This window comes from Chrysoperla carnea, chromosome 3, assembly GCF_905475395.1.
Source record: "Chrysoperla carnea chromosome 3, inChrCarn1.1, whole genome shotgun sequence".
In the NCBI taxonomy this organism is placed as follows: domain Eukaryota; kingdom Metazoa; phylum Arthropoda; class Insecta; order Neuroptera; family Chrysopidae; genus Chrysoperla; species Chrysoperla carnea.
In genome coordinates, this window is record NC_058339.1 from 58553487 (window position 1) to 58697665 (window position 144179).

Consider the following 144179-nt stretch of genomic DNA (forward strand, 5'->3'; position numbering starts at 1 on the left):
ATAATAAGATATAATATAATATATTAATTATATGCGTTTCCACCATTTATTTTATGGGTTTTAATTTTTTGATACGGCATCATCAAAAACATTTTGTAGTGGACCGAATTGTGAATCCAATCCATCCTCATATCTACTTGAACACACACACACACAAAATTTCATCAAAATCGGTCAATTTGTTTAGGAGGAGTTTAATTACAAGCACACGCGATGACAGTGGCGGTGAAGATGACGCGATTTCCATGATTTTTGTTCACCCAAAAAGTGCAGAACATACCAAAAGAAGTTTTCGCTTCAAAATCATTGAGTTTGTTTATCTTCTAATTTTTTGAATTATTTGAGAGAATCACTATCGACCAGACCACACTGCTGACCACTGATGTCGATAAGATTGTCAACTATCAAAAAGATGATTTTGACAGCGTTAGATTTTTAAGCAACATTCTTTGGCAACTTTTTCAGGAGACAAAATGAGCACAATTTGGGAGTTGTCAATTTTGCAGAAATACGAATGGAATAGAGAGCTGATTCCTGAATTAATACATTTCGTTCTTTAGCTCCTCACAATTTCAGGGTCATCCTATTCAACTGCATTGTGTTCTCCAAACATATAAAACCTATTTGAGTTTGGAAACATTACACGATATTGTAGTTGTATTTGGCGGACAAGCTCGATTTCGATGAAGTGATTCATAAGTCCTTTTCGAGAAATTCGAAAAGTGCAAGTGTTCTTCCTTTCGGAAATGAGTTTTTCTGTTCTCAATTTTTGCAACCAGCTACTTATTCTGGCAAAGCATAAACTGCCAGGCCTAATTGTGTTTGGAAAACCTAAATGTGATCCAAAAAATTTTAATTCAGGGATAAATCTTTAATAAGTTCTATATTCACAGACTTTATTAATGGGCTCTAAAAATGGATTATCATCCTGCATTTTAAATATCACCTGTTTCACCATGTAATACATAATAAAATACATAACAACTTATTTTAAGCGTTTAATATAATTAGATATATTTTTCATCATAACATAATTAAGAAAAAATTAAGTCGTTTAAAAATATAATAATAATAAAAAGTTATTATTAATGTTTTTAATATATAAACACATTATTATTATATAAATTAATTTTATTATTATACTTTGTATTCTAAAATGTTTTCAACACAAATTTCAAAAAAAAAAAAAAAGATTAACTTATTTTTCTGTACGAGCTTTGAGGTCATATGTCCATTGTGAAAACAGACTTGTAACTGTACATTTATGCATCATATGTGTACATATAAAAATCGTATCAAGAATTAAGGTATTATTAATTTATTTTTAAACAAAATCTGTAAAAAGGTATGACAGTCTGCGATAAACCCAGCAAGATAGATCCTCACCAATCTGCTTATGGAATAAAAGTAATTTTTACCTCAAGATAGTCAATTTTATTGCAAACACGGTGATCTAGCAGGACTGCAGAAACATGTATTAACATTTTATATTTCATAAAAAATAACTTATTCCGTTACAGATTGGTAGTTTAACTTTTAATTATCTAACGATTGAGATTTTTATCACAAAAGTATCTATCAACACAGCTATCGCCACCGTTGACAATCATGGAATCATCATATACGCCACGTTACTTAATTAATATTCTTAGAAATTATTTGCATAATCTAGTTGTATTTGAAATAGATTTTGATAAAAAAAGGATAGAAGGCAGCCATTTCAAAAAGCTAAAATAATTTTGTTGCTTTTGTGACTATTAGTTTGGTTTACTGTTGGTTTTAAGCTCTTTTTCAACTAGAAGAAGTTGTTTTTAGAAGAAAATTAAAATTAACAAACGTAAAAAAGTTAAAAACTGATGTAAAACATTAAAAAAAAGACAAATATAAAATTATATAATTGTTATTTATTATGAAAATTTTATTTTCATATTTTATTTTTGTAATTATATTAATTTTATTTTTTATATTAAATATTTTATGTAATATTTAATTTTTTAAGTGTTTTATTATTAGTTCAAAAATTATATAATAATACGATGAATGCATCAAATAAAATTTAATTTTTTATTAATTATCTTCACCTTTTTATTTTTAATTGTTCTATAAAAATTTTCTAAAGTATAATATAAGATACTATGAGAGCGATTAAAAGATATTTTACATAAATTTTCTGTTTTTATATAAGCGCACAAATATATCTTATAAAAAACTTACTCATCAAATGCTTGACTCATCAAGTGTTATTTTGTATTGTCTTCATTTATAGTCACAAATAGCGACCTTGTTCGAATTCCTTCCTTTTCAACTTTCTCAATTATGTTCTACTTCCTTGTGATTTGAATTGCCAAATATACTATGAAATTTATAAATAAAAAATATTTTCTAGAGACAAGCTTTTATTAAACCAAAAAGTAGAAAATAATTTTTTTTATGAATTCCTCATACATAACTATTTGTAAAAAAATGGACGCGCTCAATTTAAAGTATCAATTATAATTAGGATCGCGTCAAGCTTTTACAAATAGTCATTGCTTGTCCCTAAAAAACATTTTTTTATTTTTATGTTTTATTTAAAATTAAATAACGTATGTATATAAAATATGTTGGAAGCGATAGAAAAATAGGACAAACAGATCATACTTGCTATAAAAATTCTTTGCCATTCGATTGACATATGCATGTAGAATTTCAACTCAATCAGCAAACTGGGAAGTGGGTTAAATTTAATTTGCCACAGTTGATTACAAACAACGGCCAGGTGAAACTGAATAAAAGATTGTAAAAATAAATAAGATTTTGGTGCTTTGGAATTTGTATACATCTTTCAATTACGATTTGCATTGACAGTAGTTTTGCAACTTTTTGGTGAATGCACCGTTCATACCAAAATAAATAATAGTCATTATTTTTTTGTATTGATGGTCACACTTCATTCACCTACTCTGGAGATAATATAAAATTAAAGTAAATAGGTAAAAGAGACCTTGTGACTGTGACTGTGACTGTGATGTGACAGTGATGTGACTGTAGTTCGAATTCCTCGTCAGTATTCTTCCTACTTCTATGATTCCACAAACTATGTTGGGCATATGATCAACTAATCCTGCTCGCTAAGAAGAAGTTACTGTATTGAATTAAAGGCGTTTACTTGATTGATGTTCTTAAAAGAAGGTAATATTTTTTTTGACAACGACCTCAATCAAGTTAAGAAAATAAGTTTTTGGTGGCTTACTACTTAAAAAAAGTAAGTATATGAGTCTTTAACCAAGAAAATATTCACTTGCTACCATGTTAAGAACATATTTTCTTGTAACTGTATTTTATTTTTTTAGTGTTTAGCCTTTTTTCAGCAGACAGTGTGCAGTCCAGAGATATAGCTTCTTGAGTGTCGGACCGTCGATTATCTTCTTATTGGAATAAAAAGAAAGGCAGATATTCATCAAACCGGCGGGACAAATAAAAATTTGCTGCGTCTATTACTTTGAAAAGCAGCTTTTACTCAGTGGTATCAGACTATACAGAGAGTGCATGGATATAAATTTTTTAACCATTTAAAATAAGTACAAAAATATATACCAACTTTATATCTATTATTGGAAGATAGAATTAATCCTCATTCCATGGTATTACTAATAACAAATCACCGCATAGAAATGATCGCAATATAGCCTATTAAATTACTTTCCTTCTCGAAATGTTTCAATCAAAATATTGAGACAGCTTGCTCCAAATATAAACATCCCTTATACTATGAGTTTATGTAGAAGTAAATAACATGTTAGGATGAATAGATTTGTTGCTTGTTGGTTTTGTTGTATGATGTTGATTTTAAGACACAAAATTTTATAAAAGGAATTATTAATTAGGTAAATATCTCTTTAGAAAATATTATAAACATTACTATATCTGTTTATACATATATAGAACCTTTTTAACATTTATATATTACTAGCCGTCAACCGCTGGCATCTCGTGGCGTAAGCTTATATCTTATCTTGTAATAAATTTATATTTATTACAAACATAAAAGGCTGGATACACCTAAATAATTTTTGTAAAAAAGAAATGATCAGAAAAAACTTGAAAAGAAACACTTGTAAAGACTATGATAAAAACAATTATAAAATAATAAACTGTTTTTAATGGTAATATTTGCAAAGCCAAAACTGTTTCCAGCTACAGTAAACAACCTTAGTAAATGCTACACACACAATTTTTTAAATTTAAATACCGAATATTAATGATGGTTAGGTTAGGTTATATTGGCTGTCCACGAAGGACACACCTAGGCTATAGAGCCCATTGTGATATCTATATATGTGTTTTACCACTTTCCGCTGATAATTTCATTTATCAGCTTCTCAATTTCAGAAGCTGAGTGCACCTCCTTCATGCATATACCATGCACTAAACCAGCCCATCACAACTATTAATTAAATTAATTTTATTGCGACAGCGGTTATATACATGTCAAAATCGCAAAATAATTTCTGTATGATATCTGTGGCTGGAAAATCGTTAAATTCGTTAAAATACTCCAATAATTAATTATATATACATTATAAGCAATGAGCATACGAAAGAAGAGCAATGATATGTAAGCACGGCTATATTTAAAACAAAACAAGTGAAAACAAACAATTGACTGAGTTAATTATTGAAATACCATGTATAGACAGTGTTGATTACTCTACCACATTACACATACATAAATGTCACACATACACAACTGATATTCCTATAATTACATACTATACAATTTACGCCTAATTTGCGCCCTCACGGGTAAGCAGTAATATTAACGAAAAAATGTTTCAAACAAAAATTGGTTATTTTTTTATAAGAAATATTTTTTTAAATTAAATTTTTGTTCTATCTCTAACGGTTTATAAGATGGGTCCTACGAACTCAAAACCCAAATGACCTATGTTGCTCATTTACGAACTTGACCTCACTTTTTACGTCCTCAGTACGCTATAAAAAAGCTAGATATATCTTTTCGTTTTTGAGTAATCGTGATGACAGATGGGCAGAGAGACGACAGACGATAGACGACAGACAGACCACCGGAAATGGACTAAGTAGGTGATTTTATGAACCCCTATACCAAAATTTTTTGCTTTGTATCAATATTTTTAAGCGTTACAAACTTGGGACTAAACTGAATATATTACATATATTCATGGTATAAAAATCAGTACCTACATGTTATTACGATATTTTTACACGTAGTACAGTGGCGAAGTGGATGCGTATCGGGCTCATAGCCCAGAAGTCATTAGATCGAAATTACGCTGTACTAACAAAACAAAATTATGGAGGTGAAGAACGTTTATGACTGGACCAAATCACTAGAGGAGTTAAAACTCGTGTACCTTTCTTTAACATTGTCAGTAATTGCAGCCTTCTCCTTTATCTTCGCTTCTTTGATCATAAGGCGAAATACTATTCCAATTGATTTTTTTAATCAAATTAAGAGACTTGTGAAGAAAACCTGGACTCCAATTTATTTTCAATTAAAGTTTTACAACAAAACGATACGTTAAGTAGGAGCAAAAATTCATTGAGTAGCAAAATCTTTAAATTAGGTATAATCTTAATAATTATTTTATATTCAATGAAAATGCTGCATGCAGCTGGCTGACATTATAAAAGGTTTATAAAGGCTGAGACCTTAGCAATGATCTCGAATACACGAAGCCATCAAAATTGGTACAGCGGTTGTGAAAACGTAACAGACAGACAGACAGACAGAGTTGCTAGCATTTACAATATTTAAGTTAGGATTTAACTATAACTGAAGGTGGGAGTACCATTACAAAATATCTCCCTTTCTATAGATGTGTGATGATGGTATATAAAGCCACCTTCAGAGTATGAAAATACCATCGTTCTTCACTCATATGAGAATACTGAGTGTATGTACTGTATTATATTACACTATGTACAAGAATTTTAATTATTAAATTATGATGAATTTACCTAATGATTATTCAAAGATACAGTTCATTCTTTTTATCTCACTCAATTACTCTGTGAGTTGTAGTACAAAAAGATGGCATTATTACAGTGTAATAACTTTACTATTGCTTCAAATAAAATATAAATTTGGTTATTGAAATTTATTTTGATATTGATAATTTTAAGGTATTTCGATTATAGTCGCCCTATTAGCTCAGTTAGTTAAGGCGTAACCAATTCCATCCGCGGTATGCTTAGGGTTCGATTCTCGCAGTCACAATCAAATTAATTTTATTTATAGTTGTAATGGGCTGGTGTTGTGCATGGTATATGCATGGTATATGCATGAAGGAGGTGCACTCAGCCTCTAAAATTGAGGAGCTGATAAATGAAATTATCAGCGGAAAGGTGGTAAAACACATATATGGTATCACAATGGACTCTATAGCCTAAGTGTGTCCTACGTGGACAGCCAATACAACCTAACCTAACCTATTTCGATAATAAAAAATTAAAATGATCCAATTGTGAAAAATTCATATCGATTCTCTGAACAGTTTTTGAGAAATTAACTATCAAAGTCAGTTTTTTTTTAACCAAAAAAGTGCACACTTCTCATAAATCGTACAGAAAATTGATATGCATTTTTCACAAAAAACCTATACAAGCGTGATTAATTGATAAATAAAATTTTCATTTCAACTCTTTAAGCTATTTCAATATCGTAAATTGAAAATGATACAAAATATTTGAAATTTTATTTATAAATTAATCATCCTTGTATACGTCTTTCACAGTTCTTAATTTTTTCAAAACCTGAAAAATGTTGATAACAGTTGTTTATGTAAATGATAACATTTTCAAAAGTACTTATTGAATGAATAAGAAACCAACACTAAATACGACTTCTTCATATAACACCATGTAAAAAAGGCTGTTTTTAATAATTAATTTATCGTAAACGCTACAAAGAATCGACTTGAATTTATACAGAAGGTGTATCGATGCTTATTAATTGACACACAAAATTACAGTTTTTTTCGTTTTGACATCGAAACGCCTTAAGAATAGTAATATCCGTCTACGGTTTCTTAAAAATATAGTATTGTCTACAAAACAGTTACAAACAAACGGAAAAATGGTTGTCCATGTAATTTTATTTTCGATTAAACAAAAAAAATAATTTTTTTGATGAATTTTTTGAAAAAATAAAATAATTTTGGTTTAACTGTTAATTAATTAAAAGGTTTACAATTTTATTTCTGTGCATTCAATCACATTCAGGATAAAATGACTAAATCAGGATTTATTGGTAGGTAATTTTTTACGGCTAGTTCCAAATAAAATCTATATGATAAAATCAATGGAAGCAATTTAATGTGTGCTAGTGTATTTTCATTTCTTAATACAGGTATTCAGCTATAAAAACGTGTCTGGACTTTATTTATAACTTAATTTTTGGTAAAATATCTCAATGCCACCAACTTTTACCATGGTGTAAATAGATTAGTTAAACAGATACTTTATGGTATTTTCCATTGAATTATTTTCATTTAACGCTATTTTATGAATCTCAAATCGTTCAAAACAACTGGGACTCTGATACACTGTGTATAAATATGTGTACTCATTGTAAGGGACTAGGGATTGGGGAATATATAATATGGAATAGATGGCTTTTGTTGTTTTGTTACACAAATATATAAATTATAATGGTTTGTTATACTACTAGTCAGACTGGATGTACGGTTTTTGATGGCATACTATACTATACTCTAAAAGTTGAATTGTATACTAGAACAGTGTTGCGCTTATTTGGTGTCTAATTTCATGGCTCGTTTCATCTTGTTATACAATTTAATGTTTTATGAGTAGTGTATTATTTTATATTTGTGTTTATATCAAATATATTTTCTCCATGCAGTTATAATTAAAGAAAGATTTTTTTTAAATTTTTATTTTTGGTGGATCAAAATAAAAACCATGTTTGTATAAAGGACGATTTAAGAGGTGTAACAAATATTTAAGCGTAATGACTAAAATTCATTTGATCTTTGTCAACATTACCTTTTGTATTTCATCCTAAAATTAGTATAAAAATTATTAATTTAAAAGTCATGTATTCGATGGTGTTAAAAATTGGTCGAGCATTTTGTCTTTAAACAAGACTAATTATCGATCACATTTATATTATACTAGCGGCCCCGACGGACGTTGTCCCGTAAAAACGTAACTCCAATTCATGAATACCTATACTACGTTTAGCCTGTCCGCTAAACCCATCCCGCTAAACCCCAATTTAACTCCTATTTATTGGAGTGGCCTGACCTTTGATAGTAGAGCTCGCTGCGCTCGCATATGGCTCTAATAAATGCCTATTGACAATACCTGAATACTATTAAAAATACATAGTACACATAGTATACATAATGTGATATGATTTATATGCGCTCCCACCATTTAATGAAATTTCATTTTTTTGGTACGGAGCCCTCAAAAACAGTTGTCCTGGACCAAATTGTAAATCTAAACCATTCTCGAATCTCCACGAACACACACAAAAAATTTCATCAAAATCGGTCCAGCCGTCTAGGAGGAGTTCAATTACATACACACGCACACAAGAAATATATATATTAAGATTTGCCATTATTTGATTGATCAGTTTTCAATGGTTAGCTCACTTTAAACAGACCCAAGTCAGATGTATCTAAAAAAAGGGTGACGGCATAAGCAGACCCGCGATAATAAGTAGCGATTGGTGTGCCATAAATAGACCAAAAAATTTTGGTGCGAATTTTTTTATGCAGAAGTAGGCAAAAATTTAGCAGTCAATGAACAACATACTGTATTAAATTTTCGTGCATCGATATATATTTAACTGAAAAACTAATTTTGACAGACAGGCTCCGTCTTTCGTCGATTAAAATCACTATTTAATAATACAGGGTTTTGCTTAATAACCACGTAAATAAGAGAAACTTTGTCAAAAAAATATTTTATTATATATAACACTAACTTATAATTAATAATATAATACCATTACATTATATTTTTTAAATATACGCCTCTCTCATTAAATTGATAACATATTTTTGCACAAAATTCCTTCCATTTATGTGGTATTATCTTGTTGAACAGCCCTGTATAGGTATCAAAATTAATATATCCCGCAAACTTGAAGCGATAAATGTGTATAGGAGTCAAATTAAAACAATATTTGTATAAAATTTTTGCCAAATATAATTTATGATGTTTTGAAGTTTGTAAAACATGATTGATTTGTTGTCAAATATTTCATGACATTTAACAAATCGCTTTGAAAATCTAAATTCGATGTTTTAAAGTACGTAAATTTTTAAATATAAAATTATTTTTTAATGTTTGGTGAAAAGGTTAAAATTGAACAGGAAAAAAAAAACAATTCAAATAAATTACATGTTCTGAAAAACTACAAGTACAATAAAATAAACCCTACATAAAACATTTAAAGATTTCTATGTATGTTTAATGATAATAATAAAACAAATTCGATTCAAACAAAAACAAAAAATACATACATGTGTAAAAAATCAATGTGATTTCTTTCGACCTCCGTACACAAAATTTAACGTTCAAAGATAGTTTAAATCAATATCAAAGTGATGATCAAGGACATCAGATGAGATGAAAAGGATACTTAGAAAGTTATCAATTTTGGAACAAATTTTTGAAATTATTTTAATTGAAATTGAAATATTTGAGTTGACCTTGTTCTTTTGAACTATTGTTTTGAATTACCTAATTATTTTACCATTCCACTCTTCGAAATGAATTGAGCCAGGTTTATTTGACCATTGAAAATCATTTTGTCGACTGTAAAATTAAACGGGTTGAGATTTATTTTGATGAGTTCTCAGAAAAGGGTGTCGTAATCATTATAAATTCCTTTATATCATATTTTGGATAGATGTTTAAACATTTCGTATAGTAGAGACAAGTGAAGAGCATGGGATCAAAACTTACAGTTATATGTTTTAAAAGCTTTTTTTTAACATCACAATGGAAATTATCAGCACTGTTATGCATGATTCATCCACACCATGCAGATTTTTTGAAGAATTTAAATGTTAAACAACTATCGGTATTAATTAATTAGTAATATCCATAGTTTATCATGATTTACACCCTATTTCAACTAAAATGAACCTCTAATTACCCGTACTGATTATACCTGAAGATGCTGCCTTCAACTTATGTAATTTTTACAGTTCACTATAGGGAATACTATCATAGAATATATGTGATAGAAATCATACACAGTATGTGATTTCTTTTACAGGCATACATCCTCTTCTCTGAGCGCCCAAATATAAGCTTCCATTTTTATTGATCGGCGTTAAAGCTGGTGTCTCGCTACGGGCATATCGATATAAAATTCTAAATTTTTTTTTTCTACTTATGAACATAATAATACAATTACAAACATAAAAGTCGCTTGAGCATCTTTAACTCGAGATAAATTTATTTAAATTTCGGATAATTAACATGGAGAGAAAAGGAGAGGTTGTGTTTTTAACAAGTTCGTTAATTCTAGAAAAAAAAAACTGTATTTGGATACTTTCAAAAAACTATTTAAACATTTACGTACTTGTTCTATGTTTAAAAAACAAAATTATTGACGGTTTCATTCTTGAGATAAAATAACTCAAAGTTATTAAATTATATTAATTATATAGTTGAACAATAATGTTTAGAGCATAAGTAGTTGAAAGTTGATATCTATTATAATACAGATTTCAATACGAGAATACGGAAGGTTGACTATGAGAATAACTCGCGTTTGTACATTAAAAAATAATTATAATAATTTTTTTGACTATGTATGTATACTAAGCGTACACAACATTTTTACAATACTGTAAAGAGAGAAACACCTTATTGAGTATGTATCTATCTATCCATGGCTTAGAGAAGACACTCATACTTCTGTATCTAAAATACAAGTAAGACAGTGACAACCTAACCAGTGACAACCAAAAAGACGAGTAAGACAGACAACATTTTTTTTCTACCTATCTCATTATTGTAAGAGAAACTGAGATAGGGAGACGAGTCGTATACCCGTCTCGCTTTCTCCTCTATGAGCAATGCGGACTTGGATAAAGAGACATACAATAAAGTTTATGGCACTCAATAAAGTTATAAAATTGGTGACTTCGACCTAAAATAACTCACCCATGACTAGTATAATAGACATAGACATCGATATCTGTCGAGAAAATAAAGCCAAGTCACATTACTATTACTTTTGCTACTACAGCTTATCGTATTATTTAAAAAACATATTTTTTACTTATATATAAATACATTATAATTTCTATATAGAGGCGCAAAAAAAGTATAAAACCAAGAGTCGCAAAGAAATAAATACAACAATTCATTTCCATTCACAGAATAGAAAATGATAAAACAAACAGAATTACTGATAATATAATATACATATAATATTGAAGCAAAATCAGTGTTTTGAATTTATCATGAGATTAATTGGAGATTTAAAAGGAGCATTTACCAATAACAGAGGCTTGGGATTAAAAACCACTTACGCTGTTGGCTACTACTATCGTATAACGGAACGAAAAGCTAGGCTATATGTATTTTCAACGTCGTTGTCGTTGTATTAGTAAAATAGTCAAACACCCTGACTGACAGACGAACAGACAGACAGGCATTTACGTACATACGTAACGTATACACACATATTCTCGCATATATAAATGTGAAACACAAGTGAAGATGTTTTTATTGCTGTGATAATCGTAACAACAGAAGATAAAATTGTTTTTTTTTTTTGCCATCCATTCATTCCTATGTTTGTTTAATTTATTTCATTCGTTAATTGTGTTTTGTTTTTTAATTACATTTTTTTGTGTTCATATATTTATTCTATACTAGGTATATATAGGAGCACAGTATTCAATTGTTTTTTTTTTTTTACTATTGTCATCGTACAGTTTTAGGGTAATTTTTTATTTTTCTTTATTGTAATTTTTGTATTTGTTGGGAATGGTTAAAAAAATTTAATTTTTTTTAAATTGCTATTATTTATTTATATATAAATATATTTAGGGTTCAACATTTTAGTGTAATAATCACTAAACGATCTATCATTCTGAACACACGTCTAAAAGCTTTTTTCGATCAAGATACCTCAATTTTATACAAAAACTTTTATATAATAGTATTTTGAGTTCATATCACATATACCATCGTGGTATCATGCTGTTTAATTTATAAATTTGGTAAATCGACATTTGCATTAATTCGAAACCCGAAGATTGGTTACTAGTTTTTTAAGCTTTTGAAGATTTAAATCGACAACAACCATCTTGAACTTAAAGGGTCCCCTTAAAGAATAAAGAACTCCCCTTAAAGAATTACCCTTGTGAATATTTTTAAGTTAAAAATTGATTATTTCAAAAACTATTGAAAATATTTCAAACAAACGTTTATATGGAAAGTTTTCTAATATTTGATTACGTTTAGAGTTTAAAAAATAACAATAAGCTTTTGAAAATAGGAAATATCATAACTCAAAAAAATATCCGGAATATATACTGCACTTTAGAAAGGGCAAACAATTCAATTCTTAATCTGATAGTTAATATAAACAAAAAAAATGTATAGATTCCTACTGAGAAGGGGGTTTTATATTAGTGGCTCGTGGTTTGTAGGTTCAGTTATACTTTGAAAGCTTTGAAGTATAACTGAACCTTGTAGATTTACAACATTTTTCTCTACTTAACGATAATTTATATTAAAAAAAAAAATTTTTTTCTATATTATATGGATCAAATTTATTTTTGTAATCTGGCAATTAAATATACTCAGGTATTTTCATAAATTACACAAGAAATGTTTTTGTATATATAAAAAAAAATTGATACAAATTACTTTTCGCATATTATAAAATGAATTGCGTTGCGCTCATTTTGTGTCAGCTCTCTAAAATGGCTTAGCAAAAATAATATGTATACCGTATGTTGGTAGTAGCGTATCTAGGAACGTAAATACGTGTTAACTATATTAATAGTATAAATTTTTCTGTATATAGAATTAATTCGAAGGTTTTATATTTCATTTATTATTGTAACTATTTGAAAAAATTATACAATAATAATGTTCGGGAACTAGCAACGTTTTCAAGAGTTTATATTGTGACCGGTGAATTCCGGATATTTCTTTCGTTATTGAACTTCGGTGCGTATGAAGTGCGTCTTGTGACTCAGAACGGTTTCGTTAACTAACATTGAAAGGACGCTAGTAAAACAACCGAATTTCTGCCTGGAAAATTAAAATTATATCCCTTAATTATAAAGCTATATTTATATATTTGAAATATATAAATAGTAAAATTAAAGCTACACTATATTTGAAAACTTTTTTTTAATTTTTAGAATAATACCTGGAGCAGTGTTAACAACGGCAAAACTGTTTGGCAAATATAATTTATATTGCTAAAAATTACCATAAAATAATTTTAAAAGCTTTTCTTGGAAATACACACTAGTAAATGCAATAATCGCAACCACTTTCTGGTGCCAGACATATTTCTTCCTTATTTAAATTCAATAAGAAAAAAAATATTCAAAATTCAGACGTTGAAAACAACTTTATTGTTATATTGCAAGCCATTATATACAAAAACAAATGTTGAACCTTTTTTTACTCTCTGATAAAGAAATTCTCTTAGAACTGCTTTGTAAGCCGCAATGTACCTGCTCTTACGGATGTGTGTTATTATTGTTGCCGGCCTCGATTTACCGTGTCATTCAATTTACGTTTACTGTGTTTTTAGTGTAATTAAGTAAGAATTTGTGCTTTATTTATTTGTATTTAATGTTAATGATTCTGTTAATATAGTTAAATATTTGTGATTCTTATTTGCTGTTAAAAAAGGTAATTTTTTTCATTAAATTTATCATACTCAAAGCTTTTTGTTTATGTGTTACGTTTTGTCAAGCAAAATTTTTACTATCAACGCAAAGTTTAAGTATTCTTTTATATGTTTATGGAAAAATGTTGCGTGAACTTGCGCCTTTTCTTTTAAAACTAAGAAAAGGATAGAGATTAAGGTAGCTTAAGGCAAAAGTCAAAAAAAGAAGCAAGCAGTGTTCCACTGAAACTTTGTAACTTATAATTACAAGATCACCTTACGTGAAAACAAAAGCAAGCATAGATAAGAAAAAAAGTGACTCAAACGCAATAAAAATTTAAGAAGAAAATCAAATAAATTTGGTTGAAGACGAATATTACTAAAAAAATTTTTTTTATTTTTGCCAAATAGAAGATACTTTTGCATCTAAATAATCTTTTGACTCAATTTTTAGCATAAAAATCCCTTCACTATTTTTTGTCCGAAAATTTTGTATAAATACTCCACTGTGTCTCGGTTTAAAACTAACCTGTAGTGACTACATTATGTTAAACAAATTCACTTTCTACAACATTCTACAAAATATGATACCCAAACTATGTAATAAAAATTCATCACATTTGTAAATTAAATTAAAATATCAAAAATGCCATCATATGTTTGTTATATCTAAAACATTAAGTCCTTATTTGTTTTAATTCATTCTCCTTCCAATCCCATCAAGTAAAGTACAAAATATTAAAGATATTATTATAAAAATGATCATAAAAATTCTCTATATTGGCAATAACAACATTTCTTATAAAAATATTTAATAAATTTTTATACTTATTTGAATGTTACTTATACCGAGAGATGATGATATTATGGTTTTAGCGTTCGATGTGGGCGATTGAATTTTTATATATAAAACTTGTATTTTCTTAAGTGGTTATAAACATTTGAATAAAAAAATTTATTGTTTATGGTATCTTAATTTCTTTTATTGTGACTTTTTTTCTCCAAAAACATTGACTTCAAAATTAACGATAGAAAACCAATGTTGAATAAATTATTTTCAATCTTTTTATTTTTTTCTATTAGTAAATAAATATATTCTGAATTGAAACAACTCTGAAAGTACCAAAAATTATGATCGTTATTACTGATAGACGTTACAAGTGATATGTACATTTATATTAAATTGATCATATGTGCACACGTTGGTCGTTATTGCTGTCTAACTCGATTGAAAATTGGTTGTTATAACCTATATACAGTGTGTCTTTAAAATGAAGATACCCTCACATATCCGTTATTTGTGGGAATATCGACTTGAAATTTTGTATAGTCATACAGGGTGGTGGGTTTCATTTTTTAAGATATTAAACCGAAATCAGAACTTTACACTCAGCCTACTACAAATTGCCAAATAAGACCGATTCTTAATATTTTTTTGCCTTAATTTTAAGACTAGTGTGCTATGGAATATAAAAACTGGACAATTTGATAATTTAATAGTGTAATGTATTCAAATATTTCAATAAGCTTGCAATAATTTTGAGTAAAGAAAAAATTAAAAATGCAAATTTTGTCATGAAAATCGGCATATGGGTTATAAAAAATATTGTAACCAACTTTTTTTATTAATTTTTTTCGATATCTCTAACCATCTCTGACGCTAAGCAAAATATTCAGAATCAGCCCTATTTGTCAATTTTTAGTAGGCTGAGTTTAAAGTTCAGATTTCGGCTAAGTATCTTCAAATATGCAACCCATCCTCCTTTATGACTGGACAAAATTTCAAATCGATATTCTAATAAATAACGAAAATATGAGGTTGTCTTCATCTTAAATGCGACACACTGTATATATTAATATTGTTTGGATTATTCGTACGAGATTTTCCATTAGCAAATTTTACTAGCCGTTTACTCTGCTTATCTGGCACTTCCTCAAATGGTTTTAAGAAAATCACCATCACTTTATCGCCATGTTTAACAATCGTTGCGTGCAGACTTCAACTCAGCGCCTCGCTCTTGAACATTTTTATAACTTCTATTATATAATTAACATTAGTTTTCGAACAGTCATTTTATTATTTATACAATGACATTTGAAAATGGTGGTATTATTAGCGAATTTCCGAAGGAAATGGAGCAATTGCTTTTTTCTGGCGATGGAATTATGAAAATTTCTCTCTTCAAATGTTCATCGATCCTACCTTATATAGATACCAAAAATGACCATCGTTAAAATTTATATATAAAAATATATGTATCTATACGTTTATATTTCTGTAGCCTTTCTAGATCGCAATTAAAGGTCGAATTTTGTATCAAGAAGGGTTTTGGTATTTAAATTAATGAAGAAAATCGACCGGTAAACAATACGTAGGAGGGTGTGCCAAATACAAAATAAAAATTTTTCAAAATCAAAAATATTTGTGTATTTTTTTATCAGTTTTAAGCAAAAAAGTACTCGATTGCAATATTCGATTTTTTTTAAATGTGTTATTTGTTCAATCTCTGAGGAAATTCGTTTAGCTTACACAGCTCCCGCGCCAAGAATTTTTGTTTAATGTGTTATAACATAAATGAAAAAATTTCCTCGCGCAGCATACAATTCGGTTCTACACGCAACAAATATGGTATATCAATCTATGATAGGTGTTTATTCAACTTTCGAATAAATAGTATGTATAACAATTTAATTAATAGTAATGATCTTGTAAATTGGTATTATACACACATGTCTTAACACATCAAATATACCGATAAACAATTCTATTGAAGCTACTGAATAATTTAATTTCAAATAATTGTTCATAAATTTAACATTAAAGTTGTGTGTGTGATATAGGGTAAGTCGGTATTATGTGTTGCATCTTTTAAAATGTTTACACATATATTGGTTGTACACAAACATTAAAATATGATTACCTCTAATTTCTGTGTTTAACTGTAAATTATTCTTTTCGCTTGAAATATAAGTTCTAATTGACCATTAGATGATGCTGAGGAAATGAGGGCACGGTGCCCCATTTTCTTGCTCATACTTCGAAGGGTAATTTGTCAGTGCTTAGTAAATTAAGGGATTACTTAGCACAGGGATTTGTCTAGTCATGTCTAGAGTGGTATGACTTCGATGCTGCTATACTACCTTAAATTGTTAAAAATGCAATATTTTCAGGTAGTACCAGCGCCAAGGCAAGTTTAGACTTGTGTTTGAAATTAATTGTACCTTATTTTCGACTTTGATTATGAATTTTGTTAAAACTTCTTGAATGTAGACGAAAATTAAAAATAAAATATTTCGATATCTGCCTTTCGATATTTCAAAAGATATCTAAATAATTAAACAAAATTTTCAATTTTCACTATTTTGAAAATTATTCCACATATCAAACAATTTGTTCTTACTTTTCGTCTGATATTGCCGAACTATAACATCATTCGCCATCAAAATTAAAAAAATGTTTTTTTTATTTGTGTCCCCACTACCGTTCTCATAAATCTTTAATTAGTCGGTCACAACGGGTTTCTTTTTGCTTTCAATCATTTATTAATATTTTTACTTTACATAGTTTTTTTAATTTCCATTGACTAGTTTTGGAGAAATCTATGAAAACATATCCATCTACCATTTTCCCATAACCCCATGATAAGTCATTTATTTATTTAAATAATCGGGCATCCCTTCCTGAAATATTCAGAATTGATTTAGACTTAGTCAAACTTCATATAAAAAAAATCAAGTCTCTAATCTAAAATTACCCTGGCGCTCGTATATCTTTAATTTAGTAAAAATTCAATTTTTAATTCACTAGAAAATCCAATTTTTTTCTAAAAAGCCCTTTTCATGCAGGTATTTCAAAATTGTAAAAAAATAATTTGCAAAAATTGCTGGCTTTTACTGCGTTTTCCCCATCCTCTATTTTCAAAAAATACAGTTTTTAAAACTTTCAGTATGAAAAAAAATATATACTTTTTCACCGACTTCAAACAAATCGAGGTTATCAATTCGACTATATTTTCTTTTAATGTGTGTTATCTCAGAACTTTCGACTGGGTGTACCGATTTTTATGATTCTTTATCTATTTGAAAGCTACGATAATATAATGTAGTTAAAATTATTGTTATTTTTGGAGTCGGTGTCAGCAAAGCAAATATAAGAAACTGTTCTGTCAGAATTTTTTCCTTGACTGACACCGACTACAAAAATAACAATAATTTTAACTACATTATATTATCGTTATTTTTTTTTTACTTGTAGTTCATATTAATTTGTTTTGGAAAAGTTTTCCTTTTGAAGTCGGTTTTCTTTTTGTTAAAAGTTTTTTTTTTTTTTTTTTTTGGTTATATGAATATTACAAAGCTTATTTAATGCATATACATATTTTACATCATGCAATACGCATATTTTCTATTTAAATTCATATTTTCACTATGTAGTATATATATATATGAGTGACTAAATGGTGGTATATGTGGCGGAAGGGCGGGAGATGTCTACGTTCAAGTAATATAATAACATCTGTTCAGCTAAAACTGAATATTATGATATGAGATTGGCACGTGTATAAAATACTATTAATAAAGAGCGTATGTAAAGGAATGTTATATACGAGTATAAGTGGGAAGGGTTTAGTACCAGGGATCAAAATCCACATTTATGTGGTTTTTAAAGTAATTTTTTTGAATAATACTATGGAAACACTTTTACTCGTCAACACTCTGTATTTGTCTTTGATAGTTTAAATATTAATAAATGCTTTCGGTAAAAACTAGTGATACATGGTACAATATGCACGATCTATAGTATGACCATGTACAATGAATCACACACTACTATTACTTGAATCGTCTCTATTAAAATCCATTCTCTCTACCGATTGCTTTCTAGTAATTATAATTTGTCTTCCTGTAATTGCTGTCTTTGCCGAAAAACTGTAGAGTGATTCTAGGTACATTGTATTCTGGATACTACACATTTACTTATTATATTATATTTTTGTTGTATGGAAGATAATATAATATATAAGACTAGCTCGATCTGTGAGGAATTTCTCTCTCTTAGTTACCGTAACCCGTGGCTACCCTCTACCCGTGACTAAAAACAACACACAACAAACAGCAAATTTTGTAGAAAAGTGGTGAAAATATCAAAAGTTCTTAAATAATTATTAGGAGAACATGTATTAAAAATAATAATTTTATGTCTAAAGTATAAGGAGAGCATCTGTTAAAACTAACATGATTACCTAATAAACTTATTATGATTTTTTTTTTTTTTTCAAATTATTTGAATTTATGATTTATAAGCGGTACATTTTTAGACCGTCTGAAAATCTTTCAAGCCGTACGATAGGAGAGAGCTGAATGAACCTTCTAATATTGGGAAAATCATTAACGGCCATGTGGAAACAGTCTATAAGGAAGTTATAGCCAAATTTAGTCAAAACAATAGCAATGGTCTATGGAATGACTAGTCCATTTATACGTTCGAACAGTACTGTTTTGAGTAGCTATCGGTTTCTTAACATGAACCTAATTATTAAGAATATATTAAGAAGTCGATTGACCGTCTCTCACTCGAGATAAATTTAATTAAAGTTCGGATAATTAACATGGATAGATAGTATAGGAGAAGTTGAATTTTTATTTCTAGATAAAAAACTAGATTTGAGATATTTTCAAAAAACTATCTGAACATTCATATATTTGTTCTGATTTTGAAAAAAAACCAATGTTATTGGGCGTTTCATTCTTGAGCTATAATTACTTAAAGTTATTAAACTTTATTGTTGAACAGAATCTGTTATATTAAAAGTATAAGTACTTGAAGAGAGATGTCTATTATAATTCAAACTTTAATACGAGAATACAGAAGATTTATTACGAGAATACCTCGCGATAGGACATTAGAGTTAAAAAGAACACTTTATTTCACTATGTATGTATACTAAGCATGTGCACTGTTGTTTATATAGAATACAACATTTTTCCAATATTGTATGGAGACAACAGCCCTAATATGCACCTTTTTCGCCAACGCTTGCCCAAACCCAGTTAAAGTATGTTGTTATCGTTATTCTTTTTAATGACCCCGGACGACGAAATAACTTTCTCAATAGTAAATCTTAACCCACCTCAAGCCTTCCGAATGAATATCGGCATTGTTAACCGAATCCTTCAACTTAACCTATAAATTAAATGGTGTACCACTCGGTTTTTATGATTACGTGCTTTATGATTCCTTTGTATCTAGTGTCTGCACGTTGCCTATCTTTGCATGTACATACATTTCTACATACATACATACATACATGTTTGTACGTTTGTTGCGTGTGTAAATATACATATAATGTACCTATATCTATATATTATGTGTGTATGTGTGTCTCTTACTAATATAACAAACATTAGGTAGCATGAAAATGCTTTTACTAAAATAAGCTATGCCGTTTCATCATCATCATAATCATTATCATCATCATCATCATCATCATGAATATTATTATTAATCTTAGTGTGTTAGTGTTACCAACACTAAAACTATAAACGAACTGTCTACACGTTAACGTTTGTTTAATAAACAGTGTAATCATTTCAAAAGTATCCACTCTTAATAACTCTTGACCTGATGTGATTATTGTTTTGTGTGAAAACATGTCGATTTATATATCTAGGGGAAAGTTAAAAATGGTACCTAGAGTATTTTCGGTTTCATTTCTTGACCCCAACTATCCCAACTGAGAAATTTCAAATGGCAGCTCCTGTCATGTTAAAGCTCATTTGAAAAAATATATAATTCTCTATTCAACCATGATAAAAAAAAAAATGAAATCGATCGATTGCTTCTTAAAATAGACTACACAGAAGATGGAAGTTATCCACCTTTAATAAGTCTTGACCTGATATGATTATAGTTTTGAGTGCAAACATGTCGATTAAGATATCGAAGGGGGTTCAAAAATGGTATTTAGAGTTTCATCCCCCGATCCCCAGCTACCCCAACTTTGAAATTTCAAATTGCAGCTCTTATCTTGTTATCTTATTTGGATGTGCATAAAATTTTCTATTCAACCATGATAAAAAAATGAAATCGATCTATTGTTTCTTTAGATAAACTGCACAGAAGATGGAAGATATGAATTCCATCTTCAGTGTAGTCTTAAGAACCAATCGATCGATTTCATTTTTTTATTATGGTTAAAGAGAGAATTGTATGCCCTTTGAAATGAGGTATCACAAGGTAAGGCTTGCTATATTGAAATTTCAAAGTTGGGTTCCCCCTCGATATTTAAATCGATGTGTTTTCACACAAAAAAATAATCCCATCAGGTCAAGACCTCCAACCATATTATAGAATACTTTAACTTTGCCTTGTTACAATAAATTTTTTTTCCTTGAACAGCAAATGTTTAATTATATTAATACAAACATTAAAATTAAATACTAATAAATAAAACGCAAACCTTCGTCTCCAATATAAATCTTTACTTAATTGCTCTAACAAACATACAGTATACATAAATTGAATGACACGGTAAATCAAGAGCGGCAACAATATTTACATGCATACGAAAGGGCAGCTAGATTCTGACAAAACAAGGCGGGGGCCGAAATTGAGTGAACTCAAGTGGCCTGTTTTTGATTAAATATTTATCTAACTACACCAAAAAAACAATTTGCAATGCATATCATTGAGTTTTCTGACTTTTGACTAGAAATTTGATATAAATACTGTGTGTACTTTCAAATAAATGAAATATATAATACTATTAGCACGGCATGATGCAGTATGTTCTGACACAGAGAAACTTGATTGAGACTTCTAGCAACAAAATGAAATCCTAACTTCAAATTAAACTCTTAACTGCTGCTTAGATTTTCTAGCTTGATATTTTCATATAATAGTGGTTTTTATTTCTCGTCACATCAGCTAATTGTTTGAAATACTGTTTAAATTGCATTTAAATGATGTTTTTCGACCGTAGAAATTTATCACTTATAGTCTTATTGTGTAAAAAACCTTAAAAATAATTTACTTGTTAACATGTAAACAGCTTCAACAACCCAACAAACTTTGAATGTGGTACTTCCTTATACAACAACATATTTAACTTATATAAACACATAGCTGACTGTTGTTCTGATCTTTGATATGTTGATTCTACGGTATATAGTCAAGTATAGTGAATGTGAATACAATAATTTTCTAAATTATCGGAAATATTTTCATTTACAATCTTTGTTCATCCACTACAAACACCGTATTACTTCTTGAAGTACTGAATTCCATGTTAAAATTGATACAAATATATATATAGAGAACTTACGTTCTCAATGAAAAAACAAATGTTCATCAAACTTGTATTGGTAACGCTGCAGTTTGTACAAAACTTTTGTTTCTAATTTTATCAAAGCTATCTGAAAATTCCCGTCCTTACTGTCATAAATCGTAAATGCAACTTAAACCAAATTTGATTTTAATATTATCTTTAGCAAAACCATATATCTATATGTGATACATTCAAAAAACTCTGTTTAATCGGAATAAAATGACTCATGATGCAGATCAATACAAATAACTTATACCATAATAAATATTCGAAAAATCTCTATCAATTTAATTCTAGAATGACAGAACTTCAAAAAAAGACAGAAGACAAACTAAAAGACTAAGCAAAATTGAAATGATATGATGTCTAAGCTTAATGATAAAATTTAAACACACAACTATTTAAAATATTCAGCAAAAACAAGAATTGTCTAACTAGTAAATAAACTTTTTTTAAGAGATTGCAGGCGTTTTAAGTTTGCAAGCCTGAGCAAGATAATAATAATAAATATATAATAATGTGGTTTAACCTCCATTTTTCAGGCATATATCTATAACAGATGCCACCCACATCATGAGTTTTAATCTATATGTATTTTAAACTACATCCCAATATACAACTTCGTTACTTCGTCCTTATACAAGCGACGACAGTGTGATCAATTTACCGCTCCATTAGCTATAATTGATCGTACCGTCACTGCCTGGATTCGATCCCGCATCCTACCAGTCGCTAGACTAACGATTAAAGGAGATGGCGCTTTTACTCACTCGACCACTGAGCCGATAGGCCTAACTTAGATTTAAGTGCGTTAATTCCAAGTTCGTGTATAATAACAGCGAAAAATAATTACTGATATTCAAAATTCTCAATATAAGTCTGTTAGCCCTCATAGTCGCATTTTTTGCGTTTCGGCATAACACTAACCAATTGACTCAAGTTTACACCACAAACCTTCACTTTTGCTATAATATGAATAGGTTTATTTTCGAACACTATCACTATCACGCAATAACTCGAAGTTTGCATGTATTATATGAGATCGAATTTCAGTTTATATGTAAAAAAGCGTTTGTGTATGATTAATTAAACCCTTTCATTTGATGTCCCAAACACAGCATCATTAAAAAAAATTGAATATGCTCTAGATGACGTCAATTGTTATTTAATATGACATAGCATAGCATCAAGACGCTTCTTAGAACGTGGACCATCAAGACGCTTCTTACGACATAACGAGGAGTTATGATGGAACAGGTGAACTTGCATATAATTTACCCATATGCATACCGGTCCTTATCTTTGCCCTCCTTTTTGTTCCGCCGTAGTCGGGTATAAAGAACAAGCCCTTATGTGGGAATATAATCAAAACACTCTATACATTGAGTGCATAATATATCTTTGTGTGAAAGGACACGATGAATGACCTTATTTTGGTTGGTTGCTTGCTTGAAAATTAGTGTATATCTCTCTTTACGGAGAGTAATCTATGATAATGTTTGTTCATGGTGTTGGGTTCATCTTAATTAGAAAAAATGTTCTACAAACAGCAAATATAGTACGTGAACTTTATTAAAACAAAGTATAGAGAAAGGGTCATCTAAAAATGGTTTGCTCTAACTCTCTAATATACTTCTCTACTCTTTGATGGCCATATAATTATTATGAAAAGATTGTTTGTCAGAATAATTAGATCACACACACATATTATGCATACAAATGTAATGTGTGTGTGTGTGTGTGTGTGTATAGACATATAACCAAGGTCGACCCATCATAATTTTGATGTTCTAATTAAAATTTTACTATTAAATAATTTGTTTCCTACCATTATCATAAATTCCAGATTAAATATTTTAAGTTTTACGGTTTACGAATTAAAATATTCTTTTAGGCTCTCTGTGTAATTAAATTCGTGCACGAAATGTTTAATGTTAATATTTATAATAAAGGTATTATCTTTTTTATGACAATTAGAAACTTTGATTGTTGAAAAAATCATTCTGTTTTGGCCCAAAATTGGATTCTTGCAATAACCTGAGAATTCTAAAAATGTGCAAAATGGCTTTAAAAATACGTTCACATATCAAAACTTACAAACTTTCCATCACGAATTTTTCTATATTCATAGACTATGTCGAAATGTTTATGATGAAATAGTTTTGCTTCTATTATTTATATTTAATAAGCTTTTTCGCAGTTTTAAATTTTCAGGTTCTCATAAACATCTATTTTTTTTAAATAAATTATATGTCACTCCGTCAGATATTTGGAAACAACGAATTTTTCCCATAATAATACGAGGTCCTTGTCAACCCTAGTAGCTAAGTTGATTAAGGCGTAACCAATTCACAACAAAAATTTAATTGTCACAGCAAAAATTAATTTAAGTAATAGTTGTGATGGGCTTTGAAAATAATTGAGGAGCTGATATATGGTATCACAATGGGTTCCATAGCCTAAGTGTGGATAGCCAATATAACCTAGCCTAACCTAATACGAGATCTTTTGATACAATAATAACAGCTCAAAGCTTACTATATTTATCAAATATTTTTGTATACAATCTTTTTAACTATAGGTTATTGATTTCAAAACAGACAAATTATTTTATTGGTCTCGGGGGAAAATTGGTGTAGATGGATGTGTTAAGATTTGAATACTAATCATAAATACCTTTCTGCCGGCCATTTTTCCTCAAGACTGGATCTCATAAACCCATTCAGGAGCGAAACATAAAGAGATAAGTATGACGAAGCTAGCTACTACTTGGATCATTAATTATTGTTAAATAATCTTAAAATTAAAATCATTCGGAACAAAAAATATTATATTTAACACAATTTTTCCCAAGAATCATTAGCTTCATAAAATCAGGTATAGGAGAGGCAAATTTTCGCAAAGTGGCGTAGATCCATTGCTATCTATATGTCCATGTTTCAAGATGCAGCTGTGTCGAAAAATCCTCCGTGTAAATGTTTCAATTTTGCAGATTTATATCTCCTCCTTATTGTGGTTACGAAATATGGTGAAAAACGGGAAATTCGACAGATATATCACACGTATTTTCTCGTTTATCTGCCGTAACATTATATACCAATAGTATGACACAAGGTGTCATATTGGAACATATCCCAATAGCTAGTGTATTTTAATTTTTAGTTTTGATGTCGACAAGATGGATTAACTATATATAATTCACCTATAGCTCACCTAGAGGTGGTGGTGTTAAGTTGAACTCATTGCTGTTGATGTTCACTTGTTCGTTCATAAATCACGCATGTCATTTATCGCGTATGTATAATAATAGTAATAATAATAATAATAATACATACATACATACATACATACATACATGATTCATTAGTACATTACATAATTATAATAAAGGCATCACACACATTGAGCCTTACACCTAGTTCATAGTTATTATAATAGTATAGAAATCCCTAGATAATATTCAACACAACATATGTACTCTATACATATAGGATCTGAGTAAAAACATGTATCAAACTGGGATTTTCAATATTCTATGCATGGCGTACACTGTTTTTATTTTGTAAATACCTGCTAGTATTGGGAAAGTCACTAAAATACGTCAAAAGTCAATATGGCAATCATAAGCAGACTTGAATATTTTTAAAAGCAATAGCAATGGTCTATGGAATTACTAGACCATTCAAAAATAGCCTATGTTTTATTAAACAGTTACTTCATTCATACATTTCTAAATATAATATAGACCCCTTTTTGAAGCTGACTGACTGACATACTGACTGAATTTTAAGGCACTTCTAACGTGCTATTTTTGGTATTTGAAGCAGAATTGCTAGAAAACTTACGAAAAACCACTCAAAACTAGCGATTTTTCTGTTCTATACATACAAGAAAGATAGGATTCACCAATTGACTCGAAATAAAATTAAATTAACAGAAAAGTTCAAAAATTTCATTTTCTTCAACGAAAACATTCCACACCCCCTGGAAAATTACTAAAACTATTTTTCAAATTTTCCCATCTTTCTTGCTTGTATAGAATAGAAAAGCGTTATTTTTGGATGGTTTTTTCGAGCGCGTTTCTCTTAACAATTAACAATCAAGCATTAAAAGGAACTTGGGCCATTTTTTCAGGATATTGTTGAATAAGCTTTATACTACAAATACAAATTTGAAACGTACTAAAAATCTGAAAATCTGATTTTTTATAGACTTATTGAGGAATAAAAATCGTTAAAATCAAATTTTTCGAATTTTTTACGTGAAAAATGTCTAATAACATTTTTTGTTAATTTTGACTCCAATTATATGATAAAATTACGAAGCAATTCGATCAATATTACTTATTTGCTTAGAAAAAAATTAGTTTAGACAATATCCTGCCGGGTAACCTACCGGCAATCTACACTTTTAGGTTCAGAAGCTTGTCTTAAACGGGAACCTGCAAAAATTTTCCATGCGAAAATTAATCATGCCCAGAGACGGATTTTTCCGCGACAAATTTTAAATATTATACAATGATTAACTAGGAAATTTCAACTTCTGCTTCACCTTCTTTGAGGCATTCTGTATATTAGGTAGAAATGTGCATGTTAAGTCTCTAGGGAGAGTATACTCTATATTTTGTACATACTCCCAAGTGATAAACCTGATGTTCCTGTACTCTCCATTCTACAGTCATCTCTCTTTCTCGTTTACTCATGCTACGTGTCGGGGTTGCCAGATCTACTCTACTGTTTTTTTTTTACTACGTATATGGAATTTCAAAAAAATCTTAAAAACTATCCAACAACAAAATAAATTGTATTTTAGTTTTTTTCCCTAATCAACTACTTTTGACTAAATTTGTATATTTTTTTCGCTTTTACTGATAAATAATTTGGATTTCATTGCTGCGTTTAATTAGATACCCAAAAATTCAAATTATCACAGATACCAAATATTATAGGTACAAAAAAATTCAATTTTTTGAATATATTGGGGGAAGAAGACCCGTCAAACAGTTATTTATCACTTAAAGTTAAACTCAATACAAAATACTAGGCTGTATAAAATTTCACGCAATATCCTAGAAAATACTGGATTTTTCGTCAAATGAAGCCAATTTCTTTAATTTTTGTGTCTGTTCACAGTTTTTCGAAATTCCGAATCAAAAAGTCATTTGTGGTTTCTTTAATTCTCCAATTTTGATAAAACTTAGGGTCTTAAAAAAGTACAAAAACTGTTTCATTTATTTATTTTATGCACAATTTTTGAGATTTAAATGAGAAATAATCATAGAAGTTTGAAACCTAATAGGAAAACCTTTCCGCTGATTATCCGTGAATTATCAGCTCCATAATTATTTTGAGAAGCTGAGTACACTTCCTTCATGCATATGCCTTGCACTAAACTAGCGAATCACAACTATGAATTAAATTAATGTTTCTTGTGACGGCAGAAATATAACCTTCTAGCCTATGCAAACCGCGTACGGAATTGGCTACACTTTCACCAACTGAGCCAATAGGGTTGATTTCAGTAATTTTATAGTTACTGTTTTTGAATCTACCGCTTTTTAAAGGTACCACCTACAGCTTTTTCATTCCAATACTCTGGTAACCCTATTTGTTTATACATGTGTTCTATATAGATATATTTGTGTGAACTGAGTAAAGCTGAGCTACACTGAGCTGTTGTTACTCATCACATGAGTAATTAATTAACTTGTATACATATACCTGTGTAATGTGTTTGATAATAATAATAATATGTAATAACGCTGGTTTATTGTAAATTCTGAAATGTTTATAATATTCATTGAACAAACAAGCGCAAACAAACAAACAGAAAAAATAGAGAAGGAATATATGAACTTCAAACAAAAATAACCTACCTAGAGTTAGAGAGCACGTAGATAAAAATTCTTTGATATTTTTTTTATATTTTGTATAATTTTTTACAAAATTCTAAAACAAGAACAAAATAAAGTAAATCAAGTTTCAGCATATAATCAAAATGATGATAAAACAAGGGAAGGATAATAGACATAATTATTTGAATGTAGAATGTATAGAGTGGCACAAAATTGACGTTGGAACAAACAGTGATATAAAGAAGGGAAATCTTATGAATAATGAATAAATGCTTATTTTCGTTTAAAATTTTGATAATTTCCCCTGATTAATATTAAAATTTAAAAAAATTTGTCTCTGTTAGTATTTTTCTCTTAGATTCATATTTACGATCAATGCAGTAAAATATAAAAGTTCGGTAAACAACAAACGATAATTAACAAATCCATATCTCGTTAATGGTTCAAAAAATGTAAGAGAAATTTCTTCGTTTTTGAGCACCTCATATGTTATCAATGACTGAATGTTTCTGCATCAAATATAATAGTTAAATGAAATTTTTGTTTACTTGTTTCAGGAAATCGCTGCTATTTTGATAAGTTTTGAACGACATGCGGAGTGGCAATCAAAAGAAGTTAAAATAAGGTAAGAACTATTTCCGCATCCGAAAAATTTGTCGGTGTTTTTTAAATTTTGTAAATTTCACTTAATTAAAATTTTTAATAATTTTATTGATGCATATTTTATGATGCAGGCTTACAGTTTATCGTTACGTATGTTTTAATAACAATCCACAATTTTGCTGGCATATACTCTATAACCGAAATTTTCCAGGACTGTTTTGCAAAAATATAACCAAACTCGTTGTCGCATTCCTGAGTTTCCTCCCTCAAAGATTGGGTAGCTGTGAATTATTACACAACTTTCATAGTCAAATACGATATATATAGAAAGCGAGTCGCATTAGAGTACTAAAAAGTCACTGAACTGGCCCGACAATTTTCACTTAGTCTCCTTGAATTTAATTCTTATTTTCTTGATTAGTGAAATAACTATTTTTTATCTATAGTTTGTACGAAAAAGGTGAGCAGCCAAACCTTTTTTTTTTTAAATATTGATTTCCAATAAAAAAGAGTTATTTTCTCATGTAACACTTCTTTTTTGATTAATTTACCAGTATCTACCCCGAAAAATATGTCACTATTCGAGCCACTCACAACAAAAGCTTTACTAGCCTATTCTTGATCATTTTCATTCAAGTTCATTCTGAAAATAAGGATTTATCAGTTGTTTTTTGCACAAATTAGAACTCGACACCGTTTAATACTATAAAAATATATATACGATAAAAATTCAAAACTGAAACAAAATTGGCGTCAGAATTTGTACATATTTTAAGGCGAGCTACACTTTAAAGTACAATTCTTTGACTTTTTCGAATCGGTTTTAAATTTAAGTTTAAATAAAACTAACTCACATTATGATAAAAATGTTATCTTTTCAGTCATTTATTGGTGCCATTGTTTATTTTTTGCTATCTTTGCTTATATTTTTTCAAATTATATACTACGCGTATATTGATCATTTTATTGAAAATCATTTTCTACAAATTGTATTCATAGGGAAATAATAACTTTTTTTTTTAAAACATGTTTTTCAAAAAACAATTTTAAAAAGTTAATATTCCATTAAAAATTAAAAATAACAAAAATTGAAAATTTAATAAACAGGAATTTGTAATTGATAAATTATACAATATATTAAAAATTGACTAAAAACTGTTCGAATGAAATTAAAAAATATCATGTTAACATAATTTCACGGTAGCGCTATTAATAAAACCCTCTAGGGCTTTCGTACATATTGATGGCAGCTGTTTAGTTCTATCTACAGCCTATACTGACTGTTAGTAATAGGTATAGGTACAAAAAAAATTATTTTTATGCTGTGAGGTATAATAATATACCCAATATACCGTATGTCCCAGTATGTCCAGGTAATGAAATATCACAAATGACGTCAAACAAGCAATTTAGCAGCCCTAAACAGGCTTAAATTTAAAATAAAAAACAACAGTGATCTATGGAATGACCAGATCATTGAAAGAGTGGAATTAGATAGTTAATTCATCATTTCATGGTCTCCAGGAAACGAAGAAATACAGTTAATTTAAGTAACCTACATAGATCTTGTATGAATGCATATTTGAGTATTTGAGACATGTTTGTCTATCAGTTTTCGAAATAAAGCATAGCTTACTTCATATACTTACATCATTTTAGTGTTGTACATTGAATCATCATGAAGCCATCAAATAATAACTCCAGCTCAACTCATAGAGTCATAGAACATCTGATACGTCTCTTCGAATAGCAAATATTGCAACGAAAGATTAAATAAACTCTAGTTCCCTCGACTTCAAAATACGCAAATAGTTACATTTAAAGTGGGACATGCTGTATATAGCAATAATTTATATTCTAATTATTTCAATAAAAACATATCCAATCTGTAACATTGGTTAAATTAAATGATTCACTTTTAATTATTTCCGTTGTATGGACATCATCTACCTTTTACAACTCAATAATAAACATTAATACCAAATTGTTTTTAAATTTTATTTTTTTCCGAGGGGTTGGGGTGTACGTATTCAAAACCGTTAGTGGCATTATTATTAAGTTCTACTTTTTTGTCGTTAATACACAATTATAAAAAACCTAAATAATTGGTTTTGTATTTGTTAATTTGTTTTAAATCCAACATCAAAAATTTCAAGTCACACTAAAATCAGTTTTTTTCTCAAAAATCTTTGTTTAATTTTTGAAAGATTTTTGATCAAAATTCCCAACACATCACTTTTCGAAAAATTTCATCTTAAACATGAGAGAAAAATCTGTTTTTCTATTTTTGAAGTCATGCACATCGGGAAGTAATTTTTCCCCCAAAATAGATTTTGACAAAAAAAAGAACCAATAATTCGAATGCAAAAAAAAAATTTTAATTTTAATATTTAAAAATTTTATTTATTCAAATAGTCGAAATTTTGAAGAAAAAAATATATTGGAAAAATTCGAATGGCTTTTGAAGGGGAATGAATAATACTTTTTCTCATTCTCGACTTTGTGTTTGAGGAAGTTTGAGCTTAGATCTTTTTGCAAGTTTAAGTTAGAACTTTTTTTATTCATCATATACAGCACGTCAATAACTTTCAAAGGTGAAGTCGGGTGCTAACATTTTTGTTCAGTAGTCTTATATTTTGAAAATAAGTCAGTTTATAATAAAAGCTTAAAAGATTTTAAAGTTCATGATTCATTCTCGCAATAAAAAGCAAATCGAGATAATTTTCACTTGTATACAGAACTTGTAAATAAATGTATGTAATAAATATTGTTGGCTACACGGTCGTAATAATGTTTTGTAATTAAATATTACAAAATTCATTGAATAGGATCAAAAGTCGTTGAATAATAAATAAAAACTTTTACAATTGTAAATAAGATAATTAAACTACAAGCAATTACGCGGTAGTTGAAGTTCTTCAATTCACAGTACACTACAGTACACTACAGTACAGTTCAGTAAGAGGTAGAGGTATGTCTTATGAAATTTCCGATAGGAACTTATTGTTGTCATCCTGAAAATTGAAATCAAAAGTTGGTGATATGTCAAGCGCCTATCATAAAAGAGTTTAAATCAAAGATACTTTTTAACAACAAGCTTTTATTGTTCTAAAAAGTACAAAATAATTTTTAGGAGTCACTCATACATGACCATTTGTAAAAGCTTATTGCGCTAAATATAAAAATTGAGTCGCAAGATTCCACTCGAACAAACATTGGGGTGGTCTGAAACATTGTTGATATTTTATATTGAGCGCCTTAAGCTTTTACAAATAGTTCTCTACTATAAAATTATTTTCTACTTTATAGTACAATTAAAGATTGTTCTTAAGAAGTATTTTTTATTTAAAATTTTTAATTTAAAACCAAAAATATATATATACCAAATATGATGGAAACGATGGAAAAATCAGGATGCCATCATGCATTGTTATCCAAACTAAGCGGGCAAGTAAAATTTCAGCCCAATCGGTTGACAATAACTACTACAAAATTGAGTTACAAGATTCCACTCGGACAAACATACATACGTACATACATTGCAAGTTAAATAAAAGCTTGTAAAATTAACCAGATGTTCGTTCCTTTGGAAAAACTTCAAACGTTTCTCTTACGTGCATCCACTACTCGAGCAGTGTCCAGCAAGCAACATCTATAACTAATATTTCTGATGACTGGGAGTGGACGAGACTTCTTTTTTACCATTTATTTTTAACTTACCTATATTTACAATTAGCTATACTTACTATCTCATAAAAAACAAGGATACAAGTTGTAAAATTTAATGCATACGTATTATGTATCAATGGTATATTATGTTGTTGGAATAAAGGTACATCACTTTGCGTATATGAAACAATACCTCTTCAAAATTGAACGGTATGCTTAAAGCTTGGTTATGGTAAGTATATAACAACTTACTCACCAATAACCAAAAATTAATGTAGAGTATTATATATTAAACAACATGCAATGATTAGCTTTAACTGGACCGTCAGAAAAATTAAATTTTTATACTTCAAGAAAAAAAAAGCCTTGACAACCAGTCTTCGGCCTACCTGTATTCTGATAAAATACGCTCATTAAATACAAATATTGTCCAATTAACAGCAATATCTGCCGCGGTACTTTGTACCCTACTTATTTTTTCTTACCCTAATAATTCATCAATGTATACAATATTTTACTAAATAAAAAATTACAGGACGGGTACCATAGGTCATACCTCCCACAACTTGTATTAAACTGTGTTCAACAGTGTTCATTCATTTTCACTACTTGATATAACCAAAACATATTATAAGAAGTAGTAGAAAAGTTTGTCTATTCTATGTTAGTTATGTAATAGAGTCGAGTTACTTCACTACTTAACTAGTAAGTGTAGGTACTAGACTTCTTCTATGTTGTTGTTTCTATAAAGGTGATGTAGAGAACTAAAACCTTCTAGAAGTAGTATTTAATTAACACATGAGAGAAATGTAACAGGATTAGATAAAATATATACTGTCTGTATATAAGTGTATGGGGTAAGATGTAGTGCCCAGAAAGCAATGTACCTTGAATCATTCTGAAATTTCTTGACAGATATTGGGTTAAAAAAACCAGTTGAAGCGTCCAGAATAGAGAATACTTGTAAGAAAACCTTTCTTACAAGAGAATACTTGTAAGAAAAATTTTCAGTGTTCCAATCATTTACATTATACGTAGCTGTTCTCTAGAGTGAACTGTATAGATTACATGTTGAAGAGAACGAACGTATTGATGATCCATGCCACGCTATAACATTGATCACACATTGATAGCTGTTTAATATTTAAATATTCAAAAATGTTTATAGTATTAAGGAATAAGAGTGCTCCAAATAGGTACTTGCTTCGTTGTGATATTTTAAATAATAGCCTTAAAAAATCAATAAATGTTAATTTTGATCCCAGATACTATACTCTCCCCTACATACAAATATAAGACTACTTGACTGAAAGCACAGGAAGCTATATACTAGGCAGCCAGAGTAACAACAGATTTAACTTAACTACTTCGTAATTACAATTGTTGATTATATGTCGCTTGCCGCTCGTCGCTTATTACAGTCAGAGCCAGCAGAACAAGGGAGTAAACCAAGCCCATTGTATTTACTTATTTCATTCTACTATATGTACAAAACAAAACTTTAAAATAGTAAATAATTAATTATACATATTATTACCTATATCGGAACAATTAAGTATTAAACAATTTATTAAGTTCTATTCGGCTATACAACGTGCTCCAATTTTATAAAGTTTAAAACAAAAATTGTAGAGGCAAAAATATGCTCGCAAGAAAACATTTTACTAATTTTACTAGAATTACTTCTGCTGAATATATTTGTTTTTAGTTTTTTTTGGAGATTTAGATTGTTTCTTATCAGTTATCATCAAGAGGTGACTTTTAAAAGACCTCGTAAATCTAAGTAAACTTCATATTGCCCAGGCTCCTATAATACGATTTTAGAGCTGTACAATTTTTGCTTAAAACTTTTTTTTGTTTTTGTAGATGCTTTTTCTTTTGCACCAACGCTACATTTAGTTTAGATAATAAAAATGATTATTATTTAGATTAATGAATGCCTGCTATTTTCTTCATAGACTGGTCATTCTACATTTTTCGAGCCAAAGCCAAGATACAGCAATGCAATACATGCAAAAAATCTGAAATTTACCGTAGAATCCAATGAACTATTTTTTTAAACTTTTTAAGCGCGGGATCACATTCAAAATGGCTGAAAAAGTTGATGGAAAACAGTTTTTTTAGATTTGTTTAAAATACGCTTTGTATAAAAAAGGTTTGAACAAAAAATGTGTAACTTTTTATTTCGGATCTAGCCTAGTTACATGTCAACAAATTATCAAATAACAATTTATTGAAGAAAAAAAAAACTGTTAAAAATTGTATTTTTGAAAAGCCCGTATGTCCTTGAAAAAAATATATTTTTAAACGACGCTTAGTGAAAAGTTAGTCCTTAATTTGCTCAAGAAGAGCGTTTTTGCAAATTTGAATAATATTGAAAAATTTGGGAAAACATCGCTTTTATCGACAAAAAGCCGTTTTTCTATAAATTTCAATAGCTCATATACGGTTGCTTTTTTATAAACGTATCTGTGCTTAAAATTTTCTTCAATAGTTGCCTGAATATGTGCGAATATTGCGCGCTTGATTAATTGATCGGTAACATTCGAAATATCGGGCGAGAAATCGGTTGTGAAACATTTTGAAATACATTAATTATTTTTTCAATTTTTTTATCTAGTATATTTGCTGCTAGTTGATATTTATATTATAAGTGAGGTCTTAGTTATTGTTTCCAAACTACGCGCAAAATCGTGTTTTTTACGATCATCTGGAAGATGCTAGTGTATTAAGTCAGTAGAACGTACAATCGAAAAAACCCTCTCTTGAAACAGAATTTGACTATATAATTGGACCGAAACACAAATGCCTTGAGTCAAGGAATATATTGCAACTTCCAATAACCAAGTATTTTCCGATCAAAAAACATTGATTAATAAGCCCCAGCTTGTATAACAAACAGACATTACACTTATAAATATTTCTGAGAGGGGGTGTTAAATTCCGTTCTATGCACAAGGAATACTTTAGATGACATTTGTTTTTAAGTCTTAGTTTACAATTATAATTCACTTACTCTAATGCAACTATCTAGTACATATAACTAGATACAGTCAATTGAATTAGGTAAAGTATATGATTAAATCTTTATCAGTTTTAATGTTATCTAAAAGGTGCTTTTATTCGTTGTGTGCGTAGTCATGGTAGGGATAATAAAATCGATGCCAGCGCTTTAAGTGAAAAATTTTGGAGATAAAGTGGGCTGTTATGACTAATTTGCAATTATTTACATGTTAATGATATAGAAACTGTCAAATTAAAATGATTGAAAAACACTAATTAATTAAACTTAATGCATTAAAAATTGTGAAAATAAGAAATCAAATTGTACAAATATTATTTTTCAAATGTTAATTATCGTAATTATTTATTTAAATTTGTGAAACAAGAATATTAAATTTTAAATGTAAGTTTTCAATGCAATCCACACAATTATATATGCATCCATTAATTCTATAATTAAAGTAGTGTATCGTTGTCATGGAAACGAAATTCACGCTCGGAGCGAATAGGTGGTAATGGTTTGAATTACATCTTTTAGATGTACGTATCAGATAGTTAAAAGTCGTAAGATTAACAAAGTATTTTCTAAATACTATATTATTTAGTTTACTCTAAATCTACATTATTTAGTGTACTCGTTGGATTTAAAGTGAATTATTGTTGTAAAATTTATTTGGCAATTAAAATAGTTTTATATTAATTAACCGATTCTTTTTTTGCCAAATTGAACCAAGGTGTATACAATTCATGTTCATTTACAGAATGGTATTTAGGTCAGAAAATGTATCCAGGCTTCAAACTGCTTTCTCCTACATCAATTCTCAAATTTTCTTTTGCTTGCTACGGCTTTGAGACATATCGAATTTATTATTTTAACTATTATAATGGCTTAAATCATTGAAATTAGCTAGTGAAAACTGTAACCAATGCCAAAAAAAAACTACAATTTCGAAGTGCCATTCATTTTCAAAAATTATAGTTTTCTCGCAAGTTCAAGAAAAGTGTTTTTCAAATTTTCATCAACGAATAAAATATGGTAAAGTGGTACCCAAGTTTCGAACGATTTTCAAGCTATAAACTAGCAGTGAAACCTTTAAAAACGTAGCAATTTTCCAGAAAATCCAAATTTTACACTCTAAATTAAGTTATTGACAAAAGTTTATAATGTTAAGAGTAATATCCAAATTTTGAGCTAAGAGAGCTGCTAGAACAGCTTTTTGCCATATTTAACATTTTCTAAAAATAAATTACTTATGATTTTTGTTTTGCGTTACGATTTTCTGGAAATTTTGTTTTTTTCAAAAGGCTGCAGTACCAGTTTGTATCCCGAAAATAGTTCGAAATTTTAATGGCACACTTTTCTTGAATTTTCGGTAAAACTAAACACTTTGGAAAATGTGAATATTGCAAATGATAGTTCGAAATAAGCTCGAGTAGGACTCGTAGTTTTTTTTTCTTTTTTGGTATCGGCATTGGGTACGGTTTTTTCTAGCTAAGTTCAATGTTCAAGCTTTTCCTTTAAGTTTTGAAACACCTTAAAATTAGCTCGAAATTATGGAATATTTCATTAATAGGGTATTCCACTATATTTAAAAAAAAGTACTTCAAAATGTTGATTTTGCTAATAAAAAGCCACCAAAAATTTATTTCGGAAAAATACACACGCTTTCTTGCCAAAAACTTAAATTAAATTTCAAACCTATTTTAAACTGTCAAAAACACGGGCATCCAATTTTGTGACGTAATATCGGTATCATTATAGGAACACAGACAAGTTTGACTGATTTATTCATAGACAACTGATTATAATAAATATAAAAACGTATTATCAATGGATATATTATACCCAGCTGCCTACACTGAACTAACTGATGGTCTATACGACATCACATAAGGGCTTACCCTCGTTTTAGGTCACGTGATATACAGTTTAAAAATTACGATTTTTAATTTTAATATTATAAAAGAAAAATGTGCTTTTATGACTCGAAATCAGAATATTTAATTATATTTTACATAAATTTTAACTTTTTTCAAATTTCATAAGTTATTTTTCACAAGTGAGAGTACCCTATTATATTCATCAATTCACTGAATATACAGTTTAACTACAATTTAAATACATTTTCACTAAAATAATATTTTAATATAAATAATATTTAAAAATTTAATTTTTTGTATTTCATGTAAAGAAATTAACGGATATTTTACATATATAAAATTAAAAGCATAAAAAAATCCTAACTGATAAACTCTTGAAATAACTTTTAATTACTTTTTCTTTTATTTATAAACTCACGCTTTAACGATCATAAAAGGTTAAAGCGTTGTTATATAATTTTTGTAGCCATGTTGTGGTGCGGTATAGAATTTACATGTGTTTTATAAATTATTATATTTTATGGTTTACGTTAATATTTTGAGATTTACAAAAAAAAAGTTATAATAACCCTTTTACTTCCTTGTACGTAAAAAAGTATTATAATCGCGAAAAAGATCTTCCTGAATTTCCTCAGGCTTCCGAGAAATAATAATAATCGTTATTAAAACTAAACAGTTTTATCATTGTTATCAATCAGACATTTAAGTGTGCGTGCTTCATCAACTTCAAATACATGTTTGAAGCAAGAAACGTTCCAGTATTTTTCATAGTTTTATAGAAAAAACCTTGAGAAAACCACAAACTAAAAAATAATATTCTTTTTAATTATATCCAAATCATTTTTGAATTTTATAAACGTACAAGGATGTCATGACAGTCATGTGGTGTCTAATTTTTATAGTGAAAATGTTCATTTTAGTATTCTACAAACCCATCACATATATCTAATGGTACGATACTATCAATGTTGCGTCAAACATTTTTTACTATTTCGGCAATTTGTTGGTAGGAAAAATTTCATATAAAGACTACTCAGATCAAATGAATAAAATCAATAATTAAAAAATAAAAAGCCTGACTGCGTTGTATATATTCTGAAAAGAAACAACCAAGTCCAGTAGTTTCCACAGCGGCTTAAACAGTCGGGGCCCATTATTGGAAAAATTTGAGTCGGTCTAGATTTTAATGGGCCTCAGCTGCTAAAGTCGCTTTGCAAACTACTGGAATTGTGTATTTTTTTAATTACTTATTTTATTTTAGACTTTTTAGTGTCCCAACACTAAAAAAAGTGTCCCAACAGTGTCACTCTCGCAATTAAGACAAATCTAACGACACCCTTCAAGCTGAAATTTATCAAGCCGTTTAGGCACTACAGAGCGTTCCAAATAATATGCATACATGCATAAAATATTTTTTTTATATTAGTTTTTATAAATATTCAGTTATACTCACTTCTTTTCCTAATTATTTTCCCAGTTTTGCAGATTTCTGATTTAAGATAAACTTGAATAAGTCTTCGAACATCCTGTAATTTCACTTCAATCTACGATTAAATTGTATGCAAATCACATATACTGTTTATTGTATAATAAACAATTTTACATTTATTGCATTTGAAATAATCACAAGTGCAATAAAGTTTGTACATAGTTTAAGTCGAATGCTTGAATTTTATTTGAATCTATTTATGCTATGCTCAATTTTCTGGACAGAATTATATTTGAATTAAAAATTAAACAATGAATATATCTTATAACATTTGGTAAATTGTATTTTAAATTGTTTCAGTTTACATTTATAATTCCAATTCGACCGAATGTTTCAAGTATATCCCGTAAAAACATCAAAAAAGTGCGACTGTACTTTTCATCACTTTTATAAAATTCAAAATTGAAAAACAAAATCAGATATAGGTTCAAAAATTGAAGATTTTACTTTAAAAAAATAAGATTAGTAAAATAAGATTGATTACATTAATCAATTTAAAATCGTAAATCGTAATCGGGCAAAAGATACGCTGCCCAGTTGGTAAAGCCATAAATTCAAGAGACCCCGGTTCAATTTTGGATCCGGTACATGTATTTTTTTTTTTTTCAATTATATTTATCAGTTTCGGACCCACGCATATAAACATGATGGGCATGCTCATAACCCAAATAGACTTATGATTTAATAAAAAAAAACATTAATCGCTTTAAATAGTTAGTCTATTGTTCCTAAATTCATACTAAACCCCCATCTGATAATTTTTGGGAGAATATTTTGTTGTTGTTTAGAAGTTAGTTTAAAAAACCATTTATAGATTCCAAAAATCGAAACAAAAATCCTAGCAAAATCGGTAGAAGAGTACTTTAGAAAATCAATTTGCATACACCTATATTAGATTCCGTTATCAATGAATATCGATCTTCAGGCAGTAAAAAAAGTGGTTCAGATGTACCGGCGATTCATTAATGAAGTGATGATTATAAATGAATACCGACTCTGGATGGCCAAATGGAAAAAGAATGGGAAAATAATTCCGCCATACTAAAAAATCTTGGTTGCGTGCCTCAATGGGGCAGGAAAGATTATTCGGGCTTGCTTTCCTAAACATCTAAAAATCTATGATATAAGCTTGAATTTGTTATTTAAGTAAGAACCTAAATTTAAAAGTTGTAAAAATTTCATCAAAATTGGTTCAGTAGTTGAGAGTCTAAATGTGACACTGTGATGTGTAAACAATGGCATATCATTTTATAAGGTTATGAATTTACAAATACACTGTACCAAATCTTGGGCAGAACGTCATTTATTTTGTAAGCATCTCCTTTACTTAAGAGTAAGACAAAAGGTTGTTTGCCTCTATACTTGACACCATTATATCATAAACATTAATAAAAATCGAAAATCGATTTTGATGTTTAAATTTGTTTACCAAATTTAGTAAACAAACAAAAAATAATAAATAAATAAAGAAATAAATAAAGAAATAAAGTTATAAATAAGTTGACTATCATATGCAAATAAAAATTCGTTACGTTGAAAAATTGCCCTGCAATAATCCTGGTATGTATTGCTTAGTTGGTAAAGGCGCTTGGCATGAATCAGAGAAGCCTTGGTTCGATTCTGGGTATACCTGTATTTTTTTCAATTACTTACTTATAGATATATCAAAAAAGGAACAATCCGTTTCCGATTCTAGACAATCCGTTTCAAATATTTATGTTTTCCGTAATAGAAAAACTTTTGTTGAACATTTATTTTTTTGTTGAATTAACAGACATATTCTATACGACTGATCGTGAAATTCGTCTAAAATTAATTTTGTTTTATTATTGGAGTAATTTACATTACAAAAAAAAATTCCCTTTCGATGTTGTCTTTCATTTGAATCTTCTTTGAATAATGATAATACATATTCATTCGAACAACAACGTGAAGAAAAAAACTAGGCCACAAAAAATTGATAATAGTAATTGTAATTCTAAACTTTTCAAAAAAAAAAACAAAAATATCACTATAAAATAAAAAAAAGTTTCAATAATGCGTCCTTGGGCGAAGAGTATTATTTTTATATACGTTAAAGGAACACATTTACGAAAAAAATATTTGATCATAAGTTTTTTTATGCGTGTAGTTTCTTTTTTTATAAAATTTATTCAAAATATAAAAAAAATATTTTTGAATAAGTGGTATAAGCGAGACTTCTTTCACAAAAGAAAGTTTGTCTGTCTCGTTTAAATCGGTTTTATATAAAAAGGAGAGAATTTAAGGCTGTTGTCTTGTTACAATATTGTCAAAAAGTTTTGGATTATGTGCGCGGATAGAGTATGTAAGCTTACAGTAAAATAAGGTATAATTCTTAATCTTACAACTATTTCTCATACAATATATTGTGTAAGGTCAATTATTTAAAAGTTTGCTGCTATAGTTATTTCTCTTACAACCACAATATTCTTACTATAGTGGCGTCAACAATAAAATGGTTTAATTTTGCAGTATTATATTTCAGCAAAGTGCCACAGTTTTTGTTTTTATTTTTTTTAAACTTTTTAACAGATACAAATACATAACCAGTTAGTTTTTTGAAAATATCTGACAGTTTTTTTTTTCTAGAATTACTGAACTCGTTAAAAAACAGCCTATCGTATGCTCTGCGTGTTAATGATCCGAGCTTTAATTAAGTTTTTCTCCGATTAGAGACTATCAATCAACTTTAATAGTTTAATATCTTAACTTTTGATGGCAAAAGTATTATAATATCCTTAATAAGTATAAACAATTTAGAATTTTCTGATACTTGGCCTTAAAATATAAACGTTGGATGTATGAACATAGTTTTCTTATAAATGAAATAATTCCATAGTGAGGTTTAACATTTATCAATATTTCAGAAAAAGTAGATTTGTATAATTCTACCCAAAAAGAAACTTTCTTTAAGCAATAAGGCTCTAAGCCATCAATTTCATTAATTGCAATACTAAAGATCTATTAGATCATAGAAAATAAGCCTAATTTCACACTTTATTTTATTCATCAAAATTTAAATAATAAAAAAAGAATTTTTAAATATTCACAAAAAAAGTATTTTCTTTATTTTCTTTTCGAATTACACACGTCTTCGTTCATAAAGACATTCATTATTTTACTTAAACATTATACAGGATGAGTTACAAATACCTGAACATTACAAACTAGCCGCTTCATGAACCTGCAAGCTTTCAACCAAGAGGCTGGGATTCAATTCCCGGTATCAGAATCAAATACATATAATGAAGAATACTTTGATAGAAAATGAAAACAACTTGATTGGTATTTAAGTCCACTTTCTGATGGTAATTGGTTGTAAGTGAAATCAACGTTCAAAATATTCGAAATGGTAACCGTGGATCTAATTGATCTTGTATAAGATCAATAAGAAATAAGAATCGCCAGGTCGTTACAAATCCTTCCTTTTAATAATGAGGCTTAACAACACCCTTACCGTTGTTGTCAGCGGTGTCAGATATAGTATAATAAAAATTTATTATCGCATAATATCTCCACAGCACACTTTCTTGCCTCAACTTGGATCATTTTTCATGCAGGCAATCATTTTTTTGGCTTAAAACTCAATTTGGCTTAGGTTTGACCACTATAACATGGACCAAGTAAGTGTCTGAATTTTGAAACAACAAAAATTTTTACCCTGTCTTGGAGTCATTCGGAATCTCGGTAGGTAATCATGGCGGTTATTCTTTACAAATGTGAATACCATCATTTTTTATGGTTTTCATCAACATAACTCTCGATAATAAGCTTAAATAATCTATATCTCCAAATAAATAGTTTTTCCACGTGAAAAATTTAGAATGAATTTTCGAGGAATAAATTATTTTCCGGATCAACAATTGCCTGTCTAAACTTAATTATTTGTTTGTATTTTAGACAATATTTCCAGAAACAAACTATATTGGAAAATGGGTTAGAAACTGATTTTTACAGGATGTTTTACTCAACAACCGGAGCAGAGTTTCTGTCGAGTATGAAATCCATATCTGACGTGAATAACTGTATATTAACCAATTCAAAACAAATGAACAGCTTGTATAATATTATATAAAATTTTGTAACAAAAATATTATAAAAGGGTAACTAAGAAAAAGTAGCGACAGCAACTCTTATGAATGTTTGAATAGTACACGTAACATTTTACCATAATAATAATATGAAAGCAACCAATAAAAATTTTAGAGGATAGGGTTAAAGACGGTGGTGGGGGCAGATTCAGGTAGGTAGATAAATGTATGTGCTGTTTATGTAGATAGATCTATAATCACATTTATGTGTATACGTATTATATAAAGAATAGATCAGATCATCACGTAATATACATTGTTCATGATGAGAGCGATGATAACACATTCAAATTCTTAACACCATTGCCACCCACACCTATTAGGGAATTTCTTTGTCATGGAAGATGAGCTATTGGTTTCAAATTTCCATCGAGTCTATCCATTTGTTAGCATCAACAGCGTTATTTTCTCTACAAATTGCTTTGAAAACTGTATCGTTTCTTTTTCTAAACCCTTCTAACCAAGCATTGCTGCTACAAAAATGATGAATACCGAGCCTTCGCGCGAAATCTTGTGCCTTTTGATAAGTTGATAAACGTACACGTTTTAGCTTTCCTTGTCCTTCAGAACATTGTGCTTGAATTTCATATTTATTATATGAAAGTATGATAGTAAAGCAAAACTAAAATATTGTCCATTCCATCTCAGTTCTCAGTTACAGAGGTTAATGCATATAAAATTCACTCGCTATCTCAGATATAGAGGTGACTACGACAATAAAGTCATAAGAACGAATCCCAGATATAGAAGTTTGTTTCGTCTCACTAACAGAGATAATTCAGTGCCGAAGTGTAGAGATCTCAGCATGAGTTCCATTTATGGAGATTTCTCACTAATCCAGGTCTCACTTATCCAAGTTCCACAGTATTAATAATAAAACACCAACAACTTTGAGTAGACTGTGTTCCAAGCAAAACGAACTCCGATGCCGAAGACCAAGTTCAGCCTTTTGAGCGTCAAGAAGGATAGAGATAACATTGTGTGATAATAGTTATTCATAAAGTTAGAATTGTTCAGCGAAGCAATGGTTAACTACTTCTAATAAATTTTAATAAATAATAAACATAGCAGATAAGCTCTAACTATTCTTCACTTATTTTAAGACAAGAGAATGATAATTTTATTTTTAATTATTCTTGTAAGAGAGTTTTCTAAGTTTACGCAGCTCTTTTATGACCAATTTTCATAACTTTGTGTAACGTTTCATGTCTCTACCTATTGATCATAATACACAAGCACACCAGTTGTTACTCATTTACCACTTTTCTTATATCCATTATACTATCATCCACCCATGAGTTCGTTTTCACTTTTACATTGAATAACATCAGTAACAGCTTTCAAGTAGCTTGTAATCGATGACGATGAATGGTTGATGGAGCAAAAAAAACATTGATTGCAGAACAAAATTTATTCATGCCATATAATTTATAGTTTAAATATAAGACTTTGACATCATTTAGAATTTTCTTAACAACTGAATATACTCGAACCTAGGTCAAATATAAATGCATAGTTTTTAATTCCAAAAAAAAACTAGAGTATTTATAAAGACCAGTTTGTTCTTGTACTGTAAAAATTCATAAAATCAATAGGGAATATTCATGTATTTTTTATATTTTTAATTTATTGTTTACACCGTTATAACAAAGTAAAAAATATAAATACTGCTTAAAAATGCTGTATTTAAATGAAAAAATATTTAAAATACATTAAAATTTTGAGATATTTAAACGCAGTTTTTTGGCGCTCTCTGTTGATGACGTATAAGTACGTGATCTGTCAATTGGTGACAGTTCAATGTATAATTTACACTTTTTTAATAATGAATTTACAAGACAGAATTTACACTCGTTATTATTAAGTTTTCTAATAAAAAGCCGTAGAATAGTATAATTTAATGAAATACCATATAAAATGTAAGTAATTAATATCATACAGTATATCAACAAATTTGACAAGCCCGTACTATGATGTCACGTACGTATAAAAATTTGAATTTCCGTTTTAGAAATTTTTAAATGCCCTCATTGAATTTGTGCTTATTAATTAATTTTAAGCAATTAAAAAGATATTATTTACAAAAATAATGGTTTAGTTGAAATGTCCAGTTATTAAAGTTACGGAAGAAAAATATTTAAACCATATTTAAATTTAATGAATATTCCCTATTATAAATCAATATTTCCGTAAATATTATCATTTCAGAAAAAATGATCAGAGAGTAAATTACAACGAAAAATATTATAAAAAAATTTCAAGTTTTGTTTTTCTAGTGATTGATTCCACCCTTTATTCAGAAATCGTGAATGAAAAAATTTCCTCAAAAACACGCACACATATTACGTACTCACAGGCGTCAATCTGAAATTAACTTAATACATATTATCCTGACCATGAAATGTAAAGATAAGCTGAAAATTTCTATTTGAATTTTTATATCGATTACAAGAACTTCACTATTCTGAGAAGTTAATAATCATCCTTTATCTAGAAGTATGTCGCAAGCATTTAATTCTTCATTATATACTCTTTTTCTGAATATAATATTATGTTATTTTATACAATGATATCAAATTTCTATATTATATTAAAAATATACAAAAATTATTATTTATAAGAGATGATGAAGTATAGGTATCTATCTCGATACACTTCGAAAGCATTTTCTAAATAATTAAAATTTTGTACTCTTAGTAATATAATATTGAATAGAATGTCGAGAGTAATTTTTGGTATCTTTATGTTAAATATAATTCGTCGTCATATTATATTTAAACCTTATATCTTGGTTTAAAACATATATTTAAATTATTGACTTGAAATAATTTAATGTAAGTAAAAATTATCTTTTTCATTATCATTATTGACGATTAAATATTGACTTTTTTATCGTTACTTAAACTTTAAATAGTAAATTTGTTTTTAATAATTTGACTGTTGTTGGTTTGCTGGTTAACTCAAACAACTTGAATACACCGATTTTTTATCATTTTCCTTCTAATAGTCAGTTAAAGAGAAAAGTTGCCACTGTCACATTTATGGGAATGGAACGAACAGACAAAATTTAAAAAATAAGGCTACCATTATTTTCTACCAAAATGATCATTTTTCTTTGAAATTTGAATTGAATGAAGAGTGATGCCCCAATGATATTAGAAGATACGGGATAATATTGAAACACTCCACTTTTCTCATAGAATACCAATAGGGCATTTTAATGGATGGGTTTATATAAAATAATAGGTTTATTTTAATTATTCTCATGGAAATACTTTTCTATTTTCATTTTTTTCAATTATTTTTGGTGTTTCCCCAAATGACTTGAAAAAAAAACTAATTATTCTAAATTACACAACACATTATACAAATAAACTTATCACTCAATAGGGGATAATGTCCAATTGGCCATATTACCCATACAAATTTAAAACTAGACTTGACACCATGACAAAATTTGAAAGTGAATTTAATATTGATTAAATAACATAAAAGTTATAAGCAATCAAAGATTGCATTCAAAGGTTGCCCATCTCCTTTTAGCAAAACAAAGTTTTATATTAATCTCTTTGACGATATCGTGCAATGACGGCACTAGTGGGTATCTGCCTCTATGTTCAATTTTAAACGTTCATATCTTGCATACTAGTAAAGATTTTTTAAAACTAACTTCACTTTTCTATTCATGAAGTTAGAATTCATCATCTGAAATGATAAACAAAATTTAGCCCGATCCTGTATTACAATTAGGATGCACATTGACACAGGGTAAAAGGATTTTTGACATTAATTTATTGTACACCTAACAGCAAATAACAAGCAACCGTACGTGAAAAACAAAAGTAGATAGGAAGTTTAGTTGTATGACTCTTAGTTGTCACAAAAATTTTGTTTTTAAATGAAATTCATTATGATGTAACAAAACTAAAAGACAAACCATGTGAATATGACTTACAAGGACCAGCACATTAACCTCCTGATAAGTTTATTCATTTCGATTGTAAGAATTTCTTTCAACGTGTCCGTTATTCCAAACTTGCTAGGTTTTTCAATTTTTGAATATTATAGACCAATGAAGTTCTAGATATACACAAAAAAACAAAGCTATAATTTTTCGTCTACATATCGACTATGTTCACTCTTCACACCTTAATCTTATCAGAAAAATGTTAACTCATGGAACTCAACTAAAACTACAACTTTAGTTGTCATCAATACTTCAAATTTTCTAATATAAACCGAAAAATTTCATACTTTATGCTTGTTTCCCACAAAACTGACGTTTGCTGGTACACTCCAAATAGATTGCTTTAGTCAGAAAATGAAATTGATCGAATGGTTTATTCGGGAATTATCGTATAAAATACATACATACATATGCATTTGCATGAATGATATTTTAGGATTGTAATTTTTTCCTGGTGAAAGAAATAACTTTCTATAAGAAAGTTGATGAGAGAAAGGCAAGAGACACATAGACACACCATAACAACATAACAACATTCACTTTATAATTTAATTAAGTATTATGTTAATCACAAAGAACCGACCCTATTGAAAATGAAATACCAACCCCATTCTACATTTTGATGATATAGAAGAATATTATATTATTCGTGAAATTTCATACACACTGAATGAAAATTGACTATAGAAAGGGGAAAAAGGAGATAGGGGTATCTGTGTGTTTGTGTGTTAGTTAGGTATATGATTTCAAGATAAAACATTATACAATTATGTAATATACTAATTACAATTTAATTATCTTTTTTTTTAACATTAAATACATGAATATTTTTTCCTTTATAGTACAAGAGACTGTATAAGGTACGGAAGCCTGATTAGCTCACTGTCAATTTATGAGAAAGTGGTGCTCCACTAGCTTATTTTTTAAATGTGTACTACCCACAAGTATAAAACCAACTTTTAACAAGTGCACTTGTGACTTTTGGCATTGTGGAAACGAACCTCTTTGAAGGTGTCGGTATTTTATTAACAAATGTTTATATTTTTTCCCATAAAAGAATGTTTTGGGCAAGTGTCTCAGAATTTTTAATATATTAATATCCATGTTGCCATGTAAAGGTATTATTGGCCTCCCAATGGTGGCGAAGTCGGTGAATCGAAATTTATTTATATGTAAATCATTTATATTTATAATAAAAGGGAATAAATTCAACATTTTTAACAATAAAAGTAACCGAACCCATACACCTGTTAATAAGTATTACTAGTAGTAAATTTTTTTTCGTGTACTGTTTCGCCTACAAAAATATCTAAATATAAAGAGGAGATTAGTTTTTTATCGAAAAGTTGATCTCGATTAAGCTAGTATACTCTAGATTAGGTTAACCTGGTATGCTCTAATATTAATAAAATTTTACCCCCTTAAGTCTAATAAAACTGAATCTATAAAAGTCAATATCACGTCTTTAAAAGACAAAATTATTCAACTAGAAAGATGGAAATGGATTCGTCTGTCTTCAAAGACAGATGAATCTTTCATTTCTCAGTAACCAAACTATAATACTTACCTTAGAACACTAGGCCACTTAGCTCAATATCATGAATATTTACTGCACATTAAATACAAATCTAACATCTCATCAATGGTTAATATGTCCTAAAATACCTATATTTCTGTTGCACACAATACATTATACACCAAAATAACGAACCGATAAACAAAACATAAGACATTGACGATGTCTATGTCCATAAAAAGAACAGTTATGTTATGTTTTATACCAGTAACTGTTAATAGACAATTTTCTAGACGATATAGTTATAGTTCCTTCTTCCTATCCCAGAATGTACGAACCCAACTTCTTTCCTGTTTTAGTCGAGTAGTATTGCTTAGCTCTTAAAAGAAGATGACGATGATGATGTTGATGATCAAAAACATAATATGGTATGGTGGAGGATACTTGGTTAAGTATTATCGGAGTAGGTACCAACAACCACCAATGCCGTTCAGAGCTGATGTTGTATACCATTTTATGCTTATACCTTATATTAGTTATTTATTTCAAATATGGTGTCATCTAAACAAAATATACGATATGTGCTAAAAACGAAAATTACATTTCTGTTTTAATGGGTCTATTACGTTATTACCTAATACGATGTTCTAGGTATCTTTATCTACATCACCCACTATCACCACCAAGTATAGGTGTGTTGTAATAATAATAATACTTTTATGCTTACAAGGTGTTACTGGTGATGTGATTCTAAGATGTCGCAATTTTAAAAGGAAGACATAAAACTCCAACCAAAAAAAGTTAGGAAAACTTCTTAACTTAAAATATGTAGGTACTCTAATGGCAAATCGTGTGCTTCTTACCATATTCCATTTATAGGCTTTTATCCACTAAGAATAAATCGATTGGATAAAAATTTCTAATGATTAATCATGTCATGTAGATAATAAAACACAAAAGTAATTATTACTTTTTGTTTTTGTTTACTTTTAATATAGTATACGATATTTATTTACATCATGGTCTCTCGATTATAATTGATGATTTTTAATATGATACAGCGTTAACTAAATACTGACAAATATCTTGTCTAGTTTTTTAATTTAAAATTAATTATTTAAAATAAATTCTTTAAAATTATCCATCCAATCACGTGACAGCATAAACCAATGAGGTGTACTTTGAAGGTACTACTTCACGCCATATAAAAAGCTATGTAAGCTTACAAACACAAAAACAGGTAAACTTGCAAATACTTGTAAACTTACATATCCAAATATGATTGTGTGTCACGGTTTGATGTCATTCAGGACGCCATGATTCTCTGCACTGTTTTAGAAGTAAATTTGAATTGGTTTTTTAAAATGCCAAATACATAAGGGAAATAGTTTTTTTTTTTAATAATACTTTCTTGGTGTAAATCAGATACGTACAGTGGTGGATTTACACTAGGGGCAATCGGGGCTAGTGCCCAGAGCGGCAAATTTTCTAGGGCGGCAAAATTTGGAAAGTGAGAAAACATTTTCTATACAATATATAATTAACTAATTCTTTTAAATAAACATTTCATCTTTCAAGAAATATAATTTATGCATTATGTATCAAATTAAAATTTTGTATATTATGATATAGCAAATTTAAGTGAAAACTATTAAATAATTTATTTCCAATAAGATATCAAAACTATTAAAATAAAATTTCAGTCATAGGGCGGCATTTTCTTCAGTGCCCCAGGGCGGCAGAATTTTAAATCCGGCCCTGGATACGTAACAACCAATTTTTGAAATTTAAGGTAAAAGCCTATTATCTCAAAACCAATACACCACAGCCTTTGCCAATTTTAAACATAAAATGCTCATTATCATGTTTAAATTATTGCACTTTCAATAACGCCAATTTCATATCGTCACTTTTGCTGATTGTAAAAAAAAAACACCAAGGATAGAAAAAATTATTGAACGAAGACATATATCTACCAAAAACCAGACTTTTACATTAATTTATATTGGTAGGAAACGTATAACTGTACAAGATACATTCACAAAAAGAGACTTTTTAACAACACTTTGATTTTTGAGAATTACGGCCAACAAAAAATTATGTTACCTGTGAAAATATTCAACATTCAATGAGCTCTTTTCCTGGGAGAAGAACGGTGTCATTACTTTAAATAGCTGTATAAATAAGAAATATGCGTAATTTAATTTTTATAGCATAAATTATCGAAAAATAAATTAAAGGTAAATAATGGCCGTGTATACTCTCAATTTTAGTCTAGATACTTGGCTGTTATGGAATTGAAAAATTGTACTCGCTTTTAGCACTAGCGTTTATTTAGTGAACAGTTGTTGCGATTTTCAAGAAAATAATACAAATAAGCTCAATTTTGATATTTGTGTAACCTGAAACACCTTATGAATACACTTTTACAGCATGTTTATATTTATGAGAATTACAAGCTTTACACGTATATCAAATTGTATTCCATGTTATGGGTAATAACTACACGGTTTACAATATTTTTAATGTATATTGAAAATTTTTTGACAGTATTATTTTAATTCTTAAAAAATGTTAATTGCTTATTTTTCCAACAACATACTATCAGATTTTCGAATAAAACAGAAAAGTTTTGTTGCCTGTGCACTTCGACTGAATTTAAAGCTGCTCTCTGTTTGGACTTTGGTTATTGAAACATATAAATACATAAAATGGAATGGTTTTTTTTCTCTTTTTTACCTATCTGGGCCCTTTTTAAGCTAGAAATATAGAGAAAATGTCCATAAAAAAACTGCAGCTTATCGGTTGACGCTTTAGCTATTTTGATACTATATATCGATTTACATGTTAAAGTATCATAGCTTATGTCTATCTCTATCTCTTTACATTATAAATGTGAAAGTAAAGATGTTTGTTTGTTTGTTACGCTTTCACGCAAAAACTAGGGTATGGATTTGAATGAAACTGTACAACAATATAGCTCATACATCAGAATAACACATGAGCTATAATTTACAAAAATATAATAAAACAAAAAAAATTAAAAATTTTAATTTAATCTGGCATTTTACTGCTCCATAATCATAATTTTGAACCATTAATTACAAAGTTCTGTAAAAATTTAAAATAATAAATGTCAAAAATTTCATGGCGATCTTATCTGATATACTCAATGAATGATGACTATTTCACACTTAAAATAATTGAAAACTATGCACATATTTTAGTTGTGTAAAACAATCCTTTCGAATGTTATGGAAGGGGGTTAAGTAAGATCATGGAGGATATGAAGCAGTGGCTCTTACTTTTAAGCTCAGTGAAGCGGGTGGGTATTAAACTAGTATAATATAAATAAAGTCAGAAATATCCGACTAAGACATTTTATGTCTTTTGGACATTCAATGAACCTGTACACGACTGTTCAGAAATTTATTTACATTTTAACAATGGTTAACGAGTAGAAAAAATAATTGTCGAAACTTGTAAGTAAATATTATTGTATTAAATAAAAAACTGGTTCTAACCAGAGAATATTTGAAATATAGGTACGCGTCTAAATAAATAATTTCCACCCAGTTATATATAAATGGATAAACGATATCACGATAGCCGAAGGATCAGCCGATAAGAAACCGGAATAGTTTGCCATTTTCTTCCTTCGTAGCTTGAAAAGGGTCAAGATTAGTTGAGAAGTGGTAAATAAGAAATATCATTCCATTTTGCCTATACTTTTCAATAAACAAAGGGTAGGCAGTAAGCAACTGTAAAGTCACCTAAATGTTTTTAATAAAGCTAATAATTTTCAACCATTTCAGGATGTATTTAGTCGATTTTCAGTAATGGATCTACTAGATGACAGGAAACCAATCTTGACTACATTTTTAAACTTTTTAAATGGTATTTTTTCACTTTTATCCTAAGCTATTCCTTTTCCCCAAGCCTGAATACAACTTTTTAAATGAAAGTTGTAGTACCTCAGTCAAAATTATGACGACCCTCGGCGAGTTTCCCATAAAAAATGATTAAAATTGAAAAAAATGAAAGGCAATAAAAAATCACTAAACAAGAATAATAATAATAAATATTAAGAACATATATAAAAAACGAAATTAATATTAATTTATTTCAAGAATAAATCATCTTCAATTTAAATATTTAAGTTCAAGATATAATACATAAATTAAGTTTACTTTTTTTTTTGTTTCAGACCAAAAAGTGGTTCAATGTTGTTATATAGTCGAAAGAAAGTACGATATCGTCGTGATGGCTATTGCTGGAAGAAAAGAAAAGATGGTAAAACCACCCGTGAAGATCATATGAAATTAAAAGTACAGGGGACAGAAGTAAGTGTTTTTATTCTTTACCTTTACTTATGCTTTTTATTTATTTATTAAGGAGTTTGTATAGATAAAAATTTTTTTTGAAAACTTTATTGTTATTCTAATTTTATTCTATGTTTTCGATATTTGTACTAGATCTTAACTTTTTATTATATTTTTGGAGAAAAAAACTTCAAAGCGTTTGCAACTGGGCAAAAATCCCTTAAGGCGGTTCTTCACTCATTTTTCAAGGGCATCAAATCATTATTTGAATGGTTAAAGTTGCATTTGAATTTTAAGCACCACGTGTTATATGTACTAATATTCTATCTGCCTTGGTTACTTTTATTTTTCGAAAATCCTTCTAATTTTCACAATTTTCATTGTTCAAATTCAGATATAATGGAATACAAAAAAAGTAACCAGGACAGGTAGAATATAACATATCCAAATTTCAAATCCATGGGGTAAAGGGTATAATCGTAGTGCTTGAAATTCAAATGCAACTTTAACCATTCTTTTCTGGAAAATCGCTTTTCTTTATAAATATTTTCTTCCACCAATGAATATTTAACAGGAGTCTTAAAAATATTACAAAGTTTTACGCCAATCAAATAATGATTTCACGCCCTTGAAAAATGAGTAAAGAACCGTCTTAAGGATACTTACTAGTCCGCTTACTGGTCATTGTAAACTCACTAAGCATATGCAAAAAATTAATGATCTCTTCACATTTTGCTATGAACAGGAGGACACCGGAGAGACGTCCTAAATGTATTTAAACTTTAGAACTCCTAGAGCACTTTTGAAGTAACGGAGGTATAATGAATCAAGCTAGTCGCAGAATAAAAATATTCAGTCAAATTTAGTTTTATCTACGGAACCATTAGTATTATGATCAGACTTCTCGATTATAATTTTTTATTATTATTCATTTTCTGTTTTGATTACATACAATTTACAAACCTCAAGTTATGGAAACGAACACAAGTAAAGAATTGAAAACTGAAAAATATTTTAATTATTGTAATCTTTATTATATTTTTTAATGCTGATAAATAATAATCTACAACATAAGTGCCACACACCATCATTTTCTTCTCCTTCGTTTTTTACTTTAGGGATTTATACAATATAAGTACTTGTACCTGAAGACGAACATCAGCATGTCTTAAATTTACATTACACCATAAAACCACATCGTTCTTCATGTATTCTTTTTAATTAAACAAGATTCTTATTATATTTCCTTTACGAATTTTTTTCCTTTTGATATTGTTTTCTGTTTTTGATCGATAATTTGAAACTTATCCTTGTGATACAATCAGACATCTTGTGACACAAAATGAAACATCTTTGTCACGGATTACTCTGGGAGCGTAAATCAGTACGAGCAAACATTGCCATTTTTTCTATACTTTATGAATGATAAAAGTACGAAATTTAAATAATTCATTTTACAGAAAATTATTATGTTCTACCTATAAATCGAATTAATTTTCGTATCGCTGGTTTCTCCAACTAAAAATAGAATGACAACTTCAATTACTCTCGATTTTCCAGTCTCCACCTGGAAATACAATGAATTCACTGCTGTGTTTTATTACATATATGAATAAAAGATATATATTGTTTCAAGCTAACCACATTGAAAATAAATTTAAATTAATTTTCATATAAAAATTTTGATACAAAAGGTACAGAAATTATCAGGATGTAAAATTAAATTTCAAAATGATTTTAATATTTGCAAATTGGGTGTTTTTGAGACATTGCATCTAAAAAACTAACACTCGCAAGGTACTGTTACAAATCAAAATACTTTTCAATCGAAAATGTATTTAATACAAATATCGATGTTCGAGTTCTTAGATTTTAAATAATTAAATACCTACTGAAGGTAAATACAATGTGAGAGTAACGTGTGCCCACGCACAAACGTACATTTTTGGTGCTCTTGTTTTAAATAATTCTTCTCCCTGGACTTTCTAAGCATGGAAATCTTTCTAAACATGTATCCTAACTTAAGGAACATGAAGATAACCATGAAGAATATCTACAAACAAAACCACAAAACTGCGGGTCTAATACAAAGTACTTCGTTTCTGAGCAGCGTAAATTAGTGGTAGTATTGTAATATTTGTTACACACAGTATATTATAATAAACATTTATCAAAACATTTAAATGATTGAATACTCCACCTAATTTTAAAATAATTTAAACGCATGAAATATTTTATCAATTTATTACATGTATTATTATTTGTTGTTTTTAATCACGTATTATTTAGTACGGTGGTTATAACAAGTACTCAAAAATCAACACCAGGATTTGCATCGATATTACAAATAATGAATGATTTGCAGTACCAATTTTCAATGATAATGTAATGTGACAAGCTCCTTTCAATTCTTAATAACCATTTCTTCTACAATTTACATAGGCCTCTGTTTCAGAATGCGTAGAAAACTTTTTAACTGCGTGACTGCTAAGCTTAAAAATAATGAATTCATTGAAGACAATATTCAAGTAAAGAGACACTTGAATAAAAAATGAAACAAGCCGTGGGTAGGTCTATTACGACTCTTGAGGTTCACGCGAATAACTTCCCATAAAAAGCACGACCGACTCGAAACGACTCGTGCTACGAAATTCTTTTTGGATCATATTGCCGTAAATACGCTTTGATCGACGTTAATACGTACACACTTACTTATATACTTCTTCTCCAAATTGGTGTCAATGCCTTGTCTTGACAATGATACGTAAATATGCGTAAATTTCTATTTCGAAAATCGGATCAATTACAATAACTTCCTATACTGGGAAGTTAAAAATTGTTTAGTCCGGCACTAAACAAAGCAGAGAGGACGTAGTTCGGAAAATTTCCATGCTTGCCACCAGATGTTTGAATAAGGGACATAAGCTTTGAGACATTGTGTATGTATATTCTGTGTGTCTCCAAGCCGCATTACCGAGAGTTTTCCTATATAGAATAAGAGGTTGTCAAAGAGGACATAATAAAGAACACATGTACAAAGTCTCAAAGCTGATATAATCAGTAAATTTTTTAAGCGTGGTCCTGTAGACTATACTGTATTCCTGTTTATAAACAGTCAAAACAGTTACATTACAATAATTATATGATTGATAGACGGATCTGTATTACCTTTTGTACTTTAAACTCTTTGTATGTAAAACAACAAAAATTATATTTTACATTGACGGAAATATGCTATCAATGTTAACAATATTATTATTATATTCATAAATTAATTGAAAATGTTTACAATAAATAAATTTATTAATTAAATATTTTAATTATTTTAATATTCAATTATTCAATTCAATACTTATAGTATAGTGACATGTAGGTATATATTGATAAAAATAGTATGTTTGGGAACACAATTCGACCTCTATATAAATACAGAATGTAGAATTCAGCATTCGAAAGTTAGTTTAACAAATATGGTGAGAGCCCACATGAATTTGTATAATATCAAATCCTCGAATTTCTTATAACTTGTCAGAGGTTTAATGAAACCTGGTAAAATGTTTTATTTGGGATGTTTATAAATTTGTCTGACGATAACGGAGGGGAGATTTCATCCCATAAAAGAGGGTGAACAATGTTAACTAGGGTCTCAACCAATTAGACATGAAAAGAAATATCAAACACAATGTGATTATGCACATTTTATTTTATATTTGACATTCTAGAATAATCATTTCGAATTTGTGCCAAATTTGCTTAGTTTTAGAAAAAATGTATCGAGCAAAAATTTGGTGTCAAGAATAAATGTCTAAAGTGATAATAGTCACATACTACAATAGATAAAGAAGAAAAACAAATTCTTAAAATACTGGGTATACTTATCTGCCCTTACCCTACAATCTATTATTACATAAATTCATTTCATTTGTACCATTTCTTCACTTTATCTATTGTTTTAAGTTATTTATCACTTAATTAGAAGTTAAACAGATTCGTTTAATTAGAAGTCATGAGTAATCTTTTCAAAATCTGAAAACAGTTTTGCCTAAATTCAGGGCTTTAATGGTGGATATTCGACTTAGACGTTGTGATTTAATCTTACAAGTTAGCGTAAATCCTGTACTTTGATTAATATTGAAAAAAGTTAAACCATTAGATTTCTATCGAATACCCTTTGAATTTTACGGTTTGTATACTGTATTTCTTGTGCTGATTCTGTGGTTACAGCACTGTCTACAACAGATTTATCTTGGTGTCAAATTTATGTAGTCCATAAAAACTGCCATAATGTGCCCTAATCCTAGACATAAGATATCATCTCGATTCTCGATACAGGAAAAGAAGAATTTCAATCATACACTTTAGCTTGCATATGGATGTAAAAATTAACTGCAATGAAAATTATAATTTAAAATTGATTTGATATTTTTGGACAATATTATTTATTAGATCCACATTGTCAGAAGTAAGCGGAAGTTATATATGCATATCAAAAAAATGCTTCCTGAGGAAAATCAATTTATAGCAATTTTATGATAGTAAAGCAGTGAAAACAAAAAATTGACTGAGTTAATTGTTGAAATACCATGCATAAACAGTGTTGATTACTCTAGCACATTACTCATACATACATAACTAATATAACTGATCACATGTAATACATACTATACAATTTACGCCTAATTTGCGCCCCCACGGGTAAACAGTGTTGTTTACAACAAAATGTATCAAACAAAAGTTCTTTTGTTTTTTATAAGGAACATTTTTTACATTTAAAATTTTGTTTTATCTCTAACGGTTTACAAGAAGGGTCCTACGGACCCAAGACCCAATTGACCTATGATGCTCATTTACGAACTTGACCTCACTTTTTACGTCCTGAGTACGCTGTTAAATTTCATCTTGACATCTCTTTTCGTTTTTAAGTTATCGTGTTGGCAGACAGACGGACAGACAACCGCAAATGGACTAATTAGGTGATTCTATGAACACCTATACCAAAATTTTTTTAGTAGCATCAATATTTTTAAGCGTTACAAACTTGGGACTAAAGTTAGTATACCTTGCATATTACATATATGCATGGTATAAAAACAATTTATTTTCTGCTTCATAAAGCATTGATTAACATTAATTTGCATTCTTGAAAATGAATTTAGGTTCAACTAAGTCTGCTCTTTAAAATTAGGAACATTTTATCGCTATGTTTCTAATTTAATATGTACTTAATTTCTAGCAATTACAATGCTTCAAGAATATAATTTGTCAAATTTTCACAAAGCTACAACACTAGTCCTTACATGTTGAATTTCACAACAAAACACATTTATTTTCAACGACATTTATTTCATATTAAATGTCTGTTATCCAACAAGCGTTGTTCTATACTAGTATAAAGAGAATAAGATAATTAAAAAAACGTTTAATAAGTACATTTTTTAAAATGTCATTCACGATACAAGTGAACATACCTAATTATTTTCAAATTCGTTTTCCTCTATGCTATACCAAGTGACTAAAATGTCTTGGTACTATGATAGATAACATGTAGAACTATTTTTTAATAAAACAACGTTAAAGATGACATTTTTAATCAACAACCAACTGTTTTAAAATGCAAAAAATTAAAATTAACACAATAGTATAGATGATAATTTGAATAAAAATTATTTCATGGCATTTCGCCAATGTAAATTGTATTATTATATATTCGTGAAAGATTTACTAAAAATTATTCTCATATTATTATCAACAGATTAATAATTATTAAATAATTTGTCTTATTTGTACAAAGTCAAGCTTTTTTATTACTTCTATAGGTGACCCGTCAAAATTTAATCTTAAAATTGTCTCGTTGACCAATAATATGATATCAAAAAAATTTGGATTAACTGCGTCCAAAAATTTTTAATTAAATTTTTAAAAAAATACGAGATCGTCAAAGTACCTACACTACACTTGAATATTTACGACAAATACATTAAAAATTCACGTAATATTTCCACGGCACGATTATAGTCAACATTTTTTAGTCTCACAAAGATAGTTTTATGACACCAAGTTGAAAAGCAAAACTACTTAGAAACTTTTTGCTTTTAAAACTCATTTTATTTCACGACGCTTCAAAAAAATTTCGTTCGTAGCGTACTTTTAAATTTTTATTAGTCAATATTAGTTAAATATTTTTTAGATTATACTTGCAAGATAATCGTGTTAGTGAAAAAGTATTATTCTAGAAGCTTTTAAAAAACGTTGTTTTATAAAAACAAGGAAAAATTCATGGGAATGCACAGAGATTCACATTTTTAATATCGATTAATACAAAACATTTGTTTTATACGGGTGTTTTATTATATAAAACTAGATTGATACCCGCCCGCTTCACTGGACTTAAAAATAAAAAACACCGCTGAATAGCCTCTCTCCTCTCTTAAAATAAACTTTTTTTTTGTAAATGTAAAATAGTCATGAACAAACAAACAAACACACAAACAAACAAACAAACAAACATGCTTACTTTCACATTTGTAATATATAGGGATAGGGATACAAAGCTCATTGTACAAATTTTTCAGTTTATCCATATGTTTTGTGTCTGCATTTCGGTATTTTCGTCGTGTATTTTTTTTAAATATGTAAAAAGCATCATCAATTTTATTCTGTCATCCAATAATATTTTTCTTTTGCACAATATATTTCAATTTAAGTAATAGTTTTTATTTTATACAGTGTGTACATCTCAATGTATGTACTAAATACATTTATTTTGTAAAAAAAGTTACATGTGCAGGCAAAATTTAAAGATGTTTCCCTATCATTCACGCGCATAAGTTAATGATTGAAAATATTAGAGGCAGCAACTTGACTGAAATATAAAAAGTATGTTGTTATATTTCCTTCAATTTTTTCCTTGTCATTCACCAGGCTTCAGGGTAACACTAGTTTCTAAAAATGGAAAATAACCAACAAATCCATCAAAGTCTTTAAATTATCAATAATTTATTTTTGATAAATTAAAATCAAAAAAAGTTTCATTTGATCGGAAAAAGCTTCAGGCGAACAATTGTTGCTTTAAAATAGCTTCAACTGTTTCAACTTTCCTCTACAGAGGCAGTTGTATCCTTGAACGCTGATAAGTTGATAACACCTTAGAATGCTTTTTTAGCTTAGTGGATATAAGTGGTACTATTCAGAACGCATGCTCCACGATAGTGATGAATTCAATTTTCTTATTCTGCAACAGAATTTATTTTAGTTATTTTCCAAATTTTGGCTATTATTACTCTGTCACTTCATCAATATTTCTCGCTTTTTAAAAGTCTACTATTTTATTGTGAGACTGTTTCAATTTTAAAAATAGAAGTTGTTAAATATCATGTTTGTTTGTCGATATATATTCGAACGTTGTATTTATGTGCACCCTATATATTTTATCCCCTGTTTTGAGCCTTATATTTTCTGAAGAGTATATTTTCGAATATCATTAGAATACGTGTCCTGTTATTGTTATATATATTTGACAAATGGAGAAATTGTGTTTTAAGAAGATGGTTTGTTTACAATATATCAATAAATTCTCATAAATATTGCGTGACCATTTTATTTTCTAGTTAAAATATGCAAAATCTTCTTTTCATTTGACACCTCTTTCGTTTCGATTAATTATTTCTGATGCTTTAATAGAAGGAATTTATACGAATATATATGTTTATTTTTATAAAGAATTTGAATTAAGTCACCTTCGTACAATTGAAGATCTTTCTTTTCAATACAATGCGTATGGAAATGACAATACTGGTACGGCATACCATACAAAATAATAAATACAGCAAAGTCGAACACAACAAATAAAAACAATGACAGCCCTAAAAAACAATTAATAAACATTTTCTCATCTCGGTCTTACCATCGCGTCGTATAATTGCGTTTAAGATACTACTTCCAATCTCCATATACAATACTTCATGCATACAGAGGTATTCTTGCTTCGGTCAAAGATCGATGGTAAACTTTTATCGCACATTTACGGTTTGAATTTCGTAGTAATGTGAACAAACTAGACAAAAGTACTAAATTTTTCGCAAGTACTTAGTCAAGAACTTACCTAAAAAATTTTTATGAAAATATACTCTTCCATAATTATGTCGTCTGAGTAAATATAAACTTTGGCAACCATCTCGTTAGCCAATAAAATAAATGAAGTAAGCAAAGTTTTTATGTTCGTTCTTCTGTATAAGGCAAAGAAAAAGTCTTCAGACAATGTATTGTGCGTGATGCGAGTGTAATTATTAACTTACCGGCTGTCGTCACGTATTCACACAAACAACTAATAAATGATATGATTGCGCGCGCATCACACTCAATACACTGTCTGAAGAATCTTTCTTTGTTTTATACATAAGAAAATTAATAAAAACTCTCCTTACTTCATATATTTTGAATGGTTAACGAGATGGTTGGTTGCCCAACTGTATATGTCGTCTAAGTAGGTATAAATAATAACAAGTAGGTATAAACCAAAATACTTCCTATACATCCTCATGTATGTTTATCCTTTTCTGTTCCCAGATTCCTTATCTCATACATTATTGTAATATGGGATTTATAGGAGTTATAATTTGTAAGACATGCAATCTGGAAACTGAAAAGGACAAACATTTTTACTATTTTGGTACAACTACAAGCTTTTTAAAATCATAAACTTTATGTTCATAAACTCAAATTGAGAATCAATGGATATAACTACACAATTTTTAAAGCGATCTGTACATAGAGGCTGTGTAGAGTTCACATAAGTTTTTTTTTTTTTTACTCAAAAATGAAAGTTGATTGGTGTTATATCTTACTATATGTATACAACCAAGGACAAGGCTATTTGCATCCCTAATAAAATATTCTTAATACAAATAATAAACAACAATGCAAATAAAGGCACCACGTAACATTAAAAACCCTTCAAGATATATTGTTAAAAAAGAGTATTTTATTTTATTTAATTTATTATAAAGCATATTAGTGTTCCAAACCTAAAATTTAATTTCGTGAATAAGTGAAACTAAACAATTGACTGATCTAATCGCTGAAATACCCTTTATAAACAATGTTGAATATGAGTGCTTGCATAATTATCACTACGTAGGTAGTATAAAACAAAGCCGTTTCCCACTGCCTGCATGTCCCTATGTATGCTTAGATCTTTAAAACTACACAACGAATTTTGATTCGGTTTTTTTCATAGATATAGTGATTCAAGAGGAAGGTTTATATGTAGAAGGTTAATACATGCATAATACAGTATAGAAACACTGAAACTTTAGAAGTTTCTAATGTGATGTCGTAAATAAACACATTTTTGTATATTTAAAGACATTTTGTTGTATATTTAATATCAGTATTGCATCCGTGCGAAGCCGGGGCGGGTCGCTAGTTTTCAATAAATTAGCAAAGTTGTAAAAATCAACAAAATGGCAGTGAGCATTTTTTAGACTTAATTGACCTATGCCCAAGACTTAATTTACCTATGTTACCCATTTACGAACTCAAACTCAGTTTTTACCCCCTGAGCACGCTATGATTATTTCAGCTTGATATCTTTTTTCGTTTTTGATTTATCGTTTTCACTGGTAGATAGACAGACAAATATGTTCATTAACCATACCTCAAAACTAAGGGTGATAAATTTTTGTTTAATATTATCCCAACAACCTGATTAAATCAAGCAGAACAAAAATTTAACTACTTGTTTGATATCTAGTAATTTCAATGAAAATAATTTTTCTTCTATCTAATAAAAATATTTTATTTTTCTTGCAGTGCATTTACGGATGCTATGTACATTCCGCAATCCTTCCAACCTTTCACCGTCGTTGTTATTGGTTATTACAGGTAAGATAAAATTTAATAAATTTTCAAGAATGATCCTAATTACATCTTATTTTTTAGAATCCTGATATAGTTTTGGTCCATTATTTAAATGTCCCATATCCTGATGACAACAAACTTGCTGTGATTACACCGAGCTTAGCGCTCTGGGGTGATAAGAAAGAATGGACGAAAGATGAACTTGTATCGCAACTAAAACCTATGTGTAAGTTTTATTTTTGTTTTCTATTCGATAATATAAAGATTTCGATAATTAAAATAGAATTATTAATCTTTGAAAATAATTTAATATATCTCTTGTTACAGTTTTTAGTGAAGATGAACCCGACCTTAATAATGAACTGGAAATCTCGGTAAAAGTTAATAAAAATTTTTTTTACTCCTTATAAATGTAACTGTGTTGTTTTTTCATAATTAATTCATAGAATCGCTAAACAAATTCATTTTTTACGTTTTACTACTGCGATATTAAAAAGATGAAAGTTTAATATCAGTAGATACACAGGGTGTCCCACAATTCACCTATTCTCCCTCCTACTTTATTTGGGACAGCAAAACAAACAATGTTGAGTAAACTAAGGTCCGGAAATAGACCGTTTTCGAGCTATAACCACTTATATATATATATATATATATATATTTCACAGCAAACGAATAAATTGAAGAAGCTACTTACCCATTTACAGTCTTTTATCTCTCATAGTTTCAGAAAATTTAAGTGGATGTAATTCGGAAACGACTAATTTCCAGACAGATCTTTGCACATAAGATTTTTTTCTTGTTTTGTTATCGTGAATTACTTCCCAAAGAAGATTTGGTGAGTTTCAAGATACCCTGATAATAAAATTTTAATTATAAATTTTTAAATTTTTCTAACTAAGAGAAACAATATTAAAGAAAGAGAAACAAATCATAACAGATTAACCAGTACAAAGTTCAAAATTCGAAAAAAATTAGTCGATAAATACATATTTCTCTATTAATACTTATAAAAATGATTATACTTTATTAATATTTTGCATACAAAAAGTCAATAAAATTGAAATCAAATTTTCCTTGTGCCAAAACGTAATTATAATATTCAAAAGTATTAAAGAAATTGACTTGAATATCCTTGAAATAAGTTTTGGAAGAAATTTATGAAACTTTCTAACAAATGTCATTAATTATTTTATTACTTCTCAATAAATTCGCAGTAGTAAAACGTTGATATTTCTAGAACCATATAGTCATAAGTCATAAAAAAGTGTACAGTTTTGAAAACAAATTGGTTTTCGATGAAAAGTTTTCTTTTTTTTCACATCCCTTTTGGATGAAAAAAAAGTCTAATGTTATCATCACTGTACTATCTTTTTGTAATATATAGTATACCTTGATAATATCCATCATAAGTAGGTATATGACATGTTTTTTGCTCTCATTCAATATTAATGTACATTTTAAACAACGGAAATTATATATACAAGGTGTTCACTTTAAAAAAGAGAGTGAGAAATGCTGGGACACCCGGTAGAAGCTATGTTCTTATCACTATAAGATATTCATTTTTATCGCTATAAACTATAAATTATTACTTTTTTTAATTAGATATAAGAAATCTATTGGCGTAGATGAATTTAAACCTGACGATCTTGTGCGTCAAAAACTATCACCTTAACCTCCATTAACATTTAAAGATAATAAACCATAAAAAAATAAACCGAAACAGCATCCCATTTTTTAACGCAAGGGGTGAAAATTTAACCACGTGATATGAAATTTAGTTCCAATAAAATACCGCGTGATCAAATGACCGAAGATGAAATGTACGGGGATTTGATAGATGAATTGCTCTACTGCCGACTAGACTACGATAAAGAAAATAAAATAAGAATACGACTCGCAAAATAAACTTCACTCTCGGGTGCAATTGACAAGTAACGAATTAATAGCACAATATCGATACAACTACTAAACTTCATTTTTATTTTTACACTTCTCACATCTTCCATCAAATATTTTGTAGAATCTAAATTCATTTTCTTACCGAATATGTGGTTCAGCCTGAAAATATTAATAAAAATTTAATTTTCAAAATTGAATAATATTTAGTCTCTTTCTTTGAATGAACATACTTTGTATATTATCTACACAAATTCTAGATAATAATAAAAAGTATACTATATAATACAAACTATAATATGCACGTAGTACTAACTTCATCAGTTGCATGGCAGTATAAAAATGTAGTTAGCAGTAAAACTTTATTATCGAAATTTTGTTGTTGAATAATTGTATATTTCTGGCCATTTACCAAATATGAGATATTTGTGAAAAAGAAAAATTAGAAAAAAGGAATATATATACCTAAATAATATTACTTATTTTATTATTATTCAACTTTAAAAAACAGAGAGTACAATGAGTGATCTTGAACACGAACCAATTGTCAAAACAACTTAACCCATTTATTCCATTTTGGGACCAAAAGTATTTTCCTGGTGTCTTTCCAACCATTAGTAATAGAGGCACACAGTTGCTACTGTATATATTGCTACCTAACAATCTTATGAGCGTTTTAGCTTTACATTTCATAGGCAAAGGTAAAATAGTGGTCGTTATCAACTCATTGAGCTTTTATAATATATTATAAATTAGCAAAGTCGCCTCAAAAGGTTCAGAATCAAACCAGAAAAATAGTTTATCATAGTTTTTCGATAGTAGTTCTTGTCGTATAAGCATTTTTTTAATCTTTGAAGTTTGAACCAAGTGCAAAAGGACTCGATTCGAAACAGTATTATTATATGTTATAGACGGCTGAAACCGTTGAAGCAATTGTAAGTCAATTAATGGAAAAACAACGCGTTGCACGTCAAGCAGCATTAGTCAAACAATTAGAATGTGGCTGTCCAGACTCAACGTGTGCCGATGGTAAAACATGTTCACATCCAATGCGGCGTATAACAGCTGCCAAAAATGAAGTTGTCGGATGTAGCGCACCATCACCATTACCAGCTGCATCTGTATCCAGTACAAGTTCCGGTCGAGGTTTAAACGATGGTAGTAATCAAGTTTCATCAACAACTGGATCTGGTAGCATGATATTAACGACAAATAGTCATCATCCACCACGTGTATATTCACGTGAAACTCGTACAATTCAACACAGTCAACAACATCATCATCAGAATCATGTGTTGAATCAAACATCAAATCATCAAACAGTTGCCACAACATCAACACCTCCATTAGTACTTAGTTTATCACAAATCCAGGGAGGTGGTGGTTTACTCATATTAAATAGTTCAGCAACAAATACATCAGCACACTCATCTGTACATCAATCACTTGTCTCACCAGTTTCAGTTGCTTCGTTTGTCTGTAGTACAAATAATGCCAATAATCGTAATAACAACAATCATCACAACAATAATCATCATTCCAAAACAATTAAAAATAATACGTTAGTGTTAAAACAAGAAGCGATGGATATACAAGCAGCTGCGTCATGTTGCATGCAATCATCTGGTACAAATACAAATGTTACGACAAGTATAAGTTCATTAAATGTTAATAGAATTCATCATCATAATCAGAAAATTGATACAAGTACAGCAACAGTTTTATTTGATGGTGTTACATATTCAAATGGTGGATTACGTCGAATGCATAATGGTAATCATACAGAGAAAGCAACGGTACACCATAATGGCATTGTATCAATGTCAAGTGCACCATCAACACCCTCCAAACATATGGATACATCCAGTTCAGATGATATTATTGAATTTAAGCATAACTTTTGTGGTGATACAGTTGTATTACTTGGAACTGATTCAAGTGGTTCGTTTATAAGTAAAAGTGATGGAACGTCAATTATAAATGGTGGATTTTGTAATGAAACATTAGATTTATCACAAGAAGATATACAAAGAACGTTATCAGCAAATATGCCATTGTGTTCAACGGAAATTGAGCATCGTAATAGTGTTCATACATCAGTTACATTAAATCAAAATAATCCAGTTATAGCTAGTAAAAAAGTTCGTGGTAATAATGATTCAATGTCACCACAAGATACCGGAGGTGTATCAGAAATTAATCCAATGGATTTTATTGATTGCTCTGATGTTGTTGTCTCACCGACGCATGTTGTTGATGACGATGTTTTTGTTAATTTAGATGCATTTGATATGTTAGGCGAATTTCCAGAATTAGAAGTATTAGATGGTAGTCATGGTGTTGTTGGTTCGGAATCAAGTCCAACAGCGCATGATGATACATCACCAAATCGTGTAGAGTTCCGTGAAGGTACTGTAAATATAACTGACTATTCACCGGAATGGGCCTACCCGGAAGGTGGTGTTAAAGTATTAGTTACTGGTCCTTGGTATTCTACAAATACACCATATACTGTTTTGTTTGATACTTTTCCTGTTCCCACTACATTGGTACAAAGTGGAGTTTTAAGATGTTTCTGTCCAGGTATGAAATTATTAGTTATTTAATTTAACTTCTTAAGATACTATTAGCTTGCAACTCCTTGCCCGTCGTTTCACAAAAAAAAATTTCGTACTTAATATATTCCAGATAGGCTCCGATATGCTCCAATCCCACTTTGCACCAAATTTCATCCATCTACTTTCATGAAATTCATGATTTTTTGTTTAAACTTTCGGAGAGTATATATCCCTTCCGATTGCAGGTAAGTTCATGAAATTGATACAAAATGGCAAGTTCATTACTACATATGTATCCATGTTTCGGGATGCAGCCAAGTTCAAAAATCCTCCTCGGAATTTTTTAACTATGAATATTTATATCTCTCCCCTGATTGAGAGAGATCGAATTTCGGTGCAAAAATTCAGATAGAACGATCTATCGCTGGTATGAAAATCTCGCACGCATTTCTTATATAAATCTTCCGGGCCACTATATTTCGCTTTTTAATTTAAATTGCGACTATGTGACTCAATGTATACATATGGGATTTTTTAAATATTTATTAATTGTTTATTACACAGCACATGAAGCCGGACTTGCAACTTTACAAGTTGCTTGCGAAGGCTTAGTTATATCAAATTCTGTGATATTCGAGTACAAGTTACCACCAAAAGAAGAGCAGACAACTGCACAGGAAGCCAATATGGAGCGTCCTAATGACAATCTGCTCAAGTTCACTTTACTTCAGCGTTTAGAAGCTATGGATGATAGACTGCAAATTAAACAAGAACCAGATGCTGGATCTGATTCTGTAAGCCCTATTAATATAGGTTACCTTTTTTCAATTTTGCAATTTTTTAATAAAAATTTTCATTTAGGTTGAAGATACAGTTTTATTTCAACAAAATAATTTCGAAGAACGATTAGTAACATATTGCCAAACGTTAACTACTAGAGAATGGAGACAAGGAGAGGAATTGAGTACAGCATGGTTTGCAAGTCACCGAGGCATGACCTTATTACATTTAGCAGCATCATTAGGTTATTCACGTCTTGTATGTACTATGCTGCATTGGCGTGCTGAAAATTCATCTTTATTATTAGAAACCGAAGTAGATGCATTAAGTCAAGATGACGAAGGATATACGCCCTTGGTTTGTATACGACATTATTATCATCTCATTTCATTACAGTTATTTTACGATTTGAAAAATCAGTATATTTTTTCTCATTCAATATAAAATCCTGTTAAACAATACATACATTTAAACAAATTTGAACTATTTTTTTTGCTATAATTTTTGGTTATCATTTTGAGTGGCGATATTTTCATTGTTTTTCCACAATATTGCAAAGATTAAATTTCATATGATTTTACTTTGTGAAACAATAGTCAACGAATTAAGCACTTCACTTAAAAATTAAAGAGCTCCTCAAATTGCTTTGAATTCTTTTTGATAAAGAACAGCATTTCTTCGTGGTTCGTTAATTGAGTTTTGAATACGTGTTCAGTATTCAGTCGACATTCAGAATATTCCTAGTTCATCAAAGTGAACATTTTATCAAAAATTACATTTTCTTTTAGATGTGGGCCTGTGCCAAAGGACACACTGAAACGGCAATAATGTTATATAGATGGAATCATATGGCTTTAAATATTAGAAATGCAATGCTGGAAAATGCATTAGAATGTGCGAGAACAAATAAACATGCAGATTTAGCCAAAGAAATGGAGGAATTAGAAGGACGAAGGGAACGGGCAAATTTAGCTTTATTAACATCATCTAATTCAACAGAGAGTATTGCATTGTCTCCCTTACCTATATCACCCGCTAGTTCAATGGCATCATTATCGTCGATTGCATCAACAAGTAAATCACATGATGGTGTTTTTTTACGTCCTGGAGCTGTTTCAAGGTTCGATAAATTTATTAATATATTTTTCTATTACAATTAGTTATTTTAACCCCAACATTTTCAATTTTTGTGTATCAGTTCTGTTTATTTGTAGCCTAAATGAAATACTTCCTTTTTTTCGTTTGAGCCCGAGTTCAGTCAAAAATAATTTTGAGAAACAAATATTAGTTTTAAACAATTATTAAATTTTTTGTTATCAGGGTAATTATTTAAATATTGTTCTTTTGTACAAAGTACATGCGAGCAAATTCAAAAGAAAACAAAATTTTAAATAGCATACGCAAAATATTTAATTTATTTTATCTTCGAATTCTTATTGAAAAATAATTTTGTTTATGATAGTTCTTCTACACGATCTGTTCAATCACCTGGAACAAATATGGATTCATTAATCCGAAATTCCAATACTCAACAAAGATTATCTAAACGTCCATCTGTAGATAGTGGTATTCATATGGCTGTAGGACAATCATCCGATAGTTTAATATCAAATCGTGCTAAAAGTAATAAGTCTGTTTTAGTAAGAGATCTACAAAAATTATCAAGGTAATCTTTTTATTTTCTATAACTTTCTATTATGGAATGTAGAGGTGAGGAACACAATCTCATATGGCTGTTTAAATCAAAAAGTGTCCACAAAATAGCATTAAATAAAAGACTATAATAGCGCTAGTGTAGCAAAGGATATATATATCACGGACGAAGGAAATGAAGGTACAGAGTGTAATTGTACCAGAGAGTGAGAGAGTATTATACAAATGTATTATTTAACTTTATACTCCACCCCTACTTTTCCTATGTCTATGATGTATTGCATGGTACCATCTTAATTTAATGAAATTTTAGAGTAACTTTTTTAACATAGAGATTGTGTGCCTTACCTCTACATTCCATACTTTCGATAATCATTGCCGCAACATATCTACACACAAATATCTCAATGCGAACCATCGGTATTCATATCTAGATACAATTATTTCAAATTTATCTATGACAACTACTGCGGTTTTGTTCTTTATGACTCTTATTTATGTAAATGGTGTTGAACTGAACTGCTAACACCTGTGGAAATGATATTTTCTTAGACAGTTAATTATCTATTCGCAGGCGTAAGTAAGTCATGGAAGCCAATCAAAATACCATTTAAATCTCTTCATATCGTAAAAAAAAAAGTCTTGCTTATTACTTACATAAAGTATTCTTGTATCCCGTACAAAAATTGGAACTTTAACAAGCGATAAATGAAAACATGATAAATTAATTATTTTTAGGTTCGATAGAAGTATGTCATTACCATTAAATTCAAATCAAGACAGTCCAACTGATAACACATCAGACTTGTTTCGGCATTCACCTGTTCGAAAAATTGATTTTGCTTTATGTGAGTACTTAATTTATAGTTATGAATTTCTTTCTATTATAATGAGTGTCACTATCTGTTTTTGGGAATTTAAAATGACGCTTTATATCATAAAGTGCCAAAATTTGATTCCTGTTATAGTGGAGATGGTAATATTTATTATCATGTGCTTTTCTTTGAGTCATATTTCAACTAACAAGTATAATTCATCAAGAAACTTTATACTTGTACCTGCTTGGAAATTTTCAATAACAAATCTGGCAACATAATAATAAATATTAACAACCTATTCCACTTATATATGGACAACAAATTTGGTTCACTTCTATTCCTTATATCAAATTTATTTTTAAGGTAAGTTGCTAAACGAATAAATTAATTAAATTTCTTTTAAAGAGAGTGTGCACGATAAAATAAAATTAAAATTGGTTCTATTGTTTGTAGTTTAAATCTCCAAGGCTTTTGCATTTTCTAAATAGAACAATAAAGGAAATTTTTTTGTTGGAAATACAAAACAACTCACGAAATTCATTTTTTTATTTTTGTATATTTGAAAAGTGAAGAATTTTTATTTTTATTTTTTAATTTTTTTATTTTGTTTTTGATCATGTAGGCGAAGTGGCTGGAGGGCCACGGAGTGATAGTCCTCTGATCGATGTTGAAGCTGTTTCGGATGATGATTCGGAGACCAGGCAAAGTGTTGTAGGTCAGTCGTATTCACAAAGCATTCGGTGTCTCTCTGTAAAATATATTTATAACTTTCCTCTCACTCTGTTCCCTATAACATATATTTGATGTTTGTTGTTATTTATTTTTCGATAATTATTTTTTCGCTTTAGCTTTATCTCTCTCTTTTATTTCAGTTCAGTAGTTATCCAAGTTGTTATATAACACTCCATTTGTGTTTTGAATGTTTATTTATTATGCGTTCAATGTAGAAATAAAATTTTATTTAATTCTAGTAATTTACAAAGTGATTTTAATTACTTGAAATCTATTACTACTATCCATATAATTTCTAAAAACAACACACGTATTTGTTCAATATGTTTATTAGATTTGTAGACACATTATTATTAATTATATTCCTAAGATAACACTTCTTATATGGGTCATAAAATAACCAATCCACAAATGCTAATACGGGAAATAAGCATGACAGATTCTGCTAAACATTTAAAAAGTGATTCTGTTCCGTCTTGGAAAATGACATCTACAGATCTAATATTGCGTAGGCGTCAGTAGATTACTGGTCATAAATGTTAGGGTTCGAATTATAGGAAAAAAAATCATCGATTGCAGATCGAACTACAAGATTTGATTATATTTCTTTAACGAAACATTTTGATTAAATTAATAATCATTTTGCATTGATTAAAGTGGTGGAAGTATTGCTTGGGCAAAAAATTATGGGTTATGTATTTCATTTTGTAAGCCATTGCCTTTTCCAGTTTACAAAAGTACGATAATTTAATTGTTTAATTCATGTATTAGATTGGCTTTATATTCTCTGATTAAGAACTTTTTGGGTTCAAATGTGCAGTAAAAATTATTTCCATTTTATTTATGTCATAAAACTTTAGCCATCCCTTTTTCTCAATAAAGACATGTGATCTATGTTACCTAGGTCAAACTATGGCTATTGAAAATATTTATAGTTTACATGATAGCCCAAAACTCTCTGCATCATTTTAAAAAACGAAAAGTTTTTTCCTATTTGATTTTTTTATTAAAAAGTACAAGTACATACCTAAGAAAATATTAAAAATTATTCATTAAATTATTTTTAATGTGACTGAGAGACTTTTAGACACAATCAGAGATTGGTTTACTTTTTTCTATTAGGTACTACTTATTATTAACTTAAATCCTTATTTTCTGCACGATTCTTGAAATGTAATTGAAAAAACTATTTCTGGCCCTTAACTATCCATATCCACAAATATTTAAAAAATATCTTTTAAAAGTAGTAATTGGCATGTTCATTAATACATTCAAGATATTCCGTAGAAAAGTATCCCCTACTCTACAAAAATTTAAAAAGTGAACTATTTGCTTCGAAAATAATATGGTTGTAATATGAAAAATTATGTAATCATTACTTAATCGAATTATTCATGCAATTTATCCTAAAATATTATTATACATTTTAAATAAACATTCAATAACACTTATTAATAGAAAAACTGCAATAAAATGATCAATAAGTTTAAAATCAGGACCGAAGCTTATTTTCATACACGTCTTGTGAAAACCGAGTTGGTAAAAGCAAGATGCTTGGCCAAAATTCTCAAAAGTTTTATTAATTATATTAAATATTGTTAGTAGAATTAAAAAATAAGTCCATTTTCGCGGAAAGTACAATTCAGAATTTAAACAATGAACCTAATCGTTATTTTCGTTTTTTTCTTATATACCTACAAGTTTTCTTTTCTTGATGAAAAGTAAAGTACTCTTTCAAAATAAGGTCAATAAATCATTGATCCGCCAACTCCAATAAGGAATCCATTGTTTCGTAATTGTGGTCGTCTTTAATCCAGAAGAGAGGCGCGATTACAAGAATAATAAGAGAGGAGAAGCAGAAACACGTTATTATTCACAGGAGGAATAGGTTCATTAGAAGAAAATTGAACACGTATCTTTGCCTAAAACTTCAGTGATATGATAAAAACCTTGTTTAAAAATTCATATTCCATTTCTAAAAACTCGCGACGGTCCTGACTTCATTTTGTTGAATGTTTTTTTAATATTAACTTAGTTACTAGACCATTTAAAAAACGGTAAGTACCACTAAACACTAAATGTACATATTATGCACAATAAACTGTTTTTTAAATTCCTCTAGCGCAAGGTATTCGGATCCACTCTAGTATATGGCCGTGATTGTTATATATAAATGGTGTAAATTAAACTAATGTGTTTATAGATGTTTTATATTTTATTTGGACATTGAAAAAAAAACCTCTAACATTTTAATTATTTGTTTAGGGGAACAAGATGTACGGGTATTTACATTAGCTGAACAAATAATTGCAGCTATACCAGATAGGATAAAGGTAAGATCATCAATGCGGGCAAATAATGATGATTTGACATAAAGTAGAAAATTGGGTTGATATCGAATTTGCCACATTATCCATAAAAATGTAAAAGTAAACTTATCATAACAAAATTTGATAGTTAAATTAAAATTGATTAAAACACGAATAAGTTGCATACAAAGATTGTTGCCCAACTCTTTTTTGCAAAATAGAGTTTTATATGTAATCCCTAAGGCGATACTCAACAATGGCGTCACTTTTTATATATCTCTCTCTTTGTTTAATTAGAAGTTTCAACATTCCTATCGTGCATACCTCTAAAGATTTTCAAAAACTAACTTCATTTTTCTGTCCCTGCAGTGAAAATTCTTTTTTCATTATCCCCATTAGGTAGTAGAAATCACTCTCCAAAATTCACTAAAGACTAAGGAAATCGAACTCCACTATGAAAAATAAATTGCAAAATGATATAATACGATTATTTTAAAGTGAAAAGCACGACAAATCAGTTTTTCTTTGAAAAAATATGTGATTTATTTAATATTTTTATTTAAAATGATAAATATTCAAATTTCCGCTGTACTAGGATAAAGCCGTCCATTTTGATTATGTCACTCCAATAGACCTTTTCATTTCAATTTTACGTATTACATATATGTTTCAATTACGATTCATCATTGTTTCGTACAGACATAAGTTGGATAAAGATATAAGATGTTTGTTATTCATTTGATCATATTAGGTTTTTAACAAACTGTCCGAAACAAAATATAATCACTTTTTATAATGAAATGGTCTATATCTTGTAGACAAAGAACTGTCATCTGTCAAATTGACATTTAATAATCAATGGGTGCGTTTATTCATAATTATTTTTTACATTCATTGATACATAGAACAAAAATCATTATTTCCGAAAGAGTCGAATAGCTTTGCAATTTTTTTCTTTTACTCGATTAGATATTATAAGGTATCGACAAAATGGACAACATGAATATTTGAACTTCTTAAGACTATATTTAAATATAACCTCGTGTCATGACGATGCTGAGGCTCATGGTCATGTGGCTCATGATGACGCTAGACGCTGGCTTTGAGCTTAAAATTAGGGTTCCACCTAGCCGAAAAAAATAGAGTTGTGTCCAGCGACAAAAAAGTTTATTCGGCTTCCCGTTTATTCACATCGAAAGTCGATATCTCGAGATGTACATACTAAAAGTAATTCTGTAAACTCATTTTTAATGAAATGTTTTTACGAAGTTTTTTCCAGATGCCAGCACGGCCTAAACTGAACACGTGACTTAATTTGACGCTCAAACTAGTCGTCAAGGATCTGGATGAAAATACACCTTATTGCTTCCTTTATGGCGATTTTATAAATCGAACAAAAATTTTAGTGAATTAATATTACCATTTAAATATTTTGAGATTCTATCCAATTTTCCAATTTTCTTGATAAACTTATATCAAAATCACTTTAGTTTAATCTTCCTTCACGAAATTTAATTTTTTAATGAAAGATGGAACTTGTATGAATTAAGTAATTGCTCCAATTTCATACTTTATTTTGTTTTTATTTTAGAATGAAAGTGAAGAAATGATGTTAGATAGTCCTAGTCAACATGAATCATTAGATGCTCCAGATAGTCTTTCCGATGTGTTCATGGAACCATTATTGGATCAACATACTGGAACATCTTTTGAACCTGTTGAATTTAATTTTGAATTCTCAGATCATAATTATAGGTAATTTTGATATTCATTAATTAATTAAGATTAGTTTCAAAATAGATACTAACCAAATTATGTTATTGTTTCAAGATATTACGATGTAGCGACGCCATGCTCAAGTTTAAGTCCTGCATCGTCTAGTTGTTTACAATCACCTGGTTCATTTACATTAGACTCTCCATCACCTCCTCCAACAACTGCAGATTTCTGTGAATTCTTTCAAGCATCAGGAAGTGTTTTTGAAAAAGATTTTTCGAATCTTACCTTATCAGGTATAAAATATTGATTAGATTAATTAAACTTGTTTATTTCAAATTTTTTATCATCATAGATCAAGAACAACGTGAATTGTATGAAGCAGCCAAAATTATTCAGAAAGCTTATCGATCGTATAAAGGAAGGAAAAAGTTAGAAGAACAAGATAAAGAAAGGGCAGCAGCAGTTTTGATTCAAAACTATTATAGAAGATATAAACAGGTATTGACCTATATAGATCGGTATTTAGTCCGAAAAATGGCCTGAAACTTTGATCTGGGCACCATTCATATCAACTGTCTTAATTCCTTCAAACAACAATTTCTAGCCTACTTCGACAATTTTCTTTGAAATTTTTTTAATTCGATAATTAGATCTGATTGCCGTTCAACGATATCAACGATAAAGTAATCAAAACTAAGACAAAAATGATAAACAGCATACAGATGGAGTTCCTTCTCGACAAAAAGATGTAAAGTTCAATTAAAAATCGTTATATCACACAACAAGTTAAATGAATGGCGTTCAAATCAGGGTTTCTTTCCATTTTTGGGTATAATATCATTTAAATTGTAAGTTTATTATTAATAAAATTTTTTTTTGTACAGTACGCATATTTTAAGCAAATGACGCGAGCAGCGATGGTAATCCAAAATGGTTATCGTTCATATTGTGAACATAAACGATTTAAGAAGAGTCAGGAAGCAGCTGTATGCATCCAGAACTACTACCGCAACTACAGGGAGCAGGGGGGCAGAGGCAGTCGTGAAGGTACACCTGCCTCTTCGGGCCTCAAGTAAGTTTTGTTATTAGTGATAGTTGCATTAACATTGCTGATACATATAAGTAATATTTGCTAGCAACTAACACTAATTTCTATATACATATTCCCTTGGGCCGCTGTCTCTTGGCTCTACTGCTTCTGTGTAGCTGTCTCTATGTTGTAATATACTTGATGTGTGGTAGTTCTTGGTGTTAATTTTTTTCTTAATATCTCTTTTCTTTTTCCTTTCTGTTTTTATACTTCTTCTTCACAACCTAAATTTCGAAATTAAATCCTTGTATTTCAATTTTTTCTCCTTAATTGTAGGTTTCTATAATTCAAAAATAGTATTATTCTATTCTGTATTTGTTTGAGAAAATTCTTGATCGTGTGTCACAATAATAACTTTTGTTTCGTAAGTTGATATGAAATTTAGTATTCAGGATAATTCTGACCCAAAAAAGTATATAAATCGAACATTTGTGTATATTTAATTCTGTACATATCTTTAAAAACACTCGTCTAATAGTAAAATGAGCCTCATTCTCGAGATATCACCAAAAAAGCTCCTCTAAACGTAAATGAGATGAATTTGTATAATTTCGGAATCTCCGAAACTGCTCGTTCAATCGTCAAAGAACAATTTTTTAATCATTGGATCAAAAATACTGTAGGTAACTAAATGCTCCTTTTAAACGAGATCAGTAACGACATTTCGTAATTCAAAAGATACAGTATTGTAGTTTTTAAAAGTTTCCATTAATAAAATAATCTTTCGTAAATTTTAATTAATTTTATGTCTCCATGAACACGTACCTTATTAGTGTAATTATTGATGTGTGATATGTTAATCAAACAAAAATTGTACCGAAAAATTCCAAAGCAGCTTTTTGCTCATAATTTTATTCTCTGTACTACAATATAGTATAAATACGATCATTACGGAATACTTTTAAAATAAATATTAACTGTTGAATTTACTCAAATTCAACATATACTTTCTCAAACCATGACAGATTAATTTTTATAAAAATCCTTAACGCGTTAAAACTTAGGTTGTGCATGAAAATTGATTTTAAAAGATTTTTTACCAAGTTTTATGTTGCCTCTTTTTCTTTCATTCCAATTTCATTTGATTCATAATCAACTGTTGTAGGAGAACATATTCTCAACGAAGACAACATCAAGCAGCTAGAAAAATTCAACAGTTCATGAGACAATCGAAAAATAAGTAAGTAATTATGTACAAAAAAAATTAAACCAAAAAAAGGTGTGAAACGTGTCATGATCGATCAGTCTTGCGATGTCATAGGTAGTTTAAAATTTCCGAAAATAAAAATGAAATTAAGCATGAATTTTACTGCCCATTAAAGCATGTGAGTGTTCCCCTTCTTCATGTGTTATATTATATTTTTATTTTTAAGCACCTTTATGTAAGTATATCAATCATAATCATTTATCAAGATACATTAGGGCCGAGTGCAAATTGAGACATAACTTATGATGAGTGGGTTTATGTATGATGGGTTCTGTATTGGTAGAGAGCACACCATACAGTCGATCAACTGAGTCGATCATAGATAGCTCTCGATGCGGACAAAATTTCGTTAAATCATGCTGACGTTCAGAATTAATAAGTAAAATAATTTTTTAAAGTAAATTCCATTTTATATCTGAAGTATTAACAAATAAAGAAAATAAATATTGAATAAATTTAACAATAACAGCTTTTGACTGATGAGATCTGTCAATTTGATAGTTCACATTATATTTGTTTTCGTTATTGCGTTATTGTAACTTTAATACAGGAATAATTTTTTTTTACTTCCAAGTTCTATTTTTTAATAAACAATTGGCTTTCAATACATATAAATTAACTTTATAGAGCATGATTTAATGTTGTCGTCAGATGTCGTTTTCATCGCTCTCTCTAAATTACATCTCACAATACAGAAACGTCATCCCACCAAGGTGCGTCTCAATTTGCGCTCGACCTAATAAATATTCAGTAACAAACTAATGTTTATGTATAAAGGAGAATTATCAATGCATTGATAAATTTAATTATAACTCAAATTCTATTTCCACTAAACAAATGTTTTACAAATTACCTTGACATTCATACCAAAATATTTTTAACGGAGGCTATTGATATCAATACAACTTGATAGATGATCCTATTATATTAAACATGATTTAAATAAAGATGATAAGAAATCGTAGGTGTCCTTTTTTGGAGTGCTAAATATCTGGAAAAGCGTCTCCGACACAGACTAAATCTATAAGAACGTGTCTCTCATATATCCAGGACCGTACATACTTATTCAACTAGAACTGGTAAGGGGTAATAATGAAACTCATTTGTGAAACGTATAACCAATCTCGGATGCATAAATAAATATAGCAAATATCTAAGAAAAAAGAGTTCCTTGTTTTGATTGACTTTATGACTTAACATGATACATAAAAGTTTGAACAACCCCCCCCCTATATACCTCCCTTGAATAATTCCTGCTCACGAGCCTGAGAGCAGTAATTTTTTACAATTAATTAGCTAATTTATATTAATTACTTTCTGATTCTTACTTTTTTATAACAGAGTGTAAGATAATATATAGCAAGGTATTCCAATCCTGCAATGCATGATGCTAAATGTGTCGAGCGGTTGTGCATTGGTTAATTCACACTCAACAACTAAACGTCATTAAAAACATATCGACATATGAAATAAATGACGATCGCAAACTCGTTAATTTTTTTAGACGCTAATTAATTATTAAAAAATATTTTTTTTATTATGGGAGTGGGCATGAGTGTACTTTAGTTGACGGTTATTATGCCTGACCCATCCATGATGGTGCAGCCGTTTGACACATTTCCCATCATGCATTAATTGCATTATTGGAATACCTTCTTATATATTATGTTATAACAGAGGTGTTTAAAATTTAGATCTCCATTACGTAAACCTTAGGCTGTAATAAATATTTATAAAAATATGAATGTCATTCAGAAACTAACAATATTTCGATCAACATTTCATATTTATTCTTTTTATTTAATGCTAACTAAATAGTTTATGGGATGATTCTATAGGAACTTCTTCGGTAAGTTTATTTTATATAAGTCATGAATCGCTTCTACACTCCATCACCAATGACTAGTTTATATTTATCATTTAATATATCTTCATCGCTAAAAGGTGATTTTTGCATCTGATGGACTTTATAAGCGATAAGACCATTAATTTTAAAAACAGTATAACTGTATCTAAGAAAAATGCAAATAATATAATAAAACATTTGTATTTTTTTACTTCAGATTACAGAGAGAACGAGCAGAAAAAGAGAAGCAGGAGGACCAGTCAGTGGATGTCCGACAAAGGTCGCCGTCCCACGGAACCAATTCATCCATCGGCCAAAATAGCAGGTAATTATTTTAATTATAAAATCAATAATTTCTTATAAAAAAAATTTCCAAACTTGATGATATAAAAAATATTAAATACCTATGTACAAACTCGGATCAAAAAAAAGAAAATTTGGAGGGAGTAAAATGTACTTTTCATGACCCATTTTTTGAGTAATTAATTATTATATAGTATATACTATTCAGACTCCTGCTTTTTAGTTTGTGTCGTTGTCTACTGACACTGGATCTTGGTTTTAATATTAAAAAAATGAAAATCTGATATATTTTTCACTTGAAACAACTAATTTCTAATAAGACATCGACTGGAAATGCTCCGGAAAATCGGTAAATGATTTTAGTCCATATCTCAGAAACTATTACTATTTTGGAATTTTCTTAAGGGATGCCCTTTTTAAAAAATCATACACAAAATTTTTGTTTTTCGAATTTGGTGAAACTTGGTATAAAAGGCTACATCGACCCTAAAATACATAAATCGTTTTTATTTAACGATCAGCAGAGTATTTTTTGAGATATTGCCTAAAATCCTGTACAAAGCTTTTATGTCGGAGCGTTACTGGAGATATCTAAAAAATACTGATCTAATCTTCATGTATACAAAAATATTTTGGTTATAAATATTGTGGTTACTAAAATTAATGTTTTGGCATATAGTTTCAGATCAAATAATCAAAATATGGATTCGTCGTCAGCAGAAGAAAGAAAATTTGAAAAGAAAGAGCTTTAGTGGACTTTTAACTATTTACTACATGCATTTACTAGCATAAGCGATTAAAAGAAAAATATTTTGAAGATGCTTTTGGAGGACTTCTAGGAAAACAAAAAATATAAAGAGTACTACACTATTTTTACAAACAAAATTAAATAAAAATAAGATAGATAAAAAAAAATTATTCCAAACATTTCAAGACTAAAAATGAAATGTTTTGTTGTTTTTTCAAAATTTTTATTATAATAAAATTAATATCTAAAAAATAACTGTTAAGACATATTGTTTCTTTGTTTCTTAAAATTTTTTATTTTCGTAGCCTAAATCGTAGATACAAAATAATAAAAAAATAAATCAAATCAATTCAAAACAAAACTTTATTGGCCTAATAGTGTTCATTTATCACTAAAAAAAAACTTCTCTAATTCTAATTCTTCAAACACAATTTTAAAAAATAAGGACTTTGCATCTACGAAAATGGCTGTTTAATATTTAATAAAATTTAGACGTGTATGTTACTTAATTGTACAACAAGTATACATACACTGGATCGACAACAAAAGTGAGATGTTTAGATGATATTGTAAAAAAGACCTTCATTTTACTATTAAATTTTAATTTGAAATGTGGTCTATTATATCTTTGAAAAAAATCCGAATACTGTGATGGACGTTTTATTACGTTAAGCTTTTTTTTATGTTAGTAATTTGTTAAGTTTCGTTTTTTGACTCTGTTTTCATTAATGCTGTGTTCAATTTTAAATTGTAAAAACTTTCTGTTAACAAATCGTTAAATTTGATTCGTTAGAATGATTGAAGAATATATTATTCTTTTTATACGTTATGATAACGTTAACATCTAGGTAATATACAAGTATTTTATTTCTAGCAAACTAAAGAGCGGAGTCAATTTGGAGTCAAATTGACGATTCCTACTAAGTAACGATACACAAAAGCACCCTCAGAAAGTAAACCATTATTCAAATAACAAACGCATCGTTTTATTTTCGTTAAAATCAAAACGATTAAGAATCCACGTCTTCGATAAACATTCTCTTGTGAAAAAAAGACACTTACGTGGTATACACTTCATTATGATACGATGTTTGTTATTTGACTTTGAATACGATACTTGCAAAATTTATTAAATATCTGAACTGCTATTTCAACTTTAAATTCTTTGTATTCCTACTGTTCGCTAAATAAAGGTAAGGTGAAAATTTGAGCATAAAAATACAGACGAAAATGTTGAATTCCGTGCAAGAACTTTTTCGTCTCGTTTTCCTACTTTTTGCTAAATACTAATTTCACTATCCTTTATTTGTTTCAAAAATGTCTGGAATTCATGTCAGTTCCAATTACAAGTGATTAGGATTGTTTTAAACGATTTATTTTTTTTAAAGAATGAGCTGATCACGTTTACCTTAGAGAACTTAAAGAATTTTCAATCACACCATTAATAAACTTCGTATTTAATTTTCTAACTCGCGTTTGTAATCTTAGGTAGAGTTTAAAAGTAATTTTCGTAATTTTTCCACAAATGTATCCAAAAGATTTTAAAAATTAAAAATTTTATAAATCTTATAGCATAACAGATACCTACTCGTGGTTTTTAAATTTTGGAATAGTGTGTAACTTTTTATTTTTGGATAGTTATGAATGAATAGGCACGTAAGGTTTACAAAAAAATTAAAGTATGTAAAATAAGATTACAAATCTTTGGAAAAATGCTAGAAAAATAATACTTGCATATTTATCACTAAATTAAATTGCATTTAATAGTGTTTGAAAAAAACATCACTAATCGTTTGATTTTATATGTTCTTTTTACACATGTTTATCAGTATATTTTATATTTGATAATTGTTTAAATGTTTCTCTTTTTTTTATATAGTTTTTAATTTATTTAAAATAATAAAGTATTTAAATTGGAATGAAATCGATGCAAAATATAATAAATACAGTTTAATAAAAATTATTATAAATAAATAAATTAAAAATAACAATAACTGTACTTAAAATAAAAAGTAATCTATATTATATATATTATATACGCATGTGTACATAATGTAATTAAGTCATTTTAGCTTTGTTATTATGTTAATTATATATATAAATAAAAAAAAATTTATATAAAAATAGTAGGATAGTATTTTAACGATATTTTGTTTGCTTTATTATATGAGGATATCATATAGTTTAATTTTTATTAAATAGTATCATACGGGTATTTTACTAACAATTTTATACAATTTAATTTGCATAATCGAAAATCAAAATTTTCAGCATCAGTTTATTTAAAAGTATTTCAAGTTTTAAACTTACGCCCAGTTGACAAAAGTTCAATTACAGTTTTGATTAGGTAATTTTAATTGAATTATGAGAGTCTTAAAGTATATTGCTTTATAAATAAATTTTAAAAGTACCAAATTTTAAAGAATGGTAGATTTTTATTTAATAGACACATATCTCAAAGGAAAATTTTTCTAGTATTTGTCCTTCTTACTCTTACATAACCTAACATAACTTAATGGAAAAATTTAGACAGCCAAAACAGTTTTGCTTTTTAAATGAAGAAAATAATTAAATTAAGAAAAAGTTAAAAGGTTTTTACACAAAAAATTGCAAACAAAATATTAAAGAATTTGTTGATCCTATTTCGAAAAATTTTGGGTTTGGGAATTTTAATATTTTAGTTAAAAGTTAAAAAATATTTAAAAAAAAAAAACACTCAAAAAAATATTTATTTCATATACAATATAAATATATTTAATTGACTCATAGATGGCAAGGCTATAGTTCGCAACCTTAACTAGGATGTGCAACCAGGATTAACACGAATAACAGATATAGCAATTTTAATTCCAAATGGGAGAGACAAATTTTTTTCACTAATTCAATGCAATGCGCAAATATAATTTTAAACTTTTCAACCCTATCTGATGAGTTTATAATCTAAACAAATTCTTCTTTAAAGAAAATCACTGTCTTCATTTAATTTTTAACCCATTTTAATATGAATTTCGATTATGCTATCGTAGTATCAAAATAAAATTGACTCAATTGATAAGAAATTTATTTTCAAATAATAAAGTATACATTTTTTAAAGAAAATATCGTTTTAAAAAATAATTGCATAAATTAAAAATATTATATATAGTAAATAAATGATTAAATAAGCAGATGGTACTTTATTTTGTAAAAAAAAAACATAAAAATATATTATTATTAAAAAAATAAGAATTATTGTTCTATATATATTATATATATATTTAAAATAAGAAAAGAAATATACTGCAAAATGGTACCTTATATTAAATAAAATTAATAAATATAACAAATAATAAATATATAAATAAGTATATATATTTCTGCTATAAAAAAATTAGTTAGTAAGGATTGAATGATGAATTAAAAATACGGGATAAAAAAATTTGTAATATATGCATAAAAATTAATTTTTGTTCATTTCCGTTCACAATGAAAATAATAATGTTTTTTTTTATGAGGGAAATTTTTGTTTAAATCTTTTCGTAGGAGGCAAATACTAATAAATTAAAACAAGATAAATATAAAAAACCTGATTTTCAGTATTAAAAATAACGTAATTATGATATAATAAAAATAAATTAAATAAATAAAAATAAAAAGGAATAAGGAAAAAGAAAGGAAGGGGGGTATGCAGCTATAGCTGGCTTAGTTAGGAATAATAGAGTAAAAAAGATCCAAATAGATAGAGTAAAGAAGAAAACAAATATTCAGTCTGATTTTCCTACTAAAGAAGATACCTAATACCTAATCTCTCCAAATAAATGGTGCCATGTGGGTCTTCGGGTTAGACGCAAGACTAGGTCTATGTCATGGCGTAGGGACGTCAGGTAACAAGGGGTGGCGTGGATGATATTAAATTTTCCTAAAGCTTATGTATTTGAAATTTTTAATGCGACAAAAGCTCCCAGGTTGATTTACGAAGACTAAAAATAAGGAAACAGTGTACAAATAAATGAAAAGAAGAAAGATACAGACAAACTTTTGGTAAAATACCCTCAGATAGACTCCAGATAAATTTACGAAGGTTTAACGATAAAAAAGGGTGGCCGTTAAGTCTGTGGCGTGCTGAAGTCAACTCTGGGGCTAAACCATATGAAATACTCGATCAATAAAATAAATCTGATTTTTTACTAGTTAAAATTACTTTGCGTACCCAAAGTATTACCAAATTTCGAGAGAATATGATAAAAATCAATATATGAAGTAATTTTGGCATTAAAAAATACAAAAATTAAAATTATTTGATGATTACACAGACCTAGAAAAAGCGATTTCTCAACAGAATTTTAGATAATTTTTTAGAAAATCTTCTTGCAAAATGATCGTTGTTGTTTACATTTATTGCTTAACAAGTAAATATTTAATAGGCCTTTTCCTCGATCAGCTTTTGTTTCGGACAGTTGTCAAAAAGCAATTCAAATATCTTTACTTGAACAGTTTTTTGACATCTGTCCGAAACATAAAAGAATCATTCTAAATGAAAATATCTATTCCAATCACATTTGAGTATAAAAATTTAGAAAATCTTAGCTAATAAACATGGTTGAACTCTAACCAAAAATATCATATCGAATTGGTTACAAATTTGTTGTTCGATTGTTTATGTTAGCATCTATATTGTTGTTTTCTAAAAATATAACTTCAAATATTGTTTTATGATAGCTATTTAGATTGATTAGAAAAAAGGCATGGCTCCGAAATACAAGCCCATTATATTTAGCAATTTTGTAGATATTCTGGTTGGAAAAGCATGTTTGCAAAGAAACCATACTGTGAATCACAAAATTTTGCCAACATATAACAGATGTCTGGGCGACGATATTTAATTTAATCCAATAATTTAATAATAATAAAGTATATTGCCCTTAAAAAATATTTGTACAAAATTTTCCTCATTTTATTTAATCTAGCCGCAAAATAAAATGAAATGTAATTATGTATATATTACAAATTATAAATGTACATAAAAAAATTATTTAGATATACAATGAAATGATTATATTTATAAAACAAATTTCATAATATTAGCTTTGCATATACAAAGAAAATTTATCAAAGAAAGAGTATCATTTAATTTTACAAAAAAAACAAAAGTCCATTTGGAAAATTTTATTCATACATACATATTACCATAATGCATTAGACATGTAAGAATAAAAAATCAATTAGAATCGTATGGTCAATTTTCTAATCTCTTGCTAAAAAATCGTATCTTAATTTTCTTTTCAATAAATGATTTTTACTACATTTTTTCTTTCGAATACACTGGCAGTATTTTTGTCATTTTGTTTATAAATAAGGCCTAGGTGAACAAACAGTTCCTAAAACTATTCAATTTTAAATAAAAATTTCCGAATCATAACAACAGAATGATATTTTCTTTGTTTTGTGAATAAATTTTTATAGTTTTTGTTTTTATCACAGTATCTCTCGTAATATTTAAATAAACTATCTCAATTTCTTTAGAAAATATTTTAAAAACGATATTGATTGCTTTGCATAATTTAAAAAAAAATATTATAAAAAAAAAACAAAAAAAACAAAAAAAATAACGATTTAAGAAGAAAAGATGCCTCTTGTAAGTGTGTTAATATGGTCAACATTTAACATCATTCTTTCACTTACATGGCATTCATGTCATATAGACTGCCTAAGTGTGTTCTAAAACATTGTGATGGGATTGCTGTCTTGTTTTTATCTAGTCAGAGATTGTATTAGGTTGGATTAATTAATTAAGAAAAAACATTACTACTTTTGAAACGTATTTTTGATACGTTTTCAATTATTTCTGAATAGATATAAAATTTATTTACAACTAAAAGAAATTTATTGCTTCCGCTCTATATTAAAGAATATAAATTATCTTCCAGTTTCATTGCCATTTTAATCAAAACAAGTGAAAAAGGAGATAGTACATTCATTTTTTCTCTCGAATTGCTCCATCTAAGATGTCGCAATTAGGGTACATTTATTGTGTAAGAACATTACCTACATTTAAAAATATCACAATTTTTTTTTGGGTTTCTCATGTTCAATTTCTCACTGCCAGCAATCTAGATTAAATTTAAATGAAAAAAATTAAAAATTAAGTGAAATTTAAAACAAAAAGTGCACACAAATAATGTCAATATTTCAAACACGTAAAAATTTCTCAATTAGTACCTAAATAGAAGCAATATAATAAAAGAACATGTAATAATTAATAAAATTAGCTAAAAATCAAACAAACTAAAAAAAATATTTCTGAAATGTAGTTTGAACTACTTAGTTTTTGAATTGAAATTGTCATTTTGCTTTGAAACATATCAAACTAGACAATAGGTTTATTAAACTATTTAATAAAAAAAATTAGGTTAGTTAAGAGAATAAAATCGCTGTACGATAGCTTTCGTTTCCTATTCAAGTCAATATAAAGAAAAAAATTGATTGACACCTTATTATATAAAAAATATTTATTATTAAGTTAGATGAATTTACTACGACTAATCTTTACTTTTTACTATTCAAAAATAAACAAAGTAATTCTGATATTCTTTAATCAGAGAACATAATATTTATAAAATCGGGCGTGCGAAAATATATCTATACACAATCAAAAATAACCGAAACCGATCACTACGACCTAAATAACAAACAAAAAATCTACCTAGATCCGAAGCCTTGCAAATTTTGACCGTGAGCTGAGCTTCTTGTATTAGAACATACCAATAGAGCATTCAGTAAATTCTTGTCCGCAAATGGCGACTTTGTGTGTTATGCCCTCTTTCGTATACCCAGTATCCGATCGTTTCACAGCGTTCAAGATCTCTAAGGAATTTTCAGGGGTTGATTTGAAAAATTTGTTCGAAACATGGTTAAATTTTTTAATTTTTATATCTTCCTCACCAGCTGGAATAAATAACCGAAAAAAGTGTTTTGAAGAAAATTGGCAGCTTTAGTAAAGTATTTGTCGATAGATATGACTAAATGTGTAATTTTAATGACAAAACTAAAGCAACCACCCAAATTTTCGAGGTTTAGGAAGGTATACAAATAAAAATTTGTTGTCAAATTTTCGACTTAATTTTAGTTCTCATTTATGTTGCCTGAAATTTCAATCTACCTCTGGAAACTACTTAGGCATTTTAAATTATTAATTCCTTTCATAATATTGTGACCAATCATAGTTTGAAGTTGCAAGATACTCTTGAAACGATAGGATTTTGTTTAGACAATGAGCATTAAGTGTGAAGTGAGTATTTATTTACAGGCTGCTCTGTAATGATATGTGTTAATGTAAGAAATCCAACTCACAACCAAAATTTGGCTGGCTTTGATCTAGGCAGAAAAAGATCTATTGTGATATGTAACCTATGATATATATTTAACTTATTTTTAAACTCTTAGATTCTTTGACCAGGCGTTTAAATTCTTATTAAATAGTTAGTATTTGTCAATTTTGCCAATTGACTGTTTATCAAGTCTGGTTAGTTGAGGTGAGAATGTTAGACAGTATGCCTCAATGGTGTATGGTATATTTCAAAATTTTTAAAGTTGTTGGTCCATGTGGCACAGGCTTTATGAAATCGTAGAAAACTATATGAATTCTGCATAGATTGGAAAGGATATGTGTCAAAACACGATTAATGAGACAATCATACGTCTACATAATATGTATTAGCTGGAAAATTTAATTTAAAGCTCAGCCATAGTCTGTGTCATATGAAATCATTTTATTATTTAGACTGGTTTGACATTGGCGATTTAAAGCGATTTGGTTGCTTCAAAATAAGTAAACATAACCGTTTGTGGTTCCATACTTAAATATCCAACATCTGATAGGAGTATAGAAACATTGTGCCTGGTTTTTGACAATGGTTACAATTTCTCATAAAGTCTTGCCATGTTTTTCATTCTCCTTTACGTTTGATCACGTCTACCTCTACGGCGTTACGTGCTTTTGTGAATTTCAATCTAAAGCGCGTTTTATTTTGTCCTGGATTGATTAATTATGTTCCGTTTTAGGATCATTGTGTTTTTCTAAGAATATTTTACTTTCTCCATAATTTTTAGATGACTATTTCCAATCGAGCCCTAGCATTTGATGAAAATGCTAACTAAATTTTCCATAAATTGTTATAAAATTCATTTGGTTTATTCGGTGTTATAGACTACAAGCCCATGCTAAATTTTTCGGGTGAAATGATCCACCAGGAATCATGTTGAAAAATTCATGGCGTCAGTTTTGCGCGGTACAGGTTAGTACAGATGAGAATATGAATGTAACACCCCTTGGTTTCTCACCCCTGCACCAACAAATATGTACGGCGTTGCTGGATACTGACTCTGAATAAGTATTCGAAATGAATTGCATAAATGCCGTACATAAATAAATCACGTAGGGATTCGGAATTTAGCGAGAGATCAAAAGTTTTTTTTTTCTTCCGGTACCGAAGTTACTGTATTTATTTCTGTACGGAATTTATGCAATTCGCTACGAATAATTATGCAGAGCTAGTATCCAGCAACGCCGTATATATTTGCTGGTGCAGGGGTGACACACCAAGGGGTGTTACATTCATATTCTCATCTGTACTAACCTTTACAGCGCAAAACTGACGCCATGACTTTTTCAACATGATTCATGGTGGATCATTTCACCCAAAAAATTTTAGCATGGGCTTGTAGTCTATTAGAAAAAAATAAATTGTTAAATTCAATCTTATTTGAACCATAATTGAACTACATTGACTTGATCGCTTATTTCGTAATGAAGTTTGTCACGTTTGTCGTTAAGTTATCGCTATTAAATCATTAATATGAAACCAGTCTTTTTCGCAATAACAGATTATTGAGACTTGTAGCAAATATTCCCTCATAATATCAAAAAAGTAATCACGGTAGATGTTCCAAAATCTTTTTAATTGATTTCAAATAGAAGTAGAATTCTATTTTGGCGTCCAATTTAAGAAACAAATTTTATTTGCAATAATTAGAGAAATATTTGCTACACTCTGAACTAAAAATTTAAGAAAAAAATTTAAACAAAATATATTGTAGCCTTTATGATGGCAAGTCCGAGCCATATTTTTCTATACAATTTTGTCTTGCCTCTTTATTATTATTAAAAAAGGTACCCTCTTTAAAATAATGAAAAATCGTAAGCAATCTCCTTTATTATAAAAATATAAAATAGTTTAAAAAGAAATCCAATAAAACAATCAATAAAAAAATTTTTTGATTATATTTCCCCACAGTAATTAATAGAGAAGAAAAATCATTCATTAAAATATCCATTTTATAAATAAAATAAATTTAAAAATTATAATTTATGCAAATGCAAGAGATAATATCTGGAGAGATTTTTTGAGAAAGTCTGATTTTTATGTATATGTAAATATTTATATATATTTAAAAAAAATGGTAATAAAAAAATAATATATATTTTTGATTCAAGAAAATAATACCACAGTAAAATATTGAAATAAATAATCAGAAAAGTATAAATAATATTAATTGCGAACAAATCAAAACTATTTTAGCAAACAAATTATTTAGTAATAATATTGCATTTTATAGCAAACACGTACACTTTTAAATCAAATATTATAAAAATAAAAATCGTCTAAATAAGCACTTTTAAGGAATTTTCGTTTAAGAATTGGTAGTGATTATTGGTTTTAGATATATAGCCATTAGTCGACAAGTTCAAATTGGTGAAATAAAGAAATAATGGTCGTAAAAATACAGGTGATAGCTCGTTGGATTCGGAATGATGTCTAAAAAAATGTATCAGAAGCGTTTTTCAGCACATAAATAATTGCAAATGTTATAATAAACAATTAATGTTAAAAAAAAAGGTACTTCGTTTTTCGCCAATATTTAAAAAAAAAATAATATTAATATTAGAGAAATTTAAAAAAGATTATTAAAGAGTAGGAAATTTCCAATAAAAAACTCCCATTCCCGAAAGTCTATTGCTATTATAATTTAAATTAACGCTGAAAATAGGTATTTATTACCGTTGGAAATTTATCTTAAAGTTAATTTTTCAGCAAGTTAGACAATTGCTAATTAACGAAACTTTGTAAAAATTTTCGTCTTAATTATAGTATAAAAAAAATGTTTAAATAATTGGCGTAAAATTTTTTGGCTTTGTTTAGCCATTTTTTATTTTAATACTTTGTTTATAATAATTTTTTTAGCTCTATTAATTCAATCGAATATATTTTATATATTTTAAATTCTGTTTTCAATCTGTTAAAATTTTTAATTTTTGGTAAAACATATGTCCTTTTAACATCGACCGATTTAATTTCTAATTAAGTTTGTGCTAGATACAAAGTAATTTTATTATTTGAATATCTTTTTAAATGCCTATTTAGGTGATTTTTATTCAATTGAAAGAAAAGTCTGCTTAGTCCACACAATTACCTAAACTACTTTGACATAGCTGATACCATTCACACATACACAGACTTATGACATAATTAACTTTAAATACCATAACTAAAGACAAAAAAAAACAAAAAACAATAGAAAATTATTATTTTAAAATAAAAAAATATGCATAAATAAATATATAATTGATAACACCAATGACTATCGAAATTAAATTTAGTATAATTAAAACTATAATTAAACAAAAAAAAATATATATATATATTTAAAAAGAAATATTTAAATGTAGATACAAACAAAAATATTAATATAATAATTAATTATATAAACTAATTTTAATTCAGTACATATATATTACAAAAATTAAAAACAAATAAATTATAAAATAAATAAAAAAAACACTATATTATATAAACGAAAGGACGGTATTATACATAATGAGGAAGACCTTAGCATGTAGAAATTTATGAAAAAATTACCATACTTAGTATATAAACAAAATTAGAAATTGCCCAGAAATGATAAAAAAAAAACAATTTTATATAATTTAATATTAATCAACAAAAAAAAAAAAAAGTGAAAAAAATACAAAACATATTTTAAATAATTGTAGCATAAAATCTTTCACATACAAAATACAAAAAATAAAAAAATTATTAAAAAAAAATCCTGTATTACCAAACAGGACTGTTATTTATTATTTATTATTCTTGAGTTCGTATTGTAGATTTATTATATAATTCAGGTTTACCTTATTATAAGAAAAAATTATTTATTATTACTCATATAATTATTGCTAAACGTAGATTTAATGAATGAATTTAATTAAAATATACACACGATATATATTTATAAAATATTGATGGTACAGAATTACATCAGTATAGAATGGCGTAGTAAATTTTAAAATTTCTTTTTTACAATTTTATTTTTGTTCACGTTTAAAATTGTCTTATGAAAAAAAAAAAAAATAAAAACAGAAGATTTTCTTATAAACAGAAATAGATAAGATATTTCAATATTAATGCACGAGAGTGCGTAAATCAAGTTTTGACGTTTTTTTATTAAACTTTTGAAAATATTAAAATTCAGAAAGAAGTCGCTGGCGGCCAATTTCTGAATATTTTATAAAAAATTTGAATTGAATTCTATGTGTGAATGATTATTAATACTAAAATTTATTTCGCCATTTAATTTTTTTTAATGTTCTTATAAAAGAAAATTAATTTACAATTTTTTGAAAAATAATATCAATTTCAATTTGACATTATTTTTAAATATAAAAATCATTCATTAGAATTAATGAATAACAAAATAATATTATGAATTACTTACTACGCAAGTAATGCGCAAGCTTAATATGCGCCACAGCACAATAATATATTAAATGAAATTTAAAAAAAAATGTGTATATTATATTTAAAAAAAATTAAAATTAAATTTATTAATTAATTAATATATAGCTGCACAGTACCTATAAATGAAAATCAATCATATACAATTATAAATTAAAATATCCTCTCTCCGAAAAGTATATAAAAATATATACTTTAATTATAATCTCTCTCTTTCTCTTAAATCTATCTCTTCTTCTCTTTATCTTTCTCTTTTCGATCAAACATAAATAATATGTATGTATATTCTATTGGATTAATAATATAGAATATAAATATATATTCTTCATTATAATAAAAAATATCTAATATTACATTTATAATAACATTTACGATGAAAAAAATACATATTATGATGAAAAAATAATGAAATTAAAAGTAAAAAAAAAGTACATTATTGTACATCAATCTCACATTGTTAAAACAACGCCACCACTGCACTCACAACCACACCAAATGTAACGTAAAACAGCGCATGCGTCATGTGATGTGTCGAAACCTTTTTCCAAAAAAACATAAATCAAAATAATGATGATCCTAATCTATATAAATGTGTGTTATATTTGATTTAAAAAAAAAATTTTTTTTAATTAAATAATATTCAAGGAATGTATGATTATTCTCAAATATATCAAATTAAACAATAATGAAAGTCTAATTGAAATATATTATGTATTATTAATAATATTAATTATATTATTATTGTATGCTATTATATATATTCAAAGAGTAAATTGTGAAAATTTAAAAAAAAATCAATTTAAATGTACTTAAAATATTTTTGTATAGGTTTGAGTGCAGGCTAGGTCAGTTGTTGTGGATTATAATGGCATGAAAAATCATACAAAAAATATATATTTCTTCTTATGCCTATGTGTGTTGTTTTTTAATTCCTCTTTACCTATTTTATTGTTTACAGACGTAGAATCCGCCATTTTAGATTAACGAGAAAGAAAACCTCAATTAAACAATGTTGCCATTTTTACTTTTTGTTATCTATAAGTTTGTGATTTACTTTTACGACTTTTGTCTTATTCGAAAAAACCTTTTTTATTTGACATCCTGTACGTATTTGGAAAATCGGTTAAAAGAGTTAGTTTTTATATTTTATGTCCAATTTATTATGTAATTCATGAATATGAGAATCTCTTCGATTTTACGTTTGAATAGCAAGTTTCGCGTTGTCGCCTCAAAAAACTGTTTCAGGCAATGAGCCAGAAACTAATCATCGTTTTTTTGTAACTTGTAACTTATCCTAGATAATCTTTATCCAAATCAAGGACAAAAATATTTTCTGATCTGTTATAATTTTCTTAAGTGGTACATCCATATAAAAAAAAAATCGAGAAAATACAAAAAAAAAATTATTTTGGAATGTGATGAAGCTGGATTTTTTGTGTATATCTGACCTTAAAAATTGTTAAAATCGGATTTATATAAGGATTGGTTGCGTAGTTTGTGAGATATCACCAAAAATTTTGTAACAAAATTTTTTATTTCGAAGCGATTATTTCTGGAGATATCTTGAAAAATATTTATGTTGTTAAATCTGCTGAGTTTTTATGTTTTTTAGGTCCAAATTACGCTACAAATCTTGGTCGCATGCTTCAATGAGATGAGCTACCGACTCTGGTATGGCAGAATTATTTTCACATTCTGTTTTCCATTTGGTCATCCACAGCTGGTATTCATTTATAATAGTTGCTTTTATCACTGCCTGGTTATCGATATTCAAGTACTTGACACCAACATTTGGTTCATTGATAACGGAATCTGATTTATATAGATTGATTTCCAAAAGTACTCTTCTACCGATTTCGCTAGGTTTTTTTTCGATTTTTGGAATCTACATGCTTTGAAACGAATTAAAAAAAAAATTTTCCCCCTTAAAATTATCAGATAGTTTGAAGCGATTCATTGTTTGTTTTTTTAATTTTATTAAATCATATTTATGTGATGGGCATCCCATTATGTCCATATGGGTGAATCCGCCACTGACGTATGTACGTGTATTGTTACAAATGAAATTGTTAATACGAAAATGTTAACGATTTTTTGTAATTTTCTTAATTTTCTTCACTCTCTGAAAAAATCGAGAGAATAACAAAAACAATTTTATTTCGGAACTTGATGAAACTGATTTTATAGTGTTAATTTGACCCCAAAAATATAAAAATGCATTTAACAATTGGACGAATATGTCTATCGAAGCGGATGCTCTAAGTAATCCGTAAACACGATTAATTTGCTTAATCGACATTTTTCTTGGGTATGTAGATATTTTTTTATTATTTTTTGTGGCAAAATTACTACGAGATACTGACTTTTATTTTCAATTTCCTCGATTGCTTCTTTCTGAATCCGCGCTTGGTTGGTTGGCTAATTTCGAAAAAGATTTCTTTTAGTCATGCGATGTGCATTTTTTCTTTAAATTTACAAATTTTACTTGATTATTAACCAAGTGTTTATGATTTATTACACGCTGAATTTGTGGTTAATTTTTGAATATTTAATTAATTATTTTAATTTTTTTAAACAGTTTATATTAATTTTTTTGAATATTTAAGTTGTTTTACCACAATACGCAATATGATATAAATTTAAAATTTTCTATTTTACATGCGGTACTAATAAATGTACGTGAACTGTTGACCCCCATGTAGTCCGTCTATTTATTGTTTATTAATCGTGTATCAATGCACCTTATAATACATATCTAGTTAACATAAATTGAATATTCAACCAAATGACAAATCAAAATTCATAAATAATAAAAAAAAGGTATATTTTAAAATTAAAAAAGAAAAAAAAAATATGTAAAAACGTTTTTGTAATATTATTTTAATATTATGTCTTCTCATGAAAATTTAATATCTAATTATATATCGATGAATATTTTAAACGTTCAAATTTATAAAAATAATTCTTTAGCTTTTAATAGAATTTATTTGACTTTTAGATTTACTTTACATGCACGAACTTATGGTTCCGTTGTATGGAGAGGTAGGGGTAGCACTAGGAAACGAAATCTATATTTATGTCTTTTTTAAAACTAATTTTTCACAATAATACCAAGTATCACAATAATAATTATACTCTCTCTACTACTGTTATTCCACAAAACTACGAATTTTTTTTCGAGAAAAGAGAAGTTGCATGGTTTTTAATTTTATTTTTTGATACAAATTACTTAGAAAAATTAAAAAATTTAAATAAAAATTGATTTTTTATTTAATTTGTTAATTAAAATTGGTTTTTCTGGACTATAAATTCAAACGTCAGTGACGTCAACACATCGTTTTAGTTACGCCACTTGCTTTTACTATAACGAAATTTTCCATAGAGACAAGCCGAAAGATGGGAATTTAGATTGATTCCGATCGGCTCACACCCTTAACGGACCTCACTTTTCACGCCCTAAGCATGCTATAAAAATTTCAGCTTGAAATTTCAGTTTTTGAGTTATCGTGTTTACGGACAGACAGACGAACATACGGGCAACCGGAAATGGACTAATTTGGTGATTTTATGAACAGCTATACCAAAATTTTGTTCGTCTCATTAATATTTTTAAGCGTTATAAACTTGGGACTAAACTTAACATACCTAAATGGCTTTAAAAGCTACAGTCGTCGATATTTCTGCTGATTAAATTCTCTCAATACTGACCTACAATGCTTAAGTAAAGCTTTTGTTCGTTTCCGTAATCTAGAAGGATAAAATTGGCCATTCGTTGGTGGCACATAGAGAGTTGCTGTGTGTAGATTCAAGGTACTTCACTTTGCGTATTTTAAAATGGTATTATGAATTACTCACCAAAAACCAATGATTTATGTTGAGTTTTATGTATAAAACAATATGCAATTGTCCGCCAGCTTATAAGTAAATAGCTTTTGCTTATTCGAAAGCAAAACCACATTGTAAATCATTCTTTAGGATACCTGCATTACCTATCTAGTAGGTATAGCAATACCTGTATTAAAACTACGGGAGATTCAATGTAAATTTGACTACATGTTTCCATAATATAGACCTTTTAATAAGTGAATTAATTGTATGTAAATAGAATTGAACCTGCAAATTAATTAAGGTTTATTATAAGCTCTAGAAAAAATCCCTACTCTAATAAATAAATAAAAATTTTGCATACAAGTAAAAATTTTAATTATACAAATATTTATCATTGTTGTATGAATGATTTTAAAATGAAAATTGCATGTCGAGTTTCAGTTTAGCTTTTAAATGGATCAATAAGTTTTCCTCTAGAGAAGTACAAAGCATGCATGGGTTTTGTATGTCATTTACACCATGAGAAAATTAAAACATGGTAATTTCAATTTAATAGTGTTGAATGTAATCTATAATGTAAACTTACATTATTAAACATTCGTATTATCGTATGAATTGGGGAAAATATTAAAAATTGTCAGTTTCATTTTGAGACGAATATCTTTGAGCAACTTCAGGTGTTGTGGTTGATGAATTAAATTTTACTTAAATTATTTTAGAATGAATAGATAAAATGATGAACTATTTACAATTGGCTTTCTCATTTAGTCGAGTGTAAGACAATACTTGTATATTATAAGTGTACTTATAGAGGTAAAATATTTAATTTAGAAACTTAATTTCTTCATTTTTAATGAATGTACGATTAGTGTACCTGCTTGGATGAGCATATTAGAATCGAATATGTATAATAGTAATACATTTAGCATTAATTAGGATCGAATCTGAGCGATAAGGATTGCAAAAAATGGTGCAGAATCCCGCAGTATTTACAAAATTTTATCTTTCGGTTAAGAAATATGCATCGTACAATAAATTATTGATATTTTGTTCCTTTTTCCGATTCAAAGGATGGCTTAGGACTTCTGTGCTTACTGTATGGGCGCCATCCTATATATCATTGCATATTTTATGTCTCTCTAATCCAAGATTAATATTTCAATGATATCTTATAAAAGGCATAATATTATTACTTATCAGTAATAAACAAAAATTAATGCTTATAAAATTATTATTTTATAAATAATAATTATAGATAAAAATAAAATAAATGTTCATATATAGAAATTACACATGTACTTAAAACATTTATGTCTTATATTAATATTATTACATGACGATTTAAAAAAAATATATCTCATAAAAACCTAAATGTGAAAAAAAGGGGCTAAGTTGTATTGCCAAAATTAATAGCCGAGAACTTATTACCTCCCCGTTGAGTTTATGTCCTGTTAGACAACTTATTACAAAATAAAAATTACACTCTTCAACACATTGGGATCTGTTTTTAGTAGATACCCTTGATCAAAATAGCTATTTTCTACCAAATTAAAATTGCTGATAATGAAAATAGCATCCAAAATTTTCTAATGCGTCTAAGTTTTTAAAGCATGATTTTAACGAGTAATTTTGGATGGAACAATAAATTTCTTAAAATTGTTCTATGAGCTTTGGCATGCTTTTACTGCAATTGGTAAGTAATTGAAAAATTTCGATTTTTAGCTGTTCTCATTTATGTACAGAAGTATGTACTGAATATGGTCTCAGTTCAATCGCAGTCGCTCCGAAGATCTTATATCGCTTCCAAAAGCCTCTACTAGCAAAGTTGTTGTGACTATTACAGGACATTGGTTGGGAGGCAGGCATGCTGAATGCCTGGGCATTACAGTGTATCATTAATATTGCAGAAGCTGTCACAGTGGGGAGGAGGAGGAGACGATGACTCCTCTTCTCTGCCACTGTGCAGTTCTTGCCATTATGAGATGAATTTACTTGAGGTAGTCTCCCCTTGACGACCTCTCCGACCTAAAGTCCGTTGACATCAAATTCTTGTAGTTCTTAAACAGTTCCAAATAGTTCATCGAGTAGTGGCAGGGATGGGCCAACCCTTTTTCGGTATCACAATGGACCTTATGGTTTAAGTGTGTCCCATCCCAAAACAGTCACTCTAACCAAATATACTGAAAATGTCAAAGAGTTGTGTGTTTGAATTTCGTATTTACCGATTCTTGCGTGTTACCTGGTCTCATGATTATGAAAATATATGACAAAAAGTGTTATCTTAATTTGGTGAATGGGGCTTTATTAATAGGGGTTATTCCTATACCTACAATAACATTAAAAATTAAAAATTGTGTTGTGGTTTTCGTCTTCATCGGGTTAAAAAAGTGCCCCACAGTGTTATCAGCAGCGAAACAGAGAAGAGTATTTCATGACACTTGGAAACATAAGGGCGGTTATTGATTAATAAATAGGAAAATCATTTTTTCCGACATTCATTAAAACGGAGTGTCCGTTAGCCAACATCGAAAACCGGTATCTAAACCTCAATTATTTAAATTGCATTAATGCTAATGCACTTGTTCCGCACACTACCATGAGCTTATGTTTATGTAAAATATATTATTATTAGTTACTGTATGACCCTAATGCTGTTTTGCCAGTTAACAAACTGATGACCGCATACGACCCTTATTGATAACATAATTTACTTTCTAAGAAGAAAAATAATGATAACATGGCTACAAAGTCTAATTATATACATAGTTTGTATATCATCAAGTCATTAATTCATGTTTTTTTCAAAGAGTCCAAGAGCCAGCGACCGACAGACGGTATTTTAACAAAACCTAATTGAAATGGGGATTTTTTTTTAACAGGTGCCTACTTTTAGAAACCCTCACGTTAGAAAGGCGGAAAACTTCGACCGAATTAAACTTATAGTTGCCGTGTTTAAAACAGTAAGAGGATAAATAAAGTTTATCAAATGTTTCTGAATTATTAGGTCCTACTTTATTTTCAAGAGTAGGTATACTTTCCAATCAAGATTAGAATAGTATTCCATTAAATAAAATGCTTCGGCTGCTTATACTGAAGTCCATTCTAAAAAAAATGAATGAATTCAATTTTTATTGCAAAGGTTTATCTCCTCTAAGGTTTACCCTTTTCAATAATAAGTCAACATTTTCCAAAATTAATCGACCGTATTTCTACTCATTTCGGTTACCAGAAATATAATACTGAGTTTTTGTCACTTGAAAGACGACTATATTGCACAGAGCTAGTTAAAATATAAAAAGCTTAATTTTAAAAATAATTGTTTGTTTTAACTAAATTGTTTATTTAATCGAAATTTTCCAAATTTTCTGTTATGATCTTGTTATCGTCACAGCAATCTGCCGCTGATATTTTTCACTAATAATAATAAAGTATCATAAAATATCCAAGACGCAACTCCTTTACTACAACACTGAGCTTGATCGAACTTTTACGTCTTTGACGAAAATATATGTTTTGTTAAAACAGCGTTAGTCTACCGACCACTGGCTCCTAGACCAATTTATACGCGAATGATTTATTTCAAAATATGACAAGCAATTTCTTTAAGGACGTTTAGGTCATTTGGTATAAGTCAATTTAATTAAATGTTATTCAATATATTTTAAAGCTTAATTTAAGTAATTATCATTATCAATATTTTGAACATAAACATTCGAAAATTCCCAGTGTTGAAACACAATACATTATCAAAATTGGCCTTGAGTGATAAACGATTAACTTAAACTGTTTACGAATTACGACTTTAGTTTATTTAACTTTAATTGAAACATAGAGGCAAATAGTTTATTCTATTGAAAAAATTGGTATGGGAGTTGGTTTTTGAGAGTTTTGTTTTGAGACATCTGACTTTCAAATATTTCTTTCCTTATTGCATTTGGAGGAGGGATGAAGTAAATACGGAGAAGCGATTGACAGAAAGCATTGAAATTTCTTTTTGACAGATTAAAAGTACTCTCATTTAACTAAAATGATTTGAAAACGACTTTTTCTTAATTTTTAGAGATTAATATCCGGAGCGGTGATTAATTTATATTGCTAATATAACATGAAAAATGATTTTAAAAAAATGCCATAAAATTGTTTTAAAATCAACAATTTTCGCAACTTTACTCGGGAATACACTGTACGAAACGCAGGTACCAGACGTACTTCATAATTTCAAGGAAAAAAATATCCAAAAAATATGATATTTAAAAAAATAGTAAAATAAAAAAAATCCCAAATCCAGCCTTAGTGTAACCAACATCAACTTTTAGTTTGCTTAGAAACCAGTTGTTACTGTTGTTGTGTGAGAATTGTTGCTTTTTTGTTTGTTTTTTTAGTCTTCCTAAACCTACCTGTAGCCTCCGTGGGGAAAGGTCATTAAAATAAAAATTTGTTTATTTCCTCCCATTTTTCTTTTGGGGATGCACACAAAAGTAACAAATTTTTTATTATTATCTGCCAGTGAAGAGTGGCCTGTAGCATTTTGTTACTCTTGCTACATGGTTAATCCGCCACTGCTTCTTTTGTCTTTCACGGTATTACTAATAATTTGTTAATGTTAAAATGGAATGAACGTTCTTAAAAATGTAGATAAATGAAAAAAGTTCTTTTAAATTAAATTGATAATAAATTTTCACTTTCGTTCTGACCATATTAAATTTTCCAACCTGGCCGTCGTTATGACATTGAGTTCAATAAACCAAAAAGGCATTTACAACCTTCTATTGACACCTTGACTTATAACTTTATTGTCGGAAAAACATAGAGAAAAAAGTTGAAAAATGGAAGCATTTACCAATGGGATAACTATTTTTGTCTCACACTGTAATTAGGTGGATATTATATAATATTGTAAAGAAATCGGAAACTAAATTCAAGTTAAAAATAGCTCTTACTATCTATATATCAAATAGGTAAACAAATACACCTTACACTCAGATAATATACACACCAATAGTATTGAAATTCAATTTTTAAACAGGTTTGTTTCAAGGTATTTTATTATAGTTTTGTAATCACTTTTGAAAGCAATCATTCCTTTTGAAAAATGTAAATATTTCATTAATTAGGAATAGAATCATTTCATAATGTCTTTAAACATATGTTATAATATATTTGTTATGTAACAACTAGGTACATTATATGACAATTTATGAAAATAAAATAAAAAAAACAATAAAAATGTTTTTAATGCAGTTTTATCTTCAAGGTTAATAATTATAACCATCTTTTTTTATTATTTTATAAAGTATTATATACACTGGCGTATTCATCTTTTGACCAAAATCAAGAACTTTTGGTATATAGGGAAGAAAATCAGATATTTATTTACTAAAAATTTCAGTATTTTGCCATAGATAAATAAAACTCAGTCAACTAAATAATTGGTAAATTCATGGCAAAGGGTACATAGCTGCATTCTTTCCGGTACGCCGCGTTGAATTTGTTCGGTAAAGTATTTTTCAATTTCATAATGTTTCAGACTATTTTTTATAATGACAGCTGTTCCGCCTTGAGCTTTTCCACTAGGATGTTTAGTATCATAAACGCAGTAATTTTTTATAGCTAAATAGCTTTTTGATGTGAAACGTGTCTCTGAAATCAGTGCTATATCGATATCATGATCTACGAGAAACGTTTCTAGTTCAAGACGTCGATTCGTCAAGCCATTGGCGTTATATAAAACAATATGTATATTTTGAGCCATTTTATTTCATTTTGCTGATTAGGGCAGTTAATAAATTAATCATTACACTATTTTGTTTCATAAGATCGCGGAACATTTCCTTTAATTCTGAGAATGACTCTTTCATGAAACCTACTACATTATGTTCTTCGTTAAGAATAATGCACAACCTTTTTTGTTTCCGATTTGGGTAGAAATCATGCTATAGAGTAATTTAGAACCAAAAACTACAAAAATCTCTTGAAGATTTGACGAATAGTTTCTGAAATATACAACTTAAATTGCATACGAGGGATAATATAAGTTGGCATTTTTGACAATAACAAATCATTTATTCTTGAAATTATTTAATTTCAGCAATTTAATATAAGCAATTCAATATAAGCAATTTTTGTGAGTCACGACAACGTTATGATATCGAAATTTTAAATCGAAAGGAATGTGATTTAATCGGAAAGTTAATAATTCACATTAGCTGCCGGTTATAAGGTTAAAATTTCAAATTTTTTGTTAAACACAATTGATTTTATTTTATATAGAGCCATCTAATAATTCGGGAGATGTACGGAAAAATTCTTATGAGATAGCTGCATCGATATTTTATTGTCAGTCAAAAATATTTTCCTATCTACCTATTTGTATCAAGACTTACGTAAACTCAATCAGAAGGGAAATTTAAGCTCCCAAAAATAAAAAAACTGGTGTTTTTTTCGATATCAGTATAAGTTGTGGTGCAAAGCGGCAGATAGGACGAAATCTTTGACTGGTATTAATATCTTGACGTGAAGGATACGCCATCTTTAATTGGTATTAAATTTCGAAAAAAATCTTTGTTAGCTTATTCTTCAAAAGTTTAAGATTTCAAAAAATTTCTAAGTAAAAATCCAACGGTGTTAAATCACATGATTTTGCGATCATCTATGTCCTAGATTCTTTGATTTGTTAAATATTTATATTTTCTCATTCGATGAAGATTTACTATTTCAACCAACTTTTTTACTAAATTAGCTGACTGTAGATGCCTCATTTTCATTTTTAATAAAACCATGCTCTTCAGTGAAGCGAAGAAACTATCTTTGTATTTTCGTTGTCAACACTTGAACGTACAAATGGCGTAAATTTCAAAACGAGATTGTACATTCCAATGGATTAAATCACGTTTTCCTTTATTTATAAATAAATGAAAATTACACAGTGGCTCAGAGGCCCTTTATTTCTAAATAAGGAAAAAATTACACACTGGCCCAAGGCGAGCCTCAGCCCATCTAGTAATCCGATCTAAACACTCATATCATCTCAGCCACCATTGTTGTTAGTTTTTCGATTTTTCCCGTACATCTCCCGGACCAATATAGGTACACTTTCCTTAATATTTACATAATTATATTAATGGACAGTAAATATATTAATAAATTAAAACAAAACAAAGAAAAACCATTAACATAATAAACATTTGCATTATTTTGATACCAATCATTATTTAATATTACTGACAAAAGTAAAACCATTTGTTATTGACATTTTATAATAAGTTATTTGATATTTTAAATAGAAACTAAAGCCTATTACACTACAACTATAAGTATTAAGTATATACCTACAAGCTAATATAAATAAATAAATAAGTCTGGTGTCAGTCAGAAAGTCGTTTACGAGTCACAGTCAACCAGTATCAGCCCTTCAGTAAATAAATATTAGTACCGATTTGTCAACTGATAACACATTCAAAGTGATTTTTTAGTTTTAAAAAGGAAACAATAATTTTCTGTAGGCAATTGCTTAACAGTTTTAAAATCTACTCAAATATGTATTTATTTTATGAATAAATGTTTATATAAATATTATATTGTGAATGTGGACAATATACATTTTTAGCGAATTATCTGAAAGAATATATAGCTATTGAGATTGTAAAGGATGATCCAAATCGAGTTTCTTAACTTTAAAAAACAACACAAAATTTAATACCATCTTAATTATATTTTATTAATCGAATATTAAGTTAATCGGATATAGGTACTCCATTTAATATGAAGAATGGTGTGAGCCAGTCGACCGCCTACGGATCTTCTGCAGGAGTTTATTAATCTGAGCTAATTTTCTATGACTTGTCGTAAGCTTCGGAGAGGGATTATTTCGACTATAATTCGGCGAATGTTAGCTTTTAGGTGTTCCAAAGTTGCAGATTTGTTGATATATTGACGCAACTCTTAAGAAAACTACACAAAAAGGAATCCAATGTGTTCTTGTACGTATCTCCCAATACTTACAGTTCCTTCGAACTTTTGCATAATTATGCGAATTGCTCACTCGCTCACTTACAGAATTGAATAGCGACGGATTCACGAAGGGAGATAGGGTTAAACTTCCCCTTCTCTGCGTACGACAGAATAAATAGTTAAAAATCTAAAAAATCTAAAAAAAAAGAGGAAAATGATAAAAATTATCAAAATCGCGTGATGTAATTTATGAACGACGAAGAAAGACGTTAAAACTAAGTAAAACAAAATTATTTGAGATTTAGGTACAATATTTTTTTTGTAATTTCAAAGTATCTACGACAATTATATGCTGAATAAACCGTTCACTGAATAACATTTCATTAGCCTTCATAGCAGTCACAATATAGTATTTGAAAGGTCCAATTACGTTATAATAATAAGAATCAAGAATCATTCGAAGCAAATCACCCATAAAATAACTTTCTATCCCAGTTTACCCCCTTAGGCGATGGTTTCAATTAAATACGAAACACGTTTTCCATATAAAAAAAGGTTTATGCAAAATTTAAAGTAGTTTAGACCAAGGAATCACGTTGTCCCATACAAACTTTGCTCCCTTTTATCATTTCCTTAGGGGTAGAACTTCGAAAAATACTATCTTATCAGATGCCTACGTTATAGAAAGAACAGACTCTTCAAGTTTCAGGTCTCTACGATCAGTGGTTTAGGCTGTGCGTTGATCCGTCAGTCATTCAGGCCAAAGCATTTTATATGTAATACCCAGAAAAAACAAATGTTTTTGCACTTAGGATTTTGTCTCTCCCTCCTTGACGATTAATCACCTTTGAAACCACATATTTATATAAACAAGTATACTTATTATATAAACAAGTATACTTATTGCTCTATTTCGGAAAATTCGCTTAGCTTGCACAGCATCTGTGTGTTGAATTTTATTTTTATATTTATTTATTTACACACAAACACTATTTAGTTTGGTTTGGTTCAGTTCAGGTCTGAAAATGGAATCAATTCTATTATTATTATACGAATGAGCCAATTCGTATTCAATTTAATTCGTTATTAAATAGTTTTGTATTGAATTTGAATTTACATTTCAGTCAAAGTGAATAATAATATCGAACAACTTTTGCTTGTATTGTTGCTTCGGTTTCTTCATATTATCTACATATTATTATAATATTGTTTAACAATTATAGGATAAAATTAATGTATCCTTTGTATTCAGTAAACCTAGACATATTGTTATGTAAATGAAAAAATACGACCGCTATAAATAAATTTTTTACAACTTCCTGTAAACAAAATTTTTTTTGCCTACTTGCTGCAATTTATTAAAAATAAGACCCAAATTGTATCTCAATTGCAAACAGATGGATGAAGTCATTCACGATCAAATTATAGGAATCATAGGGGCACTCGCTCAGAATAGATTGAGAGTTGCTAAGCCTTTCGTAAAATATATTTTTTTAATAATAGTTCCCCAATCGTCGTTAGTTCCTCATACTGTAACAAATCGTCTGTATGTATTTAAAATTCACTAATATTTTCTCATTTTTCAATCTTAATTTTCAAATTAACTTAATCAAATTTTAATAAAGTCTCTATGTACATACAAGGTTTTAAACGAGTAATACTATCTACTCCTCTAACAAAAAAACCAACAAACAAACAAACAAAAAACACATTTTCTAAATGATTCGTTATTTGATTATTTGGAAAAAGTTTAATTGGGACAAAATTTCCACGAATCAAGATTAGCAACTAGAAAAGTCATATTTCGAATCAAATGGTCGAACATTGAGAGCAGTGGGACCAAGTGATTACATAAATCGTTACAGGGAACAACTCCGTTGAAATAAATCTAAAAAATTTGTAGGAACAAAAACAGGAACAGGATAAATTATGTGAAATTCTTCCTGAGGATAAGTACAATCAAATTGTAGCTAGTTGAGAAAATTTCGAAAAAATGATCAAATGATAAATAGAAGGAAAATTTATAGTTACAAATGCCTATTTGCGATTTCAATTTTATTAATATTAATCAAAACATTTCATGAAATGTGTTTGTTTCCTTCTTAAGCTACTTTGCATACTACTCGCTGTATCCAAGAACGAATACACTTAGTCTTTCTTATATTAAAAGAAGCTTATAGATATCAAATATCATTCCAATCGGACAAAATGATAATTAAAAGTGGAGTCAAAATGACAGCTAGTGTAGGGAGATCTGGTGTGCTTATTTCCGGTACTTGGTTTAAAAAGGCGGCAGAAATGCATGAATATTTAATATGAACCACTTTTGATTAGAAATTCATGAAGTAAATATAATAAAATAAAGGCTATCTATAATTTTACACAATATCTTTATTTTCTCTCTCCTACACCTAATTTAATTCATAAATTCGTAATTACTCTAAGACTTTTTCAGGAACTCTTAGAATTACATTAGTAGGTACTTTTAAGCACTTTTATTGAATATTTTTCCCAATATTTATCATACATTAAAAATAAGAATTGACTTTTATATACAATGTACATGTTACATACATATATACGCGTTTATATGTAGAGTAGATATATAGACACTGGGCGCTAATTGCATGCGCGAACGGCTTTAACAGATAATCGTAATATATAATTTATAGATATTCATGTTATTGCAAACATTTAACATTATTTACGTGGGCTGTTTGTAAATATACAGAACTACAGAATATTAACAACAAAAGTAAAGTACTCAATCACGACACAATTTATATGTATACGTTTGCATACATGTTTTGGTATTTTATTTATTTTAAGGTAGTTCCTCAAATAAACTCCAAAAATGTTTTTGGAGTTCATCGAATCACTAAAATATCGGATTAAATTTTACAGAGACATTATTTAATTTAAGCCATTATTAGCTGGGTTGCCAGACCCTCATGTAGAGGCAAATCAACTATTCAAAAGAGATTTTACTCCTCCACTAAAAATGGCCCAGAACCTAAAAGCACAATAGAAGGTATAATACAAATGGATGATATTAGAGTCAAATTGCTCTTGGACAAACATTCATGGCCAAAAAAACAAAAAGTCATCAGAATGTTTGCTACTGGAGAAATATCTTTCAGATATATTGATCAAATAAGATATATTTGTCAAAATTATGCTCACGTAATGAATGAATGACCCTTTATAAATGTTCTAAATTTTATTAAAGCTGCAGGGCTTCTAGAGTGCAAGCAAAGGTAGAACAATAGGCCAAACTGTACGCATAAGTCCTTGTAAGATTTAGTGCTACCTCTAATCTAAGACAGTTCTTCCATCAAATCACATTTCTAGAAACTCGTCGAAGGTGAAATTTTTTCATCGCTTAGAATATTGGAAAATTAATAGTGAAGTCAGCAGTTTTCTCTATCACTCTATCCGCTTTGATGCGTTCGTTATAAAAATGGTCTCGTATTTTAAGAAAAGAGTATGCAAATTTTACGCAAGTTACTTATATGCTTTGCTTTAACAATTATCATTTTGGTTGGAAAACAAAAACAAAATTTCTAAATATAAATAAATCAACTGACTTAAAACTTGAAAACCATCGTGCCCAACTTTCTAAAAAGTCAATATTGTCATTGTTAAATTTAGCTTTGAATCAAAATGCACGTATTTAAAAAAAAAATATAGGTTCTGTGATTCTATTAAAAAAGTTTCTTATAGGATCGGTGTCTTGTCTATCTGTCATAGCTTGTTTTTTTTTCGAGTCTACCTAATGAAAAGTGTAAGTGGTTGGTGTATACATATACATAGAACCTGAGAACCAAATTAACATGTGTACCTAAAGCGCAAAATATACGAAGTCTGTTTTCAAGAAAATTTGAAAAGTATTGGATTGAGTAATTTTACAGAATATCCCACTTTATAAGAGAACTCCCTTAAAAGGTTTGTTATTGTGTTGTATAAAGATACTACATTTTACATCGAACAGGACATCATAATGTCAGCTTATGTGATGTGCTCATAAAATATACTGAATAATTTTCTATTGGTATAATTTTATTGATAGATGTCATCGAAAAGACTGTTTTATTTGTAAAAGTGTCGTGTGTTAATGTATACATATAATAAAACACACATGAATTACACAAAAGTTTTTTATTTTTTTCAACTAAATACTGATTTTTTGTTTCATATTGATTTCAGGCTCTAAGAAATGTTAGATCAACGCACTCAGTTTTAAAAAATAACCCCTGCTACTAAAACATCACTGCTACTAAATTATCATGCGATACTTCTATTACAGATGATTCTGTGAATGATCGAATTGGATAGCCAGCAATTTCTCTTATTTAGGTTGATTAAGTTTGTCATACTATTTATCATAATAAAAATAGATATGTACAATTAGAATCGGAATATAAAATAATATTTCAAACAAAAGTTTTTGGTTTCATCTAAAATTCTGAATATAAGTTTATAAAGAAGGTCATCAGTTGCTATAAAACCAAGATCAATAAGTGCATCACTTTAACTTACCTGCTTATTTACGCACCATAGTTTTTTTTTTTTTTAATTTAAAAAAACAACTCCGAAAATCTTTTGGACAAATAATATCTATGAATTTTATTTTATCCTGAATTCCAGTACAATAGTTTATTATATTAAACAAAAAAAAAACATTTAAATTATTCCCGAGTGGTTTATAGTGTCGATTTTTTGTTAGATTTATTCTGGATGGTTTTTGGATTTATTCTGGATGGAAGTTTCCAATGTTATATTTTGAAAACCAAATGACATCAAAATACGCGAAAGCGTGTATCGACTCACTTTTAGGGAGAACGAAAATACCGTAACTATTTAATATAAATATTTCCTATTTATATTAATATTTTGGTAGTAGATTCTTGTTCTTTGCCAATAAAAAGCAACTTTTATTTGAAATTTTTGAAGCCTTGACCTCAAATTCCAGTACATTTCGGTGCTTGATGTATAGAATTTTCGTCATGTAACATATTTATTCAGTCCACTTAAAATTCAATTATTTCATAATAACGACATACATTTTTTCCGCATAAAAGTGGCACAAATTGGTGGCATTATACATTTTGAAATAGATCTATTTGTTTATCACATATTATTTTGTTTATCTAACAATAATTACTTACATTATAAATCTGCAAAGTAATTAAAAAATAAATACTATTGTTAAGTCCATTGAAAATTTAATTGGTATTTAATAAATAAATAATTGTGCAAATTCATTTCAAACATTAAAACGTGGACACACTGTGTATGTAATAAACTAAGTAAAGATAAGCAATTTTAGTAGCTGATTTAGTAACTATTTTGTGTACTCGTGTTGCCAATCACAGCAATGTTCTAAAGCTTCATCATGGATCATTGGATTGGATCACACAAATGATTCCATGGTTTTGGATAAAAAAGATTGTAAAAGTAAAAAATCTGATCTCCGGGTAAAGACCATTATATTATATTTAACCTTATTTTACGAAGCCTCATATACCCTCCTAGGAATTTTAGATTCTATACGTACATATTTTAAAAAAGAAATTAATTATGGGTTTTAGGAATCTTGATTTATAATAAATTACACTTATTTTTAAAAGTGCAATTTTAAATTTGAACTAAGATTGTATCGTTTATAATATTTAAACTGTATGTACGTGTTTGTATTTATAGTATTTGTGTGGTTTAAGCAAAGAAAAGAAATCAAATTCAATTAAGTTGATTAGGAACGCATTCAACAATTGAGATTACATTATATATAAATGGATATATTTTCAACAATAATTTAAAATAAATAGATTGATTGATTTTTCTTTTATGTCAGTTCATTAATTTAAAAAAACACTTAAATTCGAAGAGGGCATAGAAGGCTTTATGTGTGAGTCAGTCATTAGAATGAAAAGGAGATCCATTAATGGTGAGGAAATATTTGAAGCATGTAATGACGCTTATTTTCTAAATAAATATCAATTTTAATCGAATTTATCTGTGACTTTATTTTTCACTGTGCTTCTATGTTTTGTTTAAAATATATTTATGATACATAATTACGATCACGAGAGACTTAAAATGCCGTTGTGGGTACAACCCCTCTTAGAAAATACTACTAAAGAATAATAATTCCACTATAATTGCTTTTCATCCAGAAAATATGATTCGTTTAAACCCTAATGCAATCACACAAGTACAATTGCGGCTTCTTCAGATCATTACGAAACTTTTTTCATCACTGCTTAACTTAACTTGGTTTATTAGTTAGTTTTCCTGCAAATATGTATGTGCGGGTGTGCTACGCAATCAAATAGTTTAGTTATGTAAGTTTTTATTGGTTGAAAAGTAAACAATTAATTTTCCCCGAGTAGACTATAGAGGTTGAGGAAGACTATTATAAAAGTATTAGAATGAAATTGCTGAAAATCAAATTTTATGAATAACGATTATTCCTATGTAGAATTCCTAGAAAAAATGTATTCCAAATATTCTTTTAGTTGGTACCGGCAAAAAAAAAAGATTAATTTTTGTGAATTAGGAGTACACTTAGTTGTAGAATGATTAATTACTGTCGAAATTAAAGAAAAATTAAAAAAAAAATTGAACATAGATATATATACCTAAATAAAAAAGAAAACTTTCCATTTGTGACAATAATTTGTTTCTTCTATTCATAATCCTGCCAATTTTGGTATTTTTCTCAAGGGTACAATACCAAATTTTTCAATCATATATGCTCTAAATAAATAGACTATAATTACTTTTGATAATTTTACATTTGAAACCTTGGATTTGTTAATAGTTTCTAATTATTTTTGTGACCATAAACGCGCTATCTATAGCATTTTTAATACACTCTGCGTGACATCTCATAAAATCGTGTGTGAATAATGTCATTTAAAATAAAAAAAATTTTACAAAAAATAAAACCGACGAAAAATGCACATAAAAATAAAAAATTATGTTAAAGTTCCGATTCCAATCAATTACTGTAGCTGAGCAATTTCGCTTTGAAGTCGAGCCAATTAATTGAATTTTAGCCATCGATATGGTTAGCTTTGACTTCAAAGCGTAATTAATTGCTCACATGTAAATTATTGATTAGCATTGGTACTTTAAAAGCATTTTGCATTTTTCGTCGGTTTTATTTTTTGCAAAAAAATTATATTTAATACTTAAAAAATGCGTTTTTACTTGAGAACCTCCTTATTTTTCATCGGTTAAAAAATTAATTCGTAATTAGTATTTTAATCAGTACAAAAGTAGGTTTATTTAACCAAACTCATTAAATTTCAGTATTTAAAAATATTTTTTAACAAGTTTTTATTCAAATTCTTTTAATCTATTTTATAGAATTAAATTGTGTTTGCCACAGACCTAGGAGAGTAGGAGGTTATCATATCCCATCCACAACAAGACACTGTATTTAATTGAATATTTTATATGATTAAATAAATTAATACGATTTCAATTAAATGAATTGGTTTTTTTACAAGAACGAATTCAGAAAAAGTTTTCGACAGTGCAATATGACTTTTTCATATCTTTAACTTTTAATTTATTTTCGTCTGATTTTGGCGCTTGGCATTGGATCAATTCATATTATTAAACCCATAGTTTAAATTCAAAGGTTCTCGACAATGTTAATAAAATTTCGTTGTTTACACACAAAATAGAAAAATATTAGTTATTCCTTCTTGATTTTACTGAGGCATCAACCATTTTTATAAACCATATTTCATCTCCCCAAATACAACTATGTACAATGCTTCATACAGCATCCCTTAAAAGTTTTCATCACTCATGCGCTCCTCAAGTAAATGTTCCCTATTTGATTGTGTAATAAAGCCTGCCTACTTTTGATAACCCTAATACGTATAATATCTGCGAATGGCTGATCATTACGATATATTGAATTTTTTATTTTATTGATAAATATAAATTTATAAAAGAGAAAAAAAAATACATTCCGTAACTAAACGCAAAAAAGTGGCGTAAAATGAGTGTAATCGATTCTATTGATGCGACTCCAGTAGGATTTTATAGCTCGAGAAAGTTAACTACGTCACTCGAGCGATTCTTCTTGAACACGATTCTCTTTCTTGAACACGATTTTAATCATTTTCAGGATGTTTCCTGCAATTCCTTAACGTAGAAATAGTTAGAAGAAAATTGGAAAGAAATTGCTAGCGAGCAGAAAATTTGTATCTATTCAATATTTAATAGTAGGAACTAACGATGAAATTTTTAGAAAAAATATGCATTTATAAAAACCTTCTTTAAATCAGCAACATTAATTATGGATTAATTAGAAATAAAATAAAACAAATTAGTAAAACATTATTTATTTATATCAACGAATATAGTCGGTCGCATCGAGTTAACGGCAATTCGAGTGTAAACGAGCTCAAATTTTTATTCATTCGAGTAAGAGTTGGAAAAATTTACTTGAGTCACTTGAATAAAAACAGGACTGGAGTCGTTTATAATTACAATCGACTGAATTGAATACAGCAAACTAGGTGACTGATATCGACTGATGCCGCATTACCCATAAAAATGTAAAATGTAGATTTGATATCAAAATAAAATTTGAAAGTTAAATTATAATTGATTAAAAAACGAAGCAATTATAAGCATTCTAAGAGTTGTTTATCTCTTTTTTGCAAAACTGAGTTTTATACGTTATCTCTACGGCAATGATTTCTATTGTAATAGAGTGACGTCACTTTAAAGTATCTTCCTCTTTTTTTTATTAGTAGTTCTAATAGAAAAGGAGTTCTAAACGTTCATATTTTGCTTACCCAATTCTAAAGATTTTCAAAAAACGACTTCACTTTTCTATCCGTTCAGTGAGAATTCTTCACCAGAAGTGTTATAAAAGTTTAGTCCGAATGTTTTTGTTTTAAGTGAAAGTTTGTAAAGTAATTAATTTGTTTTAATAAACTGCTTTTGAAAAATATTTTTGATTTTATCTCGAAACGGAGTGATAGCATATCCATATCTCTACCACTGGTTTTCATGATTTATAACAATAACTCATACACTTAGCTCACAAAAATATCCTTTTTTCCAAAATTTCAACACCTTGTATCTAGAAAAAGTAGCTTTGCAGGCGTGTATTGAAAAATCATTATTATTTATAACGTTATCTACTGTTTTGATCGAATGTACCCTGTTTATGATAACGATTGATTTTTTGTAAATGGAATGTTAAGAAAACATATAGGTATTATTAAATGATTTTAATCGTAACAAGATTATCAAGAAGGGTATGTCATTTGGTATTTTAAAAATTTTATTTGCACACATATGGTTAAAATTTTATCAAGTTATACTGGTTTATATGAACTACTAACTAACATAAATGGGTACCTAATAAAACAATACTATTTTCAACAACAACAAAAAAAACTATAACAAATTGTTAAGTAATTTAAAACCGCATTGTATGGGATTCATAAAAAAGTATTTATTTTTTGGTGTCCATTTTTTTTACTCACCCAGAATAAGTACAATTTAAGATGGTTTAATTTTCATTTTGTGTGAATTCGAAAACCTCTCTCTCAGACGACACATTTGGGATGGAAAAAACGCCATCCAGATGAAATCAATGAAATGCCGATTAGAAATATTCCAACGTTTATCCATAGTAACGGACTCCAGGAATAACTTTAACAACAATAAAATTTAACAAATTTTATAAATGCAATGGTGGAAAAGCTCTTTCCATCATCTGTATGTTTTGATAAAAGAGTGTATCTTCAAAAAGATTTGAGATTAAAGTATTATTTATAGTTTTAAATAATTTATTTAATTACTTTTAAATTTATGTCCTTCAATTTCATTCCAAAATGTTTTTTCTCATACTTTGACTAATGTACATTAATCGGGATCACGTAACTAACCTATTTAATTTATTTTGATAAAAGGGTGTATCTAGAGAAAAACCTCTTCAATGCACGGCAGGTCTATTAACATCACCATCCAAAGTGAATTTCTAAAAATGTTCCCATATTCTGTTACTATATAAAGATGACTATCGACGACTTTATCAGTAGAGGCTTAGTTTAGATGGTAATAGACAGGCAATCAATTATCATAATGAACAACACTGACTAATGATGAATGAATTTCGATGGCGTGAATTCAGATTGCGATTTACGACTTCCTCTACAGGCATAGAACGCTTAATAAAATTTTGAGTTTGTTACCTAATCTCCGCGCGGGTGCTTTTTTGTATAAATTAGACACCTCTTGTTTCATAAAAAAAATAGTGATATTTTATTGCTAAATTCAAAGACAAAGCGTCCGATTTAAAAAATGTGCAAACGCTACTATGAATATTTCAAAGGTTCTTGATTATTAACTACAAATCATTTAAAAATTATACATTTTATATATATGTATAAGTATAATGGTATTTGGTGTTATTTCTCTTCAAATAGAATACTACTTTAACAGGAAAGGAATGTTGTTACTCTTAAACTGATTATTACAGTTCTGTTTTTAGACTATTTAAAACAGATTAAAATAATATAAATATAACAAATACAATACACAACACCATAAATTATAAATCATTAACCATAATGTAAACAATTCAATAATTTTATAGACAATATTTATAAATAAATCGCACCTCACATATCAAGTTAATATTTATTTCTGTACCCTGTATATATGAAATATATCCAGGTATGCTAATTTTAGTCCCAAGTTTGCAACGCTTAGAAATATTGTTGATACAAACAAAATTTTGATATAATTGTTCATATAATTAATCCAATAATCACCTAATTAATCCATTTGCAGATGTCCGTCCGTCAACACGATAACTCAAAAACGGAAAGAGATATCAAGTTGAAATTCTTATAGCGTGCTCAGGGACTAACAAGTTTTAATTCGTAAAGGAGCAACATAGCTAATTCGTTAACCATTTTGTAAACCGTTACAGATAGAACATAAGATTAAATGTAAAAAATGTTTCTTAAAAAAAATTAAAAATTTGTTTGAAGCGTTTTTATTTTAACATCACTGTTGTTAACCCGTGAGGGTGCAAACCAGAGCAAAATTTTTCGTGTCTATTTTCTCCAAAACTACAATTCAAGTACAGATAGGTACTTGAAAATTTTCAGGTAGCTTTAACTAGTGATCTTTTGAAAAGCCACAAGAAATTTCTTGAAAATACTTTTCGAAAACAAAGTGTTGGTTTTTTAAACTGTTAAAAAATAATGCAAGCACTGACATTCAACACTTTCTATATAAGGTATTTCAAGAATTAACTCAATCAATTCTTATTTTCACATGTTTTTCTGTTATATTTTCTCCGAAAATATATACTTATGCATTGTATAGAAGGTCAACGAAGAGGGGTGGGAGTGTGTTACAAATCCATATCATGACTCTCAGAACACAATATATTGGGTTTTAGAGATGCCGGATACATACTGTATACACGGTGTTTTTTTCCCGCTATTTTTTTCGAAAACGGATTGAAATATCAAAAAGCGGTAAAATCTGGGTCCTCTGCATAGACGAGGGGAATGAGAAAGTGTCCAGTTTTATTTTCCAAGAGCGCCTTCCGGTTCAAACAATGGTCAATTTTATTTTTCTAAATGGAACTTCCTTTTTTTTGTAGTAATTTCTGATTCTTTCCCTCAGAAAAACTTATTTTGTTTGAAAATTTTATTCCAAGACCTTCATTTTCGATATCTGATTTTACGGTTTTTTAAAGATAAAACTTTATTGTAGATAGGAAAAAAATTTTGTAGACAAAAATCAAATAGATTAAATGCAAATGTATATATGTAAACAAATTGATCAAGTGCTCCAAGAAAACATCATATAATAAATAACAATATGTATTTTCCATTAACGTGTTTTATTTGAAACTCTTATTCGAAATAAACTAAATATGTATTTACGACTATGTATTATAAGAATACAATAACATGTTATTTTAAAGAGTTAGTTTTTGTTTACATCAGTTGAACATGTATTTAAAATAAATAGTAAATTGCAGGTAACTCGAAATAAAGCATATAACATTCTTATTAAATATAAATTTTTTTTTGTATCACAATGTGTCAAATTTCTGGTTCGGGTTGTTATAAAGTGTACCAAGTATAGTCTTAAAGTTAATAGTGGATTCAGGAAAAGGAAATTAAAATCCATACATCTTAGACCATATTTTAGCGGGAGCCAATTATAGCGGCATATTCTGAAGATACGGTGATGATCAGTAAGTGAGATCCAGTTAGTCTGCCAATGAATTAATTCGACAATTTTACAAGATTCACTTAAAATAATTATTTCCACATATTTGTAGCAAAGTGCTCATTGGAATCTGAATACACACACAATTTCTTTCTTCATAAAGAACTAAAATGTCAGTTCTACATTAAAATAGAAAATAAAAACTAAAAACATTTCACAAAAAAGCAAATAAATTTTAATTTGAATTATATAATGTAACAAATATTATAAAAATTGAAATTTAGATGAAAATGGTAGACCGTGAGCCCATTATAAAAGGATATTTCGATGATTAATTTGTCTTTGTTTGTTTTGTTTTGTTTTGTTTTGTTTTTTTTGTTTTTTTTTTTTTTTTTTTAAAATTCATAAATATAAGTTTGGTAATAAAGAATTTTGAAAAATTTTTGCTCGAATTTTGTGGTAATTGCCATTGAATTCATAGTATTCCTTTTTTTAACAATACGTAGTACATTGTGAAGAACATGGCACAAAATTCGATAGGGGAAATGAAAGGAATGGGAAAGGTATGCGGCTATGGCTAGCTTTGTTAGAAATTATTCCAGTATTTATGTTTGTGCCAGTCATCAACCCTGGACCCTCGACATATATAAACTTTCTGTCTTTTTTTCCAAGTAGCCTGTTTCAAAAATTTACTTTTAATATATAGGGTAGACAAGAGAAGTCGTAGAAAATACGAAAATTGGAAAGCTCAATTTTCATAAATTCAACACTCGAACCACGATTAAAACTTCAAATTTATCTCATACCAAATTTAACTTCAACAATCCTCAAAGAGGAAGATAGAAAGAATCATAAAAATTTCGCTCCATTATAGGTTCCCGGTCTATAGGGTGGGTAATAATACATGCACGAAAAATAATATATTACGGACTTGACTACATGAAAATAGCATATATTGTTCGTAGCCATTGTAGAAGTATACATAGTTACATTATACATGAGGGGTATCAAAACATTATAACATAATATATACTACATTGCAGGGTGTGCCGCCAATGGAGAGGTTGTATGGTGCCACACCCGATAATACATATAAATATTATACCTAGGTACGTATAAGTAAGTATAACGACGCCAAGTTGACGGCCACGAAGGGTAGTAGAACATTGATCCGTTAACTAAACATGTTGCTAACTGACGCAGTTCTATATACCCATGAGTATAAAATACCTTTCTATTGCAAACATACATACAATATTATAGGTAGTAGCTATTTCTTGTATTCATTAATTACTAATATTATATTATTTTCAAAAAAAAAAAAATTCTGAAATAATCTGATCTGAGCGTCATACAATCTCTATAGACCGGGCTCTGAATGAATTTGAACTTTCAATAAACAAGGTACGTCATTTTAATCAATATATTAAAAAATCTCTAACTATAAAAATCTACGCCAACAAACTCATTTTTTAGAGGGTCTTTTTCTTACATCTTTAAATAAAATTAAAACAATGAAAAATAATTTTAATATCAAAGAAACAGACTTTATTGGAAAGATATTTTTAGCCATTAATGTTTGAGTATGATTTTGGTCATGTTGAATGTCAATTGCCACACATCCTCGCTGCAATTGATCGTATTTCACAATAGCTCGCCGAATGTTGTATTCCAAGTTTTCAACTGTTTAGGGCTTATTTTCGTAGACAAGAACCTTTACATATCGCCAAGAACATACTCCAATAGGGCTACATCGAAAGATCTTGGAAGCCAATTATACGTCCTCATACGGCCAAATCAAAAATGTGGAAAAAACACCATTTAAAAAATACGTGAACTATTAAAATGTGGTACAAACTTTGTGGTACAAAAAACTTTGTCTATGTCGTCGGTGTTATTTAATTATATCAATTCAAGTCCCTAATCGAAAATCGTTGAAAGAAGAACATTTTAATAAGAAAGATTATTTTTTTTTAAGTCACATCGAAAGTATTCGAATTTCGAAAAAAATATTTCAAATTAAAATGTTAGTTATTTTATAAGAATCCGCCTTCTAATTACAAAGTTCATCTAGCTCTTCAGAAGTCCCTTTCAAACTCAGTAGTTATCTGAACCAGATTTATTAATCTGGTGTATTTTAGGCGCCTTCTGGTGATATGTGTATATTTTAGGAGAATGACACAGCTTGTATAAGGAAAAAAAAGAAGGCTGTTAGTTGATTGTGAAACCAACCACAATCGGGTGTCTACTCAAAAAACTCTATTTTGTCTGATTGAAAAATTGTTTCACTTATCTTTACGTTTTGGAGAGTAAAACAAACATAAAAATTTTTATACACAAATTTAATTACGATGAAACTACTCTTGGTCGAATTAAAGTGCTTTATGAGATTCGAAAATGGGCAGTTTCTAGCTTTAATAAAATCAATTTTAAAGTAAAAAAAAAAAAATTACTAACATGCATAAAAATAATTTAAAATATTATAAAAATTATTACTTTCATGATGTGTGAGAGTAAATAATAATAAGACATATGATAAAAATGGTAACAACTGACTGTAATAGGGCTGTGAAAAGCACCTATCTAGTATTTTGTGGTATGAAAATGGTTGAAATAAAGGTGCTTTAGAGATGCACATCTTTGAGTTGGCAACACTCTTTTGTTTGATAGCCGATTTGACAGTAGACAGCTGCTTTGGGTTTAGTTTGCGATTTCATAATAAATAGACGCGGGTGCATCGCTTGCAAACTGTTTTATTATTTTCACGTTATGGAGCTGTTAATTTGCCTCCAAGATCATGCAATCTAACTCTATTATATTAGTTTCTTTGGAAAAATGAAAAGTCACTTGTCTACGCCCATATACCGGAGACGGTTGCACACTTGGAATACAACATTCGGCGATTTATTGATGAAAGATGACCGCCATTGCTGCGAGAAGTGTGTCTTGGACATCCAGCTTGTACCATCTACGCTCCAGATGTGATGGTCACATAACCGAAATCGTACCCAAACATTAATGGCATAAAGTTATCTTTACAATAAAGCCAGTTTCATTGATATTACCTAACTCTAAAAAAACACGTGTTATTTATTTTGATAAATTTGATAAAAATTTTCTATTCTTAATTTAATTTAATTAATATTAAAAGAATGTTTTATATTTGTATAACTAATTTTTAATAAAGAATTATGATAAAGTAATTTTAGCCAGACGGAAGTGATAAAAAGTTTATTTTTTTACGCAAAAAAAAGATAAAATTGAACTTCTAACTAAAAGAGTAATAAAAAGTACTAGTTGTAAGAAAATATGTTCTTAACAAGGTCATCAGTGATTTTCTCAATATTAAACAGTAGGTATAGATAAAACATAAAAACAATAAAATATGATGAGCTATATGTGATCGGACCCTCCTTAAATTCTTTTGTTTGTTTGTTTTTCCTGCCAATAATGAACTCTTTTTATATATACCAATTGTGGAACGTTTTTTCGTAATACATGCGTTTTGCTATCAGTGCAGTATCCAAAAAATTTATATAAAAGTTTTTTATATTTTTTTAAATTAATTTTTTAGCCCTAATCGATTTGTGAAATGCATAACAACGTACGTGTTTTCTAAATGGACAAAAGTCTAAACTAGGGGGTTAATCTTTCTCATGCATGTTTCTCCTAATAACAAAAGAAAAGAAATTTACAAATACAAAACAATTCACTAAAATGTAATTTGAGTAGAAATAATAAATACATATGATACCCACCCATCCCTGAGTGAACGTAATCAAACCAAACAGTAGTCAGCACTATATGGCAACCGCATATGTTAATAATATTACTTTTAAAATATATTTTTAATTAATTAGAGAAAACTGCGTGTAAAAAAAACACACAACTCTCTTAGCATACCCATAAATTATAAAATAAACATTATAATTATTATGCTTTAAATTAGCAAATTATGGCTTCATAATTTTCACTTTCGTATAAAATGTTGTTATTTTCAGCATGAAAATAGAAATCAGAAATTTTATGTCATTCGTTTACGTTTTAAGCCTTCTACAACCTTACATAGAATAACAGCCTAACTGATATTATAAATTCGTAAGTACCTCTGCCTGCTTGACTTTCACGGTTAAACAGCCGAATCGGTTCTGATGAAATTTGGCATGAAAACCTTGAATTCTCTAAGTGGAGGAAAATACACTACTTTTTTCTTTTATTTACCATACTTTTTAGATTTTAGGGCAAAACACAACCTTGGAACCTCGATTTTTATTAGCAAAGTTTTGCCTATATTATTTTACTATATTATTTATCATACGATCTTTCATTCGACAAGTCTACACTATTTTCATTCGGATATTTTCATTAATGGCTAGATGATTTACACGTATACTTTGACTGAGGATCGACACCATCACCCCGGATTTGCCGAACCAGGTTTTTTACAACTTGAGCACTTAAAGACATATCTAACTTATTTAAAAAATATTTGCATCTTTAAAATTTAGAAATTTTCGATTAGTAATGATGAAATGAAAATGAAAGTATATAAATGTTTGTTGTATAAATGAATACATCATTGAATAAAAAAGTTCTACCAACCTGAAATCTACTGATCTGACTCTCAAAAGACATACCCACCGCGGTTCTTTGTAGTGTACATGTACATTAAAAATATTTATGATTAACATTTTTATCAGTTGTTCATTAGATAGTTAAAATTTTCGTACAGTTATTATTTATTTGACAATTATTAGGCTTCATTAAAACGTAAAAAATTTGTAGATTGTAAAAGTATAGCAGATGAATAGTGGACATTTAGAGAGTCTTTTTTTGCGAATTTGTTTATGTAAAAAGATGATTTATGTATTAACTCTTGAAATATTTATGTATAATCTTTAGGAAAAGTTTCCAAAAATTCCATTACAAGAATTTTTGAAACAGCATTAGACTCTCTATTTTTAGAAAAGCAAATATGGAATAATACAGAGGAAACAATAGTGAATTTGATAACTGTAGAAATCAAAATATTTTTGATTGGACCCAAAATAAGTATAAATAATAAAAAATTAGATTCTAAAGGAAAGGTGCTCTAATTTCAGTTTCCTATATGTTTGTAACTCTGTAAATAAGAATCTTGCTATTATTTCCGCTGTGCGGGCTTATGTGTACAGACTTATGCGGGAAATTTAATCGTACTACACGAAAAGAAATAACGGTAACAAATTTTTTGTGGGTATCACTATATCATTATCGGTGTGAAAGCCATGGTTTATCGGTGTGAGCGCCATACTGTGTACTGTATTGAGGGCATAGTAACATTACCAATTGTTATGGTGGACGAGTCAATTGGCGATACCCGCAATACTTCTGCTGGATAGCCCTATCAATACTGTAATATTACTTATGCTAACATAGATACTATAGTTGCTGCCTCTATACCACACTAGCATTGTAGTAAACGCTATGCATTTTTTACCGTTATAGTGAGCGAACAATTGGCATCACTGTGCGAAATTTCGAAGAAACTGTAAGCATTGTAAATACGGGAAAGTGTGTATCATCGTAAGTGGATTCGCCATTGGATATTTTTGTGAGGCTTTCTTAATAGTCGCGTCTATTTCAACAAACCTCTATCGTTGGAGCACCCTCAAGCTAACATAAGCCAAAATATAGTCGAAATATAGTATACTTAATATTCGATTAATAAAAATATTACTACGATAAAATTACATTTAAAAAAAAATTAAAGTTAGGAAACCCAATTTGGATCACCTTTTAGTTCGATTTAAATTTGATGACATACTAAATCGACATTTCCCAAAAAATTTCACAATTTTATTTTTTTACATAATAACAAAATTTTATTAAACAATAATTTAGATGACATTTTAAAATGGATGACCTCTCAAGGCCGTTATTTTCTTTTATAATAGTTAATATATGTATACTAGTTTGACAAGTTTTATTAGTGGGTTGGTCATCGATGCCAAGCGGAGCACAGTACCAGTATTTTTAACCAGATGTGATTGTATGTGCAATAACATATTACATCGATGTAACAGCAATATTTTAATTTCTATAATATTATAATAATTCTTAGCCCTTTGTTTATCTTTATTTGTCCGAAGATTTGATAAGAAAATTTTCTTACAAAAGGTAAGAAAAATTAAAAATATTTATCATGCTTTAAAGCGGACTAGTTACTAACTCAAAACAATACAGTCTTTGGAAAGGGATTAAATTGTTTTGAAAAATTCCCCAAACAAATGCTCGAAAATTATGCTTCTTCATGAGTTCTTAAGAACTTAGTAATTGTAACAATTTAACATTACAGGCAAATTAGTTATATTTTGACACCGGACTGCGTAGTCCCACTAATGAATAGGAGACTTTTGATTGAATTTCGTTAGTAAATTTTGTCGTATTGTCATATAGATCAAACGGAATGTATTGTTCTGTTATGTCTTTTTCAAAGAAAAGAAGCGGGAACAGAAATATTGAATCTTTTTGTAAAAGAAAGAAATAAGCTACTTTGTACCCTATGCTGTCCAAAGTAGCCCTTAAGGACCCAGAAGCGCCTGATAAATCACATAGTGAATGTATTAATAAAAATATATAAATTTTCAATATCAACACGATTAAAGACTATCGCTTGTGACTTTATGGCAAGATTTTCCACGAACCACGAACTACGAAGATCATCGTACCGATTCCTTATCCTTTTCATCTTCTTATACTAATATTACACAGTAAGTCTTATTCTACTGTTTAAAGCACTATATGGGAAAAATTTTATTAGCCAATACAAATTACGATAAAAATAGTTCAATAATTAAATTGTACACTAGATTTAAGTTAGAGCAGCATTAAAAAATATAAAAAATTGTTATAATAACAACGCATAATTGAAGCAGAACTTTGATTAGTTACGATGGATAAGTCTGAGAAAGGCTATCATTGGGAGGCAAAATAATACATCAATTTTTTTTATTTCTTCATTAGTGAGCCACCGTTGACATGAATACAACTAACGAGTGCCACTTGACTTGACTTTCGTAAAAGTATGCTCATTTTCAAGGCATCTTTCGGATTGTTTTTCAATCGCAAGTAAAGTATTAAATACATACTAATTTTGTATGTAGAAATATTATAATATGACAAATTTAACTTTATTTCTTTGGTGTATAATAGGTGTATACAATGTATTAATAAATACGATACGTGTTTATAAATGCACATACATACAGGTACATATATAAATAGGAACACCAGCTCTATGAACAGGTATATAATTCTTACACACATAAACTTCCTTTCATGCCTATATAGTTTAGAAGCTGAAATCGATTTTTTATGTAAAATTCCTAACTGAGCTAAAAGGCTATTTGACTGGTTTCTGGAAACCATCTTAGATCACTTGTCAACAAAATTTGATTTTTTTTCTGCTCTTGATGAGATAGATTATTTTGTATAGTTTTTGGAATGCTCAATTCGAATTCGGCTTTTATTTTTACTTTAAAAGGGAAAAGTCCGTAACACCACTCTGTAATTCTTTTCTCATATAGAAATTGAAAGCTAACCATTTTCTCCCCTCTTCCTTTAAAATACTTTTTGAATCTTTCCGATATCCCTTTTGCTCTTTTTTAAATCATATATTTATTATAGTTAAAATACATATTGTATTACTACTAATAAAAATATGGGTACAACTAATTAATTCCACTTAGATATTACCCATTTATTATTCTATTTATTCTATTATTCTATTTACTGGAAGTGAATTGAATGGTATTTTCGATGGAGTAAATTTTTTTGTGGGAAAAAATTATTCATCGGTGAAACATGACTTCGAATTAAGGGGCGAATTTCTCGAAAATGTGACGTGCTGAAGCAATTTTCAAAAAGTATGCTCTTGTTTCAGGGTTTAAAATATGTGTCGACCAGTTTGAGAGGGTTCAAAGAGGTATAGTTTTTTCTGCCAATCTACATGAGTGCCATTGAATACTCAATAATCTTTGTTACAAAGGTAGGAGAAAAAATTTCAATTTTAACCTTCTTTTGGATGAAGTTTTTTGAAGTGGTTTTGAAAATTTTGAGAGATTGTTCTTAAACATATTTGGAAGTCGAAAGCAACGAAATAATACAAAAAGATGTTACTATTACTTTTTTTCTGAAAACTTGCATAATTTTCAGACATTTATTTTAAAAATTTAATTGTGCCTTCTTAACGTGTTTAAGAACAATTTTTGAAAATTTTAAGTTAATTTTAATATTGAAAAACAAGATAGATGGAAGCTGCAAATATGGAAATTTTAGCTTTTTAGCTTGGCCTGTTAGTAGTTTAAATGAATCTTAATATCCAAGTAAACAATTCTAATTTTAACCACTTACAACGGCCTATATATCTTGTAAACGGCTTGGTCACAAGTCAAGTGTAGAGAAAAATATTATTTCTAATTACCGACATACGAATCACCATACCATTAAGATTTTTACATAAGAATTCTACGCCCCTTTACTAATATTGAATATAAATTTAATATAAAAAAAAGAAGGTATAAGTATTCAATTATAATTGTAACTAAGTAGTGGTGTATAATGATCAGAATACAATAAGGTATATTCGTGTGTATGTATATGAATAGCAATAGTATACGCGTGTGGAATAGAAGTTGACTCTTTAGTGGAATTCAAAACTGCTGTATAAATAATAAGACCTTATTATATAATTATTATGCTTAGGGTAAGATGTAGTACCTAGAGGTGCTGTTCTATGCTTTCTTGGAAGGCAATGATATTTACTGGGCAGAATTTGTATTGAAATGAGGATTTTTACCAGATTTCAAGTAGGCTAAAGACTGATTGTCACTGTGGTGATGTTTTTGAATAAACTAAAAATAAAGTTTTTTGTGGCAAGAGTAATTTTAATTCTCTTCTCTATTTGCAAGCTGACATTGTTTTTAAATCATACTCAACCTAAGTTATATCATATTAAAGTTTTTAACAAAAATCTGATGTTCCTGGAATCTAAGAACATAATGTACCATTAATAACATGGTAGTAGGCATCCATTAAACTTTATTATAATATTGTCATTTTTATGGGTCATCCAGTATTGTATGGGAAGCCTGGTTAGAAAAAAGAATTCTCATCCACCCCGAGTAATTAAAAGTATCAGTTGAAACTGTTGCTGGATACCCAGATTAACGGATACCTGCAATTGAAACGTGTTCGGTTCAAATATGTTAATGGGGATATGTGATTGATATTTAAATTCTCGAAAAAAGTTGCATAGTGTTGAGAAATAATAGCGCTATTGTAACGATATAGTGATGATACAGTGATTGCATTTCTATCGAAAAGATATGGCTATATCTTTGTCAACAATATTATCTAAGCAACGTCAGATTGTGGTTTTATTGAATATTTAAAAAAATGGTTTAAAAAAACACACAATAATAAATTTGTTTTCTAGATACGACACTTTCCCTTGTAGATAGCAACTTGGTTGTTCTTTAGTTATTCAGTAGCGTCAAATCAACGTAACGCCCCTTTTTAAGTTTTCCAAGATTTCATCAAAATTAACTGTTGCACAACTTCAACTTGTAATTTTCTAGTATGAATTCCATCTAAATGTAGAGGCAATACATAAATTCAATTGACTAACGAAAAATCAAAGAAAATAAAAACTGCCACGTCATTGATCTATTAAAGATGATTAAAGATAGATAGGTAATAATCATAATGATGAAATCAATCTTAAAAAATAAACACAACCAAATCAATCTATTACTTTGGGAACTAGTGCCAGATTCACAAATTTGAGGTTAGCAAATGATTATCCAGGAAGCTCACGAAGCGCAAGCTAGGAAAAACAAGGATTATTGAGTTAATAATATCATATTAGGAAAAATACGGTTAGTGTGATTAATAAAACATGAATAACATGAATCACAAATTATGGCTCATTTGAAATTGAAATTTCATTAAAAATAAGAGACAATTTCCTTATATATAAAGTTCCATTCATTTGAAAGAGGGAAGAACCTTCTTTATTCTTATAGAAATATATATTATAACAGCCAAAATCGTAAAAAACAAGAAATGACGGTGTAGGTATTCGAGAAAGTTTATTTATTTATTAGCAACCAGTCAAAAATTTATAAGCACGTAATTTTTAAGAGGTAAAACAACATTTCGAAAGTGTGTTATAGAGAGAGAGAGTGCCTTTCGAGTTCTGGGAGCGGTAAAATTAAAATTTAACTTAGCTAGATTAAAATTAATGAATAATTTCTTTCTTTTATTTTAATAGGATCCTCTCGTCAACACTGTCGACTTCCGCTCGACATTCAGCAAAGCAACGTGTTCGTAGGCCAACGCTTTGAAAATTGAAATTGCAGTACCTAAGTTCCGAAGGGTCGATTATTCGATGGGCTCGACAATCAATATCCAAATGTTCTTCAGTTATAGGCGTTAGAATGCGAATTATCATTGGGTAAATTTATATTAGTTTTTCAAAATTTTGGAAATATTTATTTTTAAGAACACATATAAACCTTTACAGAAGGATTATTAACATTCCAACCCCCATAACTCAGAAAGGTTTGCATTTGGGTCGTCGTGTCCATTTAGACTATTGAATATTGATCAATATGCGAAGATCTTAATCTCGCAATATGAACAAATTTCATCGATACATGCGGGACCCTTTTTGGCTTGTTTCAAACAAATCAAAAAATTAAACGGTAGCTTTTTATATAACTGTGAGAGTTTATCATTCTATTGAATTGACGCTAACGCCTTTGGTTATTTATAGTAACGCCACTGAACTTACAAGGCATGTTTATTTATATTTTAAGTATATAATTTGAATAAGAATTATAACGTAGGTTACACACTAGAGTTTGATACCACCATAGAGTCAAGGAGGAGTCCGTTACATACCCCACTTAAACACCAAAGTCCAAATACTTACTTACAAGTTATAATGGCTATTATGTAACTTAAGTTTACAATTTATGAACTAATTATTTATAAATAGATATACTGATTTTATGTTCAAATTTTAACCTACTTACTTTTGAATTTATTATAATAGTTAAATTTAACGTAATATATCCTAAACAATTTTATGGAGAACATAATACAAAAATATTGTGTATGGGGACACAGATTAACATAAATTATGTTAAATAATTTCATATACGTTTTTCTTACATTATTGGGTCTCATACTTGACCAAATGGTTTCCTTAGCAAAAGATTTTTAAAAAGGAAACGAACATTTTCTAGCGGCAAGATAATTTTTTCCCCACAAGTAGGGGAGAGTAATCCATTGCGTATCGTTATTTAACTCGTATCAGGTGGTTTGAGAATCAATTCATAAAATAAATGATCAATTGGTAACATAGTAACAAATAATTATCTAGACAAAAATTTGAGTTATTGAAATAAATACCACGATACTCGAAATAAAATTGTATATTAAGAAATTCTTTTTAAAAAATACAATTAAAAAACATACAACAGACTTACATTTTGCTAAACATCGATCTTATCACTAATTTGAAGGAAAAAAAATTTGTTTTTTCTTCAAATTCGACAATTCCATCTACGACAAATACATATACCAAAGGCTGGAAATAAATTCATTTACGACATGAAAATTTAAAGTATCTCATTTATTTTGATCTTTTTAATGAATTTATGGATCATAATCGCTGATGAAAAACTATCCTGTCAACAAACATAAATAATAATAATTATTAATATTTACAACAGTAAATCAAAAAATTTACGATGGATTCAGAAGCCAAAATCATAAAACTAAAGGAGCTAAAACTAAATTGACAAATCCTGCCAATAAATATAAATAATTATAATAATTAATGTTTCAAACAGTAAATCAAAATATTAATGATGAATTCAGAAGCCAAAAATTTCATAAAACTGAAGGAGTTAAAACTAAATTGCAATATTATTGAACTCCAGATGTAGATATCTTTCTCTTATCTATTTCTTCTAGGTCTCAGCAAACTTTAAATGGCACATAAGTTACGGCAGACGATTTTATAGAAGGACCAGGTCCTAGAAAATGGAGAATGCGTGCAAATTTAACTCTACGCTATCGAGTTGAAATAATGAAAACAAATTGAAAAAAGTTGTATCATCCATGTTGAGTAAATATTATAAATGGTTAATTAGAATCAGGAACTTGGAAAAAATAATGCAAATGTTAAGTTGTCAAATGTTACGACGTTTCGTTATATTTCATAACTTCATCAGGTAAACTACATAAAGAAAACGAAATGTTATTGACATAAATACACTAGATCAACACAAATAAAACATTAAAAATCTTACATTTGAGGTTAACACTCATGTTTGAAAAATAAGCTTCCGAAAACAATCATCGTTAATAAAAATTCTGATTCTAATTAACCATTTATAATGAAAACAAAGTTATGATTTTATATAATAAGTTTTTTGATTTTACTCTAATTCCAGAACATTGATTCAAATTATGAAATTGCTAAGAAAGGCGTGTAATTATGCAAGTTGATCATTTGCCATATTATATTAACTTCTGTGAAGTTGATACAGAAATAATTTTCGATAAGTACTTTAAAGATTTGGTCGTATGGTTTGAATATTTTAAAAACCGTAATAATAGGATTAATACTACCAACTGTTTATATTATGAATGTTGGTGAAAAATAATTATGTAAAATTTGTGTATACATATACAGGGTGTAACAAAAACATGATCATCGGCTAAAAAATTAGTAAATTGCATTATTCAATTTAAAATTCTGATTTCTTCAATTGATATCCAACTAGAGATTTAATAAGTATCATAAAAATTACTATCGTTAGTATTTTCATTACAGCTTTTATGTATTGATTGGATAACGAAAACTAAATATGAGACACTTATCAACGACTGATAACAATACGATAATTTAATAAGCTTATTTGATTATCCTGATCAGGATATTCAGGATTAACGATTTCTATATTTGAAAATATACGCATTTATTTGCGCTCCCACCATATTTATACTGAATTATTGATAAATATAATATAATATTCTAAGAAACATTTTCTTTAAATTCAAAAAATCATTTTATCGGTGCTTTTTAAGATATTTTATAATGATTTTAATTTTACCAATATCTGTCCTTAAAATATCCTTTTATACATAATACTGAAGCAGGGAATGTATTACGTGATGGTGGAAGCATCCTGAAATTGCAAAGAATATACTGCGACAAATGTAATAACCAATCATCATATTATATGTCCTGAGCTTGGTCCAATGGTGATTTTAAAATCGTGCACATTTCCAATTTAAAATAAAATTTTCATGAACAACTGAAATATTTCAAAATTAAAATTCTGTAACGTTCAGTAAAAAATATGTAATATAGAAACAATATACAATGCGTGCACATTATATATTTATTTATATAAGTATTATATTATATTTTATCATTTGGGATTTTGTGGTCAGCGTTGATACCCTACAGGTATGTTTAACAAGGAACATTTGAACATTAAGGGCTCCATACACATAACAACGTATTGTTATTTTTCGAAACGAATTGTTTGGTTTTATTATGGCTTTGAGGAACTTTTTAAAAACTGAACTGAGCTGCCTAAAGCTCAATCGGTAAAATTTTTTGTTTAAATCAATTTTATATTTGTTATAAGTTGCCCTTGAATCAAGCCAGCTAATACCAAAGGTGAATCAAGCGTTGTAAATTATTTGAAATGTTCGGAAATGGACATGAATTAATACTGATTTTTATTTAATTTTTCCAAACAATGACGACAAAATTGGATTAAATATGGAGTTTTCGGCAAATATAGCATTATTTGACAACATTTTATATGGACTCATTCACCCTCTTCTCTCAAAGCAAAATCGGGTCAATTAGTCCTCATAAGATAAACATGCACAATGAATGAGTATCATTACCATTCAGTATTGACAACTTTAGGCCTTATTGCTTCTGCTCATGATTTGATGTGTATGGACTTCTTTATTCAAACTCCCGCATACTTTTTGGTGGAGCAATCTACAATATACATAAGTTTGTGTACTCTAATAAGTAGTATTCATAAAGGTCGGTACACACTTAAAAAATGAGTCGTTTTGTAATTTTAAATTTAAAATTCCATAGTATTTTTTGATTTGGCACTCTAATTGAACAGTAATCAATGGAAAAGGTTTGCGTGATAACAATAGTGCACCGCAACAAGTTACAATAAAAGCTTGTTTATTAAAAAGTATTTTTTATTAAAATTTTTAATTTTAAACTAAAAAGGTATGTATATCAAATATGGTGGAAGAGCCGAGAAAATCAAGTCATGTTTAAGTACTATAAATATGCATTGTCGCCCGATCTGTATGTATATTTTCAGTAGAAAACCGGGAAGTTTCACAAATTTTAACTGGGAATTTCAGGACATACAAACATAATATAAGTGAAGTTAAATAAAAGGTTTTAAAAAACGAAAATTTGGTTTATTTTGCGATTGAAATACAAATATTTTTTCAACATCATTGAACGACGAATTTTCTTTTGAGAGGCGAATATCAAGACGAATCTCTCTTGGTAGCGTACACCATCACTGAATCGTTTATAAATGAAGCTGAATAACAGTAAAAATTCATGTTATCAGTCAAATGCGGTATACTTCGAAATGTCATGTATTTATCAAATCCAATATTGTTGATTACAAAAAATGTAGCATACCAAGCCCTAAAATGTGTGTCGTGTGTAATAGCCCTAAGATGTTGTAGTACATTCATTCTTCGTTCATTGGTATCACTCTTGGAGCTGGTAAATGTACACTGTCTTCTTTTGAAAGACCAAAGGCAATTTTTTCTTGTCCATACTTAATTTCTTGTCGACCCGAAAAAATGTTTGTCATTTTTTTATATTGTTAGTTCAAGAAAAAAAATTATTATATCAATTAAATTTTTTAGAGTTAAAAAATCCTTTATTCCATGTATAACGATATGTACTGGATAACCCTTGTTTTTGGAGCCACTGAAACGAAATTAAGTAATCAAGACGAACTGTGGTTCCATTTTTTGTTATTTATAATTTTATGCTAAAAACCTTAAGTTTTTAGTTGGATCATACAGAATATTAGTCATAGTGGAAAAGAAAAATTAAAACTATTTTAAAAGCATTTTCATCAACATATGATGGGTAACTATTATAGTCAATAAAACATTTATAATCATTGATCAACCTAATATTAGGTTTAGTTCCAAGTTTGTAACTCTTAGAAATATTGATACAATAAACAAAATTTTGGTAAAGGTGTTCATAAAATCGAGTATTTATGGTTTGTCCGTCTAAACGTCTGCCAGTCTGTCCATCATCATGATATCTCTAAAACAAAAAAGGTACCTATCGAACTGAAATTTTAATACTTGGATTTGGGTAAAAATACTAAAAAGTAAGATGCAATAATTTTATCAATTTTTTTAACACGCACACCATGGTAATCGTTTAATAGGTCTTTAAAAATACAGTAAAAAGTGTTTTAGTAAGTTCAACTGAGGTAAATATATTGTCAGATCCAAACAAAAAACTAAACATGAAACTATAAATTTAAAAAAACCAGTACCAGAATTCGGCTTTATTTCCTTAAAATTTTGATTCAGGTACCATAAAAACAATAGAACTCAAAGTAATTTCACGTATCTCGGATAATAAACTCATTCCAATGTCACCAGCTCCTAGAGTGCATGGTTTTGCTGGTTGTTCGGCTAGTTGTTGCTGTTGTTGTTAGTTGTTGGTGGACGACGGATATCATTGCCGCAAGCATAACACGAAGCGATGTCCGGCTGTTCACTATGATAGCCTCAGCTGGTCACGATCTTCACACTGATTTCTTTAGATACGTTTTAAAAGATTATCAATGCCGCTTTATTATCCTCTCCATATATTTTATGTATGCAATTATATTGATTCATTCAGTTTCTAGTGAACTGAACACTTTATTTTATTACATAAAACGTATTTTATGTTTCAGGGATCCGTATTGAATGCCCGAAACTCTATCATAAGTGATCTATCAAATGAGCTGAATACATTGATTTGCTTCGGCATATACCACCAGTTTTGGCTAACATCGCCCTTTGTCTGTTTGCCAATTTGGAGTAAAGTTGGATGTAGTGACTATTTGAAGTGCCTTTTTACACAACCGCTTGACGAAGAGGAGAGTAATGAGTTTCATCAACTTATTTATGTGTGTATGTATGCTTGTTCTTTTGAGGAATTCTACGACTATAAACGCGTGGGTCAAATTTAATGATTCTAACGTCAATCGATTTTTATTAATTTTGAATGTATCATTAAAGACGTGCCAGTAATCAAAATTAAATATATCGATCATCATATTGTATAGAAAAAATATGAAAATCGGCGAACTATTTTAAGTGGGGGGGGGGGCACCATTGAATAGGTATTCGAAGAGCCTACCTCAGAAGTGTAAAAATCTACACAAATCTGTTAAAGCTGCTATGTTGACTACAAGACTGAAAAACGAAATTATATACGATCAACAAAATTTCAATTATTTCGTACAATATATTTAAGGATGTACGAGCGCCAGAGCAATTTTGGATAAAATACTTGATTTTTTTAATAGGAACTTTGTTTAATTATTTACCTTTCAATATTTCGAAAATCAAGCCAGATATCGAAAAATTTTATTCTTATTTTTCATCTACATTCATGAAGATATAACAAAACCATTAGAGTTGAAAATAAGGTACAAAAATTTACTACAAGTCTGAACTTGTCTTGGCGTTCGTACTACCTTAAGAAAATGAAATTCCACGAAAGGGAATGTTAATGTGAAAATAAAAATCATCGCATCAATAATAACGACTGGAATCCCATACAGCATATCCAGATTCATACCTGACTTGCATTGCTATTTATAATTTGCAAAAATCTATTTAAATTTTAATGACTTCAAATGCATTTTAATTGATTACAAGGAATGCATTACACCTAGGAATATATTTAACGTCTTATCGTGGAATGTAGACAATTAATAAATTAATAAATTGGTTTGTTTCGATAATATTATAAAGATATCAAAAATGATTTAACGATAAAATATTATTGCAAAATTTTAATCTGACGTTAACAATCTTGAAAGAGGATTATTATAGTATCTGTTTAGAATATTTTTAATTATTTTTATTTTTATTATAAAACTATTAAATTTATTTTATTTTACGAAAGAGTTGGAGTTTAAGCTCTAACCGGGTTGAATTTTAGCAATAAGGAAACTTTTATAGAGTTTTTGAAACCACCTAGTCTCACTTTCGAGGAAGGCGACGACCAGGGCTTCGGCCTTCGGCGTAAGAGTAAGCTTTCTTTCCTATACAATACATATATAGTGTAATCATATTCTCAGATCGCATACCTCTGAAAAATCTTTTAAAAAATCCTTAAAATATGAATCAGGAAATAATCACTAAGTAATTAGCGAAAATATAAAATACACCTTTCCAATTTATTTCAACAATCCCACTTAGCTTCGTTAGGGATTCATATATCGAAAAAGACAAATTCCTCTAAACACATTTTGTTGTTTAGGCGTGAAAGCCAAAAAAAAAACAGACATTGCTACTTTCGCATTTATGATAGGTTAGCAAGGATATCCAATGTTGATATTTTGCGGGATGCACAAATGGGTTACATTTCATTATATGTAGTACCTACGATTAATTTTTCAAAAACCGTAGATTGCGCGGAAAACGTATGAGTGAAGTTTTACTATGTAGATTTAAAATACATAAGTTAATATAGAGACCAAATATTTACCTTTATTCTCGTACTATAATAATCCGTTTTATTTACATTGGAGAGCGGTGGCGTCATTTAATGGATTTAATGGAACGATGATTTGTTTAATAAAGAAATATCAAACTAGCGTATTTGTCTTGTCAAGATTTTAATTAGCATCAAAATTGTTAAGCCAGTGTTCTCCCACTTTTCTTTTATATTCAATCTGCAACCAATACATTACACCCACTAAATCGGGCCACCACATCGGGTTTTCTCCCATGGGCTTCCGTTTTGAACTACCATGAAACACTAACGTTTCAGATGAAGGCTATCTTCACTGCAGTAGGTAAACCTTTTATTAGGAAATACAAACAGGGTAGATTTAGTAGGTTAGCAAGATTTCAAATTTCAAACTTTGATGAAAAAAATTTATTTCGATATTAGGCTTAATTTTCGAAAAACCAAAGACTGAATAATTAAACTGAAATTTTAAATTTTCGTTATTCTGAAAACTAAGCCAGATATCGAAAAATTACATTCTTACTTTTCATTCAATTTCGTCAACAATGGTTTAACGCAGATCCTACATCCTTAATATTTTTTATTAAGGAGACCTATATCGTTGATGAGGACAAGAAACGGAAACTTTTGGGTTAAAATTTATAAAAATATATAATAGTTAGAAATATACAGCCTTCTTTTTTATGATATATATACTCAAAAACCATTTTGTTTTCTGAAATTTTATGGTAATATTCTTAAGGTTTAATAATATTCTTAAGGTAATATTTTATGTAAAAAAAATGTTCTCTTCAGTTCTTTTAATTAGGTAGATTTCTTTATCTACTACGGCCAAATCAGTCTATCAGTCGCTTTGCCATAAGACTAATGTTAAATATGTCTACTTTAAAATTTATTTATATAATCAGAAAAAATCCCACAAATTTTTAGAATTAATTTAAACTACATATAAAAAAATTAAACATTTTACTGAAAGATGCTACTTTGCTCTTACATCCTTAAGAGTTCACGCACTGAATCTTAAAAACCAAACGTGAAATCAATCGAACATGAACCAAAATAATATTATTACTTCTCCTGTAAATTGGATTATAATCAAAATAACTCCTCAAGCACACAAGTTATAAATCGTAGTACAACCAATGCAATAACTAACTATGTATATATAACAACAGCAAGAAGCCACTTACTATATATTTTTTGTTAAAGAAATGATGTTATCAATATATACAAGAACGCAATAATACCACAGCGGTTGGTCCTTATAGTTTTCATTATGGATTGTTCACGATCCACAAGAGTAACAGAAGCATATGTACATGATATGCCCAATAATAACAATAACAAGTCTAACCAATAATAATAATAATAATAATAATAATAATTGTATGACAGTTTGACAACAGATGAATATGGAAAAAAAAACATCCAAACCAAACGTATTATTTTTGATTGAATTAACTCCTGTTCTCTTCGCAGGTAATAGGTCATGCAAGTTGGAAAGCAAGGTTATGCCAAAATAATTTTCAATAGGATATGTCAAATATTCATGCATTATACATAATGTCAGATACGTCAGTCGGTAGAGCATTCCGCTCCGATTTCTCTGGGTATATTTTGTCGTCTTTACCCAAATGTTGAGTGGGTAAAGTTTGAAATCCAGGATCAAACAATGTAATACTATCAATGATAATTAGTATGCAGCAATTTTGTTATAACTAATCATGTATAGATTTTCGTAGCATAGGGAGGGACAGAGAAGCTTGCGATTATGAAAACGCTATAATATAAAAATCTATCAATTTTTCCAAACTATGTTTTTACCATCTTAAAATACACCATAAAGCATTAAAGAAAATTACATAATATTGTATTTTCAAGAGAATTATACACCGTATAATGATATATTGTTATAACTAATCTAGAACGTCAAATTTGTCTTTTATGGTGGTAACAAACTATTTGTCGTAAGGAAAACAATGCGGAAAGAGATTAGATGCTTATCCTGCATTAGTAAAGAAAATATCACTATAATCAATTATTTAATTATATACAATAAATACATTAATTTATACACTTAAATAATTATTATAAGTGTGAATTAGACGTGGTAAAATGTTTAATAGGTTAATAGCTTCACTCTTAAAAAAAAGAAAAGATATCATTTTTCTTTAAATTAAAGTAGTTGAACAAAAAGTATAATGATGCACACAGAACAACAGGTAGGACAAGACAGAGAGTATAACTAACTTTGTGAGAAAGAGGAAGGTTAGCTGACGTTGATGCTGCTGCTTCTGTCTGATTTATACGGCTGCTGTTACTAGCTAACACTAGCTAGATAATAAACAAGTAATACATCCAAGAGAAACAAACATAAGTATAGAAGATGATACTACAATAGAAAATAGTACAAATATACAAATGTAATTATAGAAACAATAACGTCTTTATGTGTGTAGTATAAAGGTAATATATATATTGTAGTCAGTCAAAGGTATGTGTGATTAAAGGTTGATCATTTACTGACTCATTTTTGAGCGAAGGCACGTCTTTGTTATAATTCTTATAACACTATGCGAACTTACGCTCTTATTCCACCTACCTTCCTACCTTCTCAATTTTTGGTATCCTGTAAATGTATTCTGTAACTATTTTACGACAATTATCGATGTCGTTATCTATAGCGGCTGAGTAAAGCCGGTAATAGACGTACGGATATTGCTATCATGACATCAATTATCAAATTAAACAACACCGTCTAAACCCAGTTTAATGTCGTTAGCTTGTTACGGCTATTTGAGACTGCTTTAAGAATTAGGTTTGCAATTTTTATACTTTCGTATTATCGAGACGGCCATATTTTGAAGGAAGCCAGAAAAACTAAGTAGTCAGTGGTTTATTAAATGAAATTATAATTTTAACTGAAAAATTGTGCAAAAGTTGATAAAAATAGCAAAAACGATGGTTATATAGGAAGATAAAATATACTACTTAGAAAAAGGCTTTGAATTAAAAGTGGTTTTAGAATACAATTGGTCACAAACAATAATAATATACGTAAAAAAAAATCAAATACAATGGGCTATCGCAAGTGAACTGTGTTATTTTTAAAAGTTAAAAAATTATTGAATAAAATAGAAAAATTTAAAGAAATGATGTCACAGATTTAACTCGTTAGCGTGAGATAGAAGAAGTAAAGGAAATTCGTTAAAAATTAAATCTTGAAGTCAAATTCAAAACAGAAAATTTACCCACTGTACTCAGATTAATAAATATAGAACACATGAAATATGTCGGTTTTTAGGCATTAGCAGTCATTGATCTCCTAGCAAGAAGATGAAATCAGCTCTGAGGTAAAAATCTTCATATGCGGCAAACAAATTGACCAATTGTTTCAAGCTAAACGACTTAAACTTAATATTCGACGACGTTGATTCCGCTGATTCAACAATAAAGGTGATTAATAGAACAAATCTTTGAATTAAGAAAATTAAAAATATACCTACTTAATTAAATATAATATTAAAGACAAGAAAATCATGTTTTATCGACAATTTACTTTCAAATTTGAATGTTCTTGTGCTATAATGGAAGAGCCAGACCAAAAAAAATTGAATTTACTAAAGCTGATCATCATTTGAGAATTGGTTATAGTAGTTGTGTACACACAAATTCTTTTAAATGCCACGGAAACTATAAATGAATCTGATGTATTTATTGTTTATAAATAAGGGCTGACTGACCAGCCCTGTTCTAACACCTAACTGACTGACAATCATAACTGTTATTTATATGCAATATACAATCTGTGTAACAATTTTCAGCTTTAGTAAATCCATTTTTGTACCACGTAAAACTGCACCTTTTCGATAGCATTTATCTGACCTTTGTTCTATCGTTCGCTTGACTGACCGCAGTATGTGTGTGTACACAACTACTATAACCAATCCTCAAATTTTCAGCTTTAGTAAATTCAACGAATTTTTTTTGGCCTGGCTCTTACGCTCGATTTATGAGCTTTAATATAAATTTTTGTAGAACAAATTCCAAAACCTACTTACCAACAACTCTATAAGTGCACTAATATGCACACTAGTAGAATATGTCTATAATGAAACAACTTTTATCAGATCAAAATGATGAATGAATGAATTGTACAAAAATAATGTATAAATCATTATATTGAAGATGAAATATTATATCAGCACACCCAACATATGGCCGGGAGATGCATGGAAAAAACTATTGCATGTAGATTTGAATACTAGTCAAAACTATCATCCAATCTGCCATTATGAACCAAGATTTGATCTTGTTACTTTAGAAGAAGTAATAATTATCGCTCAAAATTTAAATAATGGGAAGATAGGTTGACCAATTAGGCAGTTTGGACCACATTTCGTCCATCTACCTTCTAGAAATCGAAAATAAAATTTTGGAGACGTATAAATCTTCTCTGATGAAGATGGGTGTGGATGGGTCTCATCGGAATTATTTTCAATTTTGGGAGATTACTTCTTCGATTCGAATATTTTACACAGTCAAAAAAAGTACTACTTGTATGAAAATATGTTCTTAGCAAGGCAGCAAGTAAATACTTATTTTCTTGAATTGAGATCGTTGAATCAAGAAATGTTTACTCGTTATAAGAACATCAACTACCAAGTAAACGTGTTTACTTCAATTCAGTAATTGTTTTTACTATGTAACGTAAGTGTATAAGTGAAAAACGATAGATATGACATGTATGATTTGTATTAAAATCTCCACGTAATCATCTCGTACGGGTTTTTCCTATGTATCTCCCGGACCAATATAATAGCCATATAACCGTACAACCAAAAATGGGAATGATTTTCGAATCTCCTTTATATAGACAAAAGAAAGGAATACATATTATTATTATTATTTATATTATAAAGATAAAGTTGTTTAAATATGTCTGTATAAGTAAGTAATAATGGCGTTATGCCAAAGTGTGTAGGCCACATGTTAAAAATAACATTATATTATATACTTTTGTTATAAATGTACAACCAACAATCATGTATATATATGTTTGAAAACAATCTACTATGAAGTTTGGTTTCAATCATATTGTAAATTTCACAGATCATCAAATTTCATCTCGCATAAATTTATGTATGTGGTATACTTAATATATTAGACCGTGAACCCAGAACTGCGAAATTTTTATGATTGTGTTTGTCTACCGTTTGGACGATTGAAATAGGTAAGTTATGATATAAAGAAAAATATGATTTAATTTTAACGTGAGACACGAATTTATAGAAATCGCGCCTTTTGATTTTAGTATTTTAATGTTTTAGTTTTAATGCATGCATGTTTCTAGAGTTGCAAACTTACTTCCTTAAAACGTTTTTTATTTCTGCGTGTTTTGCTGCGTTCTTTTTATACACACGCCTGGCACAAGATAATCGTCGAAATATAAAAATTAAAATATAAAAAAAAGAAAAATCCGATTTTCATCAATTCAACACTAGAGAAAAGGTTGAAATTTGATTTTACTGTTTTACCAAACATATCTTTATCATTCGCCCGTAGAGTCGGCTTTATAATGGACTCACGGTCTATTATGAATACGTTCGTAATAAATATAATTATTTAAGTTGTAAAAATAATTGAAATTCTCCATACTATTAAAATAGTTGTCAAAAATTTAAATTAATTATGCTTTACTTCCGGTTTTAATTTTTTTTTTTTGAATTTTATAAAACCGTATTTAAAGATGTATTTGTGAATTAATTGTTGAAGGTCGATTCTGGTGCGACGCGATTAAAAAGGCAAGGGAAGTCAGCAAAGCTTCTTGTATTAAGACTTTAGTCGCGAACCCATTCTGATCATATCATTTGAAGTTTTTTTATGCTATTGTGAACTTAACTGAGTTGGAAATTATTTCTTAAAAAGTTAGTCTTGAAATCATTTTTTTTCGTATTTAACAACTGTTAAAGTCATCACCCAAGTCGCCTTGGAATAGTTTTTTAAGGTAAACAAATCAGTCCCAAAAATTCCAATTCACCCCAGGAAACTTCTGTGGTTTATTTTGAAAGCTTTTCAAAATATAGTGACCAATGGTATCTTAAAATAAGAAAAAAAGCGGCTCATAAGCATATTCTTGAAACGACTTACGAAAAAAATTTTCCTGGCTTGGCTCTTGGGATAAATTGAGAGAGTGAAAACTAAGCACCGTTATTTTTCACTAGATCACGTTCTATTTTTGTTTGAAACATGATACATTATTATATAAATAAAAATTGAAATCAATCTATCATGTCTGCCTACTTCATACATCGATAATATTCTAAATAAATAATTTTCATTTTATTATCACTTTATAACATAATAATTTGATGACCTTACTATGAACTTATTTTTGAAGTTCTTATTAAATATTTCAATCCAAATGGGGACAGAAATATTTACATAATAATTTAATGATTGAATGTTCTTATAAAACGTTTTCATGTTTGAACTTAATATAAAGCTGCAATACCTAAAAGTAACAAGTGAATATTTTACCTATAGAAATCGAATTTTTAAAAATACTGTGCGATCATCATTTGAAAAAACGATCGTATCTTGAAAATGAAAAATTACACCGGTATAAAATGAATATGAATGAATATTTAATACAAAACTTGCTACAGAAAAATTATTGTTTTACTGAGTTTAAATTTACATGTCATCATATACAAATGTTAAAAAAATAACTAAACGGATGAAAATCGAAATTTATAGCTATAAAATATTGTTAAATATTGTTTTATTAATTATTATTGAATACTCTTCAATTGTATTTGTTTTCAAGATATAAGGGTTATCATGCAGTATTTATTAAAATTTTTAGTTAACCGCCTTTAAACATCTAAAAACACACTATTCTTTAACATTTCTTTGTTTCTTTAACAAAACACACCATTTTAACATAACAATTAACATTACTGTCGCTCTAGATTTACGGTGTCATTCAATTTACGTTTACTATGCTTGTAAGGATTTTTTTAAATAGAAGACGGAGGTTTGTGCTTCATTTATTAGTATTTAATGTTTATGTTTCTATTAATATAATTAAATATTTCTGATTCATATTTGCTGTTTAAAAAGGAAGGGAATTAAAAAAAATCGTTTATAAAATCTTAACGTACGTTATACATGTGTTAAGGATAACAAATTATTGAATAATTCGTATACATAATTCGTTTTATAAATGTAGTTACAAAGTTAACTCAATAATCAACCACCAAGTCCATAATATTTTGTTTTTTTTGTTAGCCGTACAACGTTGTTGAACTTTTATATATACGGAAATAATTATATTTAGCAAATATATGTTATATAGCCTGTTTGCTATGTTAGCTACCATTAGTGATAATGTGAAATACACACGTCATGTAAGTAATAGGCAGTTGGTTGACTCGACGCGACGGTAAGAGTTACATACAGGATGGTACACGTATGGTCAATCGTGTAAGGAGGCTTTACACAGGCATGGGTGAGTTAATTTAAGCGAAGTCACCATTGTTATAACTTTATTGTGTGCCATAAACTTTATTGTGTGTCTCTTTATCCAAGTCCGCATTGTTCATAGAGGAGGCAGCGAGCCGAGTATACCACTCTTCTACCTATCTCAGTTTCTCTTGAGATAGGTTGAAAAAAAATGTTGTCTCTCTGTCTTACTCGTATTTTTGATTGAGACTGGTTAGGCTGTCACTGTCTTATTCGTATTTTAGATACAGAAGTCTGCCTGATAATGCCTGATTTAAACACTTGCTTCCTAAGGCTCAAAACCTCAAGAGGAACTGGAGATATCTATCAAGAAGTGTTCAACATAAATAAATTACTGCAGGAGGAAAGAATACTGCAGGAGAAAATCTGGGAAAGAGACAGGAATGATTAACCTATTCTCAAGCGATAATTTCAGTCTATCCGTACATATCGTTATTTACCTCAAGTATATTAGCTTCGTTGCAATTACATAATGCATTCTGTAAACGTCCTAAGCTCTACAATCGTTAAGAGGTGTTGGGATTCCTTATCTTGGATATCGTGAATGTGGAGGGAAATAGTTAATAGTCGGAGTTAACCTCAAAAAAGGGGGAATCACGAATAATAATTACAACATGGAAAGCGATGAGAAAGAATAGACGTTGATAAATGACGGATGGATGGATGTTTTGAGCTAATGTTAAAAACTTTTGGGAAAAAGTTTTTACACTGTTTTTAACAGGCATCTATAATATATTGAGCTTTAAACTAAGCTAGAAATAATTCATAGCTCCTGGCTAAGCCCTTCAGCCTTACTTTAATCAAAGTCAATCTATAAAATAATGCTTAGTAAAAAACGTAAACTGAAATAATATATTCTATCACTACTAATCAACAGTTTGATGTACTAAAATTAATGCAGCAGTACTTACAATTAGATACATTCAAAACCTATACCCTGGATACTTCACATCATTATAGATATATAAAGCACTTGGTAATACCCCGTGATACAACTAATTTCCGAATCCCAATTCGAAAAAAATATTTAAATTGGTGCCACGCCCTTGTATACAGGAAGAAGCGATGAAAAAGTCTCTCAGTATAGTATGTAATATTAGCTTGCCCAACCAATATCATAAAGATTAATAATATTCATAATCCAGAACAGCAAAGAGAATCCAACAAACATATTATTCATATGCGTATATTTTTACCTATACTTACTTCTGAATCTATCCTTCTCTACTAAAATAAATACAATACTTCTCTAGTATATTATAAAATTACAATGTGACAAAGAGGACAACAAAAGTGTATGTATATAGATGACCAACATTCCATGGGCTTGCTCGCGCTCTGGCTGGTTAACTAACGGACTTAGTTGACGTGGACATTACACATGGAGATATAAATATACGGAGAAGGTCGTCAAAGTCGGCCTTACTTTTACCCATTTCAAGAGATATTTCAATAGTCCAGGAGCAAGAAGTATTATTTGCTTAATATTGACTTCAATCACATATTGACTGTAATTAAGATGAAAAAGCAAATGATATGCACAACGCGCCTAAAGAAGTTTTCCCTCCAAAAAGTTAATGCCAAAATAGTTACCTGAAGATTTTGATTTTGATTTCACATAACTCCTCTGCTGGAAATACTACTAAAAATGAATTCAGTATAATCAGAATGGATAATTCTATTAAAACTTTCCGCCAGAAACACCCCGCGAGAATTAATCAAATCCGATGAAAATTATCCTATTTGTGTAAAAAAAGTTGCATTGGGCCGCTCTAGACAACTCTCTGCTGTACATACATGTTATGTGTGTACATGTAGACATGTAGAAAATGGACAGACAGATAGACAGACAGACTGAGTGACTGACTAACTAACTAAATGACGAGACACACCCATCACTAGAGGGCACTGTTTCGCTTGTATATTATTGTTGCTCTTGCTACTTACTAAATATTAGTGGTAGGTATGCTTCTTTTACTCATCAACACTAGTCACTAGTCAAGTAAAAATGTTTATTGTAATAAATATGTAAGTAGGTATTCGATTCAAACGCATAACGAAAATGTTTTTCGATTACTTAAAATAAATGCTTCAATCATTTTGCCATGACATTTTTTTGGATATCATATTTCAGATTACTTTCATATAAAGCCTCTCTTACACATCACACTTATTGATGTAGGCGTGATTTCTTTCTCGGGAGAGGCTGAAGAGGCTAAGATATCCAAAAAATCATTTAATATTTTTCGAAAAAATTATGATTTGGATCCCTTACTTTTTTATTGAACAAATAAAATAATTGAATCGACCATCGGAACACATTAGGTATAAGAGTATAAGAGTAATCGTGTAAGACTGGTAAATGGTAAAAGGGTTGAATTCTGAGATTTAGAACATTTAAGAACTTTTTGACATTATCTGATTTTATACCTTTAAATAAGAGTGCGATGGCCACCTAAGGGTGTTTCAATACCAAAACGAAAGTGTTACCAAAAAACTGAAATTTTGCGTGTTCATTAATGAGTATTTAATACGCCTTCTTTATAGATTTCAACTCGATTCTCTGTACGGTTTACGATAAATTAATTATTAAAAGCAGCTCTTTTAACATGGTGGTACATGAAGAAGTCGTAATAAATGTTGGTTTTTTAGCAAATCAGTGCATTTAAAAATGTTATCATTTACATAAAAAAACATTATCAATATTCCTCAAGTTTTAATCTTTAAAATTACACCAAAATTAATTGATAAATAAAATTTCAAATCTTTGATATCATTTTCCTTTTTACGGTATCGAAATACCTTAAAGAGTTAAAATGAAAAAGATTTAATATTTGATTTACCAATCAATCACCATTGTCTTTTGC

General features: G+C 28.7%; 1 protein-coding gene across 1 annotated transcript; it reads left to right on the forward strand.

Moving 5' to 3' along the window:
* Positions 1 to 11480: 11480 nt before the first annotated feature.
* On the forward strand, positions 11481 to 80176 carry LOC123296144 (calmodulin-binding transcription activator 2). Its single transcript, XM_044877606.1, has 23 exons — positions 11481 to 11597; positions 28618 to 28685; positions 52508 to 52643; positions 62433 to 62504; positions 62562 to 62706; positions 62808 to 62854; positions 65294 to 66515; positions 66576 to 66965; positions 67505 to 67734; positions 67802 to 68077; positions 68509 to 68840; positions 69183 to 69386; positions 70112 to 70221; positions 70814 to 70906; positions 73189 to 73256; positions 74824 to 74987; positions 75063 to 75244; positions 75304 to 75449; positions 75836 to 76023; positions 77147 to 77221; positions 79067 to 79097; positions 79312 to 79419; positions 80077 to 80176. The coding sequence occupies exons 1-22, from the start codon at positions 11481 to 11483 to the stop codon at positions 79414 to 79416; spliced, it is 4401 nt and encodes a 1466-aa protein (XP_044733541.1). The 3' UTR covers positions 79417 to 79419; positions 80077 to 80176.
* The last annotated feature ends 64003 nt before the right edge of the window (positions 80177 to 144179 follow it).

Bases quoted from the DNA above. Each gene is read 5' to 3' on its own strand.
- LOC123296144 (XM_044877606.1), top strand. From the start codon at position 11,481: ATGAGATTAATTGGAGATTTAAAAGGAGCATTTACCAATAACAGAGGC. The intron at 28,686-52,507 runs GTAAGAACTATT...TTTTTGTTTCAG, and splicing joins TCAAAAGAAGTTAAAATAAG to ACCAAAAAGTGGTTCAATGT. The intron at 75,245-75,303 runs GTATAAAATATT...TTATCATCATAG, and splicing joins TTCGAATCTTACCTTATCAG to ATCAAGAACAACGTGAATTG.